Source organism: Olea europaea, chromosome 16 (assembly GCF_002742605.1).
Source record: "Olea europaea var. sylvestris chromosome 16, O_europaea_v1, whole genome shotgun sequence".
NCBI lineage: Eukaryota > Viridiplantae > Streptophyta > Magnoliopsida > Lamiales > Oleaceae > Olea > Olea europaea.
This window is the reverse complement of record NC_036252.1, coordinates 16,769,055-16,913,233: the sequence shown is the minus strand read 5'-3', so window position 1 is coordinate 16,913,233 and position 144,179 is coordinate 16,769,055. Positions and strand designations below refer to the sequence as shown.

The window sequence follows — 144,179 nt, the reverse complement described above, 5'->3', positions numbered from 1 at the left end:
TTTCTGAATATTATTTCAAGAAGGAAACAAGTACTGCATATTAATATGCCAGGGTATTTTGGTCCTTCTATAAATCCTTCCATGTTAACAGAAGTTAGTCATAGAATTTTTATTTTATTTATTTATTTTTGTAATTTCTATAAAAACAATATGTAAACTGTAATTACACCCCATATGAAGGGTGTATTTACAACTCTTAAATATAATATCTATTCTCATCAAATAATTAAATAATCTCCACCTGATAAGAATATCAAAATATGCATTGAGTTATGGACATCAAATCCAACCATACATAAAAATTGACAAAATAATAAATAGAAGTACAATGTTAAAGAAGATGGTTAATGGAAATTGCTCTGGCTACAATTGAAAAGGTCTTATCAATAAAATTTCCATTTATTTGCGATCTAGGCATAGGTAGAAATCCATCATATAATTCTTCTCATCATCTAAGTTACTCAGTGTGAAATAGTTGCATATGACTGTGAAAAAGAACAAACGAATAACTAAATCCAATCATTTTTTGCCAAACTTTCATCAAATTGAACCTTCAAACAGAAATTACATCTTGTACATCCCTATTAAACCCATATCCTTCAATCTACATGCTCATTCAGAAAAATGATATCTTTTGTCGTCCAAAACATAGTATAAGCATATCAGATTCTCCAAAACTCATAAATATTTTGATTATATCATAGAAGCATTCCTTGCACCTAGCCACAAACCTAATTTATTTTTGCTTACCCAAGCTACATACAAAATACCATAACCAAAATTTCAAAAATTAAGAAAAAAATTATATATATTTGTAAAAAGCTAAGTTTCAAATTAAGTACCAATTGTCAGCCAGAACCCTATAATTTTCCCATCAAGATTCAACAAAGATCATGGTTTGAAAAAGCGATTGTGAGGCACACCTCAAGGTAAGGTGCTGAAAACTAGCCTTGAAGCGAGTATATCTTAGTCTTAAAAAAAGCTTACGCCTCTAGCGAATATATCTCAGTCTTAAAAAAAGCTTACGCCTCTATTAGAGGAATATATCTGAGTCTTAAAGAAAGCTTACGCCTCTACTGAATGAGGCGTAAGCCTCTCACCATGAGAGGCGCACCTTAACTGTTTTTGGTGTTTTCAACTGGGGGCCCACTATTTATTGAAAATCTAACTATTTTCTTTAGTTGACCAGCTTCTGAAATTCCAACTTGTACAGTTGTACTGGTTATTAATTAAGGAGCCATAAATTATATTAAATTATAGATTAATTGATTGTAAAATTAAATTTAATCATTATTGGAAAAAATAAAAGAGACTTGAAATGGAATTTAAAATATGTAAAAATTCTATTGCAATTCCTAGAAAATTATTATTGTCGCATTTTTGGTTCATGCTGACTTAACAACTTTTTTTCTTCCCCCCCCCCCCCCCCCCCCCCAAAAAAAAAAAAAAAACTGGCTGATAAACTATTTTTCTCATCTTCCCCATTCTTCTTCCTTTTTTCTTCTGTTTAAAGGAAAACATGATGAACCCATGATCCATGCATGCACTAACTAGATGACAGATTAATTGATTGTAAAATTAAATTTAATCATTATTGGAAAAAATAAAAGAGACTTGAAATGGAATTTAAAATATGTAAAAATTCCATTGCAATTCCTAGAAAATTATTATTGTCGCATTTTTGGTTCATGCTGACTTAACAACTAAAAGCATCTCAAGGCTTACGCCTCACCTCACATCACAAATGGGAAAAAAAGGCCCTTTAAAACTCTGATAAAGATATATACAAATGTTACTAAAACATTCACTTCTGGAGCTAAATGGATTTCTGTTGCCATTCAAACACAACAGAAAATAACTCCAATATGGCCAATAACGCTCATTATTGAATAAGATACTAAAATTCTCAATAAAAACCATATAGCTAATTGTTTAGCACCCAATAAGAACACTTCTAGCATTTGAAGAAAAGATGAAATTTAACCTCGAGATACAGAAAAAATGGTGAACTCAAGATCAAACAAAATGCTCCTATTCTAGCAAACATTTTGAATATTGATGTGATTTTCAAAATCCAAATTCATTTTTAAGTATGATAAATTCTTAAGCTGATTTAATCATGAATTCTTCTAATATTTCAAGACAAAAAAAAATTTCCTTAGACCTACAGAAACCAGCCCAATTCTCCCCGAAAATATTGAGAATTTTTTATCTCCGAGACTTGAAACGAACGCAAACGTCAAACAGCTCGAGAACCAAAAATCACAGGAAAGAGCTAGATAATAAAAATTCTTACCACATGCTGCCGCGGTATTTAAGAGTATAAGGCCCGCTCTCAAGCGACCTATCAAAATGGCTGTGCACCTTGTGCTTCCCTTTCCCGCTCTGGTCAATCAAGGTCAACTCGAACAACGCCCTCACGTCTGTGCCCTCGCTGGCCAACGCAATAAAAACCGACACATAAGTGGTATTATCCTCAGGGTTTTTACCGTCTGGGTAAAAGTAAATCGCCCACTGGTAACCTCCGACGGTGAAATAATCGCTGGCTATGTGTTTTCCGATGCCCATACCTTTCGCCAGAGAGTATCCCTGGATTAAAAAATGGTGCGACCCGTTTACCGTCTCGGTTACGGAACGAGAACTGGTCGGCGAGATTAGCTGGTTCGGGGTTTTTTCCGGTGTATCCGTCATTTTGGTTTAAATTGAATTGGGGAATTCCCTTTTTAGGGTTCAGGAGGAATGCATGAGGGATATACAGGGGAATATATTTAAATCGAAGGGTAGATTTGGGGAAGATAAAGATGAATTTTTAGAAAGAGAAAGCTAGTTAGGGCTTTCTTCTTTCTTCATTTTTCATTTTTTTTGAACGGTAGGAAAGATGGTTGTCGAGAGTTAATTGTTCCAATGGTCACGTAACTTAGGTTCATGTTTTTTATTGGCCATTGAACTTTAAGATGTCAAGTTTTGATCATTTAACTTTGAAAAATGTTGAGTTCTGATCATTTAACTTAGGTTCATGTTTTTGGTTGGTCACTGAATTTCAAAATGTCGAGTTTTGATTGCTAAACTTAAGTTTTATTTTTTCGATTGCTCACTAAAATTTAAAATGTCGAATTTTGACTACTAAACATTGAAATATGTCGTACATTACTCACTAACATAATTGTTAAATTTCGAAAAATATCGAATTTACAGTAAATAAGGTACAATATTTTCTAAAATTCAGTAATCAAAACTCGACATTTTAAATTTTAGTGAGCAATCAAAGACATGGACCAAAGTTCAGTGGCTAAAACTCAATATTTTAAAGTTTAATGGTCAATTAAAGACTTGAACCTAAGTTCAGTGATCAAAACTCGATATTTTAAAGTTCAGTGACCAATCAAAGACATGGACATAAGTTCAGTAACCATTGGAACAATTAACTCAGTTGTCGACGCAATCTACAGTAAAATTGTACAATTGGTCTTCAAACTTTGTCGAAAGTTTCGATCTTGTCCCTAATAATTATTTATATCACATTTTTATCCTTATATTTTCACAAGTTAGTAGAATAGTCACCAATAACGATTACCGTCAATTTTTGCAGACTTGAAGTTGATATCATGTGACCTGCATGTGACTTTTCAATAAGGATAAAATTATTGTTACTTAATCCTATGCCCTTGTTTGGGTTCAACTAAAATTAATTTTTGAGAAAAAAATAAAAGAGCGCGTTTGGAAGTGATTTTGAGAATTTATTTTATGACTGTTAGGAGAAAATTGGGGTCCACTTGTGAGAGAATAAGTCAAATATGACGGCTAAAATAGTGAAATAACAGTCAAAAAATCAAATTTTTTGAAAAAAAATAACTCCCAAACAAGTTCAAAATGTATTTTGAAATAATTTTTTTTAAATATGCGTTAAAAAATAAGAATTTTTTTGAGATTTACATGTAATATTATTTAATTGAAAAATATGTGCTTAAAAAGAATAACGAGAAAAATGTATTTCGAAATAAAATGGAGCCCAAATAAGACATTTTTAATTAAGAAATTGCTTGTATTTTAATAAACAACTATATATAAAGAGTAAATAGCTGGAAAAAAATAAGAATAAGAAAACGTAAAAGAACAAGGAAAAAGCCACATTCTTCAGAGTACTAATTATCCTCACCGACTTTGTAAAGAATTTTAACACAACATTTTAACCTCGGGACAACTAATAAATCCCTGATTAACAAAACATTTTGAGATTTTAAACTAATAGATTTTGTGATATATGTGGTTAAAAGTGCATTGAAGTTGTGCGTTTAATTAAACGTGTGACTAAAAATAAAATTGATCACCTTAAAATATGAAAAATAAATTGATCACCTTAAAATATGAAAAAAGATTCACAAGACAAGAAACAATTAATTATTATGAAGAAAATACTATATTTTAATATACATGTCTTTAATATATACATGGTATATCATATAAATGTCTGTAATATATACATGGTATGTTATATATAGCCTCCGTTTGGCCCTCATTTTCGAAAAATGAAAATGAGTGGAATAGTATTTTTTTGAAAAATGAGTGGTTGAAAAAGAATTAAATTTTTTTAATTTACGTGTAATATTATTTTATGGCAGATTGTGTGGTTAAAAATAGAAGAGAGAAAAATGAAATGTATGTAATGAAATTTAATGGAGGCCAAATGAGGGCATAGTGTTTCTGTATCGAGAAAAACCATCAAATCTTTGGTGCTTGTTTTGAAAAAGAGTTTGCTATGTAATTTCATTATTACTCTTTTAAATAATAAGTAGAAATCACAATTTGAACCGTTAAAATCGAAAATTGCGGTTAATCGAATCGAATGTGGCGAAAAAAATCGAATCGATGGTGCAATGGGGCGGATATGGTATTTGATTTTAATGAACCGGTGTGTGACGGTGCGGGTATTGTATTTACGCTGTCGAATCAAAATCGAACCGATTACCCACTTAAAAAAAAATCATTCTTTTAGTAAGGATGATAAGGTTTAATGAAAAGGAAGTTGACGAAGAGGTACATTTTTTTATTTAAATATTAGTTAAAGCCATTTTGAATCAGTTAGTATCATTGTATTCTCTACTTATATTTCTTATTTATTATATAGGAATTAATTTTGAGTGCTGAATGAAGATTGAATATGAGTTAAGGTTGAAACTTTTGAATTATTGAGCATGAATCAAGTAACTATAATGTACAAGAATCAAGAACGAAGGAAAAATTTAGTATTGTTATATTCATAATATTGTCCGTTAAATTTGTATTTTACAATTGGAATTTGGGATAATGTTTGCATTTTCATTTAGAATATTATGTTTTTGTTTTCATTGACTCTCTTTTCATAAATTGTTTTATATTAACTTGACGGATGAATCTATAAAAAATAATTTATTTTCGTGATTATTAATCGAATCGAATTGAGATACAAATCGAACCGAACCGAACTGATTTACGTTATTATGGTGCGGTTATGGTATGACAAAAAAATTGACGGTTCGGTAATGATTTTGGCCGAACGAAACGAACCGTTGCCATCCCTAATAATAAGTGTATTAATATTTTGAATCACCCTAAAAAGAGAAATGTAGATATTTTTCTTCCCTATTTTCTTTTCTTTTTTATTATTAAAATAAGGATATTTGAGGGTTTTTTTTTTTTTTTTGGTATAAGAAATTGATAGTTTAGCTTTTAAGGTTCAAATGAGGATGTCAATATCAAGAATGAAAGGATATATCCTTTTTCCGCAGAGTCTATAGATTGGGACCGTTTCTGCAAATAAACCTAAATAATCAACCACCGAGGTTTTCTCCGCAGAATCCATCCGTCAGTCACTACATCAGTACATTTATTAGTTTTTTCAATCTTTATCAGCAGAACTGGGGTAAAGCAGTCAACTCGTCCTTACCCACATGGATTTGCAGTTTTGCTGATCGAACAAAGAGATACACACTCCATCGAATTAGTGTTCTTGAGTTTTGGATTCTTGTTCACTGTAATTTTTGCCCTGTTCTACGGTCGGATCCCACAGCTAGAAAGCGGTATACTAGTTCGAACATACAGTATAAAGGTGGCCCTAGATGCCCTGGTCAAAATTTGATGTCGGACAGCTGTCAAGGTATACTAGTAATATCGTAGGGTTTGATTCTATGTAAGTGATGGTATTTGTGGGATGTCAATGTACCTTGGTTTTTGGTTTTTAGTTTTTTGTGACATCTGGGTTTGAATATATTTCACGAATACAGGAAGATGAAAACTAATAAATCTGTTTTTTATTGGTGTTTTAGAGTTTGGTGGTTATGCTTGAAATTTTATTTTTTTTCATTTTATTATTATTATTTTTACGATTTTAGCTTCGAAGTTTTTATGTGGTCATTGATTCCTTTGAAACTTCAAAATTTCTGATTACTATTTTAGTAAAAGTTGGAGTTTTTGAACTCCAATAATTATATTTATTTTCAGAAAATATTAGGCCTCTTACTCGGTTTGTCTGAGCAAGCAATTATTTGGTTAGTTCTGATCCTTTCTATTACTTGTCCAAAGGATGAAATTAGATGAGCTTTCAGCATCATTTTGATTAACTGTAGTATCTTTGCTCCCTACAGATTTTTATTTGCTTTTGTAATTGTATTTGCAACTGCTATATTTTCTGTTGCAATCTTCATATATTCGCATGCACCTTATTTTCTTTCGACCAATCTCCTCTTCTTTACGATTCTAACTTGATCTTCTTCTATCCTGATTTAAACTTCCATGTTGTATGTTCTTTTAGTTTTCTTCCATGTTTAGCTGCTGGTAGAGGAAGTAGATGAATTTTCTATATGGCGTGCCAAGAAATGAAGAACTCGTGCCTGTTGTGCCTCCATTCGGGAAAAAAATTATATACGGTTTAATTTGATAATAGATATAAATTAGTTGATAAATGGATAGTACTTGTGGTTCTCGAAGGAACCACTCAATTCATTGCAAACACACAAAAAATAAAGCAGCTGTTGGGTATTTCTTGATGATAAAGAACTCTAACCGAAAACAATAAATCAAAGTACTCAAATGATAAAATGAAAAACAAGACAAAACAACGAAATTTGTTCACCCAGTTCAGCCAAACACGGCCTAATCTGGGGAGCTTAGGACTTGAACACATTCCACTATGCAAATCGCCATCCAAGAGAACCAAAGTTACATCAAACCACTTAGAATACACAAGTTTCGATCATCGATCAACAGAAACCAAACACAAATCCTTCCACAACACTTAGCCCCAACTCCATAGTTTATACAAATTGAAACCAACAACCACAAAAACCAACCCACAAATTACTGTAGCAAGGTTGTTATAAAAGGTCTAGTGTAAAAATACAATTACACAGGAAGAGTTTAACCAAAGAGAAGAAAGAGATGAAAAATTTCTCTCGAAGAAAGCTCCAGAGAGAGAAACCAAAAACAAGAAAAATGAATCTGAAAAACCAACCGTCTAAGTCTCTCTCCCAAGTCAAGTCATTGATCCAATAACTAAGAATTAATCCTAGCCTTTCATTCCATTAGATTATCTCAATTATCCAAAAGAAGCACAATCTTTAGCACAAGTAATAGACCATTTGGGGGTTGCCACGTCAGGGCCTCGTCAACCCAAATGTCAGCTGAGTCAAATGTCAAAAATAGCACTTTTTTAAAGTGTTTTTATAAACACACTCTTTCATTTCTTCACCTTGGGCTCTCTGGTTGCATAATTTGCATAAGGAACATTCAGTTCATCATCATCATCTGCAAAATAAATTAACCCGTGTCAATATGAAGCATAGTTAAACAGGACTAGAACTTACCAACAGATAAAACTTTTGTTCTCATATCTGAGGGATTTTTATCAGTATGAACTTTAACCAAATTAACTTCACCTGTAGAGATTTTATCTCTAATAAAATGATACTTCACCTCGATATGTAAACCTTTCGTGATAGATAAGGTTCTTACTAAGTAATAGTGCACTTTGACTATCTGTGAAAATGGTGGGAGTATCATACAAGAAGTTCAATTCATTCAAGATTCCTTTTAACAATAAACTTTCTTTTACAGCTTCAAAATGGCAACATATTGAAAGAGTGTGTTTCTAAAAACACTTTAAAACAGTGTTATTTTTTGACATTTGACTCAACTGCCATTTGGGTTGAGGAGGCCCTTGCGTGGCAGCCCCCAAATGGTCTCTTACTTGTGTCAAAGATTGTGCTTCTTTTGGACGGTTGAGGTGATCTGATGGAATGAAAGGCTAGGATTAATTCTTAGTTATTGGATCAATGACTTGACTTGGGAGAGAGACTTAGACGGTTGGTTTTTCAGATTCATTTTTCTTGTTTTTGGTTTCTCTCTCTGGAGCCTTCTTCGAGAGAGAGATTTTTCATCTCTTTCTTCTCTTTGGTTAAATATTTCCTATGTGATTGTGTTTTTACACTAGGCCTTGTATAACAGCCTTGCTACAGTAATTTGTGGGTTGGTTTCTGTTATCTTTGTCACCAGCAAAGTCCGAATCCACATACCCTTTTAATGTTAGTTTATCAGTCATTTTCTCATACACGAAGCCCAGATTTAAAGTACCAACTATGTATCTTAACAACCATTTCAAACCTGCCCAATGTGGTTTACCGAGGTTGGACATAAATCTGCTTAGAAAACTAATTGCATAAGCCAAGTTAGGTCTTGTAGTTATCATAGAGAACATAGTGGAACCTATGACATTAGCATAAGGTATGTTCTCGATCTCTCTCCGTTCTTCCTCAGTTTTAGGAGAATGGGCACTAGAAAGATTCATGTGAGCTGCTAAAGGGACATTGGCAGACTTGGATTCCTTCATTCCAAATTGGTTACAACTTTATTTAGATAGGCTTCTTGGGAAACAGCCAATTTATTTTCAGACCTATCTCTAACCATCCCTAGAATCTTCTTAGCACTCCCCAAATCTTTCATGTCAAACTCAAATTTTAAAAGATTTTTGATTGTAGTGATTTCAGATTTGTTTGAGCCACTTAGGGGCATGTCATCCACATACAATAGTAAGTACACCTCATGTCCCCTCTTAGAATTATTATAGTATAGACAAGCATCATAATCACTTCTTTTAAACGTAAGAGTCAACACGTTTGTATCATTGTCTTGGGCTTTGTTTGAGACCATACAGGGATTTTTCCAGTTTACACACACAATTAGCTTTGCCCTTCACCTCAAAGCCTTGAGACTAATTCATATATATGTATATCCTCTTCTAATTCCCCATGTAGGAAGGCAGTCTTAACATCAAGTTGTTCTAACTCCCAATTGTACTGAACAACTAAGGCAAGAATTATTCTAATTGTTTTATATTTGATCACAGAGGAAAATATCTCAGTATAGTCAACCCTCTCTTTTTGTGTAAACCCTTTAGCCACTAATCTGGCATTATACTTAGAAGGATCACTAGGATTATTCTCTTCTTTAAGTTTGTAAATCCATTTACATTGCACTATCCTATGATTCTTAGGATTATTAACCAATTTCCATGTTTTATTTTTCATTAGGGATTGCATCTCTTCTTCCATTGCCTTTTTCACAAAACAGATTTTGGACCACTCACAGCTTCTTCAAAAGAAGCAGGTTCAGTTTGTTCAATGGTTTCACCAGACACCAAGGCAAAATGAGTTAGGTTCTGAGACTCATATCTTGGGTTAGGTCTTCTTTCCCTTCTTTTTCTATCCCTTGTAAGTTGGTAATCTTGGATTGAAGTGTTTTTAGTTGAGGGATTATTATTTTCAGTTTCATTTCCAGTCTGAGGTTCATTTAATTCAATAGGTTCAGGTTCAGGTTCTGTTGTTGTGTTAAAGGGATTTCAATTTTGCTTTCTTCAGGTTGGAGCGAATTAAATCTAGTTAACTTCACCTCAGTTTGAACACTCTTTTCATTCCCAAGTTATGCAGGTTTAATAGTTTTCTGTTTTAGGCACAGCATTTCAGATTCATTAAAAACCACATCTCTGCTATTAATAATTTTTATGCTCGGTTTACCCAAAACCCATAATCTGTACCCTTTAACACTTTCAGGATAGCTTAACATCACATATTTGGTGGCTTTTGGCTCTAATTTTCCCTCAGGCTGATGTGCATAAGCTGCACATCCATATACCCTTATGTGTGTCAGACTTGGTGGTCTTCCTGTCCAAAGTTCCTGTGGTGTTTTAAAGTGCACAGAACTTGATGGAGACCTATTAATAAAGTATGTAGGTATACTAACTGCTTCTGCCCAGAAACCTTTAGCTAAACCTGAGCTAATAAGCATACACCTGACCTTATTCATGAGAGTCCTATTCATTCTCTCTGTTACCCCATTTTGTTGGGGTGTTAACCTGACTGTTCTATGCCTCATTATTCCTTTTTGCTTATAATAGTTGTCAAATTCAAAGTTACAAAACTCAAGACCATTATCAGTCCTTAAAGTTTTTAATTTTTTGTCTAATTGGTTCTCAACTATCTTAAGCCAGTTTCTAAATTTTTGAAAAGTTTCAGATTTGTCCTTTTCTGGAATAATTATCCAGTATAGACAAAAAATACTTATTTCCCCCAAACGTAGGATGTTTTTCAGGTCCCCACAGGTCTGCATGCACATAGTCCAATGGTCTATTAGTACTATAAGAACTTATTTCAAAACTCACCCTATGAGACTTATCCAACACACAAGTCTCACGGAAATTCAAAGGTTCAATGTCGTCCTTACCAAGTAATTGTTGGTTGCTGAGGTACTTTAAACCTTTATTACCAATATTATCCATCCTATTGTGCCACAATTTAGATTTATTCTATGTAACATTTAACAGACTTGGTTAGGTGCAGACATGGTATTACCCTTAAGGTAGTACAAGCCATTTCTCTTAGGTCCTTTCATGTCAATTAATGACCCTTTAATAATTTTTAGAACCTTATTATCAGATTTAAAAACATACCCCTCATCCTTAAGAACCCCTAATGAGATTAGGTTTCTTTTAAGATTGGGTAAATATCTCATATTTCTTAATGTCCTGACAATGCCATCATGCATTTTCATGGCAATATCACTAATCCCAACAACAACAGCCTGAGAGTTGATGTCTCCCATATAAACCTTCCTAGGTTCTATATCCTTGTTGTTATAAAACCATGATTTTATGGGACTTATGTGAAAGGTACACCCTGAGTCTAATATCCCGTCTTTATTGGTTTCATCACTAGTTATAGTCATCACATGCAGGCTGTCAAGTTCAGATCCCATAGTTGCATTATTTAATTCCCCATTGTTTTGATCTTTTTGTTTTTTATCCAGTCAAAACAATCCCTTTTAAAATGACCTGTCGTATCACAGTGGTAACATTTTTTATCACTCTTGTCTCGAGATTTTGATCTCCCTTTTGATCTCCCTCTTGATTTTTTTACTTTGAAATCCATTTTTGCTCTTCTCTGGTCTTCCCCTAACAAGCATACTCTCGTCTCTAGGGTTAGACCTATACTCCTTCCTTAAATCTAGTTCTCTAGCTCTCAAGGTATCTATCACTATAGCTTGGGTCAACTTATCCCTAGAGTACTTAATAGCATTCCTAATATCTTTATGTGATTCAGGTAATGCATTCAATAAAATCATAGCAAGGTCTTCATCATCAAAATTTTTATCATTGTGTGCCAAACTCTTAACAATCTGGGTCCATTCTGAAACTAAATAGTTTTTCCAAAAGATAGATTTTATTTGGTAAAGTTTTGGTCAGAAATATATTGTCAAGAGCAGTCCATAAATCTCTAGTAGTCTTAGACTCATCAATTTGTCTAACCATGTTATCAGATAAATGCAAAATTATTGAACTATATGCAATTTCGTTCATCTCTTCAATTTCACTAGGTTTAGCTTTAAGTTCATCAGGAAATTTTTCTGGAGCATCAAGGGCTTTTGCAACCCTCTGTTGGACCAAAATGGCCATCATTTTCTGTTTCCATATAGCGTAGTCTCTCTTTCCATCGAATTGACTTAATTTGACCTGTAAACCCATTGCAGGTTGTGTAAAAGGGTGGCAACACTCATGGACATAGTGTGATCTCATGTGCAGATCAAACTATTAACAGAAAAGGTTTTTAAAAAAAATTCCAATTTAAAGCACTTATCAAAATATAGTAATTGAAGCAGATAAGTATGATTTTTGATCAAGAATTATATTAATATCAATAATGATCACAATGACAGTAATTATGTATCAAGAATTGCAAGCTGCAGTCTTAAGCAATTTCGAAACATAACGTATCATTGAGCAGACATATGTCCATGCAAGTCAGATTCATCTTCCATACAAGAAAGTAACTATGTAGTTACATATATCAATAAACATGCATCAATAGTTCAACAATTATAAAGATTTATGGAAATTTCTCCCCAAACTACTGTTTGTGAAAAACAGTAAAAAAGGGATCAATCCTGAGACCAAGAACACAATCACCAGTGGCCAAGTGGTGATAAGTCCACCGTTACTCACTGAAAAGTCACAAAATAAGATTATTAGTGAAAAAATTTTGTCAGATCCTTTAAAAAATCGACAGATCTTAAAAAAAAATTCAGATTCAAAATATTTTTTCTTCGACCTAAAGAATAACTTGTGTAAAGAAGCACATCCAGAAACCCTCTTGGCTTTGATACCAATTTTGTTGGGTATTTCTTGATGATAAAGAACTCTGACTGAAAACAATAAATCAAAGTACTCAAATGATAAAACGAAAAACAAGACAAAACAACGAAATTTGTTGACCTAGTTCAACCAAACACGGCCTAATTTGGGGGGCTCAGTAGTTGAACCCGTTCCACTATGCAAATTGCCGTCCAAGAGAACCAAAGTTACATCAAACCACTCAGAATACACAAGTTTCGATCATTGATCAACAGATCTACGAAACCAAACACAAATCCTTCCACAGTACTTAGCCCTAACTCCATAGTTTACACAAACCGAAACCAACAGCCACAAAAACCAACCCACAAATTATTAAGGCCTAGTGTAAAAATACAATTACACAAGAAAAATTTAACCAAAGAGAAGAAAGAGATGAAAAATCTCTCTCGAAGAAGGCTCCAGAGAGAGACTAGTAACAAGAAAAATGAATCTGAAAAACCAACCGTCGAGCAGCCATTTTCATTTGGAAGTTTCCGTTACACTGTCCAGTGGAAAATAATCCATTTTAATACGTGGTATGTGGTTGATAATGAAGTTTGACCAAATCATTGCCAGGAACATAGAATATCTCCAGGATTCATTTGGAGAAATATGGAAGTAAATAATGATATAGGCTGTAAATGAGAGATTGAATTAAGTGGCAAACAGATTCTTTAGTAATTTTGGGTAACCATAATAACATGTCAACATCTAATATGAAGTACATCAGGATTTTCTTGAGCATAGAAAGATTGAAAGAGAAAAAGTTGCATCGAGATACACCTTTCTGGATCGTTATTTCAGAAAGGTCACTTTACTGATGCTAGAATAAAAGGTGCAAAATTGATATCACTCCATGTCAGAGTGGGAAGTGGATGTACTAATACTTTGCACCAAATATTCAACATATTGAATTAATGCCGCCGGTAAAGGGTTAGTGGCATTAATTTGATGTCTGGGCTTTTTATTACAGCTTTTAGGTCATTTTTTATTGGTTAAGGCAAATCTTTGAGGATCCCATTTAGATTGATGGATTTGAAATCAATTTCCCAAATCCGGTAATGGTGTTTGATAACTCACACTTTCTAAGGTTATAAGTTCACCATAAAACCTAACCAATTTGAGGCTCACTTTATGTTGATTTCAAATCCATTGACTCTCCATCGTCATTGTTCAGCATAGTGCAGAGGTGGTTTGTGAGAGTTTAAAGCAACAGTGGTGTTGCAACGACAATATCATGGAGGTGTTGGGTTGAGAGACGGTGGGTGATGGTAGTGGTGGCAGGTTGTGGTGTTCCTTGACAGAGGTGGCTTTGTGCGGTTTTGGCGGGACAGAAGGTGACCAAGGCAGGTGATGGTGAAGGCTAATGGCATTGACAATTCCAGCCTGAGCTTTACTTAATAGGTGAGGAAATTTATTGAAACCCTCCTGACATTCTTGTTTGAAAACTAAACTTCATTGCAATTCTCAGGAGTACTTATGTAATTAACCATGACTGGAGCCTAGAAATCAAAATTCAAGTGCTTGCTGCTTGGGGCCTGATGCATTTTTTTGAATTCGTTGTGAATTTTTGTGGTTTGATTCAGTTGTGTGAAGGCTGAAAATAGGAATTTTCTTATGACGGATTGAGCATGCAGTGCGGTTTTGTAAATTATAATCATGCAACATAAATTTGATGCATTGCTCTATATATGTCTCTGTGATGTATAATTGCTCTCTCTCTATGTAAGTTTGCTGCAAACTTTTTTCCTTTTAGCTTCTATAGGCAGAGAGGAAACTGTGTATGGCATAGTTTTTTGTTGTTTTGAAGTTTCGCACATTTAATTTATTGGATATAAGTTAAAGTATTGCATTTGAAGAAGCACGAACAAGTGCTAAATTGCACTGCAAATTGCCGTCCAAGAGAACCAAAGTTACATCAAACCACTCAGAATACACAAGTTTCGATCATTGATCAACAGATCTACGAAACCAAACACAAATCCTTCCACAGTACTTAGCCCTAACTCCATAGTTTACACAAACCGAAACCAACAGCCACAAAAACCAACCCACAAATTATTAAGGCCGAGTGTAAAAATACAATTACACAAGAAAAATTTAACCAAAGAGAAGAAAGAGATGAAAAATCTCTCTCGAAGAAGGCTCCAGAGAGAGACTAGTAACAAGAAAAATGAATCTGAAAAACCAACCGTCGAGTAGCCATTTTCATTTGGAAGTTTCCGTTACACTGTCCAGTGGAAAATAATCCATTTTAATACGTGGTATGTGGTTGATAATGAAGTTTGACCAAATCATTGCCAGGAACATAGAATATCTCCAGGATTCATTTGGAGAAATATGGAAGTAAATAATGATATAGGCTGTAAATGAGAGATTGAATTAAGTGGCAAACAGATTCTTTAGTAATTTTGGGTAACCATAATAACATGTCAACATCTAATATGAAGTACATCAGGATTTTCTTGAGCATAGAAAGATTGAATGAGAAAAAGTTGCATCGAGATACACCTTTCTGGATCGTTATTTCAGAAAGGTCACTTTACTTCTGGGTCCATTCTGAAACTAAATAGTTTTTCCAAAAGATAGATTTTATTTGGTAAAGTTTTGGTCAGAAATATATTGTCAAGAGCAGTCCATAAATCTCTAGTAGTCTTAGACTCATCAATTTGTCTAACCATGTTATCAGATAAATGCAAAATTATTGAACTATATGCAATTTCGTTCATCTCTTCAATTTCACTAGGTTTAGCTTTAAGTTCATCAGGAAATTTTTCTGGAGCATCAAGGGCTTTTGCAACCCTCTGTTGGACCAAAATGGCCATCATTTTCTGTTTCCATATAGCGTAGTCTCTCTTTCCATCGAATTGACTTAATTTGACCTGTAAACCCATTGCAGGTTGTGTAAAAGGGTGGCAACACTCATGGACATAGTGTGATCTCATGTGCAGATCAAACTATTAACAGAAAAGGTTTTTAAAAAAATTCCAATTTAAAGCACTTATCAAAATATAGTAATTGAAGCAGATAAGTATGATTTTTGATCAAGAATTATATTAATATCAATAATGATCACAATGACAGTAATTATGTATCAAGAATTGCAAGCTGCAGTCTTAAGCAATTTCGAAACATAACGTATCATTGAGCAGACATATGTCCATGCAAGTCAGATTCATCTTCCATACAAGAAAGTAACTATGTAGTTACATATATCAATAAACATGCATCAATAGTTCAACAATTATAAAGATTTATGGAAATTTCTCCCCAAACTACTGTTTGTGAAAAACAGTAAAAAAGGGATCAATCCTGAGACCAAGAACACAATCACCAGTGGCCAAGTGGTGATAAGTCCACCGTTACTCACTGAAAAGTCACAAAATAAGATTATTAGTGAAAAAATTTTGTCAGATCCTTTAAAAAATCGACAGATCTTAAAAAAAAATTCAGATTCAAAATATTTTTTCTTCGACCTAAAGAATAACTTGTGTAAAGAAGCACATCCAGAAACCCTCTTGGCTTTGATACCAATTTTGTTGGGTATTTCTTGATGATAAAGAACTCTGACTGAAAACAATAAATCAAAGTACTCAAATGATAAAACGAAAAACAAGACAAAACAACGAAATTTGTTGACCTAGTTCAACCAAACACGGCCTAATTTGGGGGGCTCAGTAGTTGAACCCGTTCCACTATGCAAATTGCCGTCCAAGAGAACCAAAGTTACATCAAACCACTCAGAATACACAAGTTTCGATCATTGATCAACAGATCTACGAAACCAAACACAAATCCTTCCACAGTACTTAGCCCTAACTCCATAGTTTACACAAACCGAAACCAACAGCCACAAAAACCAACCCACAAATTATTAAGGCCTAGTGTAAAAATACAATTACACAAGAAAAATTTAACCAAAGAGAAGAAAGAGATGAAAAATCTCTCTCGAAGAAGGCTCCAGAGAGAGACTAGTAACAAGAAAAATGAATCTGAAAAACCAACCGTCGAGCAGCCATTTTCATTTGGAAGTTTCCGTTACACTGTCCAGTGGAAAATAATCCATTTTAATACGTGGTATGTGGTTGATAATGAAGTTTGACCAAATCATTGCCAGGAACATAGAATATCTCCAGGATTCATTTGGAGAAATATGGAAGTAAATAATGATATAGGCTGTAAATGAGAGATTGAATTAAGTGGCAAACAGATTCTTTAGTAATTTTGGGTAACCATAATAACATGTCAACATCTAATATGAAGTACATCAGGATTTTCTTGAGCATAGAAAGATTGAAAGAGAAAAAGTTGCATCGAGATACACCTTTCTGGATCGTTATTTCAGAAAGGTCACTTTACTGATGCTAGAATAAAAGGTGCAAAATTGATATCACTCCATGTCAGAGTGGGAAGTGGATGTACTAATACTTTGCACCAAATATTCAACATATTGAATTAATGCCGCCGGTAAAGGGTTAGTGGCATTAATTTGATGTCTGGGCTTTTTATTACAGCTTTTAGGTCATTTTTTATTGGTTAAGGCAAATCTTTGAGGATCCCATTTAGATTGATGGATTTGAAATCAATTTCCCAAATCCGGTAATGGTGTTTGATAACTCACACTTTCTAAGGTTATAAGTTCACCATAAAACCTAACCAATTTGAGGCTCACTTTATGTTGATTTCAAATCCATTGACTCTCCATCGTCATTGTTCAGCATAGTGCAGAGGTGGTTTGTGAGAGTTTAAAGCAACAGTGGTGTTGCAACGACAATATCATGGAGGTGTTGGGTTGAGAGACGGTGGGTGATGGTAGTGGTGGCAGGTTGTGGTGTTCCTTGACAGAGGTGGCTTTGTGCGGTTTTGGCGGGACAGAAGGTGACCAAGGCAGGTGATGGTGAAGGCTAATGGCATTGACAATTCCAGCCTGAGCTTTACTTAATAGGTGAGGAAATTTATTGAAACCCTCCTGACATTCTTGTTTGAAAACTAAACTTCATTGCAATTCTCAGGAGTACTTATGTAATTAACCATGACTGGAGCCTAGAAATCAAAATTCAAGTGCTTGCTGCTTGGGGCCTGATGCATTTTTTTGAATTCGTTGTGAATTTTTGTGGTTTGATTCAGTTGTGTGAAGGCTGAAAATAGGAATTTTCTTATGACGGATTGAGCATGCAGTGCGGTTTTGTAAATTATAATCATGCAACATAAATTTGATGCATTGCTCTATATATGTCTCTGTGATGTATAATTGCTCTCTCTCTATGTAAGTTTGCTGCAAACTTTTTTCCTTTTAGCTTCTATAGGCAGAGAGGAAACTGTGTATGGCATAGTTTTTTGTTGTTTTGAAGTTTCGCACATTTAATTTATTGGATATAAGTTAAAGTATTGCATTTGAAGAAGCACGAACAAGTGCTAAATTGCACGGCGTAGCAACAATTCACTAGTAATTCATGATTTTCCAGGCAAAATATGCATATTATCACGTGAATCAGTAATAGTGGCCATGTTAAGTGGAGATCACAACGCACTGGTAGGCGTAATAACTGCAGCAGGTTAGTTTTAGACTTTTAGTGCTAAACAGGGACAGTTTGTTTGAAATGAAATCCTTAGTTGAGTGACTAAAATGGAACTTAGTTGTAAGTTGGGTGACCTACAGTGTTTAAAACACTACTGAAGGTTGAGAAGTGTTTGCTGTCGTTTGCAGTGTGCACATGTACTTAGGTGACTCCATTTTTGACGATGCTCTCAAGCTTTGCATCGAGAATAAGAGGATCAACAGTGGCTGCAAGACCTGTATCTGATTCCGCTACATTATCTGCTTCAAAAGCGAACCAACAATGTCCTGGTCCGAGCAGAAGATTCATTTTTTTCCTTAATGTAATTCAGTTCTTAGTCTTTAGGTTTAGCCTTTATTGTAAAGCAATTCTGGATTTGAGTTGCCTGTGAAAGACAAAAAGACAACCTTAAAACAGACAGAACTTTTTCCTGCATTAGACATTTACTGTAGATGAAACAATAGTAGTTTAACCATTGTAAATGGAAGCAAACTTGCTGTCTGAATGAGTTATTACACAGAAATGCGATAAGAAGCTAAGGGCATGATTGCCAACTGGTTTAACCTGGTTGTTTTGTCGTTATACAAAATATTTGTACCTTGGCCTACGAAGGAATTAAGAATGATAAACATGAACGAACTTGTTTGGTGTGGTTAAATTCAGATCCCTAGAAGGGAAGATGAGTCCCTTGAAGGAAGGAAGAAATCATGGTAAGAGCGCGCTGAGGCTGATAGCTTGGAACAGTATGTCCGGCTCCTCTCACTGTTACAAATGTTAACCCATTGTATTCCACCACATAGCCTCCGACCTGCCATTGCAATTCATCCACATTAACGATCAAAAGCAAACAATCTGTGAAATTCCAGTTATCACAGAGCATTCAAGGCTGCAAGAACTTAAAATTCCATGTTGTGTGTAATATTGATCATCTCCTTAATGTTATTTATATGAGATGATATTAGAGACAATTCGGTTTGGAAAATCTCTCTGATCTCTTCGATTTATAGTTTTGAGTATTACGTACACCACTGATCAATTTTTGAGCCATATATTATCTTAAAAATGAGGTTGATATGCATAAAATGCTCTTATGAAAAAAAGATGAAATTTTCTCAATAAATTATAAGAATATAAATTGACATATTATATATAGAATTTATTCGACAAAGTTTGAAATTTAATCGTACAAATTTACTTATTTTTTATGATTATTTATAATAAATTTTGAAGGTATGTAATATTTTAGTGAATTAGCGTATACTATCTTTCGGTTAGATTTTAGTCTAGAGATGGCAACGGGTAGGAATAGGGGTTTGGGTTGGAGAGCCCATTACCATTCCTGTCCTATCCGAGACGTTTGGGAGTTGGGATGGGACGGGACGGGACGGGACGGGAATTAAAAAATCTTGATTTACCTTCCGTTTAATTAATTAATTGATTTTCTATTTTTAAAATACATTTTTAATTGAATATACATAATGTTGGAAAATAAGGGGTTGGAGAAGAAACAACAATAAAATGATAGAAACAAAATGAATAGAAATCACGAAATACGTCAAGAACGAAATTGAGATTTGAACACGGGATCTTTATCCTCAAATTATATTTGGCCCCTCTCAAGATTGAATGAGATGCTTAAGGGTTTTGGCAAACGGTTTGTAGGATTATATCAAGTCTTGTAAAGGATTTAACACAAAAGCACAAATACAATCCTCCAAAACTTTAAGAACACAAAGGAAGATCTTGATTATGAATGTAAATTAATAGTTTGATTCAATATGGAATGATAAATGGATCTCAAAGTGTTTTTAATGATTCTAATTATGTTTGTATTGATCATTCATCACTTATTTATAGGTCGCAATTAATACATCGCGAAATGGTACCAAAACAAGATGAGAAGTGGCAACTTTTAATCCAAAACGGTTCCCAAGTTTCAAATTGAAAAATCAGCCAACGGCTATTTTTTAACACTATGCGTACGCATAGTATAAACTGTGCGTACGCATAGTAGAAGCAAAATTTAATTCTGATTTTGTCAAAATACATCTCGCGTACGCACAAAAATAAGCCTGTGCGTACACATGGGCAAAAAAAAAAAAAATCAAATATTGCATTTTTCAATTTCTTTTGATTCTACCAATTCCACAATTGAGCCAAACAATTAATCCATTATCATTCCATTGATTTTGAACAGATATTCAACAATCTCCCACTTGTTCAAAATCAATACGATCACATATTCAAAAAGACGACACGTATGTATAAGGATTAGATATCTTTCGTTTTGAATCTAACCATAGTGTAATTCAAATAAAGTAAAGTCGGAATTAGAGGTAGCATGGAAGTTTTGAACCAATTATTCCTTGTGACAATATCGGTAAGAACACATACATAAGTATCACGTGTTCTCAAATTCCTCAAATCGTTTAGCGCTTTTATGGTCTTGCACCCATCCTATTCAAGAAACTTTTAAGAGAGGAACTCCAACTCTCTATTGAGGCGGCACCACTTCTAAGTTAGTCTATGTGAAGTTCTTCTAATACCTTCGTTACTTTTAAAGGTACTTGTGTTTTAGCACTGAATTTCATTCAGAGCTTTAAGCTCAACCCTCACATCAGTAACAACCAACATTATTTTTATTAGGATAGGGTTATTGCGAATTTGAATAATGTTGCAACCATTCACATATTGAATGACTTTTTGTTAATCTTTGAACTCGTGGATTACCTTTTGAGTAATGACAGGTAGGGTTGTCGTCGTTGGTAGACCTTTTTAATTAAAGAGTTTCGACCCCATCATACTCGAAGTAGACGTCACTAAATCTCTATTTAGTGCTTTAGTTAAAGGATCCGCTAAATTCTCGATTGACCTTAAATAATTTAGAGAAATTATTCCATATTTGATTAATTTCCTTATGTTAGTCATGTCTTGGACTCATATGTCTAGACTTTCCATTGTATACCTCATTATATGCCTTTGCTAACGTGGCTTGACTATCACATATGATAGGTATTAAAGAAATATTCTTCGATCCCAAAGGTATCTCATATAAGAGATCCTTAAGCTACTCAGCCTTTTTTCCAGTATCCGATAAAGCTACAAATTCAGATTTCATGGTCGAGTGTGTTATACATGTTTGTTTCTTTGATTTCCAAGAAACAACACCTCCTCTAAGAGTGAATACCTAACCCGAAGTGGATTTACTTTCACCCGTGCTAGATATCCAACTTGTATCGGTAAATCCTTCCAATATCGTCAAGAATTTATTATATTGTAGGCCCAAGCTCTTGGTTTTCTTTAAGTATCCAAGAACTCTCACTATAGCCTTCCAATGATCATTACTCGGATTGCTAGTAAACCTACTAAGTTTACTTATTGCATAAGCTATATCTGCTCTTGTGCATTGAACAACATACATAAGACTCCCATATAGCACTTGCATATTCCAATTGAGCAATCGTCCTTCCATCATTCTTTATTATTTTTGAACATGGATCAATCAGGGTACTACATTCCTTTATGTTCAAATGTCTGAACTTATTTATCACATTCTCAATATAATGTGATTGACTTAGATAGTAACCCCCACTAGTATTTGTGACTTTGGTACCTAAAATGGTATCCACTTATCCAATATCTTTCATCCTAAATGTGGAAGAAAGAAACCTCTTTGTTTCTTCTATTCCGTCCATGTGATTACTCATAATCAGCATGTTATCAACATACAAGCATATAAATGTCACATAATCATCACAAACTTTAGAATATAAACATTTATCAACGCTATTATGTTTAAACCCGAATGATATTATTACTAAGTCAAACTTCTCATGTCATTTCTTTGGTGCTTGCTTCAGACCATATAAAGAATTCACCAATTTGCACACTTTATGTTCATTTCTAGGTAGGGCAAACCCTTCGAATTGTTCCATATAGACCTTCTCATCGAGATCTCCATTTAAGAATACTGTCTTGACATCCATTTGATGAACATGCAAGTTATATATTGAAGCCAAAGCGAATAATATCATAATCGATGTTATTCTAGCTATCGATGCATAATTGTCAAAATAGTCGATTCCTTCCTTTTGTCGATATCCTTTAGCTACTAATCTAGCCTTGAAGGTATTTAAGGATCTATCAACATTGTATTTTCTCCTAAATACCAATTTGCATCCAATAGGCTTGGATCCCGGTCGTAAATCAACAAGTTTCCAAGTATTATTGGACATTATCGAATCCATTTCGTCCTTAATTGCATCTTTCCAAAAAATGTTATCACAAGAAGCCATAGCTTCTTTACAAGTCTTAGGGTTGGTCTCTACTTGTAGAACAAAAAGAATTGTTCTCACAACATTCAACTCATTTCTCTCTACTAAGTAAAAGGAGATAAGTTGAGAATCGATTTCATCCAATCCCAAAGACTTTTCAACTCGAGTTCTCTTGCTTCTTCATGGTTCACTAGATTCATCAACATCCTTAGAAGACATTTCATCATGTGTTCCACTTGAGCCAGGGATATTTTCAAGATTTTCCCTCAATTCATTATCCGAAGATAACGAATCCTCAAAGAACTCCACATCGTTGGATTCGATAATCACATTGGATTCCAAATTTAGTAATCTATAATATTTGCTATTATTTACATATCCAAAAAAGACACATTTAATGCCTCTTGGACCCAATTTGGTCCTATTAAGATTCGTCTTCTTGCAATAGGCAAGACACCCTTTGAAGTATCCAATGTTTGATTTTCTTCCTTTCCACAATTCATAAAGAGAAACCTTAGTATATTTTGAAGGAATTATATTAAGTATTCTACATGCACTTAATAAAACTTCACCCCACAAGTTAAATGACAACTTAGCATGAATAAGCATGACATTTATCATTTCTACAAATGTTCTATTTTTTCTTTCAGCCAAGCCGTTTTGTTCGGATGTCATAGGTGCGGAACATTGATGAATAATTCCATGTTGTTCACAAAACAAATTAATATCATTGGAAAAGTATTCACCATCTCTATCACTCCTTAAAATTTTAATTTTCTTTCCTAGATAATTTTCAACCTCTTTCTTGTATGTCTTAAACATGTCAAAGGCTTCACTTTTATGTTTTATCAAATAAATATAAGTATATCTAGAAAAGTCATCTATAAAAGTTATGAAATATTTACTTCTACCTCTAGTTAACATATCATTAAGTTCACATATATCAGTATGAATTAATTCTAAAATACTAGATGTTCTCTTAACACTTTGATATGATTTTTTAATCATTTTAGATTCTACACATATTTTGCATTTATGTTCATCATTTTCATCATATGAGATCAAGTTATATTTTTTCATGCATTTTATTGTATTTCTACCAACATGACCTAATCTAGCATGTCATAATGAAAATAAATTCACAATATAAGCAAAATTACTTTTATTCATTTCATTGTCAACGGTACATAATATGACCATTCCTTCACACGAATAGCCTTTTCCAACAAATTTCTCATTAAGGGATGGTACAAGTTTGTCGGACTCATAAACACATTTGATGCCCGATTTTTCCAAGAGATTGCCACTAATTAGGTTCTTATTCATAGCCGGAATCTGTAGTACATTAGTTAGAGTAACAATTTTCCTAGAAGTGAATATAATGTCTACACTTCCTTTTCCAAACACCTTAGACCGCATCTCATTTCCCATTTGAATCTCTTGTTCTCCATCCACTTCTTGATAAATTTTGAACAAAAAATTATCATATGATACATGTACCGGAGCACAAGTATCATACCACCACCCGGGAATATTTTATTTGATTGCATTTACTTCACTTATGGTGGCCACAATTTTGTCATCTTGGATGAAATTCACTTTGGCCTCGAAGTTGTTTTGTTTTTGGTGCCTACAATCCTTGGCATAGTAACCAGATTTTCCACACACAAAACAACCTCATTTTGTCTTCTTCTTGGACTTGTTAAAGTACCTAGAAGGCTTCATTTTGTTGAATTTTGCCGGCGGTTCTATTTTTTCCACAGCATTTGCTTTAGAAGAGCCCTCATGAGAATTTTCAGTTTTATCACGTATTCTCGACTCTTCTTCGATTCGAAGATGCTTTTGCAATTGTTCCAAAGAATAATTTTCGGAACTATGCATGATCTTCTTCCGGTATCCTTTCCAAGTTCCGGAAAGTTTGGCAATTATAGCCCCCACTTGAAGGTCTCCGATATATCAATTTTTACCGCCTTTAATTTGTTGACAATCACTTGCAACTCATGCACTTGGGGAAGAAGAGGGGTATTTTCGAAGAATTTAAAATCAAAATACTTAGAAATCAAAAATTTCTTTATACCTTATTCTTCCGCCTTGTACTTACTTTCTAATACTTCCCAGATTTCTTTCGCTGAAGTTGAATTGGTGTATAGATCATACAAACGATCCGACAATGCATTCAAGATGTGGCCACGACAAATCAATTCATCTTCTTGGCGTTTTTGTCTCTCGAACTTGATTGGTTCAAATTCTACATTCGTTGGTTCCGGCAAAGGCGCTAAATCTGGATCAAGAATATAAATAATCTTCAACGCCATTAGGAGGAATTTCAACTTGTCTTGTCACCGTGTGAAGTTACTCCCGTCAAAACGATCCAATCTAACCAGATCTTGATTCATGAATTTGATGGTTGCCATAGTTGTATCATTCTCCATCGCAGAATATAGTTTGATATTGTTGGAAAATAAGGGGTTGGAGAAGAAACAACAACAAAATTATAAAGACAAAATGAATAGAAATCACGAAATACGTCAAGAACGAATTTGAGGCTTGAACACGGGATCGTTGTCCTCAAATTATATTTGCCTCCTCTCGAGATTGAATGAGAAGTTTAAGGGTTTTGGTAAACGGTTTGTAGGATTATATCAAGCATAGTAAAGGATTTAATACCAAAGCACAAATGCAATCCTCCAAAACTTTAAGAATATAAAGGAAGATCTTGAATATGAATGTAGGTCAATAGTTTGATTCAATATGGAATGATAAATGGATCTCAAGATGTTTTTAATGATTCTAATTATGTTTGTATTGATCATTCATCACCTATTTATAGATCTCAATCAATGCATCTCGAAATGATGTCAAAACAAGATGAAAAGTGGCAACTTTTAATTCAAAACGGCTCCCAAGTTTCAAATTGAAAAATCAGCCAACGACTATTTTTTAAAGTTATGCGTACATATAGTAAAAGCAAAATTTAATTCTAATTTTATCAAAACACATCTCGCGTACGCACAAAAATAAGCCTGTGCGTACGCATAAGCAAAAAAAAAAAAATCTAATATTGCATTTTTCAATTTTTTTTATTCTATCAATTCCACAATTGAGCCCAACAACTAGTCGATTATCATTCCATTGATTTTGAACAAATATTCAACACATAAAAAATATAATACAATGTAATAAACCAAAATATTTGATGGGTACCATCTCAAATAAAAAAATTAAATCGTACATTACCAAATTCTTTAATAAATATTAGGTTTAGATATCCACTTCCATGCATATTTAGAATTATATATGCACAAAGTCCATGAGCATCAATTATTTCTAAAAAGAAAAACAAATAAAATTACTATTAACTGCAAAAAATTATGGCTCACAAATATTTTAGGTATATCAACATCATTTTAGATGATATATTACTCCAAAAGTGGTCACACGATGAATGTTAATGTGGTTTTGGAAATTTTAAACCTGATGGAGATGTCTCCCATAAAACTAAGGAGTATCCCTAATATTGTCTCCATATCTCATCTAAATTCATGGTGGTTTATGTAGGCTTTCAACGGTTAACAAATCTTACGACATACGTTAGATTAATCTATAACTCACCTCATTGTCAAGGTACCATGCACGCCAGATATTCTTCGTTTGAAGCTTTAGTCTGTTTATTGCATATCTGGTAGCTGTCACCGGAACATTTGCATCCAAGTCACCACTGCAAAAACGTACAAAAGAAATGCCTTAACCATTCTAAATTCATAATCTCTGTGCGGCCAAGATGAACTATGTAGATAGACTTAAAGATTGACAAAATGAATAGAATAAGTAGGTGGCAAGATGACTCAGAAGTTAGCCATTTCCATCTTGTTATGCTGTGCTTATTCAAGGATTTACGACCAGACTGTTGACGAATAAATAAGGTTTTAAATGAGATGGTTCAATATGATATCTGTCGTGTGTTTATGTCTTCTTGTTGATTATATATAAAAATTTTGCCTCGTTTGAGCCCACACGAGAGAGATTTTCAAATATGGTGGTTTGATTTGATGAATAACGATTATATTTTTCATTTTAATAAGTAAACAATGGGAAACAAACAGGGGCAAAATTTAATTCGGCAAATATATGAGTTGTCCCACTAACAACTAAGCTTTAATATCATCCATGGTTCAACATAAACACTTACCTGTATAGCCAAATCTTCAAGTCACTAGCCATAAGATTCTCAATGATTGGCAAAACAGTTCTCGGCATGTCTGTAAAGTTATAAGTTCTGCACATACAGATCAAAATTAACTTTCTTGATTCTTATTTTTTCAAGACATCTATTTCTTTTTCTATATTTACCTGCAAAAAGTCCAATTTGTAGGTTTTACATGAAGAGCCCTTTGAACCTCTGCGATATTCAAGTAATATTGCACGTATGTATCCATGCAGGGATCAAAGAAGTTAACCTGATCAAATCAATCGAAGAGTAACATAATGAAGGAAAAAAAGTTGGGCAAAGTGAGTAGTAGATAGAAAGGGCTTACTGAACCACTCGATTCGTTTTTAAGTGCAGGATTCTGGCATTGTGGAGCATAAATGTTGGATGTATCAATAACTCCCACCTCATTATAAGCTTTATGTATAAAATTATTGCATTTGTCTGATTCAGTGCCATTCTCAAAATTACAGAATGTAAAGATGCCTTTATGAGTCTCGTCTGAGTTCATGGCATGTGACCAAAAATAATCGTAGTATCCTGGTGAGATTGTCCAGTCATCAATATATGCATTTCCTATCTGAAATATTTCATACAATAAAATCTGTTAAAAGTTAGAAGATAAATAAATAAATAAATAAAATAAAATGTAAAGGAAACTGGTGCTTATTGAACGTACAGAAATGCCTTTTAGATTAATAACAGTTTGATTTGGGTTCTTGTTGTTAAGCAATATTGTGTATGCTAGCTGTGGAGCATAATGACCAGCATAACTCTCCCCAGTAACGTAGAAATTCCGGGTTTTGTATTGTGGAAACCTCTCAAGCCAGTTGATAAGAAAAGTATAGGTATCATTAGCAGTGCTAGTATCACCGGCGTTGTAATAATCAGACGTTGTGTTTGAATAAGAGAAACCAACCCCCGCAGGTGATTCCAAGAAAATCACATTTGCCACTGGAGAAAATTCATTGGAAGCCATAAGCAAATTCATTGCCAAAAAAGAACATGAAATTCGGATTCTGTTACAGCTTAATAGTTGATCTCACCTTTATTCCATGCATAATTATTTCGAAAGAGAGTTCTTCCATTGCTATTGACTCTAAAAGGGCCCAATTCCTCCATAGCTCCATATCCAAAGGATGAACATCCTGGACCTGGTAATCAGAATATAATCTAAATCCTGTTAAGTCAATTCGAAAATTTCCATTTAAACTTGAATGGAATCTATCAATATACTAACTCCATGAATAGTTGAAAGTGAAAAGTGATACATATTTGGTCTCGAGGACTATGCATGGTACGACAAAATATTTTCATTTTTTAAAATTCTTTAGTCCTGTCGAGTGCTAGATTCTATCTCATCATTATGCAAGAGAAAGATTTTGTACCTCCATTTAACCATAAAACCAGAGGATTGGTTGAAGAATTTTCCGGGGACTCAACAAAATAATAAAACAGTGCTCTTCCAGCTTGTGGATCAACTGTAACATACCCTGCATACTGATCAAAATCCACACCATCAGGCTGTCCCGGCAACTTTTCAATCTTGTCTGCTTGCATTAACCCATCTTGAGGTGCAGCATACACACGAGATGACTCTCTTATTTCGTGCAAATTTTCCCAATAATCTGAGACAGGAAAATTCTGTGATATTCTGGACTTGAACAACCTGTGAAGGTAAATTTCCTGGTTTGCATTACTAAATTTACAAAAGATCAAAAGGCACAGCATAACAAGATTTGCCAATTTCTCCATATTGTTATCAATGACACAAACGCGTAATTTGTGAAAGTTAATAAAAGAAAACAGTAAAACAGAGTACGCTTTTGTATCAAGTTTAAAATTGAAATACAAGAACAAAGTTGTGGGAATAAAGAAGTTCAGAAAAGTGTAATGGTGGATGACAACCTTTCCTTTTTCCCTTTTCCTTTCTTCCAAATTCTGTGATTATTCTTCAAGATCAGTTTATCAATTTTTTTCTCATGAGTGGAGTAGGATTTAAAATCAAGTGGGTTGTCCATGTGGCCCACAAAGCATAATCCATTTATGGCAAAGTTCAGGACGAAAGATTCCAATTTGAAGAGTTTGATTTGCATGATATCAGAGATGAGTTCAAAATACATATAGTCAAAACCCAACCCCTCCCAACCGCCTTTAACTTTATATCTTTTATGTTTCAAATCAACCATTATTTTCTTTTTTCGTTTCAGTTTCGGCACTTTGTCGAAAATTTGTCTCTAAATTAATGAAAATGCTAATGCTATTTGTTGAACCAGTTGTGCTTTTAAAATGCACTAAGCATTGTCTTTATTGTCCAAAAAAATAAAAACGTGTATTGTTGGACTAATTGCGCTTATAATAAGCAAAAAGGCGACTCAACACCAATTATCTTCTCACTTGTGATTTGGATGGTTCTGTGATCGGAAGTTGATTTTATCGTAAAAATTCCATAGAGTCCAGATATGGCAACAACAGTTAATTGAAAGGCGACTCAACATCGATTATCTTCTGTGGCAGATGACAGATTAACTCATTATGAGTTGGTTGCTTGGATATATTTCTGAATCTATGTTTGAAACATGTCATCATATCAAGGGATGCCTTTCCTTCTAGCACATAAAGGGACATCATGTGGCAGTATTCTGCTTCGTTAGACCACCTTAAGTATTTTCTTGAGTCAATTCGGGATTAAAAATAATTGAAGAGAGCTTTAAAACAGAAGATTTGAATGTATTAAAAATAGTTTGTTCATTGATTAAAGAAACCTGTAAATTACAATTGTTGGTGCACTGAGTGAACTCAGATATTGACACTATAATTTGACAAACCAACTATCCGCTTAAGAAAACCAGGAACGGACGTTTAAAAGCTGAGGATACTTCTATTGTCAAATTGAGCTAAATCTCATTTTTATTGTTGTGCCGTATATTTTTTTACGAGATTTAATTATACAACTATGCTAACAGTTTTCTCATGGTTCTATCACCCCTTGTGGGTCATAATAAATTAGAAGAAAGATATATAATTTTCTTTCTTATTTTACCTTTTAGCAATATCTCTTTTGCTTCTTTTTACAAAGATATTCATATTATTTTTGCCTACGTAACAAAGATGTTCCTGTTCTATTTTTCTATATTTTCATGTTGTTTGATTGAATATATGGTTTCTGTGACGCTATTAAACAGCTGTCTATAGGGTTAACATATCAGTTTCACTTCTCAGGCTAGGACTACGAATTTGGAAAATACGCTTTGGTTCTTAGTCATGTCACAAACACCCTCGATTGGGGCGGAGGTCTATAGCTCGTGAGGGCCAAGAATTAAGCATATCTAAAAAGGTCATATTTTTAGATACCTGAGGGCCCCGGGTGACAGAGTCTTGTTTGGATGGAACTAATAGAATCTTGTTTTAAAACCAATAAACATTCAAATCAACCAGCGTGTCCAACCCTGGACAAAATGATAACCTTAAAATAGATTGAATTTTTCATATAGTTGACATTTAATTCACATAAGACAAAAGCAGTTTAACCATTACAAAAGGAATACAAATTTGCTGTCTGGCGTCAAAACAAATGAGTTATTCTAGTAGTTTTGTAAACAAACTATTAGCCCCTTGGCATAAAAACAAATTAAGAAAGAGAATGTTTTTGGCTTGCTTGAATTTTAACATGAGGGGGATAAAGCAATTTATTCTTTGCAAGAAGTTGAGCAAACTAAAGGGAGCTTTAAAGGAGCTTAATACCAAGCATTTTGGACACATCTCGACTGGGGCAAATGAGGCTAAAAGTGAATTGATGGCTACCCAAATACAGCTACATAATCAGCCCATGAATGAACATTTGCAACTTATGGTCGCTAACTTGAGGAAGAAAGCCGTCGGTTTATATGAATCGTGACGTAGTTTTTATTATCAAAAAGCAAAGTGTATCTTCCTTAAGCAAAATGATAAATGTACAAAGTTCTTTCACTCAGTGGTTAAAAGGAACTCAAGGAGGAGCTTTATAGCTACTATACTCAGAGAGGATGGGATGTATACTACATCGCAAGACCAAATTGCCATGGAATTTGTAAAATTTTACACTACATTGTTGGGAAAAAACTGTCCAACTCGAACTCTTGAGCTGGAAATTGTTAGGAATGGTCATTTGGTTTCATTAGAACAATGTAACTCCTTGGTTCGGGATGTTTCTTATAAGGAGATCAAAGAGGCACTCTTTGATATTGGAGATGAAAAGTCTCCCGGACTGAATGGTTATACTTCTTGTTTTTTTTTAAGAATGCATGGGGGACTATTGGTGATGATTATGTTGGGGCTATCATGAAGTTCTTCTCTCCCGGTTCTATCCTCAAACAAATCAACCACACAATCATTGCTTTAGTGCCTAAATCTGGTCATACACCGCACGATGGGGACTATCGTCCTATCTCCTTTTGTAATGTAACTTATAAAGTGATTGCTAAAATTCTTGCTTCAAGATTGAGGCATGTTTGCTAAAATTATATACCATAAGTGCACGAGTGCGTTTAAGTAATAAAGTGGACTTATGAGTTCGAGTATCGATCCCTCGAAGAGTTTTTTTTTTTTTTTTTTAAATTATACAGTTGTTGACTCAATTTTAACAATTGAAACTCATAATTAGATTTTATATGTGAAAAGGAAAGGAAAATAAATTTGAAAATAAATTAAAATAACAATTATGAAAGAGAAGGAAATTTGACTTATAAATGAATTGGGATTTACAATGTCACTTAACTGTCGTTTCTTTAATATTGGAACAAACCAAAAATGCAAATCACCTCGTTATATTATTAGACCCGATTTTCTAAATTTAGTTAATTACCTATCTCGAGTGAAATTGACTCTAATCGTTTGGTTTTACCTATTATATCTCTATGTTGATAAAAACCTAACCGACCGCATTAAATCGTGATGAAAAGAACTCAATGGGTCATTTAGGGTTTGGAGTATATCTCTATCCCCTAAAACAACCTAGGGCATTAATTATTTTGGTCAATAATGCACAACAATCTCTCAATAGTTGCACAAACCACTCAATTCAATCATATATTGGCCACATACATGAAGAAAATTTAAGCACAATAATAAATGCACAATAACATAGTCATTAAAACATTAAATGATGAATATTGATATTAAGGAAACTTAAGTCAAGCTACATCATAAATCCCAACATTAAACACTTAGCCCATTGCAAAATAGAGGCACAAAAATGAAATAAAGAGAGATCCCATTACAAAATGAAGGAGATAATAGAAAAATACAAGATAATGGAAGAAAACTGTCCCTTGAATATATTCTTGAAGAAGTGAGGGATTGAAATCTTTAATATTCCTTGTAAACTCCAAATTTTTGCTAGAAATTCTCCCTTCTTCTTGCCTCTTCTCTCCTTGAAAGATTTTCTAAGTGTTTTCCTATAAGTCTTGCCCTAGAAGTGACCAACAAATGGGTATTTAAATGGCAAAAATCATTTTAAGTGAAATTGCGGAAGAGGTCTCGAAATTTACGTAAAATAGACAAAATTTGCCCAGTCGGAAAGCGGCGAGAGTGCACAGGCATTTGTGGCTCTCGTGCACAATTAGATGCTTTTGGCATCGAGATATCATGAAGAGCCTCCTGCGCGAGTGCCAGAGTAAGCGCGCGGGCTTTTGCGCACAGGCTTTTTTCATTTCTTTTTTTCCAACTTAGTCCTCCATTCAATTGCACACAAGGCCCTCAAGTTTGATCCTGAACAACTTGGTCCTTGAAATTTGATTTTCATATCACTTTGGCCCTCCAAAATTGCAACAATAGGTCTCTAAACTTTCAGTACTTGTACACTTTGGTCACCAAGTCATGTTTTTGTGCACTTTTGGTCCTTTCTTCCTTGATTTAGCTCTTTTCTCATCCAATTTGGACTTCTGACCTACAAACACCATAATTACACAATTATATATAGGAATCCACTCAATTTCATCAATAATTAGCTTGTTAAAGTGCCTAATAAGTATTTAAAAACACACTAATCAAACACCCCCAAACTTAAACTCTTGCTTGTCTCGAGTAAGATTAACTCCTAATTCAATCATGCAATACATACAAAAAACCAACAATATTGGATAGCCTATCAATATAAACAAGAGTGTAAAATTGTGTAATCAATTCACATCTATGCTTCTGAATCCTGCTACCAAAAATAATATAAAATTGTCTAATGCTTGATCGGTGTATGTATGTGTATAGTCACTTTTAATCATCATCTAAATTAGGAAACAATTATCAAGACAAAAAATTTTCAAATTGGCTCCAGTCCGACCCTTTGTGGTCAAATATTTCCTTTCCTGCTCTTGAGATTCACATACTGAAATAGATATTTCTGTTCTCTCCCCAGGTAAAAATCAAAGGGTTGTTATTCAATCACTCATTTCTTTTCTCGCTCTAGTTTGGTTGGGTCTAACCGACAATCTTAACATCTAGTCATGTGATGATTCTCCACTAATGAGTACTTCCGCATTTAAGCTTATACAAAGTAATTCAAACCCACTAGTTATCTAAGCCCAAATATCAAATACAATTGCACAACAATTTTTTATTTTTTATTATGATTTTTTTTTTAGCAATCTCATGTTTTACCCCACTCTCTTAAGCTTTCTTCTTGACCCTTGTATCGAGTTTTAGGTCGATAACTCCTCGGTTGTTTAGGCCAAAGGGTACCAGGTTTTGAAATACCCCTACAGGCTTAATAACTCGAGTCAAAAAGGCAACGAAGTGAGGCCCAAGATTCAACAAGTGCAATAACATTCTTTTTAAGCACAAACAAGCACATAGGGCTTAGATCCCTAGCATATGGTCATTACCTAGCTTATACTTGGCAAAAGATACTCCACACAAATATTTTCAACATGCATGGAATCAACACACTTCTAGATAATATCCTTCACCGGCTTGACCACCCCCAAACTTAATTCATAAAATGTTAGTGTGATTGAGAGTATGATCGAAGTTTATGTGTAACTCACAACCTAGTTATTCTAATTCAAACATTTTCCATCAATCAACCATTTCCATATCTAGAAAATAACCAGTTGTGACTATTGTGCTCAAAGTGGTATAAAATCTCACATGGACAAGCAAATTTTCAAGATCGGAACAAATAGCATGATTGGACATAACTTATGAATTAGTAACAATTTTAAACATCACATCAAATCATCAAAAGCTGACTAGACTATCCAACAAGCCAGTATCAACACCAATATAAGCACGATAAATAGACACAATAGCCAATCAACATTTAACACCCTCAAACTTAACTTACACATTGTCCTCAATGTGTGCATAAATACAAAATAAGGAGAGAGAGTTGACGAAACTTCCCTGATTAGGTGTTTGTTGAAGGATGTTGTAGATGAATTTTTGGTTTATGACTTAGTAGACCGTGCACCCCCAAACTTGTTGAGGTCTATAGGTGGCTAGGACTTCAAAAATTTTGACCTGCAAAAGAATTGTATTAGTTCAAAATGTAATAACAAAAGTATTAATCACAAGTAACATAAACTGAAGTGTAAGAATAAGAAAGTTAGGTTGCCTCCCAACAAGCGCTTGGTTATAGTCCGTAGCTCGACTATAGGCCTTGTTCACTCCAAATTGGTAAGAGGAATGGAGGACTTCTCCTTAGAAAAATCACCTCCAAATGGTTTCAACCGTTGCTCGTTAACCTTGAAGTTCTCCTTTTCCTCATGATGAAGTTCAACTGCTCCATGTGGAAAATTTTTAGCAATGGTGAAAGGACCCGACCATCTTGAGCAGAGCTTTTCGGGAAACAATTGGAGTCGAGAATTGTAGAGAATAACTTGTTGTCCAACAAAGAACTCGCGTTTCACAATGTGTTTGTCATGCCATTTCTTTGACTTTTCTTTGTAAATTTGAGCATTCTCGTAAGAGTCAAGGCGGGCTTCATCAAGTTCATTCAATTGGAGCAATCTTTTCTCACAAGCCAATTTCACATCAAACTTCACAGCTTTTATTGGCCAATAAACTCGATGCTCAGGTTCTACTGGGAGGTGGCAAGATTTCCCAAACAAAAGACAATAGGGAGACATACCAATAGGCATTTTGAACGTGGTACGATAAGCTCATAATGCATCATCCAATTTCTTGGACCAATCTTTTCTAGAGGCACTCACCGTCAATTCAAGAATCCTCTTCAACTACCGATTCGAAATTTCAACTTGGCCACTAGTTTGGGGATGATAGGGAGTGGCTACACGATGCTTTACTCCATATTTGGTCAATACTGAGCCGAAGAGGCGATTGCAAAAATGTTTACTTCCATCACTAATGATATCTTGGGGGATGCCATAGTGAGAGAAAATATTTTTCTTTAAAAAGTTTACTACCACCCGAGCATCATTAGTGGGCAAAGCCACCGCTTCTACCTACTTTGACACATAATCAACCGCCACCAATATGTATTGATTTGAGAATGAAGGAGGAAAAGGTCCCATAAAATCAATACCCATGCATAAAAAATTCCCACCTCTAATATAGAATTCAAAGGCATTTCATTTTGGTTGGAAATATTACCACGACGTTGGCATTTTTCGCACTTGGAGACAAGAGTGTGAGTATCTTTGAAAAATGTGGGCCAGTAAAAATCGGATTGAAGTACCTTTGATGTGATTTTCACTGTCCCGAAGTGACCACCATGGGGTGAGGAATGACATTGTTCAAGGATTTGCTCCATTTCATCTTCCGGCACACATCTCCGAATAATTTGATCCGGGCCCCGTTTGAACAACAAAGGATCGTCCCAAAAATAATGCTTGATGTCGACAAAGAACTTCTTCCTTTGTTGGTAAGAGAGATTCGGGGGAGTGATGCCACTAGCAAGAAAGTTCACATGGTCCGCATACCATGGTATATGGGGGGCTTGCAGAAGATGCATAATTTGCAATAGTTGTTCATCGGTAAATACTTCATTTATCTCCCCATCCACCACCTCTTTGGTTTGCTCAAGTCAAGACAGATGATAGGCCACATACATGAAGAAAATTTAAGCACAATAATAAATGCACAATAACATAGTAATTAAAACATTAAATGATGAATATTGACATTAAAGAAACTTAAGTCAAGCTACGTCATAAATCCCAACATTGAACACTTAGCCCATTGCAAAATAGAAGCACAAAAATGAAATAAAGAGAGAACCCATTACAAAATGAAGGGGATAACAGAAAAATATAAGAGAGTGGAAGAAAATCGTCCCTTGAATATATTCTTGAAGAAGTGAGGGATTGAAATTTTTAATATTCATTGTAAACTCCCAATTTTTGCTAGAAATTCTCCCTTCTTCTTGCCTCTTCTCTCCTTGAAAGATTTTCTAAGTGTTCTCCTATAAGTCTTGCCCTAGAAGTGACCAACAAATGGGTATTTAAATGGCAAAAATCGTCTTAAGTGAAATTGCGAAAGAGGTCCCGAAATTTACGTAAAATAGGCAAAATTTGCCCAGTCGGAAAGCAGCGAGTGCGCACGGGCATTTGTGGTGCTCGCACACGTTTAGATGCTTTTGGCATTGGGATATCATAAAGAGCCTCCCGCGCAAGCGCCATAGTAAGCCTGCGCGCGAGCGCGGGCTTTTTGCGCGTAGGCTTTTTTCATTTCTTTTTTTCCAACTTAGTCCTTCATTCAATTGCACACAAGGCTCTCAAGTTTGATCATGAAAAACTTGGTCCTCTATGATTTTCATATCACTTTGTCCCTCCAAAATTGCAACAATAGGTCCCTAAACTTTCAGCACTTGTACACTATGGTCACCAAGTCATGTTTTTGTGCACTTTTGGTCATTTCTTCCTTGATTTAGCTCTTTTCTCATCCAATTTGGACTTTTGGCCTACGAACACCATAATTACACAATTATATATAGGAATCCACTCAATTTCATCAATAATTAGCTCGTTAAAGTGCCTAATAAGATTTTGGGAAATATTGTGGACTAGGCACAGGCTTTTGTTGAAGGTAGAAGTATCATGAAAATCATCTACCTTGCCCAATAACTCATGAGGAAATACAATAGGAAAATGGTTGCTCTAAGATGCCTCCTAAAAATTGATCTTACGAAAGCTTATGTTTCGGTAAGTTGGGACTTCCTTAAAGGTGTGCTTGAAGGGTTGCACTTCCCTCCGAGACTTGTACAATGGGTCATGGTATGTGTTACTTCTCCAACATATTCTGTAGCTTTAAATGAGAGTACGAATGGCTTTTTCAAAGGAGGGAAAGGCCTCCGAAAAGGTGATCATCTCTTCCCCTTTTTGTTCGTGCTTTGTATTGAATATTTCTCAAGAATGATTAGGGCGTGCACAAATGATAGTGAGTTCTATTATCATCCTAAATGTGGCCCCCAAAAGATCATCCACCTAGCATTCGCAGATGATTTGATGCTCTTTGCTAGGAGGATGTTATGTCGGTGCAAATTCTCATGGATTGCCCCTCAAGATTTGGTCTTGTATCGGGTTTAAGGTTGAACATCCTTAAATCCAGCTTGCATACAGCTAGTATAAATGGACAAGCACTTGAGGATATCCTTCCAATTACAAATATCCCAAGGGGTACTATGCCATTCCGATAGGTGGGCATCCCTTTGTTTTGGAAACGCTCAAAGTTAGTTGTTATGCCCCATTTCTTGATAAAATGACAAGTTACATTAGTGTTTGGAATTGCTCTTCACTATCTTATGCGGGCAAGGTGGAACTTATTAAGGCAGTTCTTCAAGGTGTTGAATATTTTTGGCTTTCTATCTTCCCTATCTCAACTACAATTATCTCAAGGATTGTTAGCCTTTACCAAAAATTTCTTTGGGGTTCTAAGAAACCTTTGGTGGCGTGGAAGGATCTTTGCCTCCCAAAAGTTGAAGGAGGCCTCAGTTTGAAAGACTTGAAGAGTTGAAATTTAGCGTTACTTGCTAAATCCCTTTGAAATATTCAACATACAAAAGACACACTTTGGATTCGTTGGGTTTACCAAATGTATCTTAAAGAGACTTGTATTTGGGAGGTTCGTCATAGAAAAGATCACTCTCCACTCCTTAAAAAATTGCTGGAAATTAGAGATCAACTGCTTTATAAGGTTGCTGGTCTCCAGTTTCTTGCACATGGAAAGGCGGTGTTGTCCATCTCAGTTGACAGTGAAAATTACCAGGCTCCATATGTTGGTTTTCCCTCAATTCAGCAGACTGTCCATATTCAAAATAGGGGCCGATTTCAGTTGAATCTTGACAGTTTTATGGGTCAACAGACTGCTCATAACAGGGAGCCAATTTTGGGATTTTTGGGCAGTTTTCTTGGCTGAGAGACAGGCCCTAAATTCAGCATAAAAATGGCCTATGATTTCTTTAGGCCGAGGGGTACAAAGAAGACTTGGGCTGCCGATGTTTGGAGACCTTACATTACTCCAAAACACTCTTTTTTGCTTTAGTTAGGGGTTCAATCAAAGCTTCTAACAAAAGACAAACTGCATTTCTTGTATATCGATCGCAAGTGTGATTTTTGTGGGCATATGGCAGAAACAGTTCAGCACTTATTCTTTGAATGTTCCTTCACTTCGACATTATGGGGGAATATTAGATAGTGGCTTGGAATCAAAAGATCTATGTCAATAATTGCTAGCACTTTGAAGTGGTTGAAAAAAGAGGCCCGAAGGACATCATGGCTTAGCAAGGCTAAGCGAATTGCACTTGCAAGTACCGTCTACTAAATTTAGTTAACACGTAATAAGAAGATTTTTGTAGACCTTTCACCTAATTTGGATTGTATTATGAGACGGATCAAGACACATGTATACAAAGTTATGTTTTCTTTGTATCCGAATGTCTTGACCCATTTCGAGTCCTTAGTGTTTGGTCAATGACTATTTTTGCACTTCACTTTTGATGTATCTCTCGGGTATGCCCGGAGTAATTGTATATGATATTGGCTTCTGTTTTACCCGAGTATGCCCGGTGTACTTGTATATGAATATTTTTTTATCAATGATATTTACATTTAGCAATAAAAAAAATTAAAAAAGAGAATTGCAAATCGTTGGAGGGCATATTTAGTGTCCAGAAAAATTCAGAAAATTAGGAGGAGGAAGAATCCCTTGAAGGAATGAAGATATCATGGTAAATGCCCACTGAGGATGGTTTTTTGGACCTATCACAAATGTTAATCCTTTGTATTCCACCACATATCCCCCGACCTGCCATTGCATTCATCAACATTAACGATCAAAAGCAAGCTATCAATCTATTAGGGTCTAATATTTGTGGGATTTAATCACCCTCAAGCATGGGCTTTTGTGACACGTCATAGGCTTGAATCCCGAAAGGGGTGAACTAAGCAAAGTGCTGAATACCAGCAGCCAAAGAAGGGCCGACTGAGTAAAGCGAAGGTCGTCTTGGAGTGGACCGTCATGGACGTCGAATTTGGGGCCGTGGGGGTATTGTAGGGGTCAAATAGTTGTGGGATTCAATCACCCTTAAGCTTGGACTTTTAGAAGAGATAGTTGCGTCCCCATTACAATCTTCGAAGTTCTCATGGTTCTCACCTCATTGTTAAGGTACCATGCGTGCCAAGGATTCTCCATTGCAAGTTTTAGGTTGTTTATTGCAACTCTGGTTACTGTCACCGGAACATTTGCATTTATGTCACCGCTGCATAAAAATACGAGGAAATGCCTTGTTTAAACCAACCTTTACAAAATCAATTGAATAAAACTTTCTATTCATGTGAAACCATAATATCTCCATGTCCAAGATTAATTATGTAGATAGAGTTAAAGAATGACAAAAATGCATAAAACAAGATGTATAAAATGATATAATTGAACCAAATGAGCAACTTATTAAAACTCAACTTGTCGCAAGATGTCTCGGAATTCTTATATCCATTACCATCTAGTTATACTATGCCTTTGTAATCAACAAAATGAATATCTTATGCTTGGATTTTCAAGTTGAGGTAATTTTGGCAAAAAATAAATAATAATAATAATAATAATAATAATAATAATAATAACAATAATAAATAAATAAATAAATAAATAAATAAATCTACCTGTGCCATGCTTATTCAAGGATTTATGGTTGGAATATAGTTGAAGATTAAAATTATACTGACTGGTTGTCACTTATTTATAAAAATTGTACACACTTGATCAGGTTTTAGGTAAAATAATAAATTCAGCATTCACATTAATAGGCATTTTGAAGAGTAAATTTGAAAAAGCACGTTTTATCCAAAAATTTAAGCTTTTAGATGATGTGATTCATCAAAAAGACTTACCTGTATAGCCATGAGATTCTCAATGATTGGCAAAGTAGTTCTTTGCATGTCTGTCTAGTTATAAAGTCTGCACAAATAGATCAAAATTGAAACTTGCTTTCTTCTTATAATTTTTGCAAGACATCTATTTTTTTCCAATTTTTACCTGCAAAGATTCCAGCTTGTAAGCTTTACATGAAGAGCCCTTTGAACCTCTGCAATATTTAAGTAGTATTACATGTGTATATCCAAGGAGGGATCAAAGAAGTTAACCTGATCAAATCAATTGAATAGTAACTTAATGAAGCAAAAAATGAAAGTCAAAGTGAGTAGGTGATAAAAAGGGATTACAGAACTGCTGGAGCCATTTTTAAGCTCAGGATTCCGGCATCTTGGTGCATAAATGTTTGTTATGTCAATATTTCCTAGTTGATTATAAACTTTATTGATAGAACTATTGAACTCGTCAGATGCAGTGCTACTCAAAAAATCACACAACGAAATGATTTCTTTATGAGTCTCATCTGAGTTTAAAGCATGAGTCCAAAAATAATTGTAGTATCCTGGTGACATTTTCGAGTCATCAAAGAATGCATTTCCTACCTGAACTATTTATAATAAATCAGTTTAAACATAAACACAACTTGAAATGTAAAGGAGAACTTGTGTTGATTGAACGTACTAAAATTCCATTTAGGTTAATAACAGTTTGATTTATGTTGATGTTGTTAAGTAATATGGTGTACGCTAACTGTGGCATATAATGACCTGCATAACTCTCGCCAGTAATGTAGAATTCCCTGGTTTTGTATTGTGGAAGCCTCTCAAGCCAATTGACGAGAAAAGTATAGGCATCATTGGCAGTGCTCGTATCACCAGCGCGATTGTAATCAGTGGACGTGTTTGAATAAGAGAATCCAACCCAAGCAGAGGATTCTAAGAAAATTACATTTGCCACTGGAAAATTCAATAAAAGACATAAGCAAACTTATTGTAGAAAAAAGTAAATAAAACTCTGATTCTATTACAACTTATAAGTTGCTCTTACCATTAATCCATGTGTAATCATTTTAAAATAGAGTTCTTCTGTGTTATTGACTCTGAAAGGGTCCAATTCCACCATCTCCAAATCCAAAGGATGAACATCGTGGACCTTGGTAATCAAAATATGAAATAATACTACCAGTTTTTAATGAGTAAAAATATTGTATATGTGACTCATATAAAGTGAAACACAGGTTCTCTAGATAAAATAGGCCGATGCCGGAGCAAAGCGGAGTGGAGGGAAGGAACGTAGCATACCGAACGTTAGAAAAGGAAGGAGAAAGATACAAGGCTCGATTAGTAGCAAATGTATACTTACAGAGGAAGGGAATAGATTATGATGAAATTTTCTCACCAATCGTCAGACACACTTCCATCAGGATTGTTTTGGCAATGGTGGCTAGTTTTGATTTGAAATTAGAGCTATTAGATGTGAAGACTGCTTTTCTTCATGGTGATTTGGAGGAGCAAATTTTCATGAAGCAGTCAGAGGGGTTCTTGGAACCAAGAATAGAGAATCTTGTGTATAAACTGAAGAAGTTTTTATACAGGCTTAAGCAGTCTCCTCGACAATAGTACAATAAGTTCAACTCTCATATGATTCGGATTGGCTACAGTCGTTATGAGTATGATTGTTGCGTTTACTACAAAGTTCTTGAGGATCATTCATACATTTTCTTGATGTTGTATGTGGACGACATGCTAATTGCTGCTAAAAACATGAATGAGGTAGACAGATTGAAATCTTTGTTGACCAGTAAGTTTGATATGAAAAACTTGGGATCGACTAAGAAAATTCTTGGCATGGAGATCAACAGAGATATGAAGGCTAGAAAATTATGGGTATCTCAGAAAAAATATTTAAAGAAAGTGTTGGAGAGGTTTAGCATGTCCGATGCAAAACCAGTTGCTACACCATTGCAAATCACTTCAAATTGTCTAATAATCAGTGCCCAAAGAATGAAGAAGAAATTGCAGAGATGTCAAAGGTGCCTTATGCTAGCGTAGTTGGATGTTTAATGTATGCAATGGTGTGTACCAGACCAAATCTAGCGCATGCAGTCAGTGTGGTTAGCAAGTATATGGCTAATCCCAGTAGAGAGCATTGGAGAACTGTAAAATGGATTTTCAGGTACTTGAAAAGTACAATAGAGTGGGATCATATTTGAGAGATAACATGATGATGTTTCAATTCAGGGATATGTAGATGCAAATTATGTAGGGGACTTGGATGACAGAAGGTTCCATACATGTTATGTTTTCACACTTGCATGTGAGCCTATATGTTGGAGATCAATGGTGAAGTCACTTGTGGCATTATCTACAACTGAAGCAGAGTACATGACGGCAATTGAGGTAGTCAAGGAATTATTGTGGTTGAGAGAGCTTGTTAGGGAACTTAGGATCAAGTAAGATGGAATGAAGTTGTACTGTGGTGGTCAGAGAGCCATCTTCTTAGCGAAAAATCATATTTATCATGCAAGAACCAAGCACATTGATGTGAGATTTCACAAGATAAGAGAGTTGGTTATTTCAAGAGAATTGTTGTTAGAGAAGGTGCATACCTCAGAGAATGCAGTAGACACGATGACAAAGCTGATCACAATGGATAGGTTCAAACATTGCTTGAACTTGATTAACATCTGTAGGTGTTAGAAAGGATGTGTCTCAACCCATTGGTCCTAAACAGTGTGGTTTTCCTCTTCCTATTCTAGCCAGTCTTCATTAGCGGATCTAGGCACGGGCTCTACCATGCTATAGCCCGTGCCTGGATCCTGAAAATTTCTAATTTTACTTAGCTTTAAAAAAGAAGAAGATAAATCCATGTATATTTGTATTGTAGCTTGTGTTCAACCTCAAGGTTGGATCTACCCCTACCTGTATGGTGGAAGTCAAACCTTTCTTTTTCCTCTTCCTATTCTAGCCAGTCTTCATGTTTTCTTCATGGGATGGAGTGGGATTTAAAAAACAGGTGAATGGGTCCATATGGACCACAAACCAACCGACATATATTTGGTTTCAATGTTAATTTCTTGCTTTTATTTATCTAGAAAGTAATTAATTTGTTATACCATCGGAAAGAGGTTAAAAATAAATGCATTAGTGTGTTGTTTCTACGGTCTAAAGAATAAAAAAATCACTTTGTTGGACTAATTGTACTTTCATAATCCAACTTTTCAGTGTAACCTAACCACAAAAAAGAAAAAAAAAAGAAAAAAAAAGAAGAAGAATAAGTTTAACATTCTCCCATGACCACTAAAAGCCATCCTCCCCTACCATTATTGTCATCGCTACTACGACGACATGAGCATTTTGTTAAAGGATAAAATCCTACATCGAAAAAAGATGAAAATATAGACCAATTTATAAATGGTTTGGATTACTTCTCTTAATAAGGTCGACATGTTAAGATGGAACCCTAAGTGCTCAAATGAACCACCTTGCGAGGGCATGTTAAGGGGATAAAATCCCACATCGAAAAAAGATGAAAATATAAACCTGTTTCGCGCGGGTTAGTCGCTAACAATTAAGAAGGATCAGACGATTGTGTAAGGGACGAAACCTCTTGAGACAAAGTCCCAAAAATGGGTGTTCTTTTATTGGCGATGACTTTACAATTGGGAATGAAAAACAACGTGCCTCCAAGGGGCGCAAGCACACGAGTTACTAAAAGAAAAGTGTTTAAGTCTAAAAACTAAGGAAATGAAAATTACATGTTCTCTATTCGAGAGTTTTGGATTCGGTCCTTTCTTCTAAGTCCTTTCTCCCTTTTATACTTCATGGACGATCTCTTTGTGATCAACCGCTCTAAAAACTGCCTGATCGTCCTATAACTGCCCACTTTTTTCGTAATGGCCAACTTGTCATGACAACTTCCTTTTTTAACTACTGCCATTACTCTTCATCGTTCAACCGCTTTCGATTGAATTCCTCGAATTGTGGAATGTGATAGGGCTGCTTTTATAACTGCTTTGATAACTGCACTTCTTGATAACCATGACGCTTTATGTTTGTTAAGACCTTGGGCGACTTGAAGGTTTGGGCGAGAATAGAGTAACAGCTCTGGGCGACTGTATGACACTCCATTCGCTCAGATTCTGGGCGACTTGCAAACTTGGGCGATGGCGCTACCGCGTTCTTGGGCCTCCTTATTCGGGCCTTCATCTTGATTTGTATGATTGGGCTTCGTTCTTTGGGCTTTCTGATTTGGGGATCCTCCAATTGGGCTTCACTTCTTGGGCCGCTTGATTTGGGCTAAATTTTTATGTGTCAACAATTACCCCCCAATATGGCAGAATTAATAATAATTATTAAATTTTGCCAAATTCACTTTGTATTTCCAGCAACATTCGAAATTCCCAAGAATTTCAATTATTGTTTCCTTCTATAACTTGGAAAGGTGCGTCGTTTTGCAAACCCTTATAACCCCCCCAACACGCCATTTCACTGCACCACTAACTCACGCCTCAAATTTTTTGCGTCTCTCTCAAGATTTACTGTTCATCCTTTGCTTCCCTGCTACGTAACCCTGCAAAACTTCATTCCATCTCAAATGACTACTTCAAAATCTCAAGCTGGCTACTCCTTTAGTTTCGATGACTTTTAGAAACTCCTGAGTCGTCCATACATAACTCCGAGTTTTCTCGCACCCGCCGACGTTGGACGTAATGAGTTCTACTTGGGCCCTTTCTTCAACAATATAGAGGCAGTTGAACAGGCGGCGGTGGGTCAGCTGTTTCCTTGCACTCAGGGCCTCCATTTTTGAACTCTCTACCGCTGGGGCCACTTCGCGAAAGAGGTATTCGCACTTGGCCTAAATCTGATGTAGCTTTTCGTAGGTGGCATGCTCACCTTGTGGGTCATGGTCCTACTAAGGCACTTTTTGATAGCGCTAGGATTTTTGATTTGTTAGAAATCTCTATTCGTCCCCCTACTTTTGATTCAGCACTCTTTTCGATTGCTTTGAGTTTTTGGTCCCCTGAGTATAACACCTTTATTTTCCCTCTTGGCCCCATGTCTATCACCTTAAGGGATGGTGGGGCCCTGGTGAATCTACCACCTTTGGGCGATACCATTTTTCCAGGTATCTTAGTTTCTGGTGGCGCCCCAAAATTTGGTAAAAACTACACCGATTCTTACTCAAGCCTGCAGACCCTCCACAATCATTCGAGCGCTGAGCCTTCCCATACTGAGCAAGTGGCCTTCCTTTTAGTTTGGCTTTGTAAATATATTTTGTGCGTGCCAAGCATAAAGCCCTCCTTGAGTTATTTACCTATAGCGCACGAATTGGCACGTGGCAGGCCTTTGAATTTATGTTCTTTGTTTTTGGCTGCCCTTTATAGAGGCATGGCCTCCCTTCAAGCTCAATTAAAGAATGGTGCATCTCCCACTGGCAGTAGACCTCTTTGGTTCACTCAACTGTGGTTGAGATCCTATTTTCCATCGCTTGGTGCTCCATCCATCTCTCGCTCTTCTGCTAGCTGTTATGGGCTAGCCATGGAGCCCTTAGCTCCTGTAAATATGTCCAGAAGGGACATTTTTTCATTCTTTTATTCTTTGGATTCAATCCCTTCCTTTTTTCTTTTTCCTCCTTTTTTGACTTCAAACTATGTACATCCCCCTTTCACTATTGGATCCAGTTTTTAACCAAGAGGGAGCTATTTCATGATATTCTAACTGGGACCAATGCCAAAGCGGGGGTAGAGATTTATGCTCCTCAATTTTTTGCTCGTCAGCTTGGTTTTGGCCAAACTTGGCCTGTTCCTCCTTGCTATTCAAGGAACTTAGTTGACCGTTTTTATACCATTACTAAGGCGGAGGCAGAGGCTATAGATGCTCGTAATATTCTTTTAACCAGCCATTTTTCATTAGCCCCTTTCAATTCTAGCCACGCCATTCACCCTCTTTTTGAACAACTCTAGCCGTCAGTGAAGCGCAGATTATTTGCGACTGACGCCAATCGTGCCTTTCATTCATTAGATCAGCCGAGCATTTCTTCTCCTCCTCCTGTTTTGGTCACTCCTTTGTCTGTTCGGAGCCCTTCTCCTTCTCATCGCACTAAACAGTCTGCTCGCCCATCTTCTTCTCTCCCTGCCAAGCCTACTACAGCCAAGAGTGCCCCAAGCAGCAAACGGCCAGCCTCAGCATCTCCCATTCTGGAGGATGATGTTGATGATGATGATGATGCCCCTCTTATCGTCAGGAGGAAGGTAATTAAATTGGTTTACTTACAAGTATACTTATTCACACTTGAAACTTTTGTGTGCTGATGATCTTTTGGACTTCTCAGAAAAGCTCAGCCTCTCCTTCAAAGGCTTTGGCATCGACAGCTCCTGCTCCATCATCTTCTGCTGAGGCTACTTCATCCAAACCGGTTGATGAGGGGGCTACGCTTAAAGAGATATCTTCAGTCCCAGAGTCCTCATCACAACCCATGGATGAGCCACCTTCTTCCCAGGGCATCAACCCCCCAAACATCGAAGCAGAAGGTAATTCAGTTTTTTGATGTCTTACCTTTGCTTGTGTTGTTGGTTTCTGATTTGTTGCTCTTGAGTTTTGCAGATACTCCTATGAGTCCGTCCGTTGTGGCAACATCTTCTCGCTCAGATAAGGAGAAGTCCTCATGAATGGAGGAGTCGTTGGTGGCAGACTTGGTTGAGGATATGCCATCTTCCATGATTGTTGATGAGGTAGTCTTTGCTTTACTTCTATTTCTATTTTGTTCATTGTAGTGAGCATCTTTAATATTGGCAATTTTCTTTGCAGGATGCTGACAGGATTCTGCGTTCTATCCAAGACTTTTTCACTTCCTGGGGGCAAGTCCAGACGTCTCGCCCTGCTCCATCTGATCGTCCTGCTGCTTCTTCAGAGGAAGATTTGAAGTTCCTCAAGGAGTCGATATTTGAGTATGTATCCTTCATGGATATGGATATTGGAAGGGCTAGTGCTGCCAGACACAAGGATGAACTTGAGCACTTGAGTGCGAAGTTGGAACAAGCGCTGACGCTTCCGTCGCTCAATCTTTCTGCCGATTTTAAAGCGACGTTGAAGGTTATCCACTCCGAGGTCCTTTCTATGCTGGCCAAGAATGTTGAACTAAAGGCCAAGCGTACTCAATATCTTCGAGCCATAGCTGAGAAAGAGTCTTTGCGTATGGAGATTAACAAGGCTGAGGACGAGTTGAAAGAAATTTCTTTCGAAGTCATGGTTGAAGACTCTTTGATGGTTAACTTGGCTGCTCAGATGAGGGAACTTCATGCCAAAATGGACGACTGCAGGGCGAGAATGGCTGCTCAAAATCGCAACGCCTCCCAGGGAATTGAGGGAACTAAGTCTTTGGTCGAGCAGTACAAGAAGTTGGAAGTTGATGATGATGTCGCGGCTGAATTGAACATCACTTCCTCTCGGCAGAACGAGGGTTGGGAAAAACTTAGGGAACGAATTTGTTCAGTATGGGGTAGACTGTAATTAAGACATATGATGTCTTTTTTTTTCTTTTGTAATTTTGTTCATCATTAATGAACATTAACTTCTTGTGCATTTATTTGACGTTCGTTTTTTAGTCGTCAATTCTTTAACTGCTTTGTACTAAAAATCTTGTCCATTTTTTTTTCTTCGAAACTAATTTGTTGCCATTGCTTGGCATTCTGACACTCAATCCAACTCAAAATGGACTGTTTAGTCCGTCCATTTTACTATTTGCCTTGATGTCACCTTTGGTATGGGAGGTATAGGAAATATTTTCTGGCCAGCAGCGAAGTTTTTTCCTTCAAAATTCTTCCCATCGTCTCTTTGTTCTTCACAAGGAGTCAATGATGGAAGGTAATTTTTGGGCTACTTGTGGGCCACTCTGCTTGCTGAGAGTGCTTCTCAGCCTCTTTGCTCGCCATTGCAGCAATGCATTTAGGAAGGTGGTAAGGCCAGTACACCCTCTTACTCGGCGATCCCACCATTGGTGCGATGCATTTAGGAAGGCGGTGTGAAGCTTACTCAACGATCAACCGGGAGATTATCTTACTTTAGTTGTATTTTGTAGAACATCCATTATTTGTATTTTTTTATTCTTGTAATGAACGTTTGATAATAAATGACTTCATTTGAACGTATTTCGCCCTAACCTTGTTATCTTTTAATCGTTCAAAATGTTTGATTATGTTTTTATCTGTTCACATTTTCATAAAGAAGGAACATATTTTTTCAAATACTTGCCGTTAATGAATCTCACGTGCTTGGTGCCGTCTAAATCTTCCAAGTGATACGTTCCATTGGGCAACACATTGTTTATTTTGTATGGTCCTTCCCAATTGGGCGACCACTTCCCGTACTTTGGATCCTTGCTATCCAAAGGGAGTATCGTCTTCCAAACTAGTTCACCCAGGCTGAACGACTTGGCTATGACTTTCTTATTATAAAACTTAGCCATTCTTTGCTTTTGAACTTGCAATCTATCTAAGACGTCCAACTTTAATTCGTCTAAACTCAATAAATTTTGAACTAGTGATTCGGCATACTCATCATCATTCAACTTATGTTGCAAGCACACTCTAATCGATTGCACGTTGATTTCCATAGGCAAAACGGCCTCCTGTCCATAAACAAGTTGGAAAGGAGTAATTTTGGTACTTGATCGAGGTGATGTTCTATAAGCCCATAAGGCCTTGTTCAGACATTCGTGACAATTTCTGCGTTTTCATCTATCATCTTTCTGATGATATTTTTTAGAATCTTATTAGAAGATTCCGCTTGTCCGTTGGATTGAGCGTAGTATGGTGTGAAGTTTACTAATTTAATCCCAAACTCGCTCAAAAATTTGTTCACTTGATCCCCATTCAAAGATGTTCCGTGAACTACCATTAACGTTTGTGGAATTTCAAACCTATAAATAATGTGATCACGGATAAACTCTATAACATTCTTCTAGGTGATCTCTTTTAAAGGTACCGCCTCTACCCATTTGGTAAAATAGTCGGTCGCAACTATAACAAAAATATGTTGCCTGGACGATGGAGGATAAATCTTCCCCATTAGATCTATCGCCCAACCCTTGAACGGCCAAGGTTTAATAATAGGTGTCATCTCTCGTGCTGGCGCCCTTTGTATTGGACCATGCTTTTGACATGCTAAACAACTCTTTGCATACTGAACGCATAGTTCTCTCATCTTTGGCCAAAAATATCCACTCCTAATAATTAAACACCTCATCCTTTGGCCAGCTTGATGAGCTCCACATATCCCTTCGTGCACTTCAGCCATGATCATCTTGGCTTCTTGCAAACTTACACACTTTAGTAATACACCATCAGAGCGTTTCTTAAACAACTCTTCATCTATTAGTGTGTAATTCAGCAAACATAGCTTCATTTTCCTACTAATCCCTCCATTAGGTTCTTTAAGGAACCCTTTAATCTCTGTTCTCCAATCCACTGCATCTCCATCTTGTATGCAGTGAAGTTCAATCTTTCTCGCCCTTCTTTGAGCCACGGACAATATGATTCCATACTCACAAGTAGACTTCCAATTCAGGACCTTTGAGTACCCTGAGGCCATTTGGGCTAACTCATTTGCCATGTCGTTATACATCCTATTAACGCATTGAAGTTCTACTTGATCGAATTCCTCTAATAATTCTTGGGCAATCTCATATTGACTTATAATGGAATCACTTTGACATTTAAAATCACCGATCAATTGATGTATCACTAATTGAGAATCGCCCCTAACGATCACATTTCTAATTCCCATATCTATCATTAGTCCTAGGCCTACAATTAAGGCTTCATATTCGGCCTGATTGTTGGTGCACATTCTGTCTAAGGTGAATGCAAACTTGTAGCAAATCCCTAAAGGATTAATCAATGCTACTCCTACTCTTGCACCTTTAGAAGTTTTTGATCCATCGAAATACAACACCCAAGGTTTTAATTCGAACGAATTGATTTCTAGTTCGATCTCTTCAGGCATATCAAGGCATGAATGATCGCCTAGAAAGTTAGCCAAAGCCTGATTTTTGACTGCCTTTTGAGGTATATATTGTATTTCGAATTCTGATAAAGCTAGTGTCCAAAGGCCTACCCTTTGGTGTAAAATAGGGCGCGAGAACATATACTTGACTAAATTTACTTTAGAAATTAAATAAACGATTACGGGCCGTAAATAAGCCCTTAATTTTGTACATGTGAAATACAATGCAAGACATAATTTTTCGATAGCAGAGTAATTACATTCACATTTCGTTAACCGTCTACTTAAGTAGTAAATTGCCCTTTCTTCATCAAATTGATCTTTATGTGCGACCATTCCAGCTATTGATTCTTTTTCAGCCGATACATACACTTTCATTGGCCGTCCTTGGATTGGTGACACCAACACTGGTGGACTTGATAGATATGTCTTCAGGCTTTCAAAAGCCTTTTGATGTTCTTCTTTTCAGACGAATTTGTCCTGATTTTTCAGCTTTAAGAGCGGCGAAAAAACTTTAGTTCGCCCTGTACAGTTAGAAATAAAGCGTCTTAAAAAGTTTACTTGGCCTAGAAACCTTTGCAATTCTTTTTTGTTGCTAGGTGGTTTGGCCTCTAAGATGGCCTTCGCTTTATTTTAATCAAGTTCAATCCCTCTCTTGTGTACTAAGAAACCAAGAAAATTCCCTGCATTAACACCGAATGCACACTTCAAGGGATTCAAATTTAGCTTATATTGCCTCATTCACTCAAACGAACATCTTAACTGTTCGAAGTGGTCCTCTTCTTTAATGGACTTGACTACTATGTCATCTACATACACTTCAACAAACTTGCCTATCATATCATGGAAGATTAAATTCATTGCCCTTTGATAAGTTATCTCTGCATTTTTTAGGCCGAAAGGCATAACCACCCATTCAAAACATCCTAGAGACCCAGGGCGTCTGAAGGCAGTTTTGTGTATGTCTTCTTCAGCTATATAAATTTGATTGTATCTTGAATACCCGTCCATGAAAGAATACATGACATGTGCGGTCGAATCTACTAAAGAATCCACCGTGGGCATTGGATACTCATCTTTGGGTGTAGCTAAGTTTAAATTCCTAAAGTCTATACACACCCTTAATTTACCATTCTTTTTTAGTACTGGCACGATATTCGACAACCATTCAACATATCTGGCTGTTCTTATAAAACCTGCTTTCAATAATCGCTCTATCTCTTTCTTGATTTCAGGGAGTATATTGGGAGCAAAACGTCTAGGAGGCTGCCTATGAAGTTTAAAGTTAGGCTTAGTTGGTAACCTATGTTCCACCAAGTCTCTATCTAAACCAGACATTTGTTCATATTTCCAAGCAAAGCAATCTTTATACTCTTTTAGCAAAGCGATTAATTTATTACTAACCTCTTGATCGAGCATCTGGCTGATGAATGTTGGACGATCTTCTCTTTCATTGCCAATATTTACTTTGATCAGAGGATCTTGTGCTTGAGTGTATCCAAGTTTGGCGATCCGCATCACTTCGTCGTCCAGTTCCCTTGTAAGTATTTTCTCTTCTAAACAGTCCACCTTGTTGACTTCTCGGCCAATGCTTTGTTCTAACTCGAATACTGCCAACTTGTCCTTCAGCGCGTTTAGGCAGACTCTTCCTTTGCCTTGTCATTGCATTCCTTATTGAAAGCCATCAGTCTGGCTTTGAAGGCCTGAATGTCGGCCATTTGCTTTCGTAACTCAGAATCCATTCAAGATTCCTTGATTATTCTTTTGCCAATCACTGGCTCTTCCAGGGCCACTATATTTGACCTCATCTGTTTGAACATCTCAGTGAGTGCATCCACTGAGAACGGTTCTTCGCTTTGTGCGACAACTTGAGTTTCGTCCCCGTCTTGTACTACCCTGACAGGTCCATAGTTTCCTTCGTACATGAACTTTTCCACCGAGTTTGCTTCTGCGACAAAAGGCCTATGATCGGCCTGTACCACCTCTGCTTCGCCTTTGTCATTCCAAAAGATCAGGCATTGATGGAGCTATGAGGGTATACAGCGACTTCCGTGTATCCAATCTCTTCCTAGTAGCACGTTGTAACTAGTAGGACCATCTATTACAAAGAAGATAGTGGTCATAGTAGTCGTCCCTATAGTTATGTCCAATGTCATAACTCCCTTAGCTGAAGTTGCTCCTGCATTGAAGCTAGTGAGGATGACTTCTGTAGGAATCATGTCACCCTCTGTCTTCGCGAACTTTCTCATCATCCTAGATGGAATGGTGTTTATAGCTGCTCCATTGTCGACAAGCACTTTCGCCACTGGGACACCGTTAACTAGAGCTTTAACGTATAATGGCCTCAAGTGTTTGGTCAATTTCATGGCTGGCTGTTTAAAAATAACTTTTTCGGCAGCCTCTATTTCTACTTCCTACTTGTTTTCTATCGAATTATCCCCCTGTGATAAGTCGACGTGCAGTATATCACGCTGATCCTTTGTCTCCTGAACTTCCTTCATACTTCTTTCTAATACTTCCTCATCAGTTATCCAACCTGTGGGAGGGGACATTATTCTTGGAGGTGACCCATACTTTTCAGAGCGAGACACTCTCTTCTTCCTTTTGGGTGTCCCGTACAGTACGTAGAAATCGAAAGAACGCCCAGATGGTTCCCCCAACAAGTCTACTTCGCGAACTCCCTCTTGATGTAGTTGCTTAAACAGAGTATTGCGCGATACTCCTCTCTTTTTTCTTTCTGCTTCTAGATCGATTTCTTCTTCAATGTCTGTCATCCCATCGTCTTCCTCGTCGTTGTAGGCCTCTCTAGAAGTCTGGCCTTCTTCACATACCAACACGCAAGCTTCTCCTTCGTTGTCCTCCCTCTCTTCTTCCTTTTCCTTATTCTTAAATTCATTGGCCAGTAGGTAATTATTGGCCACGATAGGAGGCAACGTACCGAATTGGATAGCAAGGGGCTGATCTGGATCTTCTTCATCCCTTTTGTCTCTCTCAAACCTTGATCTCCCAGAAGAGGTTTCTGGCAGTTCCTTTATTGATTCATCTGTACCGGTCTCTTTACCACCTTTGAGGACGTTTTGATTGGCTACCTTGAGTAGTTTAGGTGCTTTAGGATGTGGCACTCCCTGTTGCTGCCTCATCAGCCGTCCGTAGTTTCGTTGGAAACGCCTTTGTTGTGTCCTAGTCATCTCATCGATGGGTATTGCCCTTCCTGCATTGTATTGGAATGAATGCCATACATTTGGCCGGCGAGGTTGCGGCCTGAATGTTCTTCCATTCTCTGCTGGCCTGAACTGCCTCTCAAAAGGCGGTCCTCTACAGAATGATGTACCTAGCCCTCTACCAGGTTGAGTGTTTGGAAAGAAGGTAGGGCGATAAGGATGCTGCCATGTCCCTGATTTTTCCGTATTTCCATTCACTTCTCTTTTACACCTTGCACACAGGACGTCTTCGTCCTTTTTTGGTTTTTCCCCTTGATTCGTTCAAAGACGCTGGGATGTGGTCTAGGATCTTCTTCTCCTTCATCTATGACCAACTTGAATTTTGGCAACTTGTTCTTAAATCCAGATGTCACCATGTTTATTCCAAGTGGCTGTGGGAAAGGATTCTCGTCCACTGCCATCTTTTTCTTGTCATCGAACGTAATTTGTCCTGATTCAATGACATCCTGCAATACATGACGGAAAACCAAGCAATTGTTAGTCAAATGTGACCATGCATTATACCACTTACAATATTTTTTACCCTTAATTTGTTCAGGGTTTGGCAATTTGTGCTTATCGTTCAATTTTATCTGCCTGTCCCTATATAATTTATCAAATATAAGGTCAGCTTTGGTCACGTCGAACGAGAACGTTCTAGCCTTTATGTTTCCATCTTTTATGGGTTCATCTTTGCCTGATGGTCTAGGCTTGGCCATTATAGGACAAGTATAAGTATACCCTTTGACCAATTCGGCCAAATACATTTCGGCCTGATCGTATGACTCGTCGTCGATGGTATGAACGTCAAAATTTGGGTCTTTGTAATAAGTCCCTTTACTAGAACTCTTCATTTGTTCTTCCTCTCTTATCAGTCGCTCATACCTAATCACATTCGCACTCAACTGGAAAAGGTCAGGAAATTCCTTGTCCTGGAACTTCTTTTTTAAATCAAAGCTCAAACAGCCCTGAGCGATCTTGATAAATTCTTTTTCGGGCAGAGGTACAAAACACTTGCTTCTTGCTGTCTTGAACCTTTGGAGAAAACTTTCTGCCCATTTGTTTGGCATTTGACGTAGGTTCACCAAATCAACCAAAGTGACTTCAGACTCAGTTTTATAAAATTGAGCGTCAAACAACTGTTCCAATTGTTGCCATGTTTGAACAGAGTTCGCTGACAAGTTGATGAACCAGGAGAAAGCTACTCCTGTCAACGAACTAGGGAAAAGTCTCATTTTATGGTAATCGGTTACATCACCACTTTGCAATGTGAATCGCCCTATGTGTTCTAGAGTAGACACCTCTCCTAAACAGGTAAACAGTGAGAATTCTGGCACTTTGTACCCTCTAGGCCATGGATATGCTTGGTCTACCCAATCAGGATATGGTTTTGTGTACGTCGGTCTAATGACGGGACGCACTCCAAAAGCCATCTGATCCTGTACGATTTCCATAATCTGGTTCCTCAACATGACGTTGGGATCATATGGAATTCCTACAGGCTGATTAATCGGTTGATTTGCATGAGGCCTGATGTTTGGTCCTTGATTAGCAACAAAATTACCATAATTAGGGCCATTACCATTAGCCTGAACATCTGTTCCCTCATTAACACGTGGGGTATTCTGTCCATTGTTTAGGACATTATCTCTCACGTTTGGATTACCCCCCAAGTTAGGCATATTACTACCATTGTTCTGATTTGGCACTATAGTACCCCCTTGGTTTGAAGTAGAGGGACCAGAAAGCGGTTCTACCCCTTGATTCGGATTTAGGACCGAGGGATTATGTCCTACAATTGTCCTAATTTGAAAGTGGTTTGTAAGAGGTTAGCCGATTGACATATTTGGCCTACTAACTTATTCATTGTTTCGTTCAATATCTTTAATTGTTTGGCCATGTTGTCATAGTGCGCATTCCCATTTTGTGTAAATCTTTCCATATTATGAATACTTCGAAGATTTACCTGTTCAACGACGTCTTATGTGAGTTCTCCAAATAATGCATGCATGGTTCGAGGACTCAACTCCATCATTGGTTCGTAACGACTGTTACTGCTCTGGTTCTGTCTATCTGTTCATGGAGAGGCATGCTGCTCCTCATATCGCTCGATTACAGACTGGATTCCTCCCTGACTTGTTGCTTCCTTATCGGATCTCTGAGGCATATTGTTTTACCTTTTGTACTTTTAACACCTAACACCACTGTCCCACCGAGCGTGCCAAATTGTTTCGCGCGGGTTAGTCGCTAACAATTAAGAAGGATCAGATGATTGTATAAGGGACGAAACCTCTTGAGACAAAGTCTCAAAAAGGGGTGTTCTTTTATTGGCGATGACTTTACAATTGGGAATGAAAAACAACGTCCCTCCAAGGGGCGCAAGCACACGAGTTACTGAAAGAAAAGTGTTTAAATCTAAAAACTAAGGAAATGAAAATTACATGTTCTCTTTTCGAGAGTTTTGGATTCGGTCCTTTCTTCTAAGTCCTTTCTCCCTTTTATACTTCATGGACGATCTATTTGTGATCAACCGCTCTAAAAACTGTTTGATCGTCCTATAACTGCCCACTTTCTTCGTAATGGCCAACTTGTCATGACAACTTCCTTTTTTAACTGCTGCCATTACTCTTCATCGTTCAACCGCTTTCGATTGAATTCCTCGAATTGTGGAACGTGATAGGGCTGTTTTAATAACTGCTTTGATAACTGCACTTCTTGATAACCATGATGCTTTATGTTTGTTAAGACCTTGCGCGACTTGAAGGTTTGGGCGAGAATAGAGTAACAGCTCTGGGCGACTGTATGACACTCCATTCGCTCAGATTCTGGGCGACTTGCAAACTTGGGCGATGGCGCTACCGCGTTCTTGGGCCTCCTTATTCGGGCCTTCATCTTGATTTGTATGATTGGGTTTCGTTCTTTGGACTTTCTGATTTGAGGATCCTCCAATTGGGCTTCACTTCTTAGACCGCTTGATTTGGGCTGAATTTTTATGTGTCAACAAAACCGATTTATAATTTGTGTGAGTTACTTCTCTCAACAAGATTGACATATTAAGATAAAATCTTAAGTCTTGACACATTTCAGTAAAAAATTCAAGCAAGCTGCGTTTATTTATAGTAGGCCTAAATTAGACTGTGCATTGACTTCTTGTGCAGATTCAGCAGGCCTAATTGATCTTGCTGTAGAATTTTTATTCAAGTGATTGGTTAGAGTAATTGAGGGTACTGCCATGGTTCTTTAGGGATTCCGAAAAAGGATTCCCTTTGAGTTTCAGACAGATATTCACAGAAATCTATGTTTGATTTGCCTGAATTATTGAATTTGATTGCATAACTTTGAAAAATAAAAGAAAGAGCTTATACAACAACCATAAACCAAGCCCTAGTCATAAATATGATATTGGTTACATAAAATCATATTTCTCTCGTGCCCTCATGTTCTCTTAATGGGCTGGAGTGGGATTTTACATACATCTCGGTTTTATTTGCTTAGCACTAGCTTAGGTGACACTGGACAGTATATAATTGGTTAAACTTAAATAAATACAATTGCTAATTAGGTAATGCTGCTTGGACCCTACTACCTAGACTGATGCTAAGCACCTATAGTGCAACAAATTTAACTATTGAGAAAGTCCAAATAATTCAAAATTAAGTCATTTAAGTGGCATTTTAAAATGAATTTTAACATGTAGGTAAATTATAACTTATGATAAGGCCTTTTATTGACTACTAAATTCATAATTTTGCCCGTATAGTCAGACCCGTGTGCCACTAATTTCCGATTGAAGTTCCAAAATTTTCATTGTTTGATCATCAATTTCTCGTGCGTGCATGTGTGTATATATATATGCCCTTGATGGCATCTACATAGTAATAATACACCACGCTATAAAAGTAAAGCAAAAAAACATCTTTTGGTGACAAAAAAATACCTGTATTTTTGGTGATTTAGCTATATACTTTTGCCCATTATTTTTTTTACTTCATTTATTTAAGGACATGTCCCCAATTGAGATATTGATGAATTTTATTCTAAATTTTAGGTGTTCTCAATAAAGATTCTAATGAAATCCATAGAAAAGATTCCTATGAAATTTGTAAAAATCTATTCAAATATATGATATTCATTAAAATTTATAATGTTTTAGAAGTTATCAAAATCTCAATTTAGCAAATTTAAAAATATTTATTTTAAACTATAAATATTCATGATACATAACACAGCATACCCCGTTCCTTCGTTAAAACTCTGACCTCCTAAGCCTTCACAAAACGTACACACAGACATGCGCAAAATTAGATAAATACACGCACAGAATTGAAAATCCCACCACTCTTGGATATGTTTTTTGTTCGCTTCTTCACCCCACAAGCAGACTGGTATAGGAAATCACTAGAGGATGGATTTTCAAGTGGTGGTGTTAGCAGGCGGCTTTTCCTTGGTTCCTCTGGTTTCTAAGGTCACTCTCAGGAATGTCTATATATATATATATATTTTTTTTTTCCTCATTTATTTTAGTTACTTGTTGATAAAAACAACACACCCAATTGGAAAAAAAATTCAGGAGGTGCCTAAAGCTCTATTGCCGGTGGCGAACAGGCCGGTCCTGTCTTATGTTCTCGATCTTCTGGAGCAGAAAAACCTTAAGGATCTTATTGTTGTAAGTCACTGTTTCTTTGTTTGATCATTTTTTGAACCAAATTCGGAAGAGAAATTGTAAATTTGGATTTGCTTTTAATTTTAGGTTGTTGAAGGGGAATCCGCAGCGCTTGCTGTCAGTGCTTGGATTTCCAGCACGTACATTGATCGATTACATGTCCAGGTAAATTTTGATTGAAGCCTGTTTCAATGGATACTGTTATGTAAAAGAAGGAAGCAAGATATACTCTATAAATAAATTGCAAACTTCGTTATAACTTGAGCAGTTTGCAAATGAAGCCAAACGTTTATCATGAAGAGGTGGAGTTGGTAAGCTATTTGATTGTGAGCTCCAATTCGGTGACAAACTGAATTTATTTATTTTTTTATGGGTTGGTAGAATGCCTATAATGACTCTTTAGGTTGGCTTTAGTTGTTAAGAAAAGGAGAAGAGAACATAGCACTTATTTTAGATCCTTATTGGGATCTGCGGAGAATTCATTCCCTTGGAAGATAGTATGGAAGTGTAAATTGCCTCCAAGGGTCACGTTTTTACTATGGACGGTAGTGAGGGGACAAGTATTAACGGCGGACAATCTTCAATTGAGGGGTTCTATATTACAGATTGGTGTAATATATGCAGAAAGGATGGGGAAACGATTGATCATTTGTTCCTGCATTGTGATGGCGCTCATTTGCTATGGAATGATATTCTGGCTTCTCAACTTATAGATTGGGTGATGTCACGGTGTATAGAAGATATGTTGAAGGCATGGAGGAAAAAATTTCGTGACAAGGACAGTAAACTTATTTGAGACCTTATTTCATGCTGCATTGTTTGGTGTGTGTGGAGAGAAAGAAATGGGCGTTGTTTTGATGATCAAATAAAGACTTTAGAGCAGTTTAGAGAATTATTTTATTTAATATTATATAATTTGTTTAATGCTGCAGCTTCTAGTCATATAGATGGGCTGCCTAATTTCATGACGTTTATTTCTTGTTTAAGTGTAGAATACACTTCTTGTGTATTACCTTTTGATTAATAAAACATTTGATTACTTATCAAAAAAAAAAAAGGAAAACAAAACAAGAGAAATGCTTAGCCAGGACAATCAACGACATAGCAATTTTGTAAGGCTACAAATTGTCAATGAGATCAATCAAACAATAAATATTTCAATATTGGAACTTGGAAGTAGATTTTCTACTCCAGTGAATGAGCCTCATAGTGCAGGAATTTCGAGTATATTTTTTTTAAGAAATGGTTTGATTGGAAACATAGGCTTGAACTTTGAGCAAGGGTATTGTGAATATGTGAGATTCAAACAGCTTTATTTTGAGTTGGTAACTTCCAAATTCTAATTTGTGAAATGTAAGCATCACTTGTTTTACATTGTGATATAGCAAGATCATTGAGCTGTAGGCTTCTTTGGGAGACCAGTTTTATTGGGTTTTCTTGGGCAAGCGTAATGGATTACTTCTTGAAAAGCAATTGGCTTTCTCAATGGCAAGATGGGTGAGGTTATGTGAAAGCAGTGGGTTCGGCCATCTTTTGGATGATTTGGGCAGCGTGGAACAAAATGATTTTTGAAGAACGTAAGCAAGAGTTTTTGAGTTATAGGATAGAGCTAAGCTTTTAGTATTATGATGGTTTTACAGATTTCTATAGACTAGGAGAGTGCTTTGTCTCTTTCTTATTCTTATCTAGATAGATGTATTGTATTCTGAACATTGTTTTTATTTCATGAGGTCACAGAAATCCATACCATTTTTATTATTGTAATCATGGTTCTATTATTATTAACTTCAAGTTTCTTGTGAAAAAAATGGTGAGTATATAGGTAGATCTCCGGGAAGATTTGAAATTGTCATCCATTAATGATATGACTCGTTGCTGTAGACTATATGCATTCTAGTCCATGGGTAAATGCGCGGCATATGGCGTCCCATTTGTTTTAGTATATAAAGCATTATGTTAATGGTAGATGAGGTAAATCCCTGTGGGGAAAGAAATGACGTTGAAGTTGTATTTCAGAACGAGGAAATGTTTATTGAAGGCATAGGTCTTGATATAACCGTTTCTCTTTGATGCTACCTACCATATGTAGTGTGATAAATATTAAACGGGGTTTCTTTGAAGAAGTTAAGTATGAGAAGTACTGAACATTATGTTTGTTTCTCTTCCAAACCTTCCTACGTAAACACAGGAAGTGGATGAGCAATACAGAATATGAAGTGAAATGGGACTCCCATCAAAGATATGGATTTACTATTTAGATCATTTCGCATACCAATAGTCCTATTAGCCTTTTATGCTGAGGATTCTGCATTCTTGACTTTCTATTCTTTCCCATCTGCTATATCACAAGGATATGATTAGCACTGACTTAATTTCTGATCTCACTTAATTTTATATGGTTTCTCCAAACATGGAATCAAATATGTAGATTTTTAATATTAGGATCACATCTTTTATGATCATTGACATTCCTATAACTGATTTAATGAGTGTCAACTACTACTATTGTCTTTTTTTTGTACCTTAGTGACATTGGTAACTGTCTTTCTTTGGCACTTTTGGATTTGAACCTGTTAGGTAAAAATTTCTGTTAGCTTAAGTTTGGTAATAATTTCTGTTAGCTTATTTCTCATATATCTCAAAAACTATCTAGCTGAGCTGAAACTCATGCCTTGGGTAATGGACCTACTATCATAACTGAATGGCTGCCATAGTAATCATATCTGGCCACAAAAGCAGTAAAAACCTTATTGCCATTAATTGTTTGATTGGTTACATGAATCTACTTTCACCACTTCGTTTGGTTCATTGATACATATATTGGAAGATCCAAAACTACTAGATTCCTAGCAACCAAATCGGTCTGTGTTACTTTTGGTTTACCAGTTTACACCTTCCTAAACTTGTTCCATTAACATCTGATCACTCTTATGAATCACGGTGGATTTTAGGAAAGTTGCTCCTTTTCCAAGGAATATTTTTTAGCCACATGGGGTTCTGATTCCTAACATCAACACTACTCCAAATCCAACTGGAACGATCTTTTAGCTGTACCAGATTTCTACTAATATTTTTGAAATCTTATATAATATAATTTTTTCCTTATCTTAATAATCCTTTTCGTATGAAGTGATGCCCAATGGTCAGGTTTTTAGCTTTACAGAGTTATGTCGTCCAGTTCGACTCTTGTTTTAATTGGTAGAAAGCCCTTTCCTAGATCTAAAAATAGGCAGATTTTTTTATATATGACTTGTGCATTAAGAAGAATGGTCCATTACCACTTTTAACTAGTTACTTAATGCTGAATAGATTCACATAATTGGAAGCTCTTTGCTTTGATTAATTTTGAAGACCTTTTTTTTTTTATGTAAAATACGATTTTATTGGTAAATAAGAATGATACACTTTGATACCAGTTTAATTATGAGGAATCTACCTCCGTCTTGACTATCTTAACTTTCCCACAATTTACCTTGAGTATAAATTAACTACTGCAGGTGGCTGCAGTTCCTGAGGATGTTGGAACAGCTGGTGCTCTTCGAGCTATTCATCGTAGACTGAATGCAAAGGATATCTTGGTTGGAATTCTAATCTACTTCGGCATTTGAGTTTGCTAGCATTGTATTGCTTCAGCAATTCACCTGTTTCCCTGTGTAGGTTGTGAGTGGTGATTTGGTTTGTGATGTTCCCCCTGGGGCAGTGGCAGCTGCTCACAGACGACATGACGCTGTAGTAACTGCTCTGCTTTGCTCCGCTCCTGTCAGCGGACCATCGGATTCAGGTTCCTCTGGTGCAAAGGACAAAGCTAAGAAACCAGGACGGTATAACATTATAGCATTGGACCCAACGAAGCAATTTCTATTGCATATAGCAGCTGGTGAGATGTTTGAATATCCACGTGTTTCTAAATGTTATGTGATTGGAAAATTTCCCTCACTAAACATCTCCGTGACTTGTGAAAGGAGCTGAAGTTGAGAAAGATATTCGAGTCCAGAAGAGCATTCTCCGAGCTGTCAGCCAGGTAGATACTTTCCTCTGCCAATCCACTGGTGTTGAACAGAAAATAACTCTGTCAAGAAAAATTGTTCCAAGCTACCAGGACTTGGTATGGGGAACGGATATGTGTCAGTCTTCAAATTCTGGGAGATGTGGACATGGAAACGCATAAAATATTATAGTCCTTTCTCTTCATGTGATATGGGATTTGGGGTTCAATATAAATTATGAAGTTGAAATTATACATAAATTCAATTTAGAAGTCTCACAAAAAACCAACATCATTTCTAGTTATGTTTCTCAAGTCAATATTTTATTGCCTGCTGGAAAATGTTGCTGAAGATTTATAATTTTTTAGCAAATTATAGATAATGTTTTCCTTTCTTCCTTATCTCATTTCTTTCAATTCATTCCTAATGTAGATGGAAATTTGTGCTGATCTGATGGATGCTCATATGTATGCATTCAAGAGGTTTGAGGTTTCGCTCTACACATCTAAATGAGTTCTTGTTCTTTGATTGCAGCTCAATCCACTTTAAATGTTACACTGTTCACTTGACTTTTTTGTAGATCTGTTCTGCTAGATGTTCTTAATCAAAACGAAACTTATCAAAGTTTGAGACGTGATGTATTGCCCTATCTTGTTAGAAGCCAGCTGGTCAGTGTTTGAAGCTTGATAATCTTGTATTCAGAGGTAGGAAGTTGGGTCTTTGACAAGATCTAATTGATTCATTTTCTTGATGACACATCAGAGATCTGAATTATTGTCAAATGGAGTTCAATCAGACGAAAATGGCAATGGTACGGATGCGATGCAGAACATTAAAATCTTGCCATCTCAACTTCTGGCTAATGCATCTACACCAAGTTTTCACGAACTCTTTGCCTTGGGTCCGGATGGTTCTGCCTCAATGACAAGGAAAACTCATAAGTGTTGTGTTTACATTGCAAACAAGAGCAAGTATTGTGCACGCTTAAATTCCATTCAAGCATTTAGTGACATAAACCGAGATGTGAGTTTCATGTTTGAAAGTTTTGCTCCATGTTATATTTTTATTTGCCTCAAATAGATCTTAACATTGTATTGTGTGAGCTGACTTTAAGTCCTAACTGGCTCAGGTAGTAGGAGATGCAAATCATCTCTCAGGCTACTCTTTTTCTGCTCATAACAATGTGATTCATCCCTCTGCTGTACTTGGATCTAAAACCACGGTGAGTTGTATTTATATGCATGATCATGCTTAAATCATAATTACATGGATGTAATGGTCCTTGTTTAGATGTATGAATGATCTCATGTAATGGTCCTTGTTTAGAGGTATGAATGATCTTAAATAAAATTTTCAGCACGTGTAGGTTCTTTTGTACACTTGTTAGGGTAGATTATCATGCTATGTTTGGTTGAGTGAATGATTTTGATTCAGGTGGGCCCACAATGTGTGCTGGGGGATGGTTCACTGATGGGTGACAAGTGCAGCGTGAAAAAATCTGTCATTGGCCGTCATTGTCGGATAGGTTCAAATGTGAAGGTATATGGTTAGGTTTCAGCTATAATACAGAATCAGAATCATGTTTGCCTCGTGAGCACCATTAGTGAAGCATACGAGAAAAGAAAATAAAGAATCAGGGATGTTCATTCTGCACATAAAGAGATAAAAATCCTTTTAGTCAATGCAGTCGCAGATATTCTGGACAAATAGATATTAGCTGTTGAAATGGTTGGCTCTATATATTTGCAGGTTGTCAGTTCAGTCATTATGGACCATGTCACAATTGGAGATGGTTGTTCCATCCTAGGTTCTGTTATCTGCAGCAATGTACAGCTCCAAGAGCGTGTTGTTTTGAAGGATTGCCAGGTCTCTATATCTCACACACTCACAATTACACATGTAAGCTGCATCTGTCTTTTTTCTCAATATAATTCAGTGCGCTGTCATTTCAGGTTGAAGCAGGCTTCGTGGTCACTGCTGGAAGTGAATATAAAGCAGAGTCTTTGGCAAAGAACGAAAAGCTATGACTATGGATCCCTCCCTATTTTTTTTTTTCTTTCTTTTGTGCGCGTCCATTTGAGATTTATATTCTTGCAGTATCGTCGTTCATCTCCTTTGTGCCTTTGTTTCGTCTTTTAGGGTAAAGGAGAAAGTAACACCAATTTTGTTTGGTACTTGGGAAACTAAATTGTCATTTTATCTAGTAGGGATTGTAGAATTTAATGAAGTTTTTCACACACCAAGGTTTATTGTACCGTGAATACTTTGACAATTGGAAAATGTTTGTAAGGAAATTGAATCGTTGTGGCATCTAATTCTCTGCTATTATAGAATGTTTTTAGCTCTATATTATAATTGAAGTATGAGAAGTTTGAAGTATCGGTATGAAAAACTTAGTCTTGGTTTCTTAGACCCTCTGTACTTAAAACAGATGCGCTGACCTAACTGCGATACACCTTGTCTCCCCACACCGATGTAGAATCGAGCTTCTTGTAGTCATTTCTTCCTGGAATTAACTTCACTTTAACTGGGTCGAACGTATTCCACTTTTCGTTTTGCCGGATGGTAGGGGCGATCTTGATTCTTTATGAAAAAAAGAAAGAAAAAGGAAATTCGTATTATATTTTGTTATAAACCAACAATTTCAGTAGTTAAATTCTCAGTTCAGTATTTAAACTTTATTGCACTAAAGAAAAATCCATGGCTTTATTGTCATGTTTAATAAATAGAAGCGTTAACATTAAAATTTACATTGATTTTTTAACAAATGACCAATCAGATATCAATAATGCCGAAAATGTTTAACACTTCTATATATGTTTGATGATTCGCGGAAAATATTTATAATTTGGACAATATATTGAGAAAAATGGTTGAATATATTTTTTTGGGAGCATATTTCATTGAATAGTCATTACGAACAAAAGGTGCTATGAATGAAGGGATATAATCGACTTAATTGTGAACAACTGCGAACAGCAGTTGCAAAAGAAGCAAGATCCTTGTGATACAGGGCAAATCCTTTTTGGTCACTAAGATTTCGTGATCCGATGCCGAATTTATGCAATTCCAACGTCGTATTCTTGTTCACGCAACTTTGGTTTTTTGTTTTGGATATTGACTTGTTTTTGCTTGCAAAGTATTGTGAAGTATCTTTTAAGTGATTAAGCTGGTGAGAAATTCCAATAGCCTTCAATTTCAAAGGGTTGAAGGAATATAAGTGCATCAAACTATTCGCAAGCGCCAACTTGATCCTCCTCTTAAAAGGGACCTTTAGGGAAAGCCGATTAATTCGGTAGCAATCTTGGTGTCCTATGCCAGTGATCCTTTTGCACCTTTCATTAGGCAAAAATGGAGGCCCATCAGATAAACTTGCTCTGTAGTTACTGGGAGTGTCCCGTGAACAGGATGAAGAATTTTCTCTATACATTACCGGTGATGATAGGAGGAAATGGGGTGTCAGGCGAGCCATCAATGAATAACTAAGATCAGGGCTACCTCATTAACAAATTGCTTAAAGACGTGCTAAAACTCGAACATACCCCTTTTACTGATATAATTAAAGATCAATTGAAGCAGAGAATGAAATATAAATGTTGGACTAACAGACATTAGTGACCAATATTACAGGAAACGATAGAATAGTACCTTAAACATTTCCGAGTAAGATACCTGTCATATTTTTGCATACTCAATTGTTTCCTTACCATCATGGCCTTTACTGAAAAAATAGTTGAAGTAATCTGAGTAGACAACTTGCTTATATATTGGTTTGACACCACCCTCAAGAACTTCTGGCACAGGACCAATAACTGCATCAGGAACAGGGTTAACAAATATAGGCACTGAAACTCTACTCTTGGTTCCATTGACAGTGACCCTATGCTCAATGCTCCTGTATTTGTCATTGCTCATAATCTGCAGTACATCCCCTATGTTTATAACAAGTGCCCCTTGAACTGGTGTTACATGGATCCAGCCATTCCCTTCAGGTTCTCGGACATAAAGGCCGCCTACATCATCTTGAAGGAGGACGGTAATCAATGATACATCAGAGTGGCGGCCTACTCCCGCTGCAAGCTCTGGGTTGGGGCACACGGGATAATAGATGAAGTCGACAACCAGTTTACCCATTAGGATAGATTCTTTTGCCTCATTCATTTCGTCTGTGTTAAGTCCCTTGAGTAATACATTGAGTAGCTTCTTAATAATAGGTTTTGTCCACTTTAAGTACTCCAAAACTTGATCTCTGTAATAGAGTGACAAAATGTTGGCTAGTCGAGAATGGCCTCAATTGGCATACCACCAGCACAAAATATTGATACTGAAAATAAAGGATCTTACCTTAATAAATTTGATTCCAGATTCCCAATTACTTTATTATTGTGAAATATTGCTTCATTTTCATTAATTCTTCTCATAAACCATGTAAAGACTCAACTGCGTCCCACATCGCTAAGTTTCATAACTATACGAGCATCATAATGTCCTATGTCGTCACTTCCCAGCCTGTTTTAAGTGTGACTTCTACTCTATGCTTGTTACATGAGGCACAAAAAGGATTTATAGATGAACAAATAAAAACCTTGATTAATAAGAAATTAAGGTTAAATAAACAAACATGAATCCACATAACTGACCTGGACACATGAGGCCAGAATTTGGAGTCCTCAATTTCTTGACCATCACAATAATGGATAAGATAATCTTTCCACTCCAAAACCTTATCGACCAGAGGACTGTGACTAGTCATCAACTCCACAGTAGGAGAGGGTGAATTTTCTTTCAAATACTTCCTTCTTTCCTCAACTGGCAACTCAAAAAACTCATGGGCAGCCTCCTTCACATTTTCAAGAACCTCAATTGGGATCCCATGATTGATGATCTGAAAGAATCCAAACTGGGCTGCTGCCTTGCAGATTGAATCTGCAATTTCTGGGTCATCCCATTTGGACACATCAATTGTGGGTATGGATTTTTTTGTCACAACTTGGGTTTGGTCTAGTCTTTCTTCAGGGGGATTGATGTACAGTTCAGGGATGCTTTTGAGGTTTGTTTGAGAAAGACCCTTCACTCCATTGCCTTTGTTTACCACAAAATCAATGACATTTTGTGGTTCAACGAGTGATTCAGACATTTTTTAAGCCCAATTGAAGCAGAGGTTTGAGCTGAACTGGAAAATGTTGATGGAAGAAACACCTACAAGGACCAACAAGTAGTTTTCCTGTTTTCAGGGAACAGTCATTTACACCCACAGCTACCCATCTAGCTATTGAATCTGATTGTAGCAACAAAGTTGTGGTAGTCAATAATCCTTCCAAGTACTATCCATGTTCTTGAGGTGTCACTTCTTATTTGCATTTTAGAATTATTTATTTTTTTGAACTTTACATTTTTTTTAATTATTGAGGTGAGAGGCTAATATGACAGCTCATGTTGATTGTAGTTCCTTCGAGGCAAAGTCAAATGTCCATCGAATCTTAAGACTCATAGCTTAAAAATTGTGATCGGCAGTTGAATGAACTTTACGCCAAAAAAAAAATAAAATAATAATAATAATAATTATAATAATTTTTCTCAATATTTTAATGTTAAATAAAAACACAATATGATTGGTCGAATGTCATATAATTATATACATTATTTTGTTATTATTTATCTAAATTTTTATTCAAATTTCACATCGCAGACGACTACATACTCATAAAGCGTGACAATTTAACTTCTTTTTTCTCTGCTGAAAAATTTAATTGACATGACCATATGATATATTTAGTACGGTAAAATAAATATTCTTAATTTAGGCTTGCAACCCATTTGTACTTTTTCCAAAGGTTAGGGGCCCAACAGAAATTTTTCATTATTAAAATTAAGGATATATTGGTCTTTTTCATAAAAAAGTATTGCACGCCAAAACACATAATTTAAGACGTACCAAAAACCAAACGTTAGAGATCACTGAAGGCAGATATTAGGAATAATTTGCACCAAATTTCATAAATTATGTTTTACAGTGACAATTTCAAGGGTAGCAATAAATAAATCCTACATCAAAAAAACCTTTATCATAATCCCAATATCAAAAAACTCGATTCATCATTGATTAAACTATAATTTAATACACGCTTCGTACCAAAAATATCATTATGGCTACGTACGTGAATGATTATTACACTCTTCCCTTAACAGTACCAAAATGATACTAGCAACTCTACAAAAAATTGGCTGAGATTTATTGAATACATGTTTCTGCAAACTCCACGCCATGCCAGCAGCAGATTAGCTTCGTTTTGATGACGGAAGCAAGCAGTCGTATACTCGCTCCATGCGCGATGAAATAGCGAGCTTATGTTCAGTTCCAAGGCCTGGCTTCGCCAAATCAATAATATCCTGTCTCAAACTGTTTATAGTAACAACTGGTCATTTATTGCTTACACTACTACACACACACCCACCCTGATCCAAACTTTCTGTGTGGGATAAAGAAGCTCCTACAAGTTTCAGAAACTAATGAAATGAAAACTAACCATATCCATTCACCAGTTGCTTTTGCATGCCCCTCCACAGCACAGTGTAAGCAATCAAGAAAGTATAATTCCAGACCGAACATGCATTGAGCATCTTTATCCTGTGAGATACACAAAAAGATCCCATTGTCAGATGAGTGAAAAAACTTAAATGTAACCAGATAATGGCCACCCGTGTTAAGAATATATGCATGCAGGATTCCAAGGAAAACCTCGAAAAAAGATGAGGGTTTTATCTGGGACAAACTTATTTATGTATCAATTTATAACAAGGAATATTAGTGGATCTCACTAAATGTTTGGCATATGTGGTTGAAATTAATGTTTGACTTTGATTGAATTTTTATAAAATTGATTGCCAAACGGAGGCTTAGTTGTTAGTGGCACCCACATGAATCAAACTCAAAAATCTCTTACTACTGAAAATAAATCCTCCACAAATGTGATTATGTGGCCCCAAAATATTCCTACTAAACCTTCCGCTAGATCATATCTTGTGTGTGTATACATGGAAGAGAAGTTTTTAATAGATCAGGCATTTTCCCAGCAGAGACATAGTCAAAGACAGATCAGTTTTTAATATAGTTTTCCAAGAGTATCCTTCTAGACAATTTAATATGCTAATGGAGTAAAAAATCACAAAATAGCCACAGACATACCAATCCATTGTCTTCGTAAGTTTGAAACTGCATAATAGCTCTTTCAATTTCCACTAGCAGCAGCCTTCTCTGAATCCTAGCTATTCTTCCTCTACCTTCAGCTCTGGTATCCTAATTTAAGGCAATAAGAAATCAGCTATCACTTAAAATAACTATACATATTATGGAATTTAGTATATCATGTGATAATCCTTCGTATGATATCTCTTACTAAGCTGATGAATAAAGTTGTAAATTGGAGACACATGCTTGCATTCTGGTACTGGTACGGAATTTTTAAACATGGCCTGTGAATTTAAATTTGCACACTGCAGTCTTGTATGGGCAAAACTAGAATATAATATTTATGTCAGAAAGAACATATTCAACTACTCCGAATTTGAACTCTAATGACAGGATAGAGGGAGTACTGTTTTTGTTAAGCATAATATACTTTCAGCAGATGCAGTTAATGATGAGTTTTCCTAGTCATGCTTAATACAACGCGCTAGATAAATATTCATTCATGGTAGTGACAAGAAAAGGAAAATGTTGGGGAACTAGAAGTGTGCTCAACAATGATTAAGCTTTTAGTGCCTGTTTGTTACCCTTTAAAATTTTAAATTATTTGCTAAGGCATCATTCTCTACCACACATGCACACAATAAAATATTCTACACACAAACCAATAAAGTTTCTTTCCTTTTTAAACACACATTCTCCAAAAAATACGATTCAAAACTCTTTAATTTTCCAAATCATGGGTGACAAACAGGGGCTTAATGAGAATGTCCAAAGTGAAATGTTGATTAAAGGAATAGAATCATCAAATCCCAAATTTGAGCACAAATAGCTGCTACCTATGGTCAAGGGTTGAATAGAGTATAGCAAGAGGGGGTAAAAAAGGTAGCAAGAAAAAGAATACTGATCTAGGGTTTCAGGCAGAAGATGGGTTTGGAAGAGTAAAAGATTAAGTGCCAAAACGACTAGGAACTGAAGATAGCTCCTCCTTGGTTAGCCGTAAATTTAAAATTATGAAGTAGCATACCACTATTATGAATCTACTTAAAGAGAGGTAATATTCTAAAATATTAGATGCATGCCTCTATCGGGGAAAGACCAATAATGAATTCTTCAATTGATAGTTTAGAATGCCTTGCAAACAACTCTACAGGAGAACATAGGCTAACCATGAACTTGACACTGAGGCAAACCACCATACACTATCAAAACTACCCAACTCTACCGGCCATTCCAGAAACTAAACTTTATCTCTCATCAAACGCAATGGAAGCCCTTTTTCAAGACAAGTACTATTATGCTAACAATCAAACCTTCTGAAAGAAAGTCTAACATTTGCTTGCAGTCTTACTACGAACCGTGTCTCAGTCTCTCCAACAATGAAATCTCAATTTGACATCAACTGGACCCTACCAGATAACGGAGTTGCCGTGCTTTACCAATATGTTGCACTTACAAACATGTTATACTTTCAATTCAGCTAAATACTGAATATCCCTAGTTGACTTCACTAATTGTGTCCAGCAGGAGTTAAATATGTGAGTGCTCAATTATTTTCTAACTCTTGACACTACACTTTTGAATAACAGTGACCTGTGAGATAATAGATATCTACGCATAAAAAAGTAAAGTAAACAGATAAACCATGACTCTTTTACGAAATATATGAAATTACTTTAACAAAGGTGATTTGGGAAGCTGTAAGAAAGATTTATCATGATAGTCCACAGAAGTAAAAGCAGATATTCAGTTTGGGTTGCTGGGAATTTTTGTGAGACAGATGCTACAGAAGAAACGTCGGAAACATGTTTAGTATAACTTCATTTACACGTGTACGTGTTAGATTTATAACTGTTGCAGCTACTAATGCTCGAGAAAAAGGAACTCAGTGTTTGAGTTCACAATTGTAACAACTGGTGCACTATTAACAAACACAGATATCTCAGGTGTAAATTATGGTTAATAAAATAAGATTAGCAGGTCAAAAGGCAAACAAGCAAAGGAATGCTCAACATTTTAGGATATCTCAACTGATTTTCACCTCAAATAAACTGCAAGGTTTGTAAGATCTTACATGATAACATAAGGTAACTGTCTATTTATTCTTAAACGTGAGCAAGAACTTAAAATGACAATTAGATGTTATCTATGATTGACCCATACCATTCACCTTATACAGATTTAAAGAAAATATTCAGAAGAAAAGGATGGCATAGAACTTTTCTTCAGATTCAACGAAAATACGAAGTTGATATTGATAAAAACAGATGATTAGGTAAGCAACAAGAACATATATTCCTTAGACCACATATGAAGTAACACTCCAGAAGTAGAACCTAATTGTGTACCTGTTTCAACCAGGCACGCACCAACATGGCTAGTAGAAGGGAGAGAAAGAAAGCTGGCAAAGCAGCTAGAATAGCAAAGTTGATTTCGTTCGCTCTCAGAATTTGGTCCAGCTCAAGCATTGCTCTGTTTAAGGATTAATCGTGAGGGAAAAACTCAAGTTACGAACGTAGGACTTCTAGAAAAAATATATCAGTTTAACTAACTCACTCTTCAATATCCAATTTTAGCTTCTGAACCTGTTTGTAAAGAACTTGTTAACTCAGGTCACGAACCGGAAAACTGCTGGAAGTCATAAAAAACAAGTATATGACCTGGATAAGAAGACTGCGAGCAAGCTCTCCACCCATAAGACCCTGTATGGGATGCATAAGTTCTTTTTCGTACCTACACTGAAAATTGATTAGTAACTTGATACTTTGCTCACCAGTGCCTGGTTTTCACATAGATGGTGCATGAGTGCATTGATCCATGTGCATGAAGATGCACCCCCTCGCACATAAAGGATTATAAAGTCTAGACATCACATGACATATCACAAGGATTCTTAAGATACTGAAAGACTACAACTTGCAACATCTGCTTTTGGATAATACTGTCTGACTCATCACACCCAAATTATGAAATGTACCACCACTCCTATTTTTCTTGCAAAATCACAAAAACAAAGTGCCCTCAATCCCCACTCTTTCATGGCTATGTGTCTCATCTCCACTCTCAATAAGACTGCCTCATTGCACTTTCTAGTCCTTCTACTTAAGTTCTGAAACTAATTTCAGTTTGGAATATTCTACATCCTGTAATAGTTTGCTGCTGACAAACGGTTTCCAAAACCAAGTGTTTCCACTGAAACAAAAATCAATTTCTTTCGGATGGAAAACCCTAGTTATGAAAAATGGATATTGTCCAATATAGTTCTTAGAGCAAAAGGCATTGAGATCTAATAGTCTTCCTTCCAATTTGAATTTAGAAAGTCTGTCTTTCTCACCGTGTAGGGAAACTTCGCCTACTTGACCATATACTCAATCCTTTATTGAAAGGTTAGTAATATAGTTCATCTGGTCCACTTTTTCATTGGTTTGATAGTATATACTCAATCCTTCATTGAAAAGTTAATAATATAGTTCATCTGGTCCACTTTTTCATTGGTTTGATAGCATATACGGGGATATGCAGTGTAGGGTGTGAGTAGTAGTTTTGCCTTGTCTCATTATGTGGGGACTTCAAACTGTAACCACAATATGTTTTGTACTTGGGTTGCACCACAGTTGGTGTTCCATGATATATTTTGCTTAGCTAAAAAAAAAAAAAAAAAAAAAATGGATAGAGAGAGATATAAACAGTTGCTCAGTTTCATAATATTCAACAATAACATCCCATATATGGAATTTGAACTAGTTGCATTTCCAAATGCATGTTTTCAGTGTTATTTCTTGGTGATTCTGAGCTTATTATCATGAAGTTGTATACAGAGAAGAAAAATATAAAATGATTAAAAAAGAAAATTGTAAAATGTAAGAACAAGAAAATTCGTTCAGCATTGAAGGAAGGATAATAACACTTGGGCACCTCATTGAAACACATTAACAGCTCGTAGACTTATGAAATATCTGATCAAATTAGATATTGCCGATACACATTTAATAGACGTCAAAAATTGTACAGTAACTCATAATCAATGCCAAAAATTTAAGATGCTGAAGTATGAACTAGAGAAAAATTCAAGAACAATAAATTGGAATGTCCAGTTATATCAGCCTTAATGCATTGAGAGAGTTATGAATTGAAGGATGGACACTTCTGCATGTCACCAATTCTTTTACACTCCAGACAGAATGTTTCACAAAGCAGGAGATCCTACCTCAGCATTACAATCTCGAGCATTTCTTGGTCAGAAGCATTCTCCGGAAATTTTTTACCTACTGTCTGCTCGCTGAAAGCTAGTAACGTTCTGCAAAGGAAAGACATCAGGATCGTCTAAAGGTCAAAATATCTAAATAACATATTATGTAAAATTAAGAATCTATCATGCTCCATCTCTGTGGACTCATGTGTATAAGACTGAATCTTTTAGATTTTTAAAAAGATTTCTAATCCCAAAACTTTTCAAGGAATCCTTCATTAGTAGCTGTGGATGACTTAAGAACAAGAAATATACTAGGTGTATGTGATGGAGATTCATTATCAAATTATACGCTCCTACGTTAGTATGCCATCCGTTCCACTAGAAGAATACTGTCAGTGCAGGAGCTTTTACCAGATTATGGGAAAAAAATTAATAGTACGGGATATTTGTCAGCAATTGTAATCAGAACATGAAGTAGGAATCTGTGACACTGACTCACCAACATAACAGACATGAAATAAAATTAGATGAATCATAATCTTGGTGTCGGAATCGAAACTGGTAAACTACATTCCTATTATTTACACCAGAAGAATAAACAGGAAAAACAATGCTGATATCATCAGCTGACTGGAGGCAAAAGACACTATTAATGTTCAAGAAAAAAGAACAAAGCAGTGAAAAAAGAAGATATGTAGCATCACATGAGAAGCTACGTAAACAGCCTTTAAGGAGTGGCAAACTGCCTATTAGTTACGCTATATCAGTATTTTTATAATAAATACTTCAAATCGAAGGAGCATGGGTTCTTAACCAGGATGTTTAACCATAGTTAACGGGAGGGGATTCTATTCAAAATCAATCAAAACTTAGTGATTACTTGATCTTAATATATACTACATTACAAACAAAAGGAGAGAAATCGGGTTACTAAATGCTAGGTAGCTTGAGCTGCCTGATTTATATGAAACCACTGCTGTCATATGTTCCAATATGCATTTGTGGGGACAATAAATTAAGCAGTCGAAGTATAAAGAATGTTAAAACCCATATGACAACCTTAACAAGTGTACATGTGCAAGTCTCAGTGGTCGTCCTGGTGCGCGTCATACAATTTGATAAAAACTTTAACTGGAAAATATTGAAAACATTTAAATCCACCAGGATGAGTTCTGTTGTATGATTCATCAAACAAGAAGAGCAGCCAAACTTTTCTTCACATAATTGGCTTGGTTACAAATAGCAACAGCTTGCAACGGATATCAACTTCGAATAACTTAAAGTCCAGACAATACCAGAACATGGAGCAATACTTGTTACAAAACACCGAGACAGGAAAATTATTGAAATACATCCATCCCTTCAAACTACATTTGTCTTCAAAATCAATTATCTTGAAAATGCAGAAAGAAATGGCAAAAAGATGGCAATCCTCCAGAAAGGAAGGGGAGACAGTTTTAAGATTGTTGGTTAAGATTTAGAAATTTGAATTGCCAACTCCAATTCACCATGAATTTTATCAGTTCCCAGTGCTTGCCCTGGATCACATATAATTTATCACGTTACTGCGAAATTCAGCATTTTAAGTCCAGTTCTCGTTACTTTTTGTTATTCGTTCCACTGTGAGTGTATTCTTAGTTCACGTATTGATCGCAGGAATAATATAATTGGTGCTTTTATAATGGATGGAAGCTATTGAACAATCATCATTTTGTTCAAAAAAGTTACATAAAAAAAAGGAATTTCAAACACACGAAATTGTGAGAAAATTAAAGAACATAGAAGGATTACTACAGTCTGGGTGTAAGAATAAACAGAAAAAAGGAGATATACTGTTAGTAGTGCAGGAAATCTCCAACAAAAGAATAGATAAAGGTTCCCAAAAATGAAAAATGGGAAATTGACAAAAAAGTGACACGTGTGTAGATATGAAGACAGAGATCAACTAAGAACACTTCAATTTTCATCAACTATGTCTCTGTGTGTGTGTGCAGAGATGAAGACAGAGACAACTAAGAGCATAATTTTATCAACTTTCCATCAACCTGTGTAGAGAGTCAGCGGTCAACTGCACTTCTTCACGTTCCATGGCACCCTTCTGCCTTTTCCGAAATGTCTCAAAAAGCTCATCCCTTATAGACAGAAGCTGATCAAAAAAGAATTTAGAGAGAGAGAGAGTCCCAAAAAATGAATATATATAAGTAATTTCAAAAGTCAAAATGAGCATAAGATGTGGAAAAGATCTCTTATCTTAAGAATGGCCAATTTGATTTTATAAATCGGCAATAGAAAAATATAATAAGCTTTAGACTATCAAATACATCAGTTGTTTACCCAATAAAGGTGAAATCAGGATATACACTTTTTTTTTTTTTTTTTAAAAGACCACATCAGGATAAATGCATAGATATTTTTCCAAAGAACTGACAGTCACCTCCCTAAAATTTTTGTCACCGACATAAGCCAACAAGTAAAGATAGCACCCGTTATAATAAATTAAGGGACAAATTCACTGGTTGGAGTATGATTTTGTAGACCAAAAGCAGTTGAGTCACAAGGGTAATGTGATCCAGTAGAACAAATTAAAAGAGGGTGAGGTAAATCAAAATTATCACAGCATGATGTAGTTGAAAAGCATTCAAATACTTTTAACCTTTCAATAGTTACGGCATTTGGGAGGCCAAAAATTTGACATAGTCAACCAAGTTTACTGAAATAAAGCTTATTTTGTTGTTGTCTATGAATTTGCAAGTGTTGAATTTGGTAGAAGTTACATGGCAGGAAAATTCTTAGAAAAATCACATTGCTCGGATGGATGAAGTTTTTTTCTTTTTATCAAAACACCTCAAAGCTTAGATGGGATTTTAGATCTCCACCTAGACCTAATGGTGGGGGGGATTCGAGTAATCAATTGAGATACATCAACTGTAGCATCATCTTCTGTGACACATACAACTAGTTAAACTAGCTGCAACTTTTATTACATCTAAGGAAGCATTTAGAAGTGCTAGTTACATATCATCATTTAGTAAATGTCAGTATAGAAGAAACGGGATATGATCACTATTAGAACTAATTTTTGTAATCATTAAATGATTCTAAGAGTCTTCACAAACAATACAAACAAAATAATATCCTTTGTAAGAGATTTCTGTTCTTTTCTTCCAGATGTCTGTTGCAGAAACTTGACACCATATGATCATCAATGAATGTTTTGGACAAAGGCAGAAATACAGTTGAAGTTTAATCCATCTGGCAACATAAGCTGAAAATTTAAAATCGATAAAAGAATGCATACCGACCTCGATTGAAGAACAAAAAGTTTATCAACACTAACAAGTTATGCAGTTTCGAAAAAAAATCTTACAGGCTGCTCTACATGATCATTCCAAAAGCTAATGGTTGAATCCTTAGCCTCACGAATCCAATTGTCAATATCAGAGCTTCCCATCAACTTACTATGACGAAGAAGCCATATCGAACAAACAGAAATGCCAACAACCCCACAGCTGTAGCGCATCCAGTATAATGTCACTTTCCTTGGCTTACGATGTTTGGAAACCTAGAAAGGTAGTTGCATCTGAAACTAATTATACAGATCACAATAAGAACACAGAAAGAATGTGATATGACTTAAAAGAGCATCCATCCTATAATCAGTAAAACTAGGTGAAATTCATAATTAGCATCAACTGTTCAAAACCAAATCCAGTAAACTAAGCCCCTATTGATTCAGTTTGCTTTGCTTTATTTTACATTAATATATTTCTCACTCATTTTCAACCACTCTTTAATTTATTTCTCGTACTCATTTTCAACCACACATTCGCACAATAAAATATTCTACACATAAACCCAAAACTTCTCTACTTTTTAACCACACATTCTTCAAAAAAAATACTATTTAAAACATAGTTTTTATGACATAAAGGCCACCAAACAGAGACTAATTAAATTTTTCTAAAACAGGTTACAGACGCAAAGCATCCAAATCTCTCCAGAACATTTGCACGAAGAAAAAGTGCTGTATCATGTCTTGGGTCCTCCATCACAATGTTTAAATCTAATAATCAGAATCACATGCTTCATCTTGTCATAATCTAGTCAGTAGTGAAGACCCATTCTAGCTTGAGATATGTGCCTCTGTGGATAAATATTGCTGCAAAATGACTTGAGTGTAAACAAAAAATGCCACGTCTCCTTCAGGACCATCACCATATAATGTGAAGAGCCAAGATGAATTTTAAGCAAATTGTCAATGGTCAAGATGGTCTCAAAAACCAAGATCATGCAAGCATCCACAATTCTTCTTCAGAAAAATGCAATAAAAAAAAAAAAATCAGAGGCAAATCACAACAGTTATTCCTCATTATATTGTTCTCAAAGATTCAGTTACAGCCCCACAAACTAAAGCAAAAGGACACAGGAGCATTCTAGTTAAATTACAAGGAAAAAATCGCCTGAGAACAACTTTTCCAATCATCACAATCCATTAAATTTTATATCTATCAGTAACTATTTTCACAATAATCCTAAATCCTACATATAAATCATTTCTTCTACTTAGAATTATAACATTGTTTACTCAATTGATTAATGTGGCGGCTTCTGTGCATGAGTTCAATAGCTACAGCCCCAGAACAATTTCAGTATACCCAAAAGAAATAATTCATTGAAGTCAAAGTTATTGCTGTGCCATCAAAAAGAGAAATCTAATTAACCAAAAAAAATAATCTTAAAGTGTGTCGGTGACAAGGACGTCTGTACAAAATCCTTACAAGCATAGATAAATAAGAGTCCAATCTGTGTAGGTTTTGATATATCAAGTTGATAGCATCTCTGATCTCACAATCTGTCCACTGAGAACCTTCCTGGTTTACTTCTGGAAGTTTTGCAAATATTAGAGGAAATGAATAGCTTCCATCCACTGAGGACCCTCTCTGCATGGTCAATAAATTAAAAATGTAACATCTTGAACAAAGTAGTCGGTAATAAATCAGAGCAGCATGATTTCTCAATGCTTTGCATAGGCACAATGGCGGAGGGAGGTGGGGTTCCTGGCCATGACTGTAATTTAAGAAAAATTTATTTATATGACTTTTTGTTTTACATTTTTATATTATTATATTTTGCATTTGAAATTTTTTTTCCAGAGTTAAATTAGGCCCCACTAGTTCTGAATCTTGGCTCCACCACTGTGTAGGCATAATACAATGTTGCACAGCCACAAGAAATCATATGCAGATATTTCAATTATTACACAGATGTTTAAGGGAAGAAACTGAAGGCAACATATTCCATTAGTTACCTGACGATTTGCATGGAAATGGCCAACGGATGCCTCCAATTTCATAAATAGCTCATTGATTGAAACTAAGAATGAGGGCAGTGATCTCTCCAAATCCTTAACTAAATCCTCTCCAACTCTGTCAACCTCCATATATACCTTTGTCAATTTTCAAACAAATGAAAGATCATAAATCCAGCAGACACAAATAATTTTATACCACATATCACTTGTTGATCAATGCGGTTAGGGCAGGTCAGGAACATATTTCATTTCCATGATCCCTCATCATATACATATGCCTCTTGGGCTTCCACTATTGAAACTAGAACTTGCTATCTCAACAGAAAGATCATTTTATGATTCGGACCAATTTTCAAAATCTTAAACTGATTATTCTTCAACTACACAACCATACAAACGTAAAAGTGAACACAAATTTACTGTTTACTGTATCCAAATTCAAATATGTGAGACTAATTTAGTCCTCTCATGGATATAAGTTGTGAAGCGAGGATCTACCATTTCTCTCTAAACTATAGTGATAAATAGAATTGACAGAGAAGAGCATTTAAGTAGGTAAAAGAGAGATGGTTAAAAAAAAAAAAAAGAAGCTAGTGGTTAACATCACATAAGTAGTCAGGCGGAGATTGACTCTAAATTAGTGTTATAACAAGAAAATGAAAAGGAAAAAAAGGAAAATTGTTTAAAAAAGTATAGGAGAAAAACCTAGTTCACAGGATGAAGTCCATTCTAGATATAGGAAAAGTTCACTCACTTCTTCTAAATTTATCCTTGACTACAACTTATCATTATTAACCCAGACAAGTGTCAGTTGATGCCTTATATGCAACATATGAAATGGGAAACAATGTACCTCTGCCAAAAAAGTAGCCAAAAAGTATCTTAAACTGGTCAAGGCATTAATCCTTTCAGATATATGTGAAAATGCTGAACAGTAGACATGCTGCATGCCAGAACCTTCAGCAAGATAATCATGTATCAATTGAGTTGTACCATTGAAAAATGCATATGGCCCTCTTTCACATAGCATGAAGTACGCTTTTTGAGCATTCGAACCCTGAAATATAAACAAAATAAATACAATTACAGAAACCATAGAACTTTAAATTAATTGTACACCAGATAAACAGTACATTTGACCAAAGCAAAAACTAATTTAAGCAGACCTCTGCTCTAGATTGCCAGAATCGTAAATTCTTTTGGATGTTGTGCAAATTTTGAAGCGTGTGCTCCATGATATCCTCTAATGCTTCAAATATTCTATGCCCCTCAGATGTCGTCCTGCATATGGGATCAAGGAACAAACTTTGGGCTTCATTTTCTTTTCCATTCAACAGACAATGAAGTTTCACATGAAAAATGTAGTTTTCAATCATAACAAATAAATACAAATTCCAGTATTTACGTTGACTGTAGTGAAGATTTCTACCCTTCCTTCTTCCTTCTCTACGACATTCAGTATCATAAAACAGTGAGCCCATTTATCATTTCCATTTTTTAATCAGTGCATGTTTTTTCAATTGGTCACCAAAAAATTTGCACCATCTAAAGTTATTCATAATAAAGCCCCATTTAATTGTATTTCTCTTAATAAATGAAAGGTGCAAAATGGATCAACGATAAATGTTAACAAGTGTGATTATAGATCTTAGTATCTTACACAGAAGGTTGATCAGGGGAAACAGTAGTGGTGGCGGCGGGCAAGGGAAGGGGGAGACCAGTCTTCCTGCGACGTCGTTTTGTGGAGCTGTACATGCTCGAGATTTTTGATATGAAATTGTTGGGATTCATTGAAGTTGGGAAAAAATTGAGAAAACGGTTATAAAGGTAGGTAGAGTAGAATGATACTAGAGTTTTGAGGTTGTTCGCCGGTACTGATTCGTTTTCCGACAGAGAATCCATTGTTGAAACCACACAAGCTAATGAATAGAACTGACTGACAGTGTGTGAGACAGAAGTTGCAAGAAGTTCGAAACTTTCCACTGGGCAAATGCTGGAACGGAGGAAGCTCTTCCGTTTCGAGCCGTTTAACAATGGGCCAAAAAAAATACTTATCCAGCCCAAAAGTTCAAGCTAGGTTGGGATCTCCTAATGGGCCATGCCCAAGATACCGTTAAGTGGAAATTACACGAACTAAGAGTGTATTAGGTTGACATAAAAAATATTACCTAAAAAAAAAAAATATTTTTCTTATTTTGAGGAAAATAAAAACCTGCTCCTCCTATTAAAAAAAGGAAAATGAAGCATATTTTCAAAAGTTAGAAAACAATTGTGAGGTGGTATGGTGATTAGGTGTGTGGTGTGGCGTTGTGCGCTGTTATGTGGTGGTGGTGGGTGAGCAAGATGTGGTGGTGACGATGGCGAGGTAGTTTTGGCAGCGGCAACTTTGGTGGCGTTACTGTTGATAACAATGGTGAGGTGATAGTCACAAATGATTTGATTGATTGTGATCATTAAATTGGTTAATTTATGACCAAGAAGTAATATGTGACCAATAAAAAGGATAATTTGTGATTGAGAAATTGGTTAATTTGTAACATGTGACTTAAAAATTGTGATAGTGACTCACAATTGATTAAGTTGTGATCAAAAAATTAATGACTGCCAATTAATCTAATAATTTGCAATGAATACATGAGTTGTGACCTCTAGGATCTATTGTCAAAAATAATAAATTACTATTTTCATTAACAGCATTTAACCAGTCGGGCAAACAGATGCTTTTAATTGAAATGATTAACATTTTTTGAAAAAAGAAAATATTTTTTTTTAGAATGTTATGCCCATTATTTCTTAGCCGAAAAGATATGTGGCCATAAAAGAGAAAGAGGCATTAAGTAGAACAGAATTGATCGAGTGGTTGCTTACTTAAAAACTAATAAACCTCAATTCGAAGAAATCATATCTTCTACTAAGATATTTACCGAAGAAATAGAAGTCCTTTTTAATAAAAGTTTTGATTCCATGACCGATGAATAATCAATGACCGATAAAAAAATTTATTCGTGACCGAAAAATAATCTGTGACCTATAAAATTTTTGATTTGTGATTAACAAATAAGCTGTGACTAAAAATTAATCTGTGACTAATTAATTAGATAAATGCGACCAAATTATATAAATTTGTGACCTCAATATATTTAATTAGTAAAACATATGTTTAATAACTTAATTTATAAATGAAATTTTAAAATATTTGATTTTTGAAATTTGAAATGTATCATACTTAATCTCTTATTTATGACTTTTCCCTACAGTTAAAGTCAAATTGGGCTATGCTAATATTGGTCGATCTCAATGTGCCCCACCCAAAATAAAATGAAGTATTTTGCCCCCATGACTAGTTTTATATAATAATTTCAAAATTATTGTTCAATATTGTAAATTTAGTAATTACTGTTTAAAATTTCAACCTATCACAATCAAATTTTCAAACCAACCCTACAAAACACTATCTACCACAACATTGTCGCCGCCATCAACTACCATCTGCTACCACAGTTATCATCACTGCTTGAGTCAACTCATAATACATTCTCCTTCGCCACAACCAATCACCCGTCTTCCTCCAACACAAACGTTGTCTTATCTTTGCTTTAACTATAATCACCATACTGCCACTAACCATCCCATTCTAAAATGGCATCATTACACCACCATCGTCACTATATATGGATGTCATCGTCTCCACAAAGCAACCCAAGATCTAAAATTGAAATCATAGTCGCAACCATAGATCTAAAATGACTACCTCTTCAGATTTGAAATCACACCTTCAAAATTTGAAATTCGAAATCTCTTATGTAGTTTTTGAGTTTTTGAGTTTTTTTTTTTAAATTTTCGTTTTAATTATTACTTGGTGAATTTGAATATTTTAATTTAGTGTTTGTATTGGGGTAGCATTCATGGCCCGTCTTGAGAATTTTGAGGTTCTAGGCGATAAATTATTATGAGGCTCTCAAATATAATTTTCTCACAAGCTTATTGATTTCTTTAGCATCAATCATGGTTAATTCAAATCCAATTTCTCTATAACTTTTGAAAAATGAAATGAGCCCTTTAAAATAAACAACTTATTTTTAACTTATAAATCTAACTAATTTGTTTATTTAAATTGTTTTTGGGTGGAATAATGATAAAGATAGTGAAAGAAAGAAAATAAATTACAAAAATGGGAAAAATGGATTGATTATTAACTCTTTATAAATTTTAAAGAAATTTTATAAGCTTAGCAAAAAACTATATGAGAAATTTCTTTATAATTTTTTTGCATTAACTTTTGCTTCTTTATTTATTTATTTTTATTTTTTTTCAAATTTTGGAAGATAGCAAAACACAACAAAATATAGCACTAGATAATAGTTTAATGTGGAAATTACATGGAAAGGCCTAATTTTAAATATTACATTTCAAAAATGAAGATTGTAGTTTATATATACAAAAATCAGATGATAATATAATTTTTAATATTAAATAATAATATTATAAAATTCAATTAATTATATACCCTATATCCCAAAACCTAATATTCATTATCACCTTCTCAATTAATTTTTCATTCTCTCTACTCTACCTCTCTCTCTATAATTTATGGTCGTCACGAAGACATTGGAGAAAAGGGAGTGGTGATGCAGCGCGTAGTCGTCGACAAGACTTCTTTCCATTTGCTAAGATTTGATCCATTGTCACCACAAAATCTAGACATCGTCTCCCTATTTGCTGCAGATCTAATCACTTTAGGTTACGAATATTTTACGAATATTATGTTTATTGGGTGGCTCGATTGGTTTGGTGTGAAGGAAGCTATTTGCAGCAGCGTCGACAGTGCGATTTGGTATTGTTATTAGCATTGGTGTTGGTGTTGTGGCCGTGGCGATGGAATGGGACGAAGAGTTTGTGATCAATTATTTGAGTGTTTGATCAATAAATTTGTTAATTTGTGACCAATAAATAATATGTGATATAAAAAAAAATGTGTATTGTAAATCAGAATTTTGGTAATCTATGATTAATTAATTCGAAAATTTGTGATTGAAAAATAATATGTTACCACTTAATTTGATAGTTTGTAACTAATGAATAAATTGTGATCTATAAAAATTTTTATTTGGGATTATTTTTTATTTATGATCGAGAAATAATTTGTGATCAATAAATTTTTTTGTTTGTGACTGAGAAATAATTTGTAACCAGATAATTCACTAATTTGTTACCAAATTGTATAAAATTATGACTTCAATATATTTAATTAACTATTTCATAAATAAATTTTGATTTTTGAAATGTTAGAACTTGTTTCCTAGTCTTGAAAAGAGTCATAGTTAAATTCTTAGATACGAAATTTTTCCTAGTAATTGTAGGTCCATTTTATTCCTTAAATCAAGGATGTAAGTACCGCAAGTGCTTTGGGCTTCTTATTTAGTCACATCTTATTGTATTGTTGTGATTTTTTAAAAGAATAGAGGATCCAACTAAAAAATAATAAAGAAAAATTTTTGTTGGGCTTTTAAACTTTTAAATTTTTTGAGATGCTACGCAATGGCCTAGGTTGTTTGGTTTAAACTTCTTGGACAACCCGGGGTTGTCTACGAAGAATGGCTCAGGTTGTTTTAGGCCAGGGTCACGGTTGGCTTGGTAGCATTGATGGTGCTTGTTGTGGTGGTTAAAATAGGTGGGGGCAGTGATGGTGATTTTGGTGGTTGAATTCATGATTTCCATGTGTGGCTTTTTAGTGGATGGTGGTAGAGACAACTGAGGTAGTGTAATAAAAATGTTACAAGTGGTAACGGTGATGGCGAAGGCAATAACAATGACAATTTAGTAATGAGTGTTATAAGTGATGGTGATGACCTTTAGTGCCCGTTCGACATCCATTAATTTATTTTATAATTTGCCGTAGGATCATTTTTAACCATACATTCATATAATAAAATATTCAACTTGTATACCTAAAACTTTTTCATACTTATTAACCACACATTCTCCTAAAATACTATTCAAAAGTCATTTTTTTTTTCCAAATTAATGAGAACCAAACATGCTGATAGTAAAGTAACAAGATATGTTACAAATGATTGGGGCGACAATGTAATAATGCATGGTATAGGTAGTCGTGGCGGTAAGCTTAGATCTTATATTTTAATTTAAAAAAAAAAAACGTGTTTTTTGACGAAGAATCCAAAATGGATATTAAAAATTGAGAAATTAAGACAGACATTAAAAGTAATTAAAAAAAAACGTATTTTTCAACGAAGAATCCAAAATAGATTTTTAAAATTGAGAACTTAAAGACAGACATTAGAAGCCAACCACCTCTAAAAAATCTTATCCAATAATATAGTCCACATATGGAAAATGTTCCATGTGTATTTCATTTGATTCTACAGATTTGCTGATTGGATAATTGCAAGTTTCGCTATTTCCCCGGTCTCTATATAAATCACTTGAGCTGCCTTCAACTATCCACTCACCAAAGAAAAGAAAAAGTTTTCTTAGCAAAAAATTCAATTATCTGCGAGAATGGCCGCCTCGACCACCTCTGGAGGAATTACCCCGATTAAAGGATTTGAGAACAGCCTTGAGATTGAATGTCTCGCTCGTTTTGCCGTTGATGAGTACAACAAAAAACAGGTTTCTTCTTCTTCTTCTTCTTCCTCCTCCTCCTCTTTTGCATCTTATTAATTACAACCACAAAGATGTTTGTACCGAGGGGGATGTACCCAACCGTTTACACCCCCTCACAAACATGCGGGCCTCATGTGTAATTTAATAATCCGAACCAAGGTCCCACCCAAATGATGTGAGTAGTAGGTAAACTGTTAGGTAAATGATTATGTACGTATAGTACGATCCGAATTACAATTACTTGCGATTTTCATGACTTTTTGGAATTGAGTCTGAAATCTCATTTATTTTTCTTTCTTTATGATTGCAGAATGCACTAGTTCTGGAATTTAAGAAGGTATTGGATGCTAAACAGCAAGTGGTGGCAGGGTTCATGTACTATCTAACCCTGGAGGTGTTCGACCGCGTGGAGAAGAAGAAGAGAGTGTGTGACACTAAGGTGTGGGTCAAGCCAGATAACTCCAAGGAATTGCAGGAATTCAAGTTTGTTGGCGATGCCTAAATAAGCTTTGTGATCGGACTCGTATAGCAGCAGTTAATTCGTAAAATAAATAAAGCAGTATTGCTAATGTTAAATGTTCGAATAAACTACTACAAGTGCATGGTATCGTGACAAGCAATAATATGAATACGAGTCCAAGTATTGTTACCTGAGAACTTAATGCTATGAACTACCATTTTATTTAACCCTAGCTTGTGTTTGAACAAAATTAAGTTTGATTATGTTTTGATACGTAAAAGTGAAGACAAATTTATTGTATCCAAATTCAAATATATGAGACTAATAGAGTCCTCTCCTAGTTATAAGTTGTGAAGCGAGGATCTTCTGTATATCTCTAAATTATAGTAATAAATACTAAATAGAAATTGGCGGACAAGAGCATTTAAGTAGGTGAAAGAGAGATGGTTAAAAAAAAAAAAAAGAACTTTAATGCCTGTTATTTAAATTAATTCTTTAAATTCAGCATTAAAATATTATTTAATCTACTACTCCCGGGGACACACGTTAGAATACTTTGAAATAGAGAGAATGAATAATTCGAAAAAGTGTGGGATGATGTTATTAACCTATCATTTTCAATTTTATTAGGTCCATTTTTTATTTTTATTTTTTGGTGGGGGAGGGGCGGGGGGGGGGGGGGGGGGGGGGGGGATGACGTGGGATGAGCTAATGCTCGGCAAGCAAACACCATGATGCATGCTGATGATATGCATATGCATTATTTTAAAATGTTCTCATTTAAAAATATTAGACGGGAGCAGAACTACCACACCAAGATTTGCAATTCGATACATTTTCATTATGTTACCTAGTCAAACCACCAACTCATATGCCATAGTTCTTTATCTCGTTTCCCTTTATTTTACAAAAAATAGGATTAAAAATTTATTTAAAAAAAAAAGGTGAAAAGATTTGTACAAACAGCACTCTTTGCAATCTAAATTTATCCTTGACTACAACTTATCATTATTAACCTAGACAAATGTCAGTTGGTGCCTTGTATGCAACATATGAAATGGGAAACAATGTACCTCTGCCCAAAAAGTAGCTAAATAGTATCTTATATATGTGTGTGTGTGTGTGAAGATGCTGAACAGTATACACGCTGCATGCCAGAACCTTCAGCTAGATAATCATGTATCAATTGAGCTGTGCCATTGAAAAATGCATGTGGCCCTCTTTCGCATAGCAAGAAATACGCATTTTGAGCATTCGAACCCTGAAATATAAATGAAACAATTATAATTACAGAAACCAGAGAAATTGAAGTTGATGTTACACCATTTGACCAAAGCAAAAACTCATTTAAGCAGACATCTGCTCTAGATTGCCAAAATCATTTAAGCAAATTTTAAAGCGTGTGCTCCATGATATCCTCTAATGCTTCAAATATTCTATGCCCCTCAGATGTCATCCTGCATATGGGATCAAGGAACAAATTTTGGGCTTCATTTTCATTTCCATTCAACAGATAATAAAGTTTCGCATGAATAACGTAGTTTTCAATCATAACAAATAAATAAAAATTCCAGCAGTTATGTTGACCATAGTAAAGATTTCTACCCTTCCTTCTTCCTTCTCTACGACATTCAGTACCATAGAACAGTGAGCCCATTTATCATTTCCATTTTTTAATCAGTACATTTTTTTCAATTGTTCACCAAAAAATTTGCACCATTTGAAGTTATTCATAATAAACCCCCAATTAATTTAATTGCATTTCTCTTAATAAATGAAGGGTGCAAAATAGATGAACGATAAATGTTAGCAAGTGTGATAAAGGATACACAGAAGGTTGATCAGGCGAAACAGTAGTGGTGGCGGGTGGCAAGGGAAGGGGGAGACCAGTCTTCCTGCCACGTCGTTTTGTGGAGCTGTTCATGCTCGAGATTTTTGATATGAAATTGTTGGGATTCATTGAAGTTGGAAAAAAAGTGAGAAAACGGTTATAGAGGTAGGTAGAGTAGAATGATACCAGAGTTTTGAGGTTGTTCGCCTGTACTGATTCGTTTTCCGGCGGAGAATCCATTGTTGAAATCACACAAGCTAATGAGTAGAACTGATTGTCAGTGTGTGAGAGAGTAGTTGGACGAAATACCTTTTAACAGCCTAAATAGAATAACAAATTGTGAGATTAGACCAAAAAATATAATTATTTGAAGAATAGCCTTTGAACGATAATCTTTCCAAAAATACCCTTCATAAGAGAATTTGCAACCAAAATCATTACAATGTATAAAAACCTTGATTAGGTCCTCAAAGAAATATAGATCATGAATCTTTAATAAATTTAAACCCAAAAATTATACAAAATTTTATTGATCTAAGAAATGCAACAAATAATGAATTAAATTATTTAAAAGAAGATCTGGAAAGTTTCTTTACAGAATATTTAGATCCAAAATTAAAATATAAAAATGTTCATATAGATAATAGAGCAATTAAAATAGAAAATAATATACATAAACAAATTCTTAAACTGGAACGAAGAATTAACAAATTAAATATAATTATTAAAGAATAGGTTTTAACAAAAGATAGTGAATTTTATAAATTCTATTGTGATATTATAAATACTTATGAAGAATTTAATTGGATTCAAAATCTTAACCCCTCCACTGCACGCTCCGACGAAATGGTATCAGAGCCATGTTACGAACCTAAAATTATGATGAACATAGTAGATGAAGAAAATATAATTGAAGAATTTTTGAAAAAGGTTGAAAAACAAAAAAAACCAAGTTATCCCTACTTACCTAAAAACACCACAAATGAAAGCTTTGAGAACATACATAAAAGATTAGAAAATTTAGAACATAATTTACAAATAAGAAATGCTCTTTTAGATAAAAACCTTAAAGAAAAAGATAGGATTATAATTAATCCAACCTAAGATTTTAGGATAACACAAAAAAAAAAAAATAATAAAGGGAAAAACATGAAGAAAATCAATATATGATTACAGATGTAGAATAATTAGAATAAAAATTTTTAGAATCTACTGGTGAAGAGTATGATGAATATAAAAAACAGTTAGAAGAATTAACTGAAAAAATGAAAAATACAAAGATAAATACTAATCCATCAACAAGTCGAAATATAAAAATAGAATTCAGTAGTGATGAAAAATATGATTATCTTTATTATACTACAATACCTCTTAAAGAAGGTATTAATCAATATAGGAAAACATAGAAAAGATACACTGAAAATATAAGAAAACAATTTATAAAAGAAACAAATCCAATGAAATCTTATAATGAACCAATCCATACAATAGGAATATGGTTAGATCTAGACTGTGTAGATAAAAATAAAGCTATTGAAACATGGATGAAAAGTACAGACTTAACAATACAATTTAATAAATGGGAGACATATACAGCTTTTGAATTTACAGAACATACATTCAGAGGAATTGTTTTTGAATGGTGGAGAAAGTTACTAGAATTTATTAAAGGAAGAATAAAGTATGGAGAAGGTAGAACTGAAGTATTGGATAATAGTAATACTTTAAATGATCAAAATATACAAGAAATATTAAAAAGATTTGAAAAAGCCTTAAAAACAGAGTTCTTAGGAGATAGATATGCTTCTAATGAAGAAGAAAGAAAGCAAGATGAATATAATGAAGGAATAATAGCAATGAAAAATTTAAAGATATGTGATATGTGTGAATTAGAAAGATATACATGTAAATTTGAAGAATTATACTATATATTAAACCAAGAAGATTATCAAGAAAATAAACTTATACTAAGATCTTATTTTACAAAATTACCATTCCCATGGGGAATTAAGTTATTAAAAGAATATGAGAAATTACTACTTTTAGGAGATGAAGAAGGAATAAAAATAAATAGTCTTGGAAGTAAGATTGAATTTACAAAAACAATGATAGGCATATGGTGCAGAGAAACTCTAGAAAGTAAGAAAGCATATAAAATAAGAAAGAATTCCTTGTGTTGTTACAAAGATATAGGCCAAATTGAATAATTTGGATGCCATAAAAAAAATATAAATCATATAAGAAATATAAACGAAAATTCAAAAATTACAAAAAATTCAAGAAAAGAAATTTTAAACCACACAAAAAAAATTTCAAGAAAAGAAATTTGAATAAAAAATCTAAACCAAGAAATATTAAAAAATATAGATGTTTCATCTGTAATGAAGAAGGACACATTGCCCCTCAATATCCTAAAAAGAAGGATAGATAGAATATAAAAACTCTTAGAATTTATGAAAAATTCCAAGATGATAGTGATATAGAACCAATTGAATATTTTGGATATTTAAGTAGTGAATGCAGTAGCATTTATGAATTAGATACATCCTCATCAGAGGAAGATTCTGAGGAGATTGTATATATGAATCAAGAGATACAACAAGCAGATCTAGAAATAGATGTAGAAACAACTGAAGAAGTTGAAGATTCGATAGAAGGAATAAATCAAGAAATTACCTTTGATATTAAAAAATACAAAAGAATAACCAAGAAAATATTAGACCTACAAGAAAAAGATGTATTCCAACAAGGATTCTTAGGAATACTATCAAGAGTAAATAAAATAATTGCAAGTATGAATTATAAAGAAATGTCTATCAATATAGAAGATACTATAGGAAAAGCAAGGATTCCTATAATTACAAAAGGATGGGTAAAACAAAAGTTATCCAAAATTTCGGAAAAGATAAGAAACAAAATGAAATGTGTTGAAATAGGAGGAGTCCAGATAATGGTAAAAGGATTCTTTAGAGAAGGTATGAACATACCAATAGAAATATACTGTATGGACAACAGGATCTTATAAGATCCTATAGAGGCTCCATTAGGAACAGTTGTAGCAAACTTAGTCTATCAAAAGATAATATATACAGTAAAATCAAATTATGCAATATCACTAATTGATGAAAATATTGACCACAGTTTCAATCTATATTATAAAATTGGAAACCTGAAAATGTTACGAAAAAGTAAGGCTATTAGTATAAGTATAAAATCAATTTTTGCTTTTAGCACTAGTTATCATAATAATCTAAGAAAAATAACTGATAATATTATCATACATAAAGATTTTGAAGAATGAGCACAATATATACCTCCTAGAAAATACCAAAAACATGAAGTCACTATACCAGAACAGATAATGCTTGATTTCCACAAACAAGCTAGAGAAATTAATTCTGAAGGAAAACTGATAAGAAGAAATAGTGTCAGCCTAGAAGGAGATAATCTTATTACAAGATTCCCCTCTAAACAAAACTCTAAGATAAGCAAACTCAAGAAATTAAGTATTGCTGAACCATCAAGTTCGCAATATTATATCAAAACAAGATATGTAAATCAATAAGGATATAAGAAGAATCTTCTTGTCCTCATAGATACTAGAGCAGATAAAAGTCATGTAAATGCTAAATTTGTTAGTCATTTAATAGAATTTGAAATACCAGAACCTTATATATTCAAGGATTATTTAGGAAATAATCTTGAAATAAGGAAATATGTAAAGTTCCCTCTTATAGTTATGGGAGAGGATCAGAAAGAATATACTAAAAAAATAATTCTATATAAAGATGAATTATATGGAGTTGATCGTTCACCTATACTACTAGGAATGAACTTTCTTGAGAAACATAGTCCTTATAAAATCTACCAAGGATATTTAAAAATAACAGTTGATGATAATCCAATAATCATATCAAGAATAGATGAAAATATGAAATCATTGTTATCATGGAAAAAGTAATTAGTACTAATCCCATGAGTCCATATATTGAAATTATACTCAATAAAAAAAGTTATTGTAGAATTAAATTCCATGCTTACTTAGATACAGGAAGTACAATAAGCTTATGCTTACCAAATGTACTATCATCTGAATATTGGAAATATAATTCAAAGAAGATTGTCACCGCTACAACAGTAGGTGGAAATAAGATAATATACAGCAAATATGCTACGCAAGTACCTTTTCTAATTTTCTTTAGAGAAGTATTTGTTGATACAATATATATGTCAAATACAATTGGATGTGATATTTTATTAGGACAAAATTTTCTATTAAAATATGCACCATTTACACAATATATTGATAAATATATGTTCACAACACCATGTGCACACAAAATATTTACACCAAAAATAAACAAGGATGTTACAATAGCATATAGAGACATCAACTATCAGAGTTCCTCAACCCAGCGTGGTGGATGTTGGAGTACAGAAAAATTTAAACCAGTCACAGTCCTAAAAATGACAACAGAAAATAGGTTAGAAAAATTGAAAAAAGAAATTTCTAAAACATATTCTAAAAATCCCTTAGAAAAATGGAATATAGACAAAGTAAAGGCAAAAATAGAATTAACCAATCCAGACACTATTGTTAGAGTCAAACCAATGAAATATAGTGTTGAAGACCAAAAGGAATTTAAGGACCAGATAAAAGAATTGCTAGAAGCCAAATTAATTAGGCCTAGTAAAAGTCCACATAGCAGCCCAACCTTTATGGTTAGAAAACATAGCGAGATAAAAAGAGGAAAAGCGAGGATGGTGATAAATTATAAAAAGCTAAATGAAGTTACTAAATTTGATGGATATTATTTGTCAAATAAGGACACCCTTATTAAGCAATAAAAAGATATTCTCAAAATTTGATTGTAAGTCAGGTTTTTGGCAAATCATGCTTATAGAAGAAAGTAAACTATTAACTGCATTTAGTACGCCTAATCCTTTAGGACAATACGAATGGAATGTAATACCATTTGGGTTGAAAAATACACCACAGATATTTCAAAGAAGAATAGATGAGGTAATTAAACCAATTACTCATTTTTGTATTGTATATGTAGATGATTTACTTATTCATTCAAATAATATTAATGAATATATTGAATAACTTGAGAAATTTTGTTATATTATGAAAAAATATGGTATTACACTTTCTCAAAAGAAAGCTGAAATAGCTAAAATAGAAATAGAATTTTTAGGATTATTTATAAAAGAAGGAGAATTGCAATTGCAATATTATATTGGAGAAAAACTTCAAGAATTTCCTGAAAAAATCAAAGATAAAAAACAATTACAAAGCTTTCTTGGTATATTGAGTTATGCTGAAGGATTCATTGAAAATTGTGCCAAACTAAAAAATTATTTTCTTCCAAAGTTAAGAAAAAATATAATGTGGTCTTGAGAAAAATAAGATTGTGAAAATATAAGAAAAGTAAAAGAAAAATTAAAGGCATTGCCCAAACTTGTAATTCCACAGGAAGAAGATTTCTTTATCCTTGAAACTGATGCTACAGATAATTTTTGGGGAGCAGTATTAAAGGTTAAAAAAAATCATAAAGAATATAAATGTGAAAAGAATTGTTCTTGTCCTGAGATGCTTGCAGGTTATACATCGGGAACATTCAAAGAAGTTGAAACTAGATATGAGACGAACAAGAAAGAACTTATTGCTGTAAAAAGAGGAGTTCAAAAATACGAAGATTATTTATTACCAAAAAATTTCTTGATTAGAACTGATAACACTCAAGTTAAAGTTTTTTTGAAAAATAATGTTGATCCATCTATTGCCAATAGATATATTATTAGGATACAAATATGGTTTTCATATTTCAAATTTGATATTGAATATATAAAAGGTAAAACTAACTTTCTTCCTGATTATCTCGGCAGGGATGGAGTTAGAGCAACTAAGGACGAAAGTCCAAATGCTTGAAATAAAAGTTTCCTATTTGGAAACATAAATTCAAAATATCCAACATAGCCTTCGAGACAAAAATATAGCCCTTGGGGCAGAAGTAACTTGTACCAAATCTAGTATCCCTTCACAAGGACCAGTAAATACTAGCGCTCTCCTTGAGGATAAAGGAAAAGAGAAGAAGGTAATAGGAACCCATTCACAGGGAATACTTCAGCCTATTACTGGTAAAGAAGATATTCAAAATATCAAAAGCGAAAGTAGCTCTTCACAGTGCCAAGCTAAGTCTAAACTTTCTATTGAAAGAATAGACCTAAAATATATTGTTAAAATATGCCATGAGGCAAAATTTTACAGAAAAGATAACAATGAAGAAGTCATATTCTTTATTGTTATTTTTAATGTTCTATCAAATTGGTATCTGGAGATTGGAAAGTGGATGAAGACTCTCCACTATTCAAAATACAACAAGATAAACTTCTATCCAGGAGCACTAACCAACTGGGTATGAAATTGTTTTGAGATAGGAAATATACTCCGTATATATCCCAGCAAAAATCTCAAAGAAATAGCCCAACTTCCAGCCAACGTGAGGAAGGCTGTTAAAAGATATACTAAGTTGTCAAGACAACAAACATATATATATTAGATTTCATTCAACAACTATGGAATGAGATCTCCTTCTTGAATATATGCATCCATCATTCCATGTTATCAAAATGGGACTTACAAACCAACATTTTTTACCAACCAGTCAAAAGGTTGTTAAAAATGGATATCAAGATATTATAAATATGATGCCTACAGAAGAGCAAAAGGGTACAAAGAAATATTTGAGCACGTAACCCAGATAATTACTGAGAAAGAAAAAATATGGATTTCAGAAGATATAGCGAAAGAACGATGCAAACTACTCTGGAATTACAGTGACCACCATTGTGAATACTGTGTAGTAGAAGATATGAGTTAAGCATCTCTCAACGGTGACGAACTCCCTGCAGAATTCTTTGATTCAAAGATGGAAAAGTGATAGCGATAAAAGTGGTCCTTTATCACTACTTTAATAAAGAGATTTATTAAAGAAAAATTGTGGCTACTGAAAGACAGAAGATAATGCAAGAAATCTCCATAATTGTGACCACTCACCTACCAGTTGTCAAAAGTGGAAGACAAATTCAAAGATAAGGCAAATAATTTCAAAAGGAGAGGTCCACCTAACAAGAAGATAATGGAAAAATCGGTGGAGATAAGACTACTGAGCTACCCACCAAAAGAAAAGAGGATACAACTATCAAGATAAGATTCTGAAAACCTTCTATGAAAGGGGGTAAGAAGAGAAGGGAAGATATCTCGAAACAACTTATCTCTAAAACACTCTGAAGAAACACATCTCAAATATTTTTGTAATCTGTATACACCACTTGTATTCAGAAATATTAGATAGTCAGAAGATAGCAAAGCTTGTAATAAGGTAATCACTTATGGAGTTCTAAAACTTCATAAGGTGAGTACCAAAGGTATGTAAATATAGATTGTAAGCATGTACTATTTCAATTTATGAATATTAAAGTAAAGATTGTTATATTTAACAAAACTTTCATAAAAGGATTTCATTAAGTTTCTCATGATTCCTCGGCAGTACAGATAGAGATTTTAAAAGATTTTCAAAACATTGACTTTGAATGGATGTTAGCCGTGCCAAAGTACCCGTCTTTGATGAATGGTTTAGGGGAAAAAAAGGCAGTTTTCTAACAAAATCGTAGCACCTAGTGTGTGAGTTATCTTTTAAAATTTCGTTTCAAGTAAGGACTTGATTCTGAAAAGAGTCTGAATAGAGGTGAAAATAGAGACTCTGAATACTGTGAGATAGCGTCTGTGATAACACAATTAGTTCTCTAGAGTGAGAAATGCAACCTTAATTGAAAAACCTTTTGCGGAAGCAGTTGTGGACCCAAGTGATTCCAAAAAATATTTTAAACTTTTACTTGATTCAGAAGATTGATTAAGTACATGCAAAGCATCTATAAGAGCATACTGGAGGGAAAGCCTGTTTACTTCTATTCGATTACTGTAAGTTATTTACTCGCTTTTACATGCTTATGCTTTGATTAATTTTGATGAACACTTCACAAGCATCCACATCCACTACTAATGATGATAATAGATTATATTTAGATGAGAAAGATATTTCGTTTTTACTTAAATTAGCTGAAAAATCTGAAGAAATATTTTCTGTTGGCAAAGAAAAACTTGAAAAAATATATCGAGATATAGATTATTATTGTAAACATAATATAAGACTTGATTCTTTAAGAACTAGTAGAGAAATAAAAAAGATAGAAGATATTATAACTAAACATAAAAATATAGAAGAAGAAGTTTCAGAAGGAATAGTTCTAGGATATATAACTGAAAAAGATCAGCCTAGAATCTTTGAAGAATTATCAAAATACAAAGAATATTTAGAGAAATTAGGAAGAATTGGAAGAATTGTAAGATATAATCCTGAAAGACCTAATAATTAAAAGATATATGATACATCTTGCAAATAATAAAAGTAAGGGTAAAATAGTATTTCCTATTATAAAGGCCATTGTGGAAAATAGAACTAATTTTTCAGCCATTCTGAAGACTACCCCGAGTAGTTGCAAGAAGTTCGAAACTTTCTAGTCCGCAAATGTTGGGACAGAGTACGCTCTTCCGTTTCGAGTTGTTTAACAATGGGCCAAACAAAACTTATACAACCCAAATGTTCAAGCCAGGTTGGGATCTCCTAATGGGCCACGCCCAAGATACAGTTAAAGCCAAATTGGGCTATGCTAATATTGGCTGATCTCAATGTGACCCACCCAAAATAGATATGAAGTATTTTGCCCCCATGATTAGTTTTATATAATAATTTCAAAAATTATTATTCAATATTGTAAATTTAGAAATTACTGTTTAAAATTTCAAACTCTAGGAAACCTATCAAACTCAAATTTTCACACCAACCCTACAAAACACAACCTACCACAACATTGTCACCGCCATCAACTACCATTGCCATCACAGTTATCATCGCTGGTTGAGTCAACTCATAATACCTTCTCCTTCTCCTTCACCACAACCAATCGACTATCTTCCTCCAACACAAACGTCATCTTATCTATGCTTTCACTATAATCACCATGCTGCCACTAACCATCCCAATCTAAAACGCCATGATTGCACCACCATCGTCATTGCATCCGGATGGCATTGCCTCCGCAAAGCAACCCAAGATCTAAAATTGAAATCGTAGTCACAACCATGGATCTAAAATGACTACCTCTTCAGATTTGAAATCACACCTTCAAAATCTGAAATTCAAAATCTCCTACGTTGTTTTTGTTTTTTTTTAAACGTTCGTTTTAATTATGTATTGGGGTAGCATTCATGGCCCGTCTCGAGAATTTTGAGACTCTAGGCTATAAATTATTATGAGTCCCTCAAATATAATTTTTTCACAAGCGTAGCAATCTCTTTAGCATTCAATCATGGTCAATTCAAATCCAATTTCTCTATAACTTTTGAAAAATGAAATGAGCCTTTTAAAATAAATAACTTGTTTTTAGCATTTAACTCTAATTAATTTGCTTATTTAGATTGTTTTCGGGTGGAATAATGATAAAGATAGCGAAAGAAAGAAAATAATTTAAAAATGGGAAAAATTGATTGATTATTAATTCTTTATAAAATTTAAAGAAATTTTATAGGCTTAGTGAAAAATTATATGAGAAATTTCTTTATAATTCTTTTTTTTTTCCTTTGCATTAATTTTTGCATTTTTCCCCAAATTTTGGAAGATAGCTAAACACAACAAAATGTAGCACTAGATAATAGTTTAATGTGAAAATTACATTGAAAGGCCTACTTTTAAATATTACATTTCAAAAGTGAAGATTGTAGTTTATATGTACAAAAATCATATGATAATATAATTTTTTGATATTAAATAATAATATTATAAAATTTAATTATTTAAATAATAATATTATAACATTCAATTAATTATATAACTCACGTTCCAAAACCTAATATTCATTATCACCTTCTCAATTAATTTTTCATTCTCTCTCTACTCTACGTCTCTTTCTTTGTACTTTATGGTCGTCGGTCGTGAAGACATTGGAGAAAAGGGAGTGGCATGCATCGCGTAGTCGCTGACGAGGCTTTTTTCCATTTACTAAGATTTGATTGATCGTCACCACAAACTCTGAACACCTTCTCTCTATTTGTTGCAGATCTAATCACTTTAGGTTGCAAATATTATGTTTATTGGGTGGCTCGATTGGCGATGTAGAGGAAGCTATTTTTGTTTGTAGTCGCAATAGTGGTAGGAAGGCTTCGAGCTTGGTGGAGGTGTGAGTTGGATGGATCGGCTTGGAAGAACACTAGTGTTGTGATCAATAAATTGTTTAATTTGTGATTAATAAATAATATGTGACATAAAAGAATATATATTGTGACTCAGAATTTGGTACTTTGTGACTAATTAATTTTATGATTTGTGACTGAAAAATAATATGTTACCACTTAATATGATAATACGTAACTGGTGAATAAATTCTGACCTATAAAAGTTTTGATTTAATTAATAAAATCTGATTTTTGAAATTTTAAATCGTGTTTCCTAGTTTTGAAAACAGTCATAGTTAAACTCTTAAATACGAAATTTTTCCTAGTAATTGTAGGTCCATTTTATTCCTTAAATCAAGGATGTAAGTACCCAAGTATTTTGGGCCTCTTATTTAGACGCATCTTATTGTTTTGTTGTGACTTTTTGAAAGAATAGAGGATCCAACTAAAAAATAGTGAAGAAAAATTTTTGTTGGGCTTTTAAACTTTTAAATTTTTTGAGATGCTAGGCAATGGCCTAGGTTGCTTTAGGCCAGGGTCACAGTTGGCCTGGTAGCATTGATGGCGCTAGATGTGGTGTTTAAAATAGGTGGGGGCATTGATGGTGATTTAGGTGGTAGAATTCATGATTTCCATGTGGTGGCTTTTTAGTGGATGGGGACGAGACAACTGAGGTGGTGTAATAATAATGTTACGAGTGGTAACGCTGATGGCGAAGGCAATAACAATGACAATTTAGTAATGAGTGTTATAAGTGATGGTGATGACTTGTAGTGCCTATTTGATATCCATTAATTTATTTTATGATTTGCTATAAAATCATTTTTAAACACACATTAACATAATAAAATATTCTACATATAAACCAAAAACTTTTTTGTAATTTCTAACCACACATTCTCCTAAATATACTATTCACAATTCATTATTTTCCTAATTAATGAGAATCAAACATGCTCGTAATAAAGTAACAAGATATTTTACAAATGATTGTGATGACAGTGTAACAATGCATGCAATAGGTAGTCGTGGCGGTAAACTTAGATTATATACTGTAATTTCAAATTAAAAATACATATTCTTCAATTAAGAATCCAAAAGAGATTAAAAATTTGTGAATTTAAGACAGACATTAAAAACCAACCGCTTCTAAAAAATCTTATCCAATAATATAGTCCACATATGGAAAATGATCCATGTGTATTTCATTTGATTCTACATATTTGTTGACTGGATAATTGCAACTTTCGCTCTTTCCCCAGTCTCTATATAAATCACTTGAGCTGCCTTCAACTATTCATACACCAAGAGAAAAGAAAGAGATTTCTTAGCAAAAAAATTCAGTTATCTGCAAGAATGGCCGCTGTTGACCTCGAAAATTGGACCTTCCACGTGGCAAACCTAGAGCTACTCCACGTATTCCTCCCTGTGCACAATCAACGCACAGTCAGATGCACATGGCCGGGACCAGCGGGGGTGGCGGCGACTGTATACACTCCGACGGTCAAGTCAGGTTCAGGTGGTCGGAACAGTGCCCAGGGGTTGTGCAAAATAATAAGGGGAGGAGAAAATATATACACTTGCTATGGAGTGCTATGTAGTAAGAGTTTCATTACCTTTTCCACTTGCCAACCCTTGGGTATTTATAGGTGGGATGAACCGTTGGATGTGGAGCACGTGTATACATCTGATGGTATGAGGTGTCTGCTCATAGGCGTCAATCAGCCGCGTCTGTAGAGTGGGCGGGTAATTGCTTCTCCTGAGTTGAGTTGACATAAAGTTGATAAGTCACATCAACTAGCCTCGTGGAGACGTCAAATTAATTTAAACCTTAGGGGCAGAAAGGATCTTGGCAGAGATCTCCTTCTGAAATTGGGGGCGGATCTTTTGACAGAGGTCTCCGGAGTGTACTTCGCCTTGGCCTCAGGGGCGAGGGCGCTTCGGTAAGTTCAGAAAGATCCCCTATATATTGCAGTGTGATAGCAGGTCGTTGACATTGGGGAGATCACTTCGAAACCACTTTGGATGGGTGTCTAGCAGATCGGAGTGTGTGGTGCTAGACATTTCGAGGTGGTTCAGATAGGGGCATAACAGTGGTCCCCCAAGTCCAGGTATGAATATTTATATCGTGGATGGACTTGCGTTCTCGATCGGATGTGTATGCCTTGGTACATGGACCATGAGTTGTGAGGGTTTGTGGGCCGATCTTCTGCATTCTTCGAAGCGTTAATCTTAGATAGATGATCTAAAGCTTCGCTACTGTGTAAGGAAAACAATTACTCATGTGAGAACGAAGTGCTGCAAGACTGGATGATGCGTAAGAAGAAGGTCAACACAGTGATCGAGGCGATGACCTACAGTGGACTCGCCTCAGGTGCGTCTAAACTTTGTAAAGTTGAGTGAGGAGCTCATCTACCACCGGTGTGCTGACCCACAGGGGACGACGCGTTGGGAGATGGCTAAAACTTTGCAAAGCTTAGGAGGGAACGCAGCGATCGAGGTGATGACCCACAGGGAACTCCGCATCAGGTGCGTCTAAGCTTTGTAAAGTTGGGTGAGGAGCTCATCTGCCACTGGTGCGCTGACCCACAGGGGATGATGCGTTGGAAGATGGCTAAAAACTTTGTAAAGTTTTTGAGGGAACGCAGTGACTGAGGCGATGACCCACAGGAGACTCCGCGTCAGGTGCCTCTAAGCTTTGTAAAGTTGGGTGAGGAGATTGACTCGAGGCGAGCATCTAACGTTAAATGATTTGATAGCTGTTGCATATTTTCAAGTTGACAGTTGGGTGCCATGCCCATTCCCTTAAAAGGCTGCTGCGACTACTTATTGTCAACAGCGGGTGGTGACCGAGATGACGCATTTTATGCAAGTGTGAGGGTCATAGCAAAATCTTAGGCGTAGATCAAATCTGGCATTTCATTTCAACGGCCTGGATTGATGATGCGACGAATGGCCTAGATTGATTGCATTTAAATTCAACGGTGGAAATCAGCTGTAGTGTTCTATAAAAGGCGGACTTTGAGCGTCTTTGAAGCTTTTCACCCTTGTGCAAACAGAAAACTCCCTTTGCTCTCAAATCATTCGCAATTTTTCGACGTTTTTCGAGTGTTTCCGATGGGAAATATCAATTTTCGACGACCTTAAATCATTTCCTGACCATTTTCGACTGGGGAAACCTCTAAATCCATAAGTTTCAACAACTTTTGGGACCTTTATTTCTGAAAAAATGGCTTCTGAGGGAAGTTCTGGTTCGGGGAGGGAGGTAGAATTAATGAGGATGGATGAGCCCATTATGGCGACCTTCTCCGATATAGCCGAAGCGATAGTTGGGGAGGAGAATTTATGGAAGAGGCCGGATAGCCCAGTTGATACTTCTGTGCACTGGGAGGCATCGGATTACCCCTCTAAACTAAAGGAGGCCGACCTAGAGAGACTTAGGATAGAATATAGGATTCCATGTAGCATAAATCTGATCCTCCCCGAGCTTGAAGAGAGGGTCTATTACACTAGGTCGGGGTGCGTGGCCATAAGTGAGGCGATTCTTAGAGCCGGCCTTAGGCTTCCAATTCACCCTTTCTTTAGGATGGTACTTAGGTCCTATGGGTTAGCTCTGACCCAACTCAACCCGAACTCCTGGAGCCAAATGGTGGGCTTCTAGATGTTGTGGAAAGAGGCGTCACTTGGGGTTGAGATGCCCTTCTCCGTCTTTTAGACCCTTTATATCCCTAAAGTGACAGCTTGGGGGGATAAAACCGGGGGCTGGTATTACCTTACTTCATGGGGTTCCCATACTCCATTTGTGCTCGATCTGTTGAGCTCCATCAAAGAGTGGAAGGGCTCGTGGTGTTGGGCCGCAGGACGATGGGACACGATGGAGGGAGACCCCCTGGCACCTCTTACGATCTCCACGAAGTACTCGACACTTAGTGAGTATCACAGTTGCGTTTCTTTATATTTCTCTTCGGTTCGGATCGTGACGACCTTAAATCATTTCCTGACCATTTTCGACTGGGGAAACCTCTAAATCCATAAGTTTCAACAACTTTTGGGACTTTTATTTCTGAAAAAATGGCTTCTGAGGGAAGTTCTGGTTCAGGGAGGGAGGTAGAATTAATGAGGATGGATAAGCCCATTATGGCGACCTTCTCTGATATAGCCGAAGCGATAGTTGGGGAGGAGAATTTATGGAAGAGGCCGGATAGCCCAGTTGATACTTCTGTGCACTGGGAGGCATCGGATTACCCCTCTAAACTAAAGGAGGCCGACCTAGAGAGACTTAGGATAGAATATAGGATTCCATGTAGCATAAATCTGATCCTCCCCGAGCTTGAAGAGAGGGTCTATTACACTAGGTCGGGGTGCGTGGCCATAAGTGAGGCGATTCTTAGAGCCGGCCTTAGGCTTCCAATTCACCCTTTCTTTAGGATGGTACTTAGGTCCTATGGGTTAGCTCTGACCCAACTCAACCCGAACTCCTGGAGCCAAATGGTGGGCTTCTAGATGTTGTGGAAAGAGGCGTCACTTGGGGTTGAGATGCCCTTCTCCGTCTTTTAGACCCTTTATATCCCTAAAGTGACAGCTTGGGGGGATAAAACCGAGGGCTGGTATTACCTTACTTCATGGGGTTCCCATACTCCATTTGTGCTCGATCTGTTGAGCTCCATCAAAGAGTGGAAGGGCTCGTGGTGTTGGGCCGCAGGACGATGGGACACGATGGAGGGAGACCCCCTGGCACCTCTTACGATCTCCACGAAGTACTCGACACTTAGTGAGTATCACAGTTGCGTTTCTTTATATTTCTCTTCGGTTCGGATCGTGACTAACATTTGTATTTCTATTGAAGGTACTCTTCCTCGGTGCGAACTGTCTTCTGAGGACTTCGACACCATTTGCATCATCTATCAGCTACCTTAGAAGAAGAGGTCATACCATCGACTGATCAGAAAAAATCTGCAGTTCGTTACACACGACCTGATGGCATCTCAAGGGAACTGTCCCGAAGCCTCTACCCTTCCATATTTCTAAACTCTTTACACTTGTACTGATTCATTGTTTGTTCCTTGCAGACAACTTCAACAAGAAGATGCCCGTATGCCCCGACTTTAAGACCATCTAAAGGATGATAGCAAAGGCACGGGCGCTGAAGACCTCCTCTTCCACCTACAAGAAGCAAATGGAGGACCTTGTGGATGCCAGTAAAAGGCTCTAGCCTTCGACGGAGGAGGAGGTGCCAGAGGACCCCAAGGCCAATCTATTGCTAAAGGGCAAAATGAGTGTCGTCCCTTCCAAACACCCAACTGTGGCGAGGCCACTCCCTATTCTGAAGCAGACCACAATTCCAACCGGGGTGGCCATTCCGGAGAAGAGGCTTGCACCAGCAGATGTTGCTACTGCCCCAGCCACTTCGCCACCTGTTGCGGTGTCTATTGCCCAAGTGCCGGGGCAGCAGAGGAGAAAGAGGGCCCGTCCCTCTAAGGAGGTTGACTTCTTGAGCACCAACCCGGAGGAGCTGGTGAAAGAAGTGTTGGAGGCTCTTCCTCCGGAGACGGTTGCGGTGGCGATGGTCCACAACAAATACTGGACTAAAGAGGGAAGGGACCACACTGCTTCCTGTACAGTCGAAGACCTGGTGGCGACCGATAGTGCCTGTGTGGCCCGGGCTCTCAGCACCAGCATCCAATTGGAGGGTTTGGTGAAGGATTTGAATGCTATGAGAGAGGACCTCGCCAAGTGCCTCGAGGAGGCGATGCACTACGGGGATGCTATGAGGGAGGCCCAGGCCAAGGCCACTGAGGAGGAGAAGGGAAGGAAGGAGGTCGAGGCCCAGCTGTCTGCCGCTGAAGAAGGAGCTATATGAGCTGGAGTGCCAGGTAGCTGCTATGACTCAGTGAGTGGATCACGCCAACAAGCACCACCGGCTCGCCACAGAGGCTCTGGAGGCCTCAAACAAAGAAAAGGTGGAGCTAAGGCAAAAGGCAGAGGCTCAATCTGAGGAGATCGCCTCCTTGAAGGAAGAGTTGAAGTCGGCAGGGGAGGTGGCAGTTCAAAATTTCATTGACCACTTCGAAGAACACCCCCTGTACGACGACTTCGCCAACTTTTGGGCCTCCTGGAGTGCGCAAGGCTTGCTGGGTCGGCTGAAAGAGGTCCACCCCACTCTGGACATTTCCTCTTTGGAAGAGGAGTTCAGGGGACCAACTGGAGGCCGGCCCGACAGGCTTGTTGAAGAAGCTCTAGAGGCCCCGGAGGCGGTCGAGGCAGAAGTGGCCCGAGAAGACCCTTCAGCAGAATAGGGCCAACATTTGTAATGGCTTCGGCCTTTTTGTATTTCAAATTCAAGCAAATGAAATGAATTTTTTTTGTCAAGTATTGGTGCTTCTGCTATTTTATTGTATTGATCTGTTTACCCTTGTATAAACGTTCAAGACTAGGCGCCTCTTAATAATAACCAGTTAATAACAGAAGATCAGATCATTCAAGTTAATATAAAGTGGACCACTTAAGTAAACATGAAGTGCCTCTTAGCATTATTCAGTTAACAATTTGAGATCGGATCACTTAAGTAAACATATTGAAGGAATGAGGAAACAATTTACTAACCGATGTGACACAGAATCGAAGTTTTATTACTTTGACAAATTACACCACACTTTACCAAGGCAATATCAGCACTTAGTAAGCTAAGGAATTTACAACTGAGATTAGATTAGAACACCAATTCATTAGACAATATTTAGATTGGATCGGAACAGAGGTTCATCATTGATAGTACTTCCTCAAGTGTTCGATGTTCCATTGATGAGGTATTGCCTTTCCTGCCATGTTTTCAATTTCGAAAGTGCCCGATTGGGACTCTCTGAGGATGCGGTAAGGGCCTTCCCAGTTTGGTCCAAACACTCCGGACCCAGTTGGTTTTGAAGATTGGAAGGCCCTTTTGAGGACGAGGTCCCCCAAGCGAAGAGTTCTATTTCTGACCTTGGAGTTATAATAGCGGGTCATCTTTCGATGATACTTTGCCAAGTTCACTTGGGAAGCATCCCTCCTTTCTTCAAGGAGGTTGAGTTTGCTTATTCGAGCCTCATAGTTGCCGATCTCATTGAAGTATATCCGACGGTGTGATGGAACCTGACCTCATCCGAGCTCATGGCCTCGGCTCCGTAGGTCATCGAGAATGGTGTTTCCAGTGTTGCAGTTCGGCTAGATTTTTTGATGGCCCAAAGAACGTGGGGGAGTTCGTCCACCCAAGCCCCTTTTGAGGTGTTAAGCTTCCTTTTTAGGGTGTGCTTGATAGTCTTATTCACTGCCTCAACTTGTTCGTTTGCTTGAGGGTGATGAGGCATTGAGAAGTCCTTCCTTATGCCTAACTCGTCGCATAATTCTCGCATCTTCCTGTTGTCGAATTGTCTTCCATTATCGGACACTAAGGAGTGGGGAATGCCAAACCTACAAATGATGTTCTTCCAGACGAATTTAGTAGTGTTCGCCTCGGTGATCCTGGCAAGGGGTTCAGCCTCGACCCACTCAGTGAAGTAGTCAATGGTGACAATGGCAAAAGTTGCGCTTCCTCTTCCTTTTGGGAGTGGACCAATAAAGTTAATGCCCTACTTAGCGAATGGCCAAGGGCTAGTTACTACAGAGAGGCTTTGAGAAGGCTGCCTTTGAATATTCGAGAAGCGCTGGCACTTGTCACATTTCTGGACAAACTGGCACGCTTCCCTTTTCAAGGTTGGCCAGAAGTAGCCTTGACGGAGAACTTTGTGTGTCAGAGTCGTTCCTCCGGAGTGATTTCCACAGATTCCCTCATGGATTTTCCTGGGTATGTATGTAGCCGGTTTGCCCCCCACGCATCGGAGAAGTGGCGAAGCGAAGCCTCTCTTGTAAAGAGTATCTTCTTGCAGGACGAAGTGTGCAGCCCTCCTTCTTAATTTTTCGTGCCTCGCTTTTAGAAGTAGGCAGTGATTGATCCTTCAGATAGGCGATGATAGGCTGCATCCATAATGGGGTGCCTTCTATCCATAGTCCCTCTTCACCTCCGGAAGTAGAGGGCCTTGATAAGTGTTCAATAGGGACAACCTGCCAGTTTTGAAAGGGCATCTGTATGTGTATTTTCTAGGCAGGGAACTTGAGTCAGTTGGAACCTTTCAAAATGAGGAACTAGGTCCAGAACCAACTTCAAGTATGCAACCATGCTACTATCCTTGGCCGCGAAGTTCCAATTGACTTGATTCACTCCAAGTTGAGAATCACTGCTCACCAGGAGCCTCTTGACCTGCTTCTCTTCAGCAAGTTTAAGACCTGCCAGAAGGGCCTCGTATTCAGCAGCATTGTTTGAGGCTTTGAGGCCCAACCCTACTGCGCAGTTTAGCTTGTGGCCTTTCGAGCTTTCCAAGACGATCCCTGCCTTGGAGCCAGTCTATCCTGAGGACCCATCTACGAACAGTTTCCATGTGGGGGGCTCGACTGGTTTCATTGTCGCCTCCATTTATGGGGTTTTGGCAAACTCAACCACGAAATCTGCAAGGGCCTGGCCCTTGATGGTGTGTCGAGATCGCAACAATAGATCGAACTCGCTGAGTTCGATTGCCCATTTTAGCAGGCGTCCTGATGTGTCTATTTTTTGCATCACCTGCTTCAATGGGAAGTTGATGAGAACTTCGATTGAGTGGGCTTGGAAGTATGTCCTCAATTTTTTTGAGGCTGTGATAAGGGCGAGTGCCAGTTTCTCCATGTCTGGGTAGCGTGTTTCAGCTGGGAGAAGAACTTTGTTGACGTAGTACACTAGCAGCTGGTGCTCCCTTTCTTCTCTAACTAGGACGGTGCTGACCGCCACGTCCGAAACCGCTAAGTATAGCAGTAGTGACTCATCTGGTTGAGGTTTCGAAAGGAGGGGTGCCTCTCCGAGGTCCTCACATTCAGAAGTCCATTGGAGCTTCTTTCCTTGCTTAAGCACATTAAAGAAAGGCGAACTTTTATCCGTGGCTCTGGAGATGAAGCGGCTGAGTGCGGCTATCCGACCATTGAGGCTTTAGACCTCCTTTGATTTTTGAGGTGACCTTATCTCTAACAGGGCCATTATTTTCATTGGATTTGCTTCAATTCCCCTTTGATTGACAATATATCCCAAGAATTGACCCGAAGCCACTCCAAAGGTGCATTTGAGGGTATTCAACTTCATCTTATATTTTATAAGTATCTGAAAAGTTTGGTCGAGGTGACTTACGTGTTCGGCTGCCCGGAGGCTTTTGACTAACATGTTGTCCATGTAAACCTCCATGATTTTGCCAATGAGTTCGGCAAACATTATGTTGACCAGCCTCTGATATGTAGCTTCGACATTCTTCAATCCGAAGGGCATGACTTTGTAGCAGTACAGACCTCTGTCCGTAATAAACGACGTAGCTTCCTCATCAGGTCAGAACATGGGTATCTGGTTGTACCCTTAGTATGCATCCATGAAGCTCAGCAGTTCGTGTCCAGCAATGGAATCCACAAGTTGGTCTATCCTTGGAAGTGGGAAGCTGTCTTTAGGGCATGCCTTATTCAAGTTTGTGAAGTCTACGCACACCCTCCACTTTTCACTGGGCTTTTTCACCGGGACCGGATTGGATATCCATTCCGGGTAGATGGCTTCTCTTATGAAACCACTGCAGCTAAGTTTGTTTACTTCATCTTTCAGTGCCTCGTACCTCTCCGGATTGAGGGCGTGTCTCTTCTGTCCATGGGAGGCACAAGAGGGGTTTGATGTTAAGATAGTGGCAACTGATCCTTGGATCAATTCCCACCATGTCTTCATGCTTTCAAGCGAAGACATCCAAGTTCCTTTTCAGGAAGCTTATCATTTCTTCTTTTACTTCGGGGAACAATGCCTTCCCTATACGCAAGACCTGACTGGGGTCTTCTAGGTTGGCGGAGAAAGTTTCCAGTTCTTCCATTGGGGTTGCATTTGGTTCAGAGTCAATTATTCGGGATCTAACTCATCAAGAGAGTGCCCTTGTTCAGGGGCCTTGTCCATGTCGACGTCTTCTTCTTGTTCAGAGGTATGCCCTTGTTCAGGGGCGTTGAGCATTTCCACATCTGTACTGGTTTCAGTGGGAACCTCAGTTAGGATTATATTAATAGTTCGGGACTTTGAATTTCGTAGCGAGTTTAAGTAGCATTATCTGGAGCCCATCTGATCGCCTCGGACCGTTACGATCCCATGTTTAGTTGGGAATTTCATACACAAGTAGTGGATGGATGTGATGGCCCAAAGATCTTTCAAAGCGGGTCTGCCTAATACTCCATGATAGGCCGATCTGTGGTCCACCACTAAGAATTTAATGAAGTGTTGGGCCACTAGGGGAGTCGAACCCATCTCGATGGGCAGAGTGATCTGCCCTTGTGGGACGATGATGTCCCCAGTAAATCCGAATAGTGGGTCGATCATGGGGATCAACCCATATTCAATCTGCATTTTGTCAAAAGTGGAGCCGAACAATATGTTCACTGAACTGCCATTATCGACGAGCATGCATTTGAGCCCATTTCTAGCTACTACGACTCTCACAACCAGTGCGTCGCAATGGGGATGGTGGACTCCTTTTGCATCTTCCTGGGAGAAGGTGATTGGAGTCATCCTATCGGCCGCTTGCGACTCGTCTACAATGTAGGTAATCATTGGTGGGTCCTTTGCTTCCATTGTGTAATTTCTTTGGGCGTTCCTGGTGTTGCCACCGATCTGAGGCCCCCCAATGATTGTGTCGATCTCCCTGATGACTTGGATTCCAGAGAATGGGGCCTGATCTCTCTGTCTAGATTGACCTCGGTCCCTGGATTCTCTTCTCCTAGGTGATTGCCCTCTCTCTCTCCGGTTCGGAGAGGCGAATCTACGAGGATATTCACTCCTGCTGGAAGGGTGTGGGTTACTTCGATCAGAGCATCGATTAGCGTCTCGACACTCACTAGTGTCATGCCCATAGAGTTGGAGGAACATGCAAAACCTTGCCCCTTTCAAGGGCCTGTTTGACCTTTTCTTCTTCTTCTTACTATCAGCTCTTCCAGATGGTCCCACTTCGACAGGAGCATTCTCGTATGCCAACACCGACACTGCATTCAATGTGGCGGAAGCCAGTGCTTGTTCGAAGGTGGGAGCTATTGTATGACCTGCTTGAGTCTACTGCAGAGTGACGAGGTGTGCTGCGGGTCCTCGACCTACCTGCCTTTGAGGCGGAGAGAGTCCCTGTACGGCACGGTTGCGATGATCAATCATTTCTTCACTCACAATTTCAACTCTCATCATTTCTACGAGTTCGTCATAGGTGGAAGGATTCTTGCTGCGCACGTCCCTCCAAAACAAAATGTTCATGTTGAGGCCGCATTCCAGGGTTAAAAGGGCTTCTCTGTCAGTGACCTGTTCGCAGTACGTGATTTCATCCGTAAACCTGGCGAGATAGCTTTTCGGCGTCTCTCCAGGGGCCTGCCTCATGTCTTGCAGGCGTTGCACTGGGGCCTCTCCTTCTCTTCTTGAGAGGTACTGATTCAAGAATGCCTTCTTCAAATCTGACCAACTTCTAATGCTTTGGGGAGGAAGCCTGCTGTACCACACTTTGGTGGCTGCACCTAGTGTTAAATGGAAAGCTCTACATTTCAAAGCAGGCGAGGCTCTCCTGAAACTCATTGTGTCATGTACTTGGTGAGGTGCTTCTCCGGGTCCCCTTTCCTTCATACTTGGGGATCTTAGGGGGCATAAAATTTGTTGGCATTGGGAAGCTTCGGATCTCCCTTGAGAAAGGGAGGTTATCATCGTCATCGTCAATCTCATAAGACCGACAGGGCCCATCTGACCCTTCATCATCTTGAATGTTCTGGAGAGGTGGAGGTGCTTCTCCTCGACTTCTCCAATCTACTAGTTCCTCCTGTCTCTCCTATTTCTAGGAGGAGGAGGAGCCTGTCCTTGTTCCTGATCTGGCTGAACCAATCCTTTCACTGGGTGGACCCTATTGCTAGGACCCTCCCTTATCCGGTCGAAGACACTTACCGACCTCTGTTCCTCATATTCTTGAGGGAAATTATCCCCCAAGTGTGGTTCTGATGGCTGGTTTCCTTACACATAAGATGTGTCTTCGACGTCCATCTGTCTTTCGGGGGGGGGCGTTCTGTGTGCCGGCTTATATGGCCTCGGGAGCAAGATACAGGGGCTTCCTGTACCGGATAAGATCCTTGGGGCATTTGATAGCCCAGATGACCCTGGGCTTGCATGAGAAGTTCATGCATCGCCATATTCTGAGTTGTGATGTCTTTCATGCCCGCCGCTATATGGGTCATCCCTTCAGTGAGCATGGTTGTTATTGGGCCTTGGTTACTCTGGTGAGTGACATTGTTATGGAGCACCTCTTTTTCAGAGGCCTCTCTCATGGGGTTGTCATCTTCATGGATATAACTCATCCTATCTCTTTTTTCAAGGGTGGTGAGAACTTCGATTATAACTCGACTTTGTTCTTTTTCAAGAACGTGCCATTTTCAAGGTTAGTCGCTAGTTTTCTGGTGATTTCTTGGGTGGAGAATGCAGAACTTTAAACAGGAAGTGCTTCCCACAGACGACACCAATCTGTTGATCTCGAAAATTGGACCTTCCACGTGGCCAACTGAGAGCTACTCCACATATTCCTCCCTGCGCACAATCAACGCACGGTCAGATGCACACGACTGGGACCAGCGAGGGTGGTGGCGGTCGTATACACTCCGACGGTCAAGTCAGGTTCAGGTGGTCGGAACAATGCCCAGGGGTTGTGCAAAATAATATGGGGGAGGAGAAAATATATATACTTGCTATGGAGTGCTATGTAGTAAGAGTTTCATTACCTTTGCCTCTTGCTAACCCTTGAGTATTTATAGGTGGAATGAACCGTTGGATGTGGGGTACGTGTATACATCTGACGGTATGAGGTGTTTGCTCATAGGCGTCAATCAGCCGCGTCTGTAGAGTGAACGGGTAATTGCTTCTCCCGAGTTGAGTTAACATAAAGTTGACAAGTCACATCAACTAGCCTTATGGAGATGTCAAATCAATTTAAACCTTGGGGCAAAAATGATCTTAGCAGAGATCTCCTTCTGAAATTGGAGGCGAATTTTCTGACAGAGGTCTCCGGAGTGTACTTCGCCTCGACCTCAGGGGCGAGGGCGCTTCGGTAAGTTCAGAAAGATCACCTATGTATTACAGTGTGATAGCAGGTCGTTGACATTGGAGAGATCACTTTGGAACCACTTCGAATGGGTGTCTAGCAGATCGGAGTGTGTGGTGGTGGACATTCCGAGGTGGTTTAGATAGGGACATAACAGCTGCCACGATCACCTCTGGAGGAATTAACCCGATTGAAGGATTTGAGAACAGCATTGAGATTGAATGTCTCGCTCATTTTGTCGTTGATGAATACAACAAAAAATAGGTTCCTTCTTCTTCTTTTTCTTCATTACAATTACCTGCGACTTTCATGACTATGAAATTTTGGAATTGAGTCTGAAATCTCATTTATTTTTCTTTCTTTATGATTGCAGAATGCACTAGCTCTGGAATTTAAGAAGGTATTGGATGCGAAAGGTTCATGTACTACCTAACTCTGGAGGTGTTCGACCGCGTGGAGAAGAAGAAGAGAGAGTGTGAAACTAAGGTGTGGGTCAAGCCAGATAACTCCAAGGAATTGCAGGAATTCAAGTTCTTGGCGATGCCTAACTAAGCTTTGTCATTGGAATCCTATAGCAGCAGTTCATTCATAAATAAATAAAGCAGTATTGCTAATGTTAAATGTTTGAATAAACTACGAGTGTATGGTATCATGACAAGCAATAATATGGATACGAGTCCAAGTATTGTTACCTGAAAACTTAATGCTATGAACTATCAATTTACTTAACCCTAGCTTGTGTTTGAACGAACTTAAATTCGATTATGTTTCAATATGTGGAAATAAAACTAAAATTTGTAATTAAAAGTTAACCCAACAATCAACACGCAAAAACTTCACAAAAGGTTTTCATGAGATTAACTTGTTAGGAGTTTTGATTTCATTTAATTCAATTTATGCTTATTTTCGTTTAACATACAATAACCTTACATACGAGTGTTAAAAATCATTGTTCGAATTAACTAATAATCTCCTTCGATCAAAATTAATTCTACTTAATGGCGCAAACTCACTACATCTCTAAGTTTGTTCCAACACATAACATGCATTAATTCAAAAAAATTCAATTTGAAGGTAGCATAGCATGCAGAAGTATCTCTCGATTTCTTATCCAAGTTTATGTTCCTATTGTATGAGCTAGATGTGTATATTATCTTTCGATGTAACGCCTCGAAAATTTTAAAATATTAATGTATTTATTTTATATGTTATATTTTTATTTTGAAAAAAGAAAAAAATTGGACTAAAATGAATTAGATTTTAAAGGCATATTTTATTTGTGTCAAATAATTAAATTTTGATAGAACGAGATTTTATATATCAATATTGGGCTCGTGGGATAACTCGTAATTAATTATGTATGTTAGGCTCGAGAAAAAGTCGATTCGGATAAGTTAGACTAAAGATAATAAAGTTTATGGTCCTTGTCAATTATTGGTAATTGTTTATAATTTTAGTTGTGAATTTATAATGGATACCAACGTGTAGACCTATATAACATTTTGGACACTTCCTTGATATAGTACACTGCATCCATTATTTGGTGCCACCAAAAGAGTAAATTGTCCTTTACTTGAATTAATTAAGTTGGCCTTTCCTTTCCTTGTATTTCATTAGTTGATGGACATGTTACATTTTAAATTGAAACAATGTGTAACTTAGGCAATTATATAGTAAATGTGTGTCCATATACGGTGATGGAAGAATTATGAATGATTCATAGGTATATCTCACGCGGATAATTATGACATACCTTAAATAAGAACATCAAATTGGGAATAATAGATGAAAGATTTTTCTTTTAGGTTTTAAATGCATATTTTATTAAATGTCGACAGAGTGAGTATGAGTATACCTATATTGGGCTCATTTCGTAGCTCGCATTCAATAACATATTTTCGACTCAAGAAAATTTAAGTTCTTCTAAGTTAAACCTAAGTTTTTCCGATTCAAAGAAACGTAGGTAATAAGTATTATTTTTACTATTTAATAATATTTCTTTTAAGATAACAAGGAAAGAAAGTAATATTTTATCATATAATTAACGTTTATCTTTGTTATTAGAAAAAGAGATTCAATTGTCTTAATTGTTATTTACCTTTTATCCACCAGCAATTCAATTTTTTTCTTGTGCGTGATTTGAGCATTTTAACAAACGAGAGAGAGATATTTCTAGTTGATTTGATTGATTGATGGATAGAGGAAAATGAACTTCACTTATTGTAAGAAGACTTTTACCTTGATTTTGGAATATAATATTAACTTAACATTTAGGACTTTTGATGTTCCCAAGATAACACACGTTTCTTTTGGTCTAGCTTTGAATAATTTATTATATATACTTTTGTACAAATCTCTTGGCGTGATTCATGACATTCATGACCTTTGTACTATTAGTGTATCAACTCTCTTTCAATTAGAATTGAAATAATTGCCTTAATTTCATGCACGTGAATGTGTGAAAAGAGCATAAACAAATTTAACTATTTATGGGAAAACGCGTAGAATACTCTATAAATGTTATGAATTATTTTGTGTAGAACAAAGATAGTCACAGATAGAGAGGAAAACAAATTGGGGGCGTGAATTTTTTATTTTCAACAATCAAGGTAGGATACTTTTATGTGCAAGTGTATGTCCTTTCAATATTATGATTTTTATGCGTGATTTATTTCATGAAATGCTAATTGTTTCAATATTTGAGTATTCAATAAATTAAAAATCTTTGAATTAAATATTTCCGCTTCAAGTATGTGTTGTGAAATGACATTGGTGACACCCCAAAATCTAAGTCAATAAAATTTGGAGCGTTACATTCGATCTCAATATAAACCCTATATAAATCAATTAGTGATCAAACAATTGAATTAGACTAACACACATTAAGTAGTTAACATAATAAAGGTATTATTTAACAAAAATGACCTAGGCTACATTGCTCATCCTAACATGTAGAACTTTAGCCATTCATCGTAGCACAAAAAAATAAAAATAAAATATAAATAAAAAATAAAAAAAAATGCAAAAGTTAAAAAGTCATCACCAGGTTTTTATGACAATGAAAGGAGAAAAAGAGCTACACTATTGTTGATATCGCCACAAGAATCCCAGAACAATTCTTCGACCTTAATCTTGCAATGCTTCCTCATTTATCATTCAGTACCAAATAACGGTGAGCCCATTTATCATTTCCATTTTTTAATCAGTATATGTTTTTTCAATTGTTCACCAAAAAATTTGCACCTTCTGAAGTTATAAATAATAAACTCCCAACTAATTTAATTGCACTTCTCTTGAAAAATGAAGGGTGCAAAATGGATAAACAATTGGGGTGAGTTTGATTGCAAGTATGGAATTTTTATGGAAAGGTTGCCTAGAATTTATTTCTATGAAAATTATTAATTAAATATGTTCGATTGATTTAATTTTCAACCTAAAAATTATTATACTTGTCCATTTTTTTATTTGTGGGTAGATGAAAGATAAAGGGGATAGATGAGAGAAAAAGAAAGTGAATTACCTGGAAAATAAAAATCACATCTCTCAAAAGAAAATATTTTCCTTGTTTTGAGGAGAATATGGTCGCGTTACCAAAAGTTGGAAAACATTTTTCATGAAATAATTTGTTAATCAAACACCCAAAAAGTAGGAATTTGGGTGAAAAAATGACATTTTTCATGGAAAAATAATACCAATCAAACACACACTTAATGTTAACAATTGTGATAATAGATTTTAGTATCTTATACAGATGGTTGATCAGGCGAAACACTAGTGGTGGCGGGCAGCAAGGGAAGGGTATAAGAAAAAAATAATGCAGGAAGAAGAACAAATGTAATGAAATAAAGAAACTTAGAATGGTAGAATTGTGAAAGAAGTATAAAAGAATCTTATAACAAGTTCTATAACAAAAAGGAATTCCATAACAGAGAAAAATTCTGTCAGGTGGGATTTCTAGAAAATTTATCCAGCTCATCTTTTTTCAAAACATTCTTGTCCTTCCAGCTTGCTAGAGAATCCAATGTTGAAATTTTTATAAAACTTGAGCTTTATAAACTTTATGAATTACCAAGATCTCCATGTCAAATCACTAAAAAAATTAATTAATGTGGAACATACATTAATTCATTGAGAATAACTCCATATTAGTGGATTTTGATTCTAAATCTTAAATCTTGAAATCTGAACTGCAATCTTTTCATGTTGACTTCTTTACTTTTAATCTTGAATTTTGCCTCCTTTGATCCTTTGATTCTTGTTATTTATTTTGCTTCTTGAGCCATATATTTGTTTCTTGAATTCCCTCTTCATTACTTTTTATTGTGGGTATTGGATCATTCTTTTCAATATGCTTTCTCTTAATTCTTCTTATGCTAATAGGAGGCACAAAGAACGAGAAGTTACATATGAATTGGGGACCAAAACGATATTTATATTTTCATATGTATTTTTGTTCATCAAGGAAACACAACCCTAATGAATCCGGTCTTTACACATATAATCCGACACATACTTTATTTAGATGCCCTAAACCCAACAATTTAATTTTTATTAGATCGCTTTAATTTTGGACTTAACTTCAAGATAACCTTACACATAATTAATTACATATGTATGCTCGCACAAGAAATTAATAAATCAACATCCAAAGCTCGTTGGCATTGCTGAATGTGTGCTGGTTGCTTAATGCCGTTGGTGTTGGTGGTAGTATTGATGTTGGTGTTGGCGTTGTGGTGGTGGCAGTGGCGAGGATGATAGTCGTGGCCGTGGAATTGGATGAAGAGTTCCTGATCAATATTTTGAGTTGTGATCAATAAGTTAGTTAATTTGTGATCAATAAATAATATATCACATTAAATAATATGTGACATAAAAGAATGTGCATTGCGACTCAAAATTTTGGTAATCTGTAACTAATTAATTCGACAATTTGTGATTGAAAAATAATATGTTACCAATTAATTTGATAATTTATGACCGGTGAATAAATTGTGACCTATAAAATTTTTGATTTGTCATTGCGAAATAGTTTGTGACAAATAAATTTTTTTTATTTGTGTCTGATAAATAATTTGTAACCAGTTAATTCACTAATTTGTGATCAAACTTTATGGATTGTAACCTTAATATATTTAATTAATGAAATACATTTTTAACTAATTATTTCATAAGTAAAATTTCATAATATTTGATTTTTGAAATTTCAAACCTTATTTCTTAGTTTTGAAAAGAATCATAGTTAAACTTTTATATATGAAATTTTCTCAAGTAATTGTAGGTCCATTTTATTGCTTAAATTAAGGATGTAAGTACCCAAGTGTTTTGGGTCTCGTATTCAGTCCCATCTTATTGTTTTGTTGTGACTTTTCAAAAGAATAGAGGATCCAACTAAAAAAAAAAAAGTAAAGAAAAATTTTTGTTGGGCTTTTAAACTTTTAAATTTTTTAAGAAGCTAGGCAATGGCCTAGGTTGCTTGCAGCCAGGGTCACGATTGGCCTGCTAGCATTGATGGTGGTAATTGTAGTGGGGAAAATAGGTAGGGCAGTGATAGTGATATTGATGGTAGAATTGATAATTTCCTTGTGGTATTTTTTAGTGGATGGTGGCAGAGACGACTTAGGTGGTGTAATAATATTGTTACAAGTGGTAATGGTGATGACGAAGGCAATAATGACGACAATGTAGTAATAAATGTTACATTTGATGATGATGAATTGTAGTGCCTATTTGATACTCATTAATTTATTTTGAGGTTTGCTACAAGATCATTTTCAACCATACATTTACACAATAAAAAGTTCTACATGAGTATCAAAAATTTTTTCGTACTTTTTAACCACACATTCTCCTAAAAATACTATTCAAAACTCATTCTTTTCCCAATTAATGAGAATCAAATAGGCTCAAGTAAAGTAACAAGATATATTACAAGTGATAGTGACGATAGTGTAACAATACATGTTATAGGTAGTCGTGTAGGTAAACTTAGATTATATATTTTAATTTTAAAAAAAAAACATAGTTTTCAATGAAGAATCCAAAAGAGATATTAAAAATTGAGAATTTAAGACAAGGCCTGGGCAAAAAAAATCGAAAGACCAAACCAACAAAATCAAATCGACTTTTGTCGATTTGACATAAACAATTGGTTTGGTTTGGCTTTCTTTTAAACAAAACCTTGGTGGGTTAGTTTGAAATCTCAAACAACTGGTTAATCGAATAAACCCAACCTACTTACATGTTTACATTTTTTTTAAGAAAAATAAAAATAAAAAATAAGCCATAATCTCCTAACTATATCTCAATTCCCTCTAATCTATGATATTGTTGTCGATAATTAATAGCATTGAAAATTTTCTTTTACAAGCTCATTATGTTATACTTAACATTTTTTTTCCATATTTAGGCAGTCATGCTACATAATACATAAAAAAATAAATTCTTAAATTTTTTGTTGATCTGTCTCTATTAAGCCGATTTTATTTGTTAGTCAGCAGCTTTTGTAATATAAAATTATTAATCTGTGTGGGCCTAAAACTTGAATATTATTTTAAAAAAAATTCAATTTTGATTAAAAATCCAAACCAACTAACCGAACCGAACCAAACCAAATTGAAGAGCTAAAATGGGTTGATTTGGGTTGAAATTCACCCAAACCAATTAATTTGATTTTAATTTTGGGTTGAAGTCGAAATTGACCAAAATCAAATTGCGCCCTACCCTCTTTAAGGCAAACGTTGAAAGCCAACAACTTCTAAAAAATCTTATCCCATAATACAGGCCACAAATGGAAAATGTTTCACGTGTATTTCATTTGATTCTACAGGTTTGCTGATTGGACAATTGCAAGTTTCACTCTTTCCCCAGTCCCTCTATAAATCACTTGAACTACCTTCAATTATTCACACACCAAAAGAAAAGAAAGAGAGAGTTTTCTTAGCAAAAAAAATTCAGTTATCTGTGAGAATGGCCGCCACGACCACCTCTGGAGGAATTAAGCTGAGAGAAGATTTGGAGGAGGAGCCAATCGTTGGAGGAATTCACCCGATTGAACGGTTTGAGAACAGCCTTGAGATTGAATGTCTAGCTCGTTTTGCTGTTGATGAATACAACATAAAACAGGTCCCCCCCCCCACTCTTTTTGTGTTGATTAATCTTCAACTACGATTATTTTTTGCATATTATTAATTACAATTACCTGCGATTTTCATGATTGTATGAAATTTTGGAATTGAGTCTGAAATCTCATTTATTTTTCTTCCTTTATGATTGCAGAATGCACTAGTTCTGGAATTTAAGAAGGTATTGGATGCGAAACATCAAGTGGTGGCAGGGTTCATTTACTACCTAACTCTGGAGGTGTTCGACCGCGTGGAGAAGAAGAAGAAACAGTGTGAAACTAAGGTGTGGATCAAGATACGTGACTCCAAGGAATTGCTGGAATTCAAGTTTGTTGGCGATGCCTAAATAAGCTTTGTGATTGGACTCCTATAGCAGCAGTTAATTCGTAAAATAAATAAAGCAGTATTGCTAATGTTAAATGTTGGAATAAACTACATGTGTATGGTATCGTGACAAGCAATAATATGAATACGAGTTCAATTATAGTTGTCTGAGAATGTAATGCTATGAACTATCAATTTACTTAACACTAGATCGTGTTTGAATGAACTTAAGTTCAATTATGTTTCGATATGATATGTGGAAGTAAAGCTAAAATTTGTAATTAAAATTTAAAAGAAAAATCAGCACGCAAAAACTTCATGAAAGGTTTTCATGAGATTAACTTTTTAGTAATTCTGATTTCATTTAAGTCAATTTATGCTTAATTTTGTTTAACATGCAATAACCTTACCTACGAGTGTTTTAACAAATTATTCGAATTAACTAATAATCTCTTTCGAACAAAATTAATCCTACTTAAATGCGCAAACTCACTACATCTCTATGTAAGTTCCAACAAATATTGAGCATTAATTTTAAAGAAATTCAATTTAAAGGTAGCATAACATGTAGGAGTATTTCTGGTTTTCTCATCCAAGTTTATGTTCCTATTGTACAAGCTAGACATGTATATTATCTTTTGATGTCACTATAATCCCTATATAAATCAATTGATGATCAAGCAATTGAATTAGATTAACACACAATAAGTAATTAACATAATAAGGGTATTGGCATGAAGTACGAAAATTTATTTAACAAAAATGACCTAGGCTACATTCTTCATCCTAACATTTAGAATCTTAGCTAGTCATCATAGCAAAAATACAAAAAATTAAAAAGTCATCAACGGGTTTTTATTACAGTGAAACGAGAAAAGGAGCTATTGTTGATATCGCACATGTGAACTATTCTTCAACCTTAATCCTTGAATCTTTTAGAATTTTGAGGTGACCCGAATTCTTTTGTTGAAATAATTGTAGAATTCTAATTAAGTGCACATCAAGAGGAATTCTAGTTGGAATGCTTTGAGGAACCCTATTCAAATTTAATTGTCAAATTCTATTTAAAGTTCTATTTTGAAGCCCATTGAGAGTTGGAATTTGAGTTGGACTTCAAGTGTTCAAATAAGAAAACTTTAGACATTTTATTTCATCTACAACTTCTAGGGATGGATTTTATCCTATAAATATGAGGCTCCTCTATCAATTTTGTGAGAAACAATTTTGCTAAGTTGTACTTGTTTACTTCATATTGTTCAGTAATAAATATCGTTCCTCTGCGATTAACCCTTTTTGTTCTTCTTTATTTCAAATATTGTTTTCATGGTGTGATCTTGTTTACTTCAATATTGTCGTTAAATCTCATTCTTTACAATCCGATTTGAGATCAACAAGTAGTATCGAAGCTTCCGCGCCCAACAAATGGTATTGGAGCTTGGTTATTCTTCTGATTGGTTGAGGTTTTTTCAGAGATGACTATCATGAGGTATGACATTTCGCTGCTGGATCGCAATTCAACGTTTTCTTCGTGGCAAGTAAAGATGAGGGCTATTTTGGCGCAGTTGGATTTGGACGATGTGTTACTGGGTTTTGAAAAGATGCTAGCTAATTGGACAATGGAAGGATCAAAGGGCTTTGTCGTTAATTCATCTTCATTTTTCTAACAATATTTTGCAGGATGTCTTGAAGGAGAAGACGACCACTGATTTGTGGTTGAGACTAGAGCAATTATGTATGACTAAGAGTCTTACCAGTAAATTGGTTCTTAAGCAGAAACTATATTCCCATCGCATAGCGGAAGGATGATCCTTGGAAGATCACATTGCCGTGTTCAAGGAAATAGTTGTAGATTTGGAAACGTTGGAGGTCAAGTACGAAGTAGAGGACCTTGCCTTGATCCTGTTGTACTCACTGCCTGGTTCTTATGCTTCGTTTCAAGTCACCATCTTGTATAGTCGAGATATTTTGACTATAGACGATTTCTATGATGCTTTGCACTCAAAAGAGAAGATGAAACATTTGGTTGGAGCTACATCAAGGGACGTGGAAGCTCTTGTATCTCAAGGTGGTCGACGGAGAGGCAGATCAAAATTCAACTTTAGCAATGTGTATTGTTACTACTGCAAACGAAAGAGACATATTCGGAAGGATTACAATATGTTGTAGGCTAAAGGTGATTTAGCTGTAAATTATGGAGCGCAACCTTTGACTTCAAATGAAACCAATGTAGTTGAGGATTTTTTAGATGGCAGAGATATGATGTTGATCGTGGTATCTGAAGTGGAATCTAGGCCTGATGAGGAGTGGATTCTTAATTCTGCATGTTTGCACCATATGTGTTCCGATAGGAATTTATTCAAGACATATGAAGCCGTTCAGCAAGGTGGATTTGTAATGTGAAATAACCAGTCTTACCGTATTGCTGGAATTGGTCGAGTCACATCGCGGTTGCAGGATAGGACATTCAAAACACATGGCCAGGTTCAACATGTTCCAGATGTGAAGAGGAATCTCATCTCACTGTGTGCCCTGGATGCAAAAGGGTATAAATTCTCTGGAGAAGGTGGAGTCTTGAAGGTCCGAAAGGGAGTCTTGGTTGTATAGGAGGGATTCTTAATTCAGCATGTTCACACTATATGTGTTCCGATAGGAATTTATTTCAGACATATGAAGCTGTTCAGTAAGTTAGAGTTGTAATGGAAACAACCAGTCTTACCGTATTGCTGAAATCGGTCGAGTCAAATTGTGGTTGCAGGATGGGATGATCAGAACACTTGGCCAGGTTCGACATGTTCTAGATTTGAAGAGAAATCTCATCTCGCTGATTGCCCTGGATGTAAAAGGGTATAAATTCTCTAGAGGAGGTGGAGTAAAATTCAATCAAGTAGAGCACAAAAATTCTATTAGTTTATTTGTAGCAAACAAGTAGTTAAAATACGAAAAGTATAGAATCTTAGGTTACTAATTGGTGGAATACTGGGCAATCTATTTTTTTTCTAAATGATATTCAAGTTGAAGGTCCGAAAGGAAGTCTAGGTTGTACTGGAGGGACGGAGAAGATCCCAGCTGTACATTTTGTAGGGAAGTGCAGAACCAATTAAGAGGAGACATTTGGACAAGTTTAGTACCATGGTAGAAGCTCAGTTTGGTACAGTATCTCTTATGTTGGGCTCTGAGTCGGTTTAGAATACTGCTAGGGAGCGTTGGTGATTCTGCTATGCCACTAATTTCAGTGGGTACACTGTGTTCAGTTGCTGGGGGTTAGACTCATCGAGCGTAGAACCATGGTATCAGTAATGTCTGTGGTTCTTCTAAAGACGTTGAAGGCAACAGTTCCAGCAAGGGACATTCTGATCAAGCATCTGGTTTGGTTCTTGCTCAAGGGTATGCTTCGACCCCGTATGATTGACATTAATTCTGAGGAAGAATTTTGAGAACCTAGGATTGGGTTCGGGGGTCGCTTGTGGACATCGGGCAGAGGACGATTGTTTGGTTTATATGGAGTGTTTAGTTACTGCTTTGAGAAGATTGGTCAGTTCATTTCGATGCAGACGGATTTGAAATCTATGAGTTTCGTTAGGTTGTACCGAAATTCGTGTCAAGGTGGAGATCGTTAAAATTTTGGGGTGACTCGAATTCTTTTATTGAAATAATTGTAGAATTCTAATTGAAGTTCACATCAAGAGGAATTCTAGTTGGAATGCTTTGAGAAATCCTATTTAAGTTTAATTGTCAATTTCTATTCAAAGTTCTATTTTGAAGCCCATCGGGAGCTGGAATTTGAGTTGGACTTGAAGAGTTCAAATAAGGAATTTTTTAGTTATTTTATTTTATCTACAACTCTACTTCTAGGGATGAATTTTTCCTATAAATATGAGGCTCCTCTGTCAGTTTTATGAGAAGCAATTTTGTTAAGTTGTACTTGTTTTCTTCATATTGTTCAGTAATAAACATTGTTTCTCTGTGATTAACCCTTTTTGTTCTTCTTTATTTTAAATATTGTTTTCATGGTGTGATCTTGTTTATTTCAATATTGTCGTTAAATCTCATTCTTGACAATCTGATTTGAGATCAACAAGTGGTATCGGAGCTTCCACGCCCAACAGAATCTTGGAATACTTCTTCATTTATCATTTAGTACCATACAACAATGAGCCCATTTATTATTTCCATTTTGTTCACCATAAAAATTGCACCATCTGAAGTTGTTCATAATAAACCCCAAACTAATTTGTAAGGAGCGGGGGAAAAAATGTTGTGTTTCATTTTAAAAGAAATTTTCTTATAAAACTTGAAAATAATTTTGGTTATTTTACTATGTTTTATGACACTTCCTAAGAGTCCTAATTAAAATTTTGGTCACGATAGTAATGTTGCGCTCACTTGTCTAAAAATTTTCATAAGATACCGAATTCTAATTTAAACCACAAAATTCTTATTTTGTTTAATTACCCCATGTTTTAAATCGATAAAATTTAGATTAGATAACTTATTACATAGTGCCATAACCATTCCAACTTACCTTATCATTTAATCCCCATTTTGTTAACTATTAAGCAAAAAAAAATTGCCAATTTTCATTTTCAGTTTGTATTTGAAAAACATTAAAGCCCCCACTTACAATTTTTCTCTTATTTGATCAATGGCAACCTACCCACTAAGCGCATTCTCACTTACCATTTTAACTTCCACTTTTGCCAACTGCCAAACAACCGTCCCTTTTATTTTAGGAGTCATAAGTTTGTTTCAAGAGTTATGCTACCAATACAGTAAATATTTAACAGAATTTTTACAGGACTGTTGGGAATCTACTTAACATACGCAGCGAAAAATTAAAATAATTTTTGATTCCCACCAAGAATCGTCTTTGTGTTTAGATAGAAATTGTGAAAAAGATGTACCTTTACAAGATCTGCAAATTCCTTTGCTATTCATTCGATCCAATGATCTTGATTCGTCATCCACAGTTGTCTAATTGTCCAGCTTCCAACGGTGATCTACACAGAGAACAAGATTGTATGATTAGAGTTTTCTTCTTGTGCTAGCAAGAATAATAAATTCTCTACAAAATAGTAAACCCTAATCACTTATTTATATAAGCCCAAACGGGCTTGTCGGATCCGGTCCAATATTTAATTAACCCATTAATTAAATTCGATCCATGAATTAATTAATTCTGGCCTATAAATAACCAACATAATTAATTAATTTATCCAAGGCTTATTAAATTAATTAATTGATAAATCATAATCTTCCACTTCTCTTTTGTGTGCGACCCATCAGGTTCCTGATCACGATATCTAACGACGTAAAATATTATTTTGATCTAATCAAAATTGATAAATTAAAACACTATATTAATTTATCACAAATTTACAATCGCCATCCCAGATTGACATCTAGCAATGTGTTGGGGCAATACATGTGACGAAAAATGTCACGTGGTATGACAAAACCAGACTCGCTCTTTTACCGTGAAACTATAATCCCTTCGTCAATATGATCCGATCAATTACGAGATATGAAAATGTGTCAATCTCGATTATCGATCATATCTTTCATTCCACTATTAAGTCAATATAGGTTGAAAACTCCTTTTCGACTATGAGTATACCTTGGCCAAAGATTTCGTTATCGACTTAATTGAATGAAATGAAGATTATAATCTCTTTACTATCTAAGAGTGACGAATCCTCTATCGGTCATTCACAACCTTCATACGATTCTTGACATACCCGAACAATGTCGTATTAGAGGCCCTTGGCAGAGCCACATTCAACATCGTCAAAGCATGATTGTCCTCATATAAGATATTATGACGACCTCAAGTCAAAGGACTAATCCCACTACCAAACGTTAGAGATTAACCACTAACACTCAGATAGTTATCCATGTGGAATCTCTAGGCGGGTCTCTAATGTTTGTTCTATATCAAAACATCCACGTGTTCATTTAAGTGTCACCACACTTTAGCTTGTGAGATCAGTTACTTACTTTACAAGTAAGAAATGTCACACGTGATGGTCTATCCGTAATACCGATATTCGTATCTCGTTACTACTTACGACCACATACGATTTAAGATTCAATCATATGTAATTTGTATCTCACAATCACAATTCCTTGTAATTAACAAACTACAAGGATTTGAATATGCGGACTTTATTATTTAATTTTATTGTCCATTAATTAAATAATAAATCTGCCATTAAATCGCGTTAATTATATATTAAAAGTATTTATGTCCAAGGTTGATTGGACCAGGACATAACACTTGCAAGATCAACACCTGGCAATTTTACATTGGTTTTGATCCAAAAAATGACAGCAAATGCACCACACAAGTGACAGCACCTGTATGGCTTCTGTGAATTATTCCTTGTACGCAGGGGATAATTCTTATTTCAAATGCATGTTATTATTCAAATGTAAATGCTAATTTTATCTGTAATTTGAAAAATTAAATTTCAACTTCTTTAGCCACCTTTATCTCACAAACCACAATTATACACATAATTTTTACTTACCCTTTTTCATAGATTATATGCACCATTGAATCTGGAAATCACTTGAAGGATAAGTTAGGAGCACAATGCATTTTTTTACAAATTGGATAGAAAAAGGGTATTCAAACTCTAAACATTCAAGGTAGGGTGTTTTTGGCATTTTTGTAAGTCAAGTAAAAATTATTTGTTTTTGAATTGCATTAAATGCGTTATTGTGTTACTCATGAGAAAATAAAAGCACCATTTGATGTTCAAATAAGATATGAAAAGATTATTTTTGGCATTTGAAAGGGTTTATCAAAACCTGAGAGTAAGCTGATTGCCTGGTTACTTGTCCACTTTGTAAAATTGACGATAACTCAAATAACCAAAGTTTGTATTTTTTTTATCATTTACTTAAGAGTTTTCTACTGAGTATTACTTGTGGTACTCAAACCTATTATAATTTTTCAGGTTAATTCAAAGCATGACAGTGGTTTGGCATAGTGGCAAGTACTCAGCAATTCGAAATACTTTTAACTTTCTAGTAAAATTTCCAGTTATATAAATCTCTTATGAATACTTAGATGAAAATTTTAAAATGCTTAAATATCTATTTTGTCTAGTTTATATATATTGCATGTCAACTATAATCTATGTTGGATTGACTATGCATGAAGTTTAATTATTGCTGAATTGAATTTTCAGATTTTGTCCTCCTACTTAAAAATGACATAACTTGGGCTATGGTGCATATTTTAGAGTGAAATCGATGGAATTTGAAAGGTATACGAGTCTTGTAATAGTGGTCTTTGGAGTTACCTTAAAATATTGCCTAGAGAGAAAGTTATGTCCGTTTTAGTAGACTGCATCATTTCAATTTCGAAAATACTATCCAGCTTAGTTGAAAAATATTTTGGTGCTAGACACAGTCGTTGAGACTCCAATTTTTTATATGTTGTACGTATATGAATGTTATAGTCTTTGTTAAAATTTGTTAAATTTTAGTCGATGTTTGCTAGGCCAAACACAACTTTCTTTCCACTATTGCGCAACTGGTAATTGCTGAAATTCTCCCTAATGTTTTCCAAAATCAAATTACACCATAATTGTCCAAGTCTATATGGATAAATAACTCCCATTATTTTTTTATATACATTTCAAACTCCAAAGTTTCACTTAGTTACAATTTATTCTGGTTAACAATAAAGAGCTCAAACCTAAGGCCCTTTTTTTTATTTTTTTTATTTTTTATAATGCTTTGAGTTCCAAGAATTTGGAGTGTTACATAATTTAATTGCATTTCTCTTAAAAAATGAAGGGTGCAATTTGGATGAACGATAAATGTTAACAAGTGTCATAATGAATCTTAGTATCTCACACAGAAAGTTGATTAGGCAAAACAGTAGTGGTGGCCAGGGGCAAGGGAAGGGTGCAAGAAAAACTAATGCAGGAAGAAGAATAACTGTAATGAAAGAAAGAAACCTAGAATGACAGAATTGTGAGAGAAGAAGTATCTGTATTTCTCATTTTTCATATGTACGTATTGTATTTATAATCGAGCATGACCAATATATATATATATAGCAGGTAAAAGAATTTTGTAACATATTCTCTAACAGAAAAGAATTCCATAATAGAGGAAAGTTTTATCTGGTGAGATTTCTAGAAAATTCATCCAACGCATCTTTTTTCAGAACTTTCGTCCTTCCAGCTTCTTAGAGAATCCAAAGCTTGTTGGCATTCTGACTGTGTATTGGTTGCTTCCCACTTTTTAACATCCTTCCACAAGATGGAGAGTCCTCCCGCAAGATGGAGAGTATGTCTTCTACTCCCATCTTGAACAAGTGGGAATAGAAATTGGTTGAACACAATGGCTTTGTTAATATATCTGCAATCTGTGAAACACTGCTCACATAATCTGTAACTATACTGCCTTCTTGAATTTTATCATGAACTAGGTAACAATCAAACTCTATATGCTTGGTTCTCTCATGGAAAACACGGTTGGCTGCTATATGCAAAGTAGCCTGATTGTCACAAGATAACAAGGCTGCTTGAGAATGAGATACTTTTAGATCATGTAGCAAGTATCTAGGCCATGACAATTCACAACAAACACTGGCCATAGTTCCATATTTAGATTCTATTGATGACCTAGAAATAGTGTTTTGTTTCTTTGATTTCCAAGACACCAAAGAGGTACAATAAAAACACACTATCCTGTTACCGACCTTTGTGTATCCAAACATGCTTCCAATCCATGTCACTGTAAGCTCTAAGTTGCAAGTCTGATATTGAAGGAAATAGCAGCCCTTGTCTGGTGCCCCTCGTATGTATCTTGGCACTTTTATGAGTAGTATTTAAATGGGGTGTTCTAGGATTTTGCATGTACTGACTGAGTAATTGCATTGAGTAGGCCAAATCAAGTTTTGTGATAGTCAAATAAAGTAATCTCCCAATGAGTCTTCTCTAGATATAAAGGTCTGATAAGAATTCTCCTTGATCTTTAAAAATCTTGACATTTTGATCTAATGGTACCTTTACTGATAAAGTCCCAATTGTCCCTAAGTCAATCCAGATATCCAATGAATATTTTCTTTAACAAATATGAATTTCCCTTTCAGATCTTGCCACTTCCATGTGAAAAAGATATAATTCGACCCAACCAACACCTAGGGGGGGTGAATAGGTGTTTACGCGGAATTTAAATCAATTAATTAATTCATGCAACAAGTCACATAAATTAAGCATTGCCTAGATTCATTCACATACTTTTATCTACCTAAATTGAATTTCCGGTTGAAAAGTAAATAACGAAAAACAATAAAAACAATAAAAACACCACAAAATGTTGACGGAGAAAAACCCAACTGGGTAAAAACTCCGGGCACAAGCCAGTAGAGATTCACTATCGAAGATATTGACTTACAGTACGCCAGACACAATTGAAACTACCAATTCTCTGACCTCCTTACTGTATCAATCAAGCTCTCCTGGATTCTGCAGATCTGCGCCAAAATCCCAGCCTTGAATATCTTCAACCTCTCGTGAATCACCAAGCACTCCTGCTCTTCAAGCAATTTCCTTCCCGGATCTTCAAACTGATGATCTTCTCGAAGTTGGTAAGGAGTAATGAAACGGTGTTTTGATTTTTGTAAAGATTGATGTTTTTACTCAAAGAAACAAAAGATGAAAGATGAAAAGAATGAATTTGTTTGTTCTTGATCCTTTGGAGTTTTAGAGGAATTGATGTTTTGTGTTTGCCAAAGGTTCTCAATGAAAAATCGGACGTTTTGTTTATATACTAGGTCAAATTTGGAAATATGGAGTGTTAAAAATTCGCGAGAAATTAAAATTAGCAATGGCCAGATAACACGGTCGCTCAAGCGAGGTGCTGGCTTAACTCGAGCGACGCACCTTCGCTCGAGTGACTGCCCAGCGAAACTCCAGCGAGGTTAGTTCTGCAATTTAGGCCTGAGCGAGGTCAGGGCGAAACTCTAGCGACATCAACGCGCCGTTTGCAACTTCAAAGCATCCACCTTTACCCTAGACCCATGCAATAAAATTTATTAAATTGCAACTCTAGTCCCTGAACTATTAGACCTTTACAATTTTGTCCCTGACGTTACAAACATGACAAATAGGTCCTTTGGTCACAGATTGCCTATTACACACTTTCCTAACAAACTCCCCCTTTGACATTCTGTGACAAAAATACACATGACAGTCAAGGACGAAATAAACATGACTCCAAATAACCTATCTATTCTACCAAGTTAGCAATCTCTTGTTGATCATGTTTTCTGAAAATCAAAAACTCAAATACCAAGTGTAAAAGCATGTGAAATAGAAACAGTAAATAAAAATAAGAGATAGATCATATATCATTAACCAGATTAAGAAGCAATAATAATGTAAGTCAAAAACACCAAAAACATACACTAATATTGCCAAAATATCAAAAACTTAATCTAGTCATGAATTATACACAGACCATCGTTATATCACAATTACCAAAAAATTGATATCTATTTATCCAAATTGATGTCTATCTATCCAAACATCTATCCAAACATCTACTCCTCCTTTTTGTCACAAAGGACAAAGGAACAAAAAACAATCAACCGACTAACTACGAGGCAGCACCCCCAGCAACTGAAGACTCAGCCCCACTCCCAGCACTAGGGTCCTCCTCCATACTGTCTCGAATCCAACGCAAGTGGCGCTGACACACAGCAAGAGCATGGCGAAAAGAGGAAAGCTCAGCTGTCTGACGCTCCGACGCAGCACGCAACTGAGTGATCTCTGCCATCATACGAGCCTGCTGCTCGACCAAGGTGGACATATGTCCCATAAATGTCACCATGGGGTCAACGGGCTGAGAAGCCACCCCCGGAGCAGAAGTAGATTTCGAAGCAAACGCAGAGCTAAGAGGAATAGCAGAAGGAAAAACTGGACGAGGAGGGAGAAACACACGGGAGCCCCCTGTAAGAATCTCAGTAATAGGATCAAAGGGCTCCAAAGGATCAAAAACATCAGGGGCCGTAGTCGGAGCGGTAGAGGAAGATGACAGTACATGGGATCGATTATGATGAATGGTCTGCCGTCTATATCATGAATATTCGCGTAGAATTCCTGAACGAGGATTGGGGGAGGAGGTGAAAGACCAATAAGAAGGGGCTCCCAACCCCGGGAAACAAAAATGGCGGCTATATCAACAGGAAGGTCAGATAAGATTACCTCACGCTCCACGAGAACGGGGCGTAAGGAGAACTGAGAAGTGAAGACTTCCTGAGCTGTAGCAGAAATGAATCTGGAACGACTATATGACGTCGAACCACTAGCTGGCTGTGCAGAGGATCGAGAATGCTTACGGGCCATCTGGCATTCGTAGAGACAAAACTAATAAGTAATATGAAGAATGCACGTGATTCGATGCAATGTGGAATGAAACACCACACACACAAAGAGGCACAATAGAGATGCATCGACAAACATGAATGACCCTAAGCACAAACGAAGTAAGATGAAGATATAGACCAAAGATATGTGTAAACACACCTATCATGGCACGTGATGTCAAAGAACCAACGACGGAAAGGAAAGAAAGAACTGAGATGCACAAAAAAAAAAGAGGAAACAAAGAATAAAATAGGTAAGTAATTTCATCGAGCATGTGGCATGCATCATTTTGTCACACAATTCCAAGCACATACGAGATCCAATCAACTATCCAATCATAGCCCCTCAAACTAGAAACGACGTACTTTAAAATGAAACAAACCACACGTCAAATGGATTAACGGAATGCAAGAACGAACGAATTGAAAATGGAGGAAAAACATGTAAACCACATAGTGCGAAGAATGAAGAAAATGAACAATGCAATGGAGATCGTGATGCACAATGCGTGAGATAACTCCCAATGAAAAAAGGAATGTCGAAGCTTCTATAAATTAAGTAACAATCAAGCAAGAATACCAAAGTAAGCAAAACACACGAAAAAGAGCAAAATAAAACGAAAAAGAAAAAAGATTATTGCAATGTGATGTTTAGCAAAGGAATCCGGTAGAAAAATGTTGTTAGGGGCCTCGAAGTTAAGTTATCAATTGATGAAAATCAAGAAAAACACGAGAAGGAAGAAAGAAGAGAGAAAAATCAAGAAATTGAGCGAAAAAAATGAAACCGGGTAATTTAAAAAGTGACCTGTCGCTCGAGCGAGGATCTAGCGAGACTCGGGCGACAGGCAAACTGTTTTTATCGCTCGAGCGAAGACCAGGCGAGACTCGAGCGAAACACCAAATGTCAAAAATAGCACTAAAAATTTGAATTTTGAGAAAAATAACATAATCTTCAAGAAATGACGAAATTAGCCCCAAATCGTGAAATTTCAAAAATAAGTGAACTATGTAATAGTGGAAAATAATCCAAAAAAATAGCATGGAACCACATATGCAATCAAAACCAACAATAGGCATAAAATCACAAACCCGACCACCAGCACGTAGACAAATCGTTAATCTACACATAGTTCAGAATCCTGTGTAGTAAAGTGTATACAGAATATCACCGTAAAAAGTGCCACGTAGTCTTAGAACCTTAAATTAGTGAGAAAGGACACCTGAAAACAACCAGACAAAGGTGAATGTCGACCAAGTGACAGTCAAATCCAATTCCACGAGGACCTATATCAAATATTATGATTGTCACAATTTTACTCCCCCTAACTGTATGATTCCAAATTTTTACTTTTATCTTTATTTTTTTTTAATTAACAAAAGAATTTAAGTGCAATGCCATCCCCATTAGGCAACATAAATGACCCCTGTAACGAACTTTGGGCCGGTGACTCCCAAGTCAAACGACCATAGGGCACCAGGTTAGAAACCCCTCAGGCTTAATTGTTCGAGTCAAATAGGCTCCGAAGATAGCCATAAGTTCAACAAAGAACAAAAGTAAAACTGGGGAAAGACAATATTGATTAGGTTACACTCGTCCCAAATCAAGTCAAATGTACATACAACCCCAATCATAGAAGAACACCATCCCAAGTCTCACCCATGCGGTCAAGACTCACTTACAGGACTACAGTGTGTGCTGTGTGAAAATGAATGACGAGACATATACCCAGAACTCCACAGTGAAAAATGAACAAAGATGGATCCTCAGATTCATACACATGTTGGAAAAATAGAATTTGATCTTTAATGCAAATGCCAGAATCGTTACATAAAAGTCCAAAAAAAATTTATTTTATTTTATTTTATCTGATTTTTTTATTTATTAAAACACACATATAACACATAACAGAAGACTAAACAAAACAAAAGAAATGCATCACACACACACAGATCACACGCAAGATATGAAGTGATGAGGTACATATGAGATGAACGCAAGAACATGCATGAATCCATGATCAATAGGTGAGCAAACACCAACAGCCGTCCGAAGCGACTCAAACCTCAATCCATCTAGTGGTTTCGTAAGTAGATCAGCCAATTGATTATCAGTAGAGACATGGTTGAGGGAGATTAAATGTGATTCAACAAGCTCACGAATAAAATGATGTCCTATTTCTATATGTTTTGTTTGAGAGTGTTGAATGGGATTTTTAGAAATGTTTATTGCACTTGTATTATCACAGAAAATAGTCATGGTCTCTTGACTAATCCCATAATCACTCAGCATCTGTTTCATCCAGAGAAGTTGAGTGCAGCAACTCCCTGCAGCTATGTATTCAGCCTCTGCCGTGGATAGCGATATAGAATTCTGTTTCTTGCTTAACCAGGCTATGAGATTGCTACCCATGTAAAAACAACCCCCTGTCGTACTTTTTCTATCATCTGCGTTCCCGACCCAATCGGCGTCGGAGTAACCAGCCAAGTCAAGATTGGAATTCCGAGAATAGAAGATCCCTAGATCAACTGTACCACTCACATATCTAATGATGCGTCTAACAGAGCTTAAGTGTGATTCTTTTGGATCTGCCTGAAATCGAGCACACACACCAACGCTAAAAGCAATGTCAGTTCTAGTAGCTGTGAGATAAAGAAGACTACCTATCATGCTTCGATATAGGGAAGGATCTACACTTTTACCTGAAGGATCACGACCTAACTTCAAGCTAGAACTCATAGGTGTCCTAGTATGCTTCTTACTATCTAGCCCAAAGCGCTTAACTAGATCCTTAGCATACTTGGACTGTGAAATGAACAGTCCATCCTCTGTCTGTCTTACCTGAAGTCCAAGGAAATAACTCAACTCCCCAACCATACTCATTTCAAATTCTTGCTTCAAACATTCAGCAAACTCATAAGCTAGAGACTCAAGAGGAGAGCCAAAAATTATGTCATCGACATAAATCTGAGCAATGGTGATAGTTTCATCAACATGTCTAATAAATAAGGTCCTATCTGCACCTCCTTGAGAGAATCCATGTTCTTCAAGGTATGATGTAAGTCTCTCATACCAAGCTCTAGGAGCTTGCTTCAGACCATAGAGGGCTTTGTGTGGTTTGTACACATAGTGGGGAAACTTAGGATCAACAAATCCTTTTGGTTGTTCCACATAGACTTCTTCTTGAAGAAGTCCATTCAAGAAGGCACTCTTTACGTCCATTTGATGCAACTTGAACCCTAAGGTACAAGCAACAGCAAGCAGAATTCGAATAGACTCAAGTCGTGCAACAGGGGCAAAAGTCTCATCAAAGTCAATTCCTTCAACTTGAGTATAACCCTGAGCAACTAATCGAGCCTTATTCCTAGTTATAGTACCCTGGTCATCTGTCTTATTCTTAAATATCCACTTAGTACCAATAACATTACAATTCTCAGGTTTGGGAACTAAGATCCACACATTGTTCCTAGCAAATTGATTGAGCTCCTCATGCATCGCATCCACCCAACACTCATCACCAAGAGCCTCTTCAACCTTTTTAGGTTCTACCTGAGATACATAGCTAGTGTATGCTAGATTGTTCAGTACTCTCCTACGAAGCCTCATGCCTTCATCTAGATCCCCAATGATATTGTCTTTAGGATGATTAGACTTAACCCTAGTCGATGGTTCCTTAGGATCTTTATCTCGATCTTGTGGAAATGTTTTCTTTTCAGGTGTTTCAGGTTTTTTAAGTGATGATTCAGACATAGGTATCTCAGTAGGATCATTAGAACTTATAAGATCTCCATCTTCATCACAATTTTCAACACTCTCCCCCTCACTTACAGCATCATCTATCACAACATTTACTGACTCCATCACCACACGAGTACGTAAGTTGTACACCCTGAATGCTTGGCTATTTCTAGAGTATCCTAGGAAGATTCCTTCATCACTCTTCGATTCAAACTTACTCAAGTTCTCTCTATCACGTAACATGTAGCACTTACTCCCAAATACTCGAAAGTACTTAACAGTAGGCTTTTTACCCTTAAGTATTTCATATGGAGTCTGATCGGTTTTGGGTCTAAGGTAAACTCTATTAATTATGTGGCATGCGGTGTTAACAGCTTCTCCCCAAAAATGTAAGGCTAGTCCCTTGTCATGAAGCATGGCTCTAGCCATGTCCTGAAAAACTCGATTCTTCCTTTCAACCACTCCATTTTGTTGAGGAGTGATAGGGGAAGAGAACTCATGCAATATGCCTTCATCCATGCAGAAACTTTCAAGATTAAAGTTCTCAAACTCCTTTCCATAGTCACTACGCATTCTAGACACTTTGAGATTTAGTTCATTGCTAAGCCGTTTGTACAAAGACTTTATGAGATCACATGCATCAGATTTTTCCCGAAGCAATTCTATCCATGTGAACCTCGAGAAGTCATCTACCACAACTAGAATGTATCGCTTACCACCTAAACTCTCAGTCCTAGATGGTCCCATTAAATCCATGTGTATCAATTCTAAGGGTCTTTTGGTCAGAATTTTAGAAGTCTTCTTATGGTTTCCCTTGAGTTGTTTACCTAGTTGACAAGGTCCACACATAGCATGTTCACTAGGACCTATCTTAGGCAAACCATCTACTAACTCTTTCTTAGCTAGTTGTACTAGACTCTTATAGTTCAAGTGACCTAACCTTTTGTGCCAGAGTTCACTCACATCAATTTTAGCACTCCTACACACATAGTTAGAATTAGGCAAGACTCCATAACAATTATCAGCTGTTCTAACCCCTTCAAGAACTACCCCACTAGATGAATCATACACAGTATATCTCTTTTGCACAAAGCTCACTTCAAAATCAGCATCACAAATTTGACTAATACTTAACAAATTTGATTTTAAACCTTCAACACAAAGCACATTAGACATCTCAGGTAAGCCATGCATTTGTACAGTACCTTTGCCAAGAATAGGTGCAGAACCTCTATCTCCAAAGGTAACCATACCACCGTTACATTCATCAAGAGTAGTAAACAAAGCCTTATTACCACACATATGCCTAGAACATGCACTGTCTAGGTACCACATATTGTAATTTTGGGCTTTTAATGCAACATGAGCAACAAAACACTTATCTTGACTTGAATGTCTAGCTAAATCGCCCTTTTTGACCCAAACTTTCTTAGATGATAAGGTACTCCTAGTAAGCTTAGTAAGCATCTCAGTCAAATGACTAACTTGATTAGACAGAAAGCTAACCTGACTAGGAATGTTCTGATTTCTACGCTCATTGCCTAACTTATAGCATCTAGGTCTAGTGTGTCCTAGAGCTCCACAGTGGTGATAGGTGGGAATGAACCTAGGTTCAAAGGTACGTGGCTGTGGGTATCTGGGTATGGAGTTTCTACGTGATTGATGATTCTGTTCTCTCGTAACATTCTTACCCTTATTTGAACTACTTACAGCATTTACTTTCTTAGATGCAGAAACAAAAACTGTTTTAGAAGGTCTAGCAACAAGTGAGTTATTCTTAACATATCCTAGACCCTTCCTATCTCCTGCAGGCTTATTCATTCCCAAGATATTGTCCAATTTCTTAGTCCCACTAACGAAAGTCTGAAGATGAGCATTAGATTTCTCCAATTCACTAGTCAAAGTCTTAATTTTGTCATCTAACTTCTCATTGACACACTTTAACTCACTACCATTCTTAAGTGACTCCTGAAGATTACTAGCAAGTTTCTCTTTTTCTCTTTCAAGTTCGTCAACCTTTTTGAGTAGGGCTTTATTTACCTTTTTGATTCTAAGACTCTTCTTAAATAAAAGTTGATAAGCTTCTTGTATGTCTATCTCATCCTCATCTTCATTACTAGAATTATCGTTAGAATGTTCTTCCTCAACCTTGTCACTTTCCTTATCAGATTCACTCTTAACAGTTGATACAAATGCCATGTAGTTTCCTTCGTCCTCACTACTAGAAGAATCCTGTTTATCACTGGTCTCAGATTCATTATCTGTGAGTGAGACAACTAAGGCCTTACCTTTCCCTTTTCTTTGGTTCTTCTTATAACTAGGGCATTCATTTCTATAGTGACCTATACCTTGACACTCATAGCACCTAACCAAACGTGGTTTATCACTCGACCCTTTATTGTTAAAAGTTTCAATTTTTGCTTTTGTGAATCTGTTAGGGGTTCCACTCTTTTTATCTTGAGGTTTTCTTCTATTCTTGAGAACTTTTTGGAATTTCTTAACAAAGTATGCGATTTCCTCGTCCCTAAGTGACTCAGTATCAGAAGATTCATCTTCTTTGATGGATTTTAGGGCTATGGACTTACCTTTCTTAGGTTGGGTAATAGTGAGTTAATAAGTTTGCAACGATCCTACCAGTTCTTCAATTTTAACTTCATCTAGGTCCTTACTTTCCTCAATGGCAGTGACTTTAGGTCTAAATCTCTCGGGCAAGGATCTAAGCACTTTTCTCACAATTTTAGACTCGGGAATTTTCTCACCTAGATTGAAGCTAGAATTGACAATGTCATTTAATTTAGCATAGAATTCGTCAAACGTTTCATCATCCTTCATTCTCACTTCTTCAAACCTAGAAGTTAGCATTTGTAACTTAGAGTTCTTTACCGTTTTAGTTCCCTCATGTGTAGTTTCAAGAATGTCCCAAACTTCTTTAGCAGTTTCACACATTGATGCTCTCCTAAACTCTTTGGGAGACACGGCCATAAACAGGGCATGAAGACCCTTGCTATTCCAATTACACTCAGCTAGTTCGTCCTTAGTCCACAGTGATATATCGGTAAGGTTAACAGTTCCTAATACGCTAGTAGAGGGAGGTCTCCAACCATTTTGCACACTTAACCAAACATGCTCATCTAAAGACTTAAGAAACGCACGCATTCTAACCTTCCAATAGGCATAATTACTTCCGTCAAAATACGGAGGAACAGAAAGTGATGGACTCATCTAGACAACTATGGATCAGGACTCGAGATTTAGCTCTGATACCACTTGAAAAAGATATAATTCGACCCAACCAACACCTAGAGGGGGGGTGAATAGGTGTTTATGCGGAATTTAAATCAATTAATTAATTCATGCAACAAGTCACATAAATTAAGCATTGCCTAGATTCATTCACATACTTTTATATACCTAAGTTGAATTTCCGGTTGAAAAGTAAATAACGAAAAACAATAAAACACCACAAAATGTTGACGGAGAAAAACTCAACTTGGTAAAAACTCCGGGTACAAGCCAGTAGAGATTCAATATCGAAGATATTGACTTACAGTACGCCAGACACAATTGAAACTACCAATTCTCTGACCTCCTTACTGTATCAACCAAAGCTCTCCTGGATTCTACAGATCTGCGCCAAAATCCCAGCCTTGAATATCTTCAACCTCTCGTGAATCACCAAGCATTCCTGCTCTTCAAGCAATTTCTTTCCCGGATCTTCAAACTGATGATCTTCTGGAAGTTGGTAAAGAGTAATGAAACAGTGTTTTGAATTTAGGCTTGAGCGAGGTCAGGGTGAAACGCTAGCGACATCAACGCGCCGTTTGCAACTGCAAAGCATCCACCTTTACCCTAGACCCATGCAATAAAATTTATTAAATTGCAACTCTAGTCCCTGAACTATTAGACTTTTACAATTTAGTCCCTGACGTTACAAACATGACAAATAGGTCCTTTGGTCACAGATTGCCAATTACACATTTTCCTAACACCATGCCAATAAAATAATTTAGAGCTCCTAGATTGTTGATTTTGAATCTGTCATCGAATTAGGTTTTGAAAGAATGAATAATTTCCATATTGTTACCAACCACTACAATATCATCAATATACACTAATATTGTGACGACCAGAGTTCTAAAGTTCGAGTACCACTAAAATCGTATCTTGAACATCATATTACACTTTCAAAGGTGGAAATTTATTTAAATAATAGCATAAAATTGAAAGATTGAATTCATAAAATTTTTGACGTCAACATAAAATAAAATATTAGAAGTTTAACAATCTCAATATCAAACCAATAATTAAATAAGTTCTTAAATAAAAAAATAAGCTTGGCGGGTTTCTTTCACTTGCCAATTTGCCAGTGCTCTTATTCATTAATTACCGTGAACCATCAATTTTCTGAAAGGAGATAAGAGGGGAGGGGGTGTGAGATAAAATTTCAATAAGCATATAAGCACATGGATTAATATTTGTATAGAATTTAAGGAACTACATACATACATACATAGTGAGTACAGGCTTGCCGTGGAGCCTATGTGAAATCCATTGAATTGCTTGTTGAGCTTGCTACACTGCAGACTTCATTTTTAACCCTTGACGATGCAATAAAGACCACAAATCGTAGGGTCAATGCCCTGGAGAACGTTGTGAAGCCTCGGCTGGAGAATACAATTAGTTACATCAAGGGAGAGCTAGATGAATTGGAAAGAGAGGATTTCTTCAAGCTGAAGAAGATACAAGGTTACAAGAGGAGAGAGCTCGAGAGACAACATTTGTCTGCCAAGGCATTTGCAAAGGAGAAGATGGCCGAGGAAATTTCTTTGAAGAAGGGTATCCCTATTGGTTCAGCACATAACAGGTTGTCCCAGGCTGCACAGAAGGATGAATACGTATATAGTGAGACATGAAAATCTATACCAAACATAGGTGGTATGAAACTTTTATGCGTAGCTCTACTATATTCCGGTCCAAATTTAGAAACATATATAGAGGACTTTATAATCAACGTTCCAAAAATCTAATGTACGCATATAATCCCATATAAAAATAATTATACACCTTATGAAAAAGATAAGAGAAACACTGGAATATTTAGGACTTCAACTCTTGACCCACGTATTTTTATTTGTGTATTTCATAGAGAAATGAATATACTTGAAAATGGGAAATATGATTCCTATTTATAGGGGTCATCCTGCTTTGAGAGTTCTAATTCAATTGAACTTTGAATTTTAAAAGTGATAAAATTTTATCATTGTCTCAACCATATTTCAGCTAATGGGATAAGATGATGAATTGAAAGTAACAAAAGAAATTATCTCCATAATTTATAAAATTAAATAAAGTATAGATAAATCAAAATATTATCTTTATAATTTAATATTTCAATTTTAACTGAAAGAAATAACATTGAAACTTTATCTCAATTATCTTTTAGCATTAAATAAAATATAAATAAATTAAATTATTATCTTAATTGGAATTTGATTTTTATCTCAATCATTTAAATTTCAATCTAACTAAAAGAGATAAAATTAAAACATTATCTTCATTATTTAATTAAAATTAAATAAAATTTTAACAACTTGGGTTTAAGCCCATAAAGAAAAATAAAACAAAAAAGCAGGGCTATAATTTCACATAATGGACTTCCATGTGATTAGTCGGGCTAAAATATTAATCTTGTCTATTTTTCTTTTTTCTTTTTTAAAACGGGCCTTTTTTTATTTTTTTTTATAACGGGTTAAACCTAAATTAATAAAATTAGGCCATAAGTACGGGTATTACAAATATAGAAGTAAAAGAATCTTTTGTGCTTCTTGTGAACAAACTATAATCTGATTTGGATTGCTGAAATCCTCGCTGAAGAATAAAGGAAGACAACATTGAGTACCATTGTCAAGAGGCATGCTTTAGTCCAGATAAACTTTTGGCTAATCATTTGTAGAATAGTCTAGTGGCAGTACCATATAAACTTCTTCATCCAAGTCTCCATGTGAAAATGCATTGTTTACATCAAGTTGATTTGAATGCCAGCATCTAATTGCTGCCACAACAAGCAAAGTTCTCACTGTGAGCATTTTCACCATAGGTGAAAGACTTCATGGTATCCTTTCGCTACTAGTTTGTCACATCCCAAGTATCATTCGACTTTAGAGCATTTACCTCAGCATGCATGGCATCTCTCCATTCACGACATTTAACATCCTCTTGATATGAATTAGGCTCAGTGTGTATAGAGATAGATGTAACAAAGGCTCTATGTGAGTTAGATAATTTATGATATGTTAAGGTAGCACATAAAGGAAAAGGAGCACCGGAGTAGCGGAACATTTCTTCTTATTTAACTATTGTAAATGGGATAGTGAGGAGACCTGTTGACGTACAGATTCGTGCAAAAGGAGCTCTCTTGCTCCTAGTGGGCATGCGAGCTAGATGAGGAGTTGTGGAGGTGCTTTGGGTAGAATCAGAAGATTTTAGTTGAGATATTTAGATTTGAAGTCTCGGTTGTTTGGTCTATATACTCTGCAAATTCTGTTGAAGACTGAGAAGTTTGACTAACATGATAGTTTAAATCAACATTTGTTGGATGAGAATAAATTAAATCACTAGGACTTGGAAGAGTGTGTCCAGAATTTTTGTTTTGACCTTTGTAAAGAAAAATATTTCATAGAAAACAATAATTTTAGATATGAAAATTTAGTTTGATTCAAGGTCTAGCAACTTCTAACATTCGATCCCAAAAGGATAACTTAGAAAAATACATTTCCTTGCTCTTCGTGTGTGAGAGAGATACAAAAGCAAGATATCTGAAAACTCTAAGATATGAGTAAGAAAGTTTGGCTTTAAATAGAAGTTCAAATGGTGTTTTATTGTCAAGAAGAGAAGTAGGTGTACTGTTTATGAGGAATACGGCACTCAAAACACAATCATTTCAATGTCTCATTGGAATTCCACTTTGAAATTTTACACAGGTCTTTTGATGTATGATTGACGAGTGTGTTTTACTCATGAGTTTTAATCTATTTTTTACTTGATTATGAGCTAGATTTTATGAGTAGTTAACATTTTTAATGTGTTTAGTATTATTTTGTAGAAGTGGTGAGATGGTGCAAACCAAGGAAAGAACTGATAAAACAAAGTTATTGGCATGGATTAAGGAGAAAAGGAGAACGAAAGGGGCTAAAGAGTCAAGTCACGACGTAAAGAAAGAAAAAGTGGCACTTTGACACCAAAATAGTGGCACCTAAGCTCCACCACGGCAGAGTTGAGGGACCACGGCTCCACAAACCAGAGAGAAGAAGTGTGGCGTTGTGGCACCACGGAAGGATTTGACGCGAAGCTGCGGCGTCTCAACCAGACGCCACGACGCCACCTCTTGATACCAAGGTTATGTTTTTCAGCCCATTTGAAGCCCAAAGAAACACTATTTTCAACACAAACGAGTGAAAGAGTATAAATAAAAGCTATTGGCACTTTAATAGGAATTCCACACATAGAGATAGAAAATACAAATAGAGATTGAAGAGTGTAATTCAATGGAGAAAAAACATCAAAAAAATTCAAGTTTTAAAAAATTGATTGGAAGATGTGCAATATTAATATCTTGTCTTACATCTTTATTCAAAATTTGGTGATGTGTTCAATAACAACATGTTTTTGCTTTTTCATTACGAGTAGCTAAATTTCATAATAGGGCAAACAATGTAATTTACTTGGGATCTTTCATTTCTTTTATTTAATATTCTTATTATTTTATCATATATTTGTAGATTTTGCTGTGAGATTAATGCATTGAATTGCTTGATCACTAGTTTGATGATTTTCTGAATTTTTTATGAATTGAGAGGTGAGTTTGAGATTTAGACCACATAGTAAAATTCGATAAATTAGTATAATGTATAGAGATACCTATATTAATTACTGCAATCAATATACGAATTCTTAAAACTAGTATTTCATTTAACTAAAGTTGATTCGCATAGAGGTATGATATTGAATTAGTTAAATAGGCTCAATGAGAACTCGAGATGAGTAAATTGAATACAGTAGAAGAATTCGATCGAATAGTAAATTAGACTTTTAAATCTTGAGTCGAGACTTAAATGTGATCAATAAGTGAAATTGTTCTGCCCAACTATCCGTTCAATAGTTAAATTCTAAATCAATCTTTGTGTGCATCCACATATTTTTAAATAGTGTGGTTAAAAATTACAACAAATCACTATTTTTATTTGTTTCCATTAAATAGGAGTTAGAAATAGTAAATTAAGCATTAAAGTCTAGTCTTTGTGTGAACAATATCTGAACTCATTAGTCTACTTTATTACTTGTTAAGATTCGTACATTAGCGGGATATAAAATCAACAACAATGATTGTTACAACTCAATTTCCATAGTAGAAAATTCAAATGTTGACTAGTCAAGGTCAAAGTCAATTAAGGACAAAAATGAAATTAAATATTTTATTGGGGTTTATTTTGCAATTGACAATATATGAGGGTTAAATGTGATATAAAAATGGAGTTGAGGGACTTTCCTTGCAATTTTTGAGTAAGTGGGATTTATATTCAACCTTTGACCACCTTTTTCTCTCAAAACACACACCAACACCTACACAAAAAAAAGGCAGAGAAGAAGAAATTGGCAGAAAGAAAAAGGAAAGAAAAAGGGAAAGAAAAGAGGGAAGAAAAGGAACAAAAGAAGAAGAAAGGGAAGAAAGGAGAAGAAGAAGAAGAAGGAAGGAAGGAGGTAGTTAAATGTTGATTTTCATTTTCCCTTCCCTCTATTCTCTTCAAGAGGTAGAAAAATTTTATGTTAAATTGCTAGGGTTTAATTTGTAGTTAAATTTTCAGATTTTGAGATGAATATTACCTGGAGCTCAAGTTATTGATTCTTTAATTTCCATCTAAACTAAGGTAAGGAGATATCATTTTTTTGGACAAACCCTAGTTTTTAAATTTGATGATTGAGTATGAATTATTTGTGGAAAGGATTACAATAATGGAATCATTCACTTAGAAGAATGATTTTGGGGAACAATAGATATGTTAATTTGGTTGTAGTATGATTACTAGTTTTTCACTAGAATGAAAGGGATACATATTGTTATGATTGGAATGATGTTAAATTTGGATAAAGTACACTCATGTGAAGGTTTTAGAAATTTAAAATTAGCTCCAATTGATTAGAGGAAATTTAGTTTAATTATTTTATCATTAGAAATAAAGGTTTCTTGTTTTTAATAGTGGTTAAATTAATTATTTTGTAACGTATTTCAGGTGGTGACGAAAAAATTGGAAAAGCTTACCAGCCTGCCTAGTCTGTAGTTCGTATTGAGTGAGTGGATATAAACTTATTTTCAGAAATTAGTATTTAATAAATTTACATTAAATCAAAAAATTTATTATTTCATGCAGTTGATTTGACAGCATGATTTTTAGAATGAGATTGATTATAAACAGTTGTTTTTAAAAAAAAAAAAACTAAATATAGGTTAGTTCATTTAAAATATTTGATTAGCTTGTTATATGAGTATTAAATATTTCAGTATATTTAAAGTTATTTTAAAACCATCAGAAAGTACTCAGGTGACTTTACCCTAGTCTGCACTTGTGTGAATGTGTTTCCACAGTGTATGACTCCATATAGTTATTTTACCCGCTCTGCACTGGTGTGAATATGTTTCCACAGTGTATGATCAGTTATGATGATTTTACCAGCTCTGCACTATTGTGAATGTGTTTCCATAGTTTATGACCAGATAGCTCTGCGCGCGTATGACCAGAATTACAGAATTTCAAAATTATAGAATTTCAGAATTTAATAGCTTTACCATGTCTATCAGTGCAAACCGATACATAAGTATAGTCATTCCGAGTAACTCTTTGGTGTGATTTTTCAGTATTATACAGCTTATCAGATTTCAGAGTACAAAATTTAGCTTATTTAGTTTAAAGAATGAAGATTTAGCTTAAAGTACTGTGTAATGATATTTTATTATAAACCAGTTTTTAGAAAATTAACATAAATGGAAAAAGTATATTTGTTTACAAAATTATCCACTCACTAAGTTACAAGCTCATATATTTCATCTTCCTTTTTCTTATCAGACAGTAGCTGTGTTGAACTGTATCGGAGCCTATTGAATTACCAAATTGAGCCACTTAGTTGTTATTCGTATGTTTCTTTTTGTCAGTTTATTCAGTTCATAATTTTTGGGGCAGATGCATCTTTTGTCAGTTTATGTCATGGGTTCACTAAATATTTTTGTATAAGTAATGCATTTGGAGTCCTCTGGTTTGTAAAGAAGTGTAAATTTCATTCCAACGCACTTTATTTTGTATAGTTGTATTTGGAAGGGCTGATGTACCCTATTTTAAATTATATGTATTGGTTTGAGAAAGTTGATAAATTTTCAGGTGATTTTAGTCCATATTTTAGAGGAAACTCTGTCGAAATTTTTATAAAGTTATGTCATAGTCAAAGCATATCATAGTTGCCTTGGTGGTGGGTCCAACATTTAGCTGGTATCCTTCATCGACGCATGACACGTGTCGGGTCGATTAGAGTGATTCGGGATGAGTCGTGTCAATTGGTATCAGAGCATGGTCATAGAATCAGTTTGCATTGCATTTATTTTTGACTTTGT

General features: G+C 35.9%; 13 protein-coding genes and 1 long non-coding RNA gene across 15 annotated transcripts in view; 7 read left to right on the top strand and 7 right to left on the bottom strand.

Moving 5' to 3' along the window:
- The window catches only part of LOC111412310 (BTB/POZ and MATH domain-containing protein 4), an 11,330-nt gene extending 8,467 nt beyond the window's left edge, over positions 1-2,863 (bottom strand). Inside the window, exon 1 of the mRNA XM_023043185.1 lies at positions 2,297-2,863. Within this exon, the coding sequence (XP_022898953.1) occupies positions 2,297-2,691 (395 nt within the window). The 5' untranslated portion in view covers positions 2,692-2,863. The remainder of the gene's footprint in view (positions 1-2,296) is intronic.
- Positions 2,864-5,011: 2,148 nt separating this feature from the next.
- On the top strand, positions 5,012-18,815 carry LOC111412696. The gene is made up of 4 exons (XM_023043618.1): positions 5,012-5,034; positions 5,766-6,133; positions 18,160-18,249; positions 18,402-18,815. Exons 1-4 carry the CDS (start codon positions 5,012-5,014, stop codon positions 18,416-18,418), a joined length of 498 nt encoding a protein of 165 aa, XP_022899386.1. The 3' UTR covers positions 18,419-18,815.
- LOC111412309 lies at positions 14,586-18,063 on the top strand. Of its 2 annotated transcripts, XR_002706010.1 has the most exons (3): positions 14,586-15,230; positions 17,044-17,639; positions 17,707-18,063. It is a non-coding gene; the product is annotated as an uncharacterized LOC111412309 (long non-coding RNA). The 2 variants fall into 2 exon arrangements; XR_002706009.1 differs by lacking the exon at positions 14,586-15,230 and having other exon boundaries at positions 15,249-17,639.
- On the bottom strand, positions 18,669-28,584 carry LOC111412308 (serine carboxypeptidase II-3-like). Its single transcript, XM_023043184.1, has 8 exons — positions 28,122-28,584; positions 27,780-27,887; positions 27,413-27,687; positions 27,062-27,313; positions 26,877-26,983; positions 26,716-26,802; positions 26,139-26,244; positions 18,669-19,060 (listed from the first exon to the last, which is right to left on the bottom strand). Exons 1-8 carry the CDS (start codon positions 28,486-28,488, stop codon positions 18,920-18,922), a joined length of 1,443 nt encoding a protein of 480 aa, XP_022898952.1. The 5' UTR covers positions 28,489-28,584; the 3' UTR covers positions 18,669-18,919.
- A 5,786-nt stretch (positions 28,585-34,370) lies between these two features.
- On the bottom strand, positions 34,371-34,847 carry LOC111412695. Its single transcript, XM_023043617.1, has one exon. It carries the CDS (start codon positions 34,845-34,847, stop codon positions 34,371-34,373), a length of 477 nt encoding a protein of 158 aa, XP_022899385.1.
- A 1,947-nt stretch (positions 34,848-36,794) lies between these two features.
- Positions 36,795-37,253, top strand: LOC111412693. The gene has a single exon (XM_023043616.1). The coding sequence runs from the start codon at positions 36,795-36,797 to the stop codon at positions 37,251-37,253; it is 459 nt and encodes a 152-aa protein (XP_022899384.1).
- Positions 37,254-38,826: 1,573 nt separating this feature from the next.
- On the bottom strand, positions 38,827-41,157 carry LOC111412692 (putative serine carboxypeptidase-like 23). The gene is made up of 7 exons (XM_023043615.1): positions 41,083-41,157; positions 40,803-40,970; positions 40,391-40,637; positions 40,201-40,249; positions 40,056-40,109; positions 39,319-39,424; positions 38,827-38,970 (listed from the first exon to the last, which is right to left on the bottom strand). Exons 1-7 carry the CDS (start codon positions 41,155-41,157, stop codon positions 38,827-38,829), a joined length of 843 nt encoding a protein of 280 aa, XP_022899383.1.
- Positions 41,158-57,480: 16,323 nt separating this feature from the next.
- LOC111412307 (translation initiation factor eIF-2B subunit gamma-like) lies at positions 57,481-64,213 on the top strand. Its single transcript, XM_023043183.1, has 13 exons — positions 57,481-57,704; positions 57,810-57,905; positions 57,990-58,067; positions 61,400-61,480; positions 61,560-61,779; positions 61,865-61,923; positions 62,321-62,370; positions 62,469-62,556; positions 62,651-62,911; positions 63,018-63,110; positions 63,323-63,427; positions 63,638-63,754; positions 63,841-64,213. The coding sequence occupies exons 1-13, from the start codon at positions 57,645-57,647 to the stop codon at positions 63,913-63,915; spliced, it is 1,383 nt and encodes a 460-aa protein (XP_022898951.1). The 5' UTR covers positions 57,481-57,644; the 3' UTR covers positions 63,916-64,213.
- Positions 64,214-65,414: 1,201 nt separating this feature from the next.
- Positions 65,415-67,254, bottom strand: LOC111412305 (feruloyl CoA ortho-hydroxylase 1-like). The gene is made up of 2 exons (XM_023043182.1): positions 66,529-67,254; positions 65,415-66,137 (listed from the first exon to the last, which is right to left on the bottom strand). The coding sequence occupies exons 1-2, from the start codon at positions 67,023-67,025 to the stop codon at positions 65,564-65,566; spliced, it is 1,071 nt and encodes a 356-aa protein (XP_022898950.1). The 5' UTR covers positions 67,026-67,254; the 3' UTR covers positions 65,415-65,563.
- Positions 67,255-67,967: 713 nt separating this feature from the next.
- On the bottom strand, positions 67,968-80,587 carry LOC111412301 (protein DGS1, mitochondrial). Its single transcript, XM_023043178.1, has 14 exons — positions 80,238-80,587; positions 79,744-79,858; positions 79,431-79,634; positions 78,575-78,712; positions 78,045-78,206; positions 76,634-76,828; positions 75,312-75,412; positions 73,282-73,371; positions 71,735-71,807; positions 71,631-71,659; positions 71,423-71,546; positions 69,075-69,185; positions 68,416-68,516; positions 67,968-68,288 (listed from the first exon to the last, which is right to left on the bottom strand). The coding sequence occupies exons 1-14, from the start codon at positions 80,477-80,479 to the stop codon at positions 68,168-68,170; spliced, it is 1,806 nt and encodes a 601-aa protein (XP_022898946.1). The 5' UTR covers positions 80,480-80,587; the 3' UTR covers positions 67,968-68,167.
- Positions 80,588-85,021: 4,434 nt separating this feature from the next.
- On the top strand, positions 85,022-85,888 carry LOC111412304 (cysteine proteinase inhibitor A-like). Its single transcript, XM_023043181.1, has 2 exons — positions 85,022-85,207; positions 85,512-85,888. The coding sequence occupies exons 1-2, from the start codon at positions 85,097-85,099 to the stop codon at positions 85,701-85,703; spliced, it is 303 nt and encodes a 100-aa protein (XP_022898949.1). The 5' UTR covers positions 85,022-85,096; the 3' UTR covers positions 85,704-85,888.
- A 1,159-nt stretch (positions 85,889-87,047) lies between these two features.
- Positions 87,048-87,775, bottom strand: LOC111412303 (protein DGS1, mitochondrial-like). The gene is made up of 2 exons (XM_023043180.1): positions 87,491-87,775; positions 87,048-87,118 (listed from the first exon to the last, which is right to left on the bottom strand). The coding sequence occupies exons 1-2, from the start codon at positions 87,730-87,732 to the stop codon at positions 87,055-87,057; spliced, it is 306 nt and encodes a 101-aa protein (XP_022898948.1). The 5' UTR covers positions 87,733-87,775; the 3' UTR covers positions 87,048-87,054.
- A 30,041-nt stretch (positions 87,776-117,816) lies between these two features.
- Positions 117,817-118,634, top strand: LOC111412302 (cysteine proteinase inhibitor A-like). The gene is made up of 2 exons (XM_023043179.1): positions 117,817-118,074; positions 118,228-118,634. The coding sequence occupies exons 1-2, from the start codon at positions 117,919-117,921 to the stop codon at positions 118,417-118,419; spliced, it is 348 nt and encodes a 115-aa protein (XP_022898947.1). The 5' UTR covers positions 117,817-117,918; the 3' UTR covers positions 118,420-118,634.
- Positions 118,635-137,246: 18,612 nt separating this feature from the next.
- LOC111412691 (V-type proton ATPase subunit D-like) lies at positions 137,247-138,435 on the top strand. Its single transcript, XM_023043614.1, has 2 exons — positions 137,247-137,264; positions 138,046-138,435. The coding sequence occupies exons 1-2, from the start codon at positions 137,247-137,249 to the stop codon at positions 138,433-138,435; spliced, it is 408 nt and encodes a 135-aa protein (XP_022899382.1).
- Positions 138,436-144,179: the final 5,744 nt, after the last annotated feature.

Excerpts from the sequence above, each read along its gene's own strand:
- LOC111412696 (XM_023043618.1), top strand. The coding sequence starts at position 5,012 with ATGAAAAGGAAGTTGACGAAGAG. Across the intron at positions 5,035-5,765 it reads AAAAGGAAGTTGACGAAGAG|AGTCTATAGATTGGGACCGT; the intron begins GTACATTTTTTT and ends CTTTTTCCGCAG. Across the intron at positions 6,134-18,159 it reads GATGTCGGACAGCTGTCAAG|GCAAAATATGCATATTATCA; the intron begins GTATACTAGTAA and ends ATGATTTTCCAG.
- LOC111412308 (XM_023043184.1), bottom strand. The coding sequence starts at position 28,488 with ATGGAGAAATTGGCAAATCTTGTTATGCTGTGCCTTTTGATCTTTTGT. Across the intron at positions 27,888-28,121 it reads GGTTTTATGGTTAAATGGAG|GTCCAGGATGTTCATCCTTT; the intron begins GTACAAAATCTT and ends TCTGATTACCAG. Across the intron at positions 26,984-27,061 it reads AAAACGAATCGAGTGGTTCA|GTTAACTTCTTTGATCCCTG; the intron begins GTAAGCCCTTTC and ends TGATTTGATCAG.
- LOC111412695 (XM_023043617.1), bottom strand. The coding sequence starts at position 34,847 with ATGCCTATTGGTATGTCTCCCTATTGTCTTTTGTTTGGGAAATCTTGC.
- LOC111412693 (XM_023043616.1), top strand. The coding sequence starts at position 36,795 with ATGAGGAAATACAATAGGAAAATGGTTGCTCTAAGATGCCTCCTAAAA.
- LOC111412692 (XM_023043615.1), bottom strand. The coding sequence starts at position 41,157 with ATGGTGGAATTGGACCCTTTCAGAGTCAATAACACAGAAGAACTCTAT. Across the intron at positions 40,638-40,802 it reads TACTGGCGAGAGTTATGCAG|GTAGGAAATGCATTCTTTGA; the intron begins GTCATTATATGC and ends TAAATAGTTCAG. Across the intron at positions 40,250-40,390 it reads GCTTAAAAATGGCTCCAGCA|AGGTTCAAAGGGCTCTTCAT; the intron begins GTTCTGTAATCC and ends TAAATATTGCAG.
- LOC111412307 (XM_023043183.1), top strand. The coding sequence starts at position 57,645 with ATGGATTTTCAAGTGGTGGTGTTAGCAGGCGGCTTTTCCTTGGTTCCT. Across the intron at positions 61,924-62,320 it reads TTCTCCGAGCTGTCAGCCAG|ATGGAAATTTGTGCTGATCT; the intron begins GTAGATACTTTC and ends TTCCTAATGTAG. Across the intron at positions 63,428-63,637 it reads GGATAGGTTCAAATGTGAAG|GTTGTCAGTTCAGTCATTAT; the intron begins GTATATGGTTAG and ends ATATATTTGCAG.
- LOC111412305 (XM_023043182.1), bottom strand. The coding sequence starts at position 67,025 with ATGTCTGAATCACTCGTTGAACCACAAAATGTCATTGATTTTGTGGTA. Across the intron at positions 66,138-66,528 it reads TTCTGGCCTCATGTGTCCAG|AGATCAAGTTTTGGAGTACT; the intron begins GTCAGTTATGTG and ends ACTCTATTACAG.
- LOC111412301 (XM_023043178.1), bottom strand. The coding sequence starts at position 80,479 with ATGGATTCTCTGTCGGAAAACGAATCAGTACCGGCGAACAACCTCAAA. Across the intron at positions 76,829-78,044 it reads ACTCTTATTTATCTATGCTT|GTTTCCAAACATCGTAAGCC; the intron begins GTAAGGATTTTG and ends CTACCTTTCTAG. Across the intron at positions 75,413-76,633 it reads ATGATCATGTAGAGCAGCCT|CTTCTGTCTATAAGGGATGA; the intron begins GTAAGATTTTTT and ends TTTTTTGATCAG.
- LOC111412304 (XM_023043181.1), top strand. The coding sequence starts at position 85,097 with ATGGCCGCCTCGACCACCTCTGGAGGAATTACCCCGATTAAAGGATTT. Across the intron at positions 85,208-85,511 it reads ATGAGTACAACAAAAAACAG|AATGCACTAGTTCTGGAATT; the intron begins GTTTCTTCTTCT and ends TTATGATTGCAG.
- LOC111412303 (XM_023043180.1), bottom strand. The coding sequence starts at position 87,732 with ATGGATTCTCCGCCGGAAAACGAATCAGTACAGGCGAACAACCTCAAA. Across the intron at positions 87,119-87,490 it reads TCGCCTGATCAACCTTCTGT|GATGACATCTGAGGGGCATA; the intron begins GTATCCTTTATC and ends TCCCATATGCAG.
- LOC111412302 (XM_023043179.1), top strand. The coding sequence starts at position 117,919 with ATGGCCGCCACGACCACCTCTGGAGGAATTAAGCTGAGAGAAGATTTG. Across the intron at positions 118,075-118,227 it reads ATGAATACAACATAAAACAG|AATGCACTAGTTCTGGAATT; the intron begins GTCCCCCCCCCC and ends TTATGATTGCAG.